The sequence below is a fragment of the Carcharhinus amblyrhynchos genome, chromosome 15 (genome assembly GCF_965287045.1).
Source record: "Carcharhinus amblyrhynchos chromosome 15, sCarAmb.v2.hapA, whole genome shotgun sequence".
NCBI classification, from domain to species: domain Eukaryota; kingdom Metazoa; phylum Chordata; class Chondrichthyes; order Carcharhiniformes; family Carcharhinidae; genus Carcharhinus; species Carcharhinus amblyrhynchos.
The window spans coordinates 77,604,627-77,748,805 of NC_137338.1; the positions used below are offsets into that span (position 1 = coordinate 77,604,627).

General features: G+C 49.7%; 2 protein-coding genes across 3 annotated transcripts in view; both read right to left on the reverse strand.

Annotated features, from left to right (window-relative positions):
- Positions 1-19,796, reverse strand: part of LOC145353486 (IQ motif and SEC7 domain-containing protein 2-like) — an 84,149-nt gene extending 64,353 nt beyond the window's left edge. The window contains exon 1 of one of the 2 annotated variants that reach the window (XM_080204289.1): positions 19,577-19,796. In XM_080204289.1, coding sequence (XP_080060415.1) covers positions 19,577-19,581 — 5 coding nt within the window. In that variant the 5' untranslated portion in view covers positions 19,582-19,796. Of the gene's footprint in view, positions 1-9,949; positions 10,006-19,576 lie in introns of those variants that run through there. The other variant, XM_080204290.1, reaches the window with a different exon arrangement.
- A 7,589-nt stretch (positions 19,797-27,385) lies between these two features.
- LOC145353487 (uncharacterized) lies at positions 27,386-108,270 on the reverse strand. Its single transcript, XM_080204292.1, has 4 exons — positions 107,922-108,270; positions 80,325-80,354; positions 40,649-40,738; positions 27,386-30,062 (listed from the first exon to the last, which is right to left on the reverse strand). The coding sequence occupies exons 1-4, from the start codon at positions 108,041-108,043 to the stop codon at positions 29,990-29,992; spliced, it is 315 nt and encodes a 104-aa protein (XP_080060418.1). The 5' UTR covers positions 108,044-108,270; the 3' UTR covers positions 27,386-29,989.
- Positions 108,271-144,179: the final 35,909 nt, after the last annotated feature.

Here is a 144,179-nt window from a genome sequence, read left to right on the forward strand (position 1 = left end):
GAGAGTTCTGGCCTCAGACAGAGCATATAAAGCACAGACAGTTTAGAGATTACTGATTAGAATGCGAATCCTTACACCTAACCTGCTGTTCAAGACCTGAAGTGGCTGACAATATGAGTGGAAGGAGCACTGATCACAGGTTAAAGAGATGTGTATTGTCTCCAGACAGTACAGTAAGTGAGGTTTTGCAAACCCAGGCAAGTCACGGGGGTTACAGATAGTGCGACATGAACCCAAGATCCCTGTTGAGACCGTCCTCATGTGTGCGGAACTTGGCTATCAGTCTCTGTTCAGTGACTCTGCGCTGTCGTGTGTCGTGAAGGCCGCCTTGGAGAATGCTTACCCGAAGGTCAGAGGCGGAATGCCCGTGACCACTGAAGTGTTCGCCAACAGGAAGGGAACAGTCTTGTCTGGTGATTGTCGAGCGATGTTCATTCATCCTTCCACAGTGCAGCACTCTCTCAGCACTGATCCTCCAACAGTGCGGCGCTCCCATAGCACTGAGCCTCCAACAGTGCAGTGCTCCCACAGCACTGACCCTCCCACAGCATGGTGCTTCCTCAGGACTGACACTCCCACAATTTGATGCTCACTGACCCTCCAACGTGAGAGTGAAACAATGCTGTCCCAAGCACCAACCCCCCCCCCGACTTCTTAGTCTGCAAAACAAGCTAGACGAGCTTAAAGCCAGATTCACTTTCCAAAGAGAACTGAGGGACTGCTATATACTCTGTTTCACAGAGACATGGCTCAGTCCTGCTTCACCGGGCTGTGCCCCACAACCAGAGGGCTTCTCAATCCACCAAATGAACCGTACAGCAGCCTCAGGCAAGGCCAGAGGAGGTGCAGTCTGCTTCCTAATCAACAGCTTATGGTGCCTAGACGTAGCAACTGACAAGTTTCTGATTCCCAGACCTAGGATACCTGATGCTAAAATGCCACCCCTACCAACTTCCGCAGGAGTTCACCTCTATTATCCTGACAGCAGTTTACATTCTGCCCCACGTGGACATGGTGACCATGCTGGACGAAATATATACCATCAGAAATAGCCTTGAGACGAAAATCCTGAGGGCTTGTTCACCGGGGATTTCAATCAGGCCAAGCTCTAGAACATCCTACCAAGATACCACCAACACGTCTCCTGTTCCACCAGCAGTCCAAACGTCCTAGACCACAGCTACGCAAACTGCGACACAAGTCCAACAGATAGTGAGGGCTATCTGAGGGCTCAGATAGTGCACTAGAAAGCTTTAGATTGGCTAGGAGGGAGTTGAAGAGTGAGTTGAGAAGGGCTAAAAGAGGACATGAGAAGACTTTGGCTGATAGGATTAAGGAGAATCCTAAGGCGTTCTATAAGTATGTCAAGAACAGAAGGTTGGTCAGGGCAAGATTAGGGCCAGTTACAGACAGCAGGGGGAAGTTGTGTGTGGAACCGGAGGAGATTGGAGAAGTATTGAACCAATATTTCTCTTCGGTGTTCACGCAGGGGGACATGAATATAGCTGAGGAGGACATTGGGTTGCAGGGGTGTAAAATAGACAGTATTACGGTTGATAAAGAGGATGTGCTGGAAATTCTTGAGGGGCTGAAAATAGATAAGTCCCCTGGTCCGGATGGGATCTACCCTAGGATTCTCTGGGAGGCTAGAGAGGTGATTGCAGAGCCTCTGGCTCAGATCTTCAGGTCGTCATTGGTCTCTGGTGTAGTCCCGGAGGATTGGAGGATAGCGAATGTTGTCCCATTGTTTAAGAAGGGGAACAGAGACTTTGCCGGGAATTATAGACCGGTGAGTCTTACTTCTGTTGTGGGCAAGGTTTTAGAAAAAATTATTAGGGATAGGATTTATAGTTATTTGGAGTGTAATGAATTGATTAGAAATAGTCAGCATGGTTTTGTAGCAGGTAGGTCGTGCCTTACTAACCTTATTGAGTTTTTTGAGAAGGTGACCAAAGAGGTGGATGGGGGTAAGGCAGTTGACGTGGTATACATGGATTTTAGTAAGGCGTTCGATAAGGTTCACCATGGTAGGCTTCTGCAGAAAATGCAGATGTATGGGATTGTGGGTAATCTAGGAAGTTGGATCAGGAATTGGCTATCAGATAGGAGACAGAGGGTGGTGGTGGATGGTAAATATTCATCATGGAGTGCAGTTACGAGTGGTGTGCCTCAGGGATCTGTTTTGGGGCCACTGTTGTTTGTAATTTTTATTAATGATCTGGATGAGGGTATAGTTGGGTGGATTAGTAAATTTGCTGATGACACCAAAGTTGGAGGTGTGGTAGATTGTGAGGAAGGGTGTCATAGTCTGCAGGGAGACTTAGATAGGTTGCAGAGCTGGGCCGAGAGGTGGCGGATGGAATTTAATGCGGAGAAGTGTGAGGTAATTCACTTTGGTAGGAGCAACAGATGTGTCGAGTATAGGGCTAACGGGAGGACTTTGAATAGTGTGGATGAACAGAGGGATCTAGGTGTGTGTGTACATAGATCCCTGAAAGTTGGGAATCAAGTAGATAAGGTTGTCAAGAAGGCGTACGGTGTCTTGGCGTTTATTGGTAGGGGGATTGAATTTAGGAGTCGCAGTGTAATGTTGCAACTGTACACTACTCTAGTGCGGCCGCACTTGGAGTACTGTGTGCAGTTCTGGTCCCCGCATTACAAGAAGGATGTGGAGGCGTTGGAGAGGGTGCAGAGGAGGTTTACTAGGATGTTGCCTGGTATGGTGGGGAGGTCCTATGAGGAGAGACTGAGGGATCTAGGGTTGTTTTCGTTGGGAAGAAGGCGGCTAAGAGGGGATCTTATTGAAACATATAAGATGATTAGAGGTTTAGATAGGGTGGATAGTGATAGCCTTTTTCCTCGGATGGAGAAAGCTAGCACGAGGGGGCATGACTTTAAATTAAGGGGGGGTAGCTACAGGACGGATGTCAGGGGTAGGTTCTTTACCCAGCGGGTGGTGAGGGATTGGAATGCCCTGCCTGCTGCAGTTGTAGATGCGTCTAGTTTGGGGGCGTTTAAGAGATCTCTGGATAGGTTTATGGACGAAAAGGGATTGGTATAGGCTAGTGGGTCATTGTTTTTGTAACTGGTCGGCGCAACATCGTGGGCCGAAGGGCCTGTTCTGCGCTGTAATGTTCTATGTTCTATGTTCTAACACCAGCATCTCGACATCACACAAATATCAAACATGCCTACTGCTCTAGAGCCACCCACACTTTGGCAAATCAGACCACAAGGCTGTCCTCCTGCTTCCGGCTTACAAGCAAAAATTGAAGCAGGAGAACCTGTTCAAGAAAGTCCTGCAATGTTAGTCTGGAGATCTCCCATGGGGCTGCTTGGAGTCAGTGGACTGGTCAGTATTTAAAAACTCTGCGACCAGCCTCAACGAGTATGCAACTACAATAACTGACTTCATTAGTATGTGTGTAGAGACTGTGCTAAAGAAGTAAATCCGGTGTTGCCCGACTGGAAACCATGGATGAACAGGGATATCCACTGCTTGCTGAAATCTAGGTTTGAGGCATTTAAGTCAGCCAACACTAACATATATAAGAAAGCCAGATATGATCTAAGGAGATCCATCAAAGATGCCAAAAGACAGTACTGACCAAGCGAGAGTCCCAGGCTAGCCACAGGGACCCCCGCTGACTATGGCAAGGTCTGCAAGAATCGCCGGCACCAATGTACTCTTCCTCGATGAGGTCAACAAATTCTACGCCCATTTTGAGCCAGACATCAGCGAGAGAACATCTCCACCCTGGAACCAGCCTCAACCAAATTAGTCTCCAAAGTCACCATTGCAGATGTCAGAGCAGCCTTCTCGGAGGTCAAGCCACGGAAAGTGACTGGCCAGGGTGGGGGCCTGGACGAGGACTCAGATCCTGTGCTGACCACCTGATAGGGGTATTCACAGACATCTTCAATCTCTCTTTATAACAACCTGAGGTCTCTATCTGCTTCAAGAAGATGACCGTCATCCCGGTACCAAAGAAAAGTCAGGCACCATGTCTTAATGACTATCATCTGGTGGCTCTGACATCTATCATTATGAAGTGCTTTGAAAGGTTAGTCACGGCACGAATCAATTCCAGTCTCCCAAACTGTCTGGATCTACTACAGTTTGCCTACACTGCAACAGGTCCACAGCAGACGCCATCTCCCTGGTCCTACACTAAACCCTGGAACATCTAGATGACAAGGACACCTATGTCAGACTCCTACTTATGGACTACAGCTCAGTTTTCAACACCTTATTCCTACTAAATTCATCTCCAAACTCCGTGGCCTGGAGCTCAGCTCCTCTCTCTGCAACTGGATTCTGAACTTCCTAACTCACAGACCGCAATCAATAAGGACAGGCAACAACACTTCCTCCATGATCATGCTCAACACCAATGCCCCACAAGGCTGTGTCCTCAGCCCCATATCATCCTCCTTATACACCTCTGACCGTGTGGCCAAATTCCCCTCCAATTGGGTTGGATGTCAAACAATGACGAGACGGAGCACAGGCAAGAGATACAGAATCTGGTGAACTGGTGCTACGACAATAAACTCTCAATAATTTCAACAAAATGAAGGAGATAGTCATCGGCTTCAGGAAGCGTAGTGGAGCACATGCCCCTGTCTACATCAATGGGGACCAAGTGGAAATGGTTGAGGAGCTTCATGTTTCGAGGTGCCTAGATCACCAACAACCTATCCTGGACCCCCCAAGCCGATATTATCATTAAGAAAGATCACTCCATTTTCTCAGAAGACTAAGGAAATTTGGCATGTCACCAACTTTTACAGATGCACCATAGAAAGCATTCTTTCTGGTTGTATCAAAGCTTGGTATAGCTTCTGCTTGATCCAAGACCGCAAAAAACTACAAAGGGTTATGAATGACCTCGAGTCCATCACGCAAACTAGCCTCCCGACCAATGACTCTGTGTACACTTCCCGCTGCCTCAGAAAAGCAGCCGGCATAATCAAGGACCCCACGCACACTGGACATTTTCTCTTCCGCCTTCTTCCATTGGGTAAAAGATACTAAAGTTTGAGGTCACGTACCAACCGTCTCAAGAACAGTTTCTTCCCCTGCTGCCATCAGACTTTTGAATGGACCTACCTCACACTAAGTTGATCTTTCTCTACACTCTAGCTATGACGATAACACTACATTCTGCACTCACTCCTTTCCTTCTCTATGAACGGTATGCTTTGCCTGTATAGCAAACAAGAAACAATACTTTTCACTGTATGTTAATATATGTGACAATAAATCAAATGAAATCAGTGCAGTGCTCCCTCAGCACTGACCTTCTGACAGTGCACCACTCCCTCAGCACTGACCCTGCAACAGTGTGCCACTCTCTCAGCAATGACTCTCCAAAAGCGCCAGCAGCCCTGAGAGAGAAAAATAACAGCAGAAAGAAAGCGAAACAGAGCGAGGGGATGCTGAAAGAACAGGAGTGACGGAAAGAGAGCACCATGCTTTTATGGTGGCATGGTTAGACCAGGTGGCAGAGCTGGCACCAGGGAGCCTGCAAGCTCAAGCTCTTCTGTGGCAATCTGAACACCACAGATTGTCAGGACTCTTAAGAAGGAGCAGGAGAGAGATAGAGACTGTGGCAGACAGAAAGGGAGAGAATAACTGAGAGAGAAGGAGGCAGAGAGAGACTGGGAGCGAGTGAGATAGGCAGAGCGGGAGGGAGAGAGACAAAAGCAGACATGGCAAGAGAGAAACAGCTAGAGAGATTCAGACAGCGACAAGCAAGAGAAAGGTAGTGAGAGAGACAGAGAGAGAGGCAAAGACAGAGCAGAGAGATGGAGAGAGAATGAGCTGCTCCCTTGGCCACACTGAGTTGCTTCTTCCTGGAGGGGTCAATGTCTTTGTCAATCTATCGTTGTGCTGTGTGTGAGGTTGGAGGGTTAATTGAATGGATCTGACTGACCCCAATAAAGAATCATAGTCGAATACCATCAGCGAAAGTACCCCTTGTTTACGGACAGACAGACAGACACATCTCTTTGTGTGCCCTCAGCCTTTACTTAAACCAGTCTTCCTTCTCTGAGCTCCAATTTCCAACTTGCCTTTTTATCCCCCTTACCACTGGCAGTCCTGCCGACACATTTTCTGGACAATGTTGTTGGACTTTCTTCAAGGGCTTCCTGCTGCCGTGATGCAAGAACCACCAATCTGTGCATGAGAAGATCCCCCGGACAGCAAATGGGATATATGACCCATGTCATCTGTTTTCATGAACTGTTGTTTGTTCATGAACAAACTGTTGTTTGTTGGATGAACATTGAGCTCTCCCCAGCATACCCTGCCCCTCCCTTCACAACAACAGGGAGAATATTTGCACCCCCTCGCTCATCCCCTTTTCCCTGCCCACTTCCAATATAATCAAGGTATCTTTGTCATCTGCCCAAGGGGGCAGGTGGGGGCCTTGGATTTGACCTCATGCTCTGGACTGCACCCATGGAATTTGGACAGGGATTGTGAGCAACCCACCACAGTCGAACACTGGCTTCTCCCCAGGGGAAGTATTTACTGTTATGATGATGTACTGAAGATGGAGTTAGTATGGTGGAGCTCTGAGCTCAGCACCAAAGTCGTGTTTGGAGGGAGGATAGGGACTGAGAAAATAGCAAATCCTCCAACTGTTTTAACATTAAGCAGCCCTCACTCTCTGTCTTAGCTTTTCCCGTTCTCTCTGTTTCTCTTTCTGTCTCTTTCTCCATCTCTTTCTCTCTTTCCGATTGTCTCTGTCTCTCTTTCTCTCTCTCTGTCTCTTCCTCGCTGTGTTTCATTGTCTCTGTCAGTGTGTCTTTTCCCCCCTTTCCCTCTCTCACTCTGTTCTCTCTCTGTCTCCTCTCTCTATCTCTTTCACTTTCTGTGTGTGTATGGCTCTTTCTCTCATGCTGTTTTCTCTCCATATATCTCTCTCCCTCTTTCTGTCTTATCTGTTTCACTTTCTCTGTCTGTGTGTCTCTCCCTCTTGCTCTCTCCCTTGAGCTGACACACAAGGCAATGAGTATGAAATTCACCGTGCTGATAGAGAGAATGACAGTTGGAGTCCTTGTTATCTGTCCTGCAGGCCATGGTGTGAGTGGGAGAGGCTGGAGAACTGAGAGAGAGAGACAGAGTGGGTGAAGCAGGGCACTCCGCAGGTTTTCCCCATCATTAGAGGAGGAGCCAGAGACAGAGGTCTCCCTCTGTGCCCTCCCCCTTCGCCACTCCCCACTGTCCCAGGCACAGCACAGAGGAGAGCTTGCAATCAGCTCCATTAACTCTTTTTACTGCTTTTTGACTGTGGAAAGTATTGCTGACTGTCCGCACTATCAGAACAATACACCCCAACTCAGCATATCTGCTTTACCCCCATCAACCCCATACCCCAATGTCCACTGTAAGGGGCGGGGTACACTGCCTAGACTTGAGTTCTGCCCAGCTGCTATATCCCCTGTGACCCAGGGAAGGGGTCTGATGAGGGGGGGGACACTGAGCAGCAGCCTGGGGGGTGAGACCAGGTGCCTGAGGTGGCGGAGGGAAATGGGGGGAGGGTGACACCTATATATCCAGGAAGAGGCATTGGTCTCATTCTTTGTGAACAGTGCAGGTTCATCAACTGTAGTGTACATCGCAGCAGGGCTCCGATTGCATCCACCCTTGTTTCCCGAGAATCAAAGATCTCTCCCAGAAAGCAGAGCAGCAGCTGCTGCCTGGGGAGATCAAGTGGGGTTGGGGGAGGGTGGGATGGGGTTAAGGAAGCTGAGTGTAACCTATCCCAACCCCTCCTGCCCCATACACAAACTGCACTCAGTGACACGAGAACTGAATCATAGTACCCTCACTCACAGTTTCTCAGCTGCACATCAGAATCTCTCTCACTTCCTCTGTGCACTCTCTGTCACACTACCCCAACCCATACCCCAAACTGCACATGTGTGACTCAGAGAGAGTGAGTGAAACAGAGGGCGACAAAGTGTGAGATGGAGAGAGAGTAAGTTAGAGAGAGACAGAGAGTGAGAGATAGACGAGAAAGAGATGGAGAGAGTCAGAGTGAGAGAGAGCATAAGAATATAAGAACTAGGAGCAGGTGTAGGCCATCTGGCCCCTCGAGCCTCCCCTGCCATTCAATAAGGTCATGGCTGATCTTTTCGTGGACTCAGCTCCACTTACCCACCCACTCACCATAACCCTTAATTCCTTTACTGTTCAAAAATTTATCTATCCTTGCCTTAAAAACATTCAATGAGATAGTCTCAACTGCTTCACTGGGTGGGGAATTCCACAGATTCACAACCCTTTGTGTGAAGAAGTTCCTCCTCAACTCAGTCCTAAATCTGCTTCCCTTAATTTGGGGCTATGCTGCCTTGTTCTAGTTTCACCCACCAGTGGAAACAACTTCATTGTTTCTGTCTTATCTATTCCCTTCATAACCTTATGTGTTTCTATGAGATCACCCCTCATTCTTCTGAGTTCCAATGAGTATAGTCCCAGTCTACTCAGTCTCTCCTCTTTAGCCAACCCTCTCAACTCAGGAATCAACCTAGTAAATCTCTGCACCCCCTCCAGTGCCAGTATATCCTTTCTCAAGTAAGGAGACCAAAACGTTAGACAATACTCCAGGTGTGGTCTCAACAGCACCTTATACAGCTGCAACATAACCCCACTGTTTTTAAACTCCATCCCTCTAGCAATGAAGGACAAAATTCCATTTGTCTTCTTAATTACCTGCTGCACCTGCAAACCAACTCCTTGTGATTCTTACACAAGGACACCCAGGTCTCTCTGCATAGCAGCATGTTGCAATTTTTTACCATTTAAATAATAGTTCATTTTGCTGTTTTTCCTATCAAAATGGATGACCTCACATTTACCAACATTGTACTCCAGACCCTCACCCATTCACTTAGATTATCTATATCCATTTGCAGACTTTCAGCGTCCTCTGTACACTTTGCTCTTCCATCCATCTTAGTGTCATCTGCGAATTTCGACACACTATACTTGGTCCCCAAATCACCTATGTAAATTGTAAACAATTGTGGTCCCAATACTGACCCCTGAGGTACACCACTAGTTACTGATCGCCAACCAGAAAAACACCCATTTACCCCCACTCTTTGCTTTCTGTTAGTTAGCCAATCCTCTATCCATGCTAATACATTACCTGTAACACTGCGCTCCTTTATCTTATGTAGCAGTCTTTGGTGCGGTACCTTGTCAAATGCCTTCTGGAAATCCAGATACACCACATCCACAGGTTCCCCATTGTCCACTGCACATATAATGTTCTCAAAGAATTCCACCAAATTAGTCAAACATGATCTGCCCTTTATGGACCCATGCTGTGTCTTACCAATGGGACAATTTATATCCAGAGAGAGAGACAGAGTAAGAGAGTGTGAGACAGAGTGAGGTAGACATACAGAGAGACAGAGAGAGATGGAGAAATAGAGACACAGAGTGAAACAGTGAGAGAAAGAAAGACAGTGCAGCATTTCCACCGCACTGATTCTCCGACAGCATGGCACTCCCACAGCACTGACTCTCCTCCGACAGTGTGGCACTCCCTCAGCACTGACCCTCTAACAGTGTGGCACTCCCTCAGCACTGACCCTTCAACAGTGCAGCGCTCCCTCAGCACTGACCCTCCGACAGTGCGGCGCTCCTTCAGCATTGACCCTCCCACAGTGCGGCGCTCCCTCAGCACTGACCCTCCCACAGTGCAGCGCTCCCTCAGCACGGACCCTCCCACAGTGTGGCGCTCCTTTAGCACTGACCCTCCCAGAGTGCAACGCTCGTTCTTCATTGACCCTTGGACAGTGCAGTCCTCTCTCTGCACTGACCCCTTAACTGTCTTTCTCTCAGTGTCTCTCTGTCTCCCTTTTTCTGTCTCCTTCTCTCTCTCTGCCTTTGTCAGAACTGATAGTTTTTTCTGCATTCACTCACCGCTTGCCTCCTAGACGTGGCGTCGGAATCTGTCCTGATGACCCCCTGAACCTCTGGCCTTGCGGTGTCGGGCGTGGTCACCGAGGGGCGAGGATATTGGAAAAGGCACCTCGCCTCCCTCTGCCTCAGGTTCTATGTCCACACGCAGCAGGAACAGACGGTACGGTACCCTCACGGAAGCAGATGCACTGCCTCGAAGCAGCCAATTGAGAAATGTCCTCAGTGTGGGTTTGTGGTTTGTGAGGGTGGGTCAGAGATTGTGGTTTGAGTGTGAAAGGAAGTGAGGGCCAAGAGAACAGGCCTCAAAGCCTTGAAACAACCTCTGACGACAGTCACTGAACACCCTTCGCTCTCATTTGTGGCTTAATGGCAGCAGGCTTGCCCACAGAGCGAGAGAAGATCATAGGTTTGAACCCCAACTCAAGAGAATTAAGCCCGAAAAGCCAACCCAAAGCATCTTCCTACGCAGTGTCAGTTCTGAGGGAGTGCTACTCCCTTGGAGGGTGAGTATTGAGAGAGCTATGCACTATTGGAGGGTCAGGACTGAGGGTGCGCCACACTGTTGGAGGGTTAACACTGGCGTGGATCGCACTATGGGAGTGTCAGTGCTGAGGAACTCTGCAATGTCGGAGCTCAATACTGAGGGAGTGCTGCACTTTTGGAGACTCAGTATTGAGGGAGTGCTGCACTGTTGGAGGCTCAGAACTGAGGGAGTGCTGCACTGTCGGAGGCTCAGTACTGAGGGAGTGCTGCACTGTCGGAGGCTCAGTACTGAGGGGTTGCTGCACTGTTGGAGGGTCAATACTGAGGGAGTGCTGCACTGTCAGAGGGTCAGTGCTGAGGGAGCTCTGCATTATCGGAGGCTCAGTACAGAGACTGCACCATATTGTCGGAAGGTCAGTGCTGAGGCAGCACTGCACTGTCGGAGGGTCAATACTGGGGGAGCATTGCACTGATGATGGATCAGTGCTGAGGGAGCGCCACATTGTCAGAGGGTCAGTGTTGAGAGAGCACCACGTTATTGGAGGGTCAGTACTGAGGGAACACTGCACTGTCGGAGGCCCAGTGTTGAAGCATAGAGGAGAACATGCCCCTGCCTACATCAATGGAGATAAAGTAGAAAGGGTTGAGAGCTTCAAGTTTTTAGGTGTCCAGATCACCAACAATCTGTCCTGGTCCCCCCATGCCTACATTTGGTTAAGAAAGCCCACCAACACCTCTACTTTCTTAGAAGACCAAGGAAATTTGGTATGTCAACTACGACTCTCACTAACCTTTACAGATGCACCATAGAAAACATTCTTTCCAGTTATATCACAGGTTGGTATGCCTCCTGCTTTGCCCAAGACCACAAGGAACTACCAAATGTCATGAATGTAGTTGGTGGGCTTTCTTAATTATAATGTCAGCATGGGGGGATCAAGACAGGTTATTGGTGATCTGGACATGTGAAAATTTGAAGCTCTTGACTCTTTCGACTTTGTCCCCATTGATGTAGACAGGGGCATGTTTTCCTTCACGCTTCCTGAAGTCGATGACAATTTCCTTCATTTTGTTGACATTGAGGGAGAGACTGTTGTTGCCGCACCAATTCACCAGATTCTCTATCTCATTCCTGTACTCTGTCTCATCATTGTTTGAGATCCAACCCACTATGGTGGTGTCATTAGCAAACTTGAAAATGTTGGAGGGTCAGTGCTGAGGGATGTCTGCACTGTGGGAGGGTCAGTGCTGAGGGAGCGTCGCACTGTGGGAGGATTAGTGCTGAGGGAATGTTGCGCTATAAGATGGTTAGTGCTGAGTCAGCACCTCACTGTGGGGGGGCTCAGTGCTGAGGGAACTCCGCATTGTCGGAGGCTCAGTGCTGAGGGAGCACTGCGCTGTCGAGGATCTGCGCTGAAGGAGGGTGGCACTCTTAGAAGTGATGTTGAACTGGATCCATCTATTTGTCCTCTTGGGTGTATTTACAAGATCCCACAGCCATGATTGGAAGCAGAAAGGGTTCTCTTGGGGTCAATATTTATCCCGTAACCAACATCACTTAAAAATCAGATGATTTGGGTGATTCTGCTGTTTGTGGGATCTTGCTGTGCACAATCTAGCTGCCACTTTTCCCACATTATCACAGTGTCCTCACATAAGAACAAAAAAAGTAGAAGCTGGAGGAGGCCATTCTGCTCCTCAAGTTTCCCCCATTCTATACCATTGTGGCTGATTTCCTACTTCTACTCTACTTTCTCCACCACCACCTATCCCTCGATCCCCTCACTCTGAAAATCCCCCACTCTGTTTCAAATATTCCCAATTATGTGTTTCCTCTGGGGTTGAGAATTCCAAAGATTTCTCGATCTCTCAGCATCCAAAAGGGCCACCCCTTATCCTGAGACTGAAGTTCCCTCCCCCATCACCATGTTCCAGATTCTCCAGTCGGGTTGGGTGGGATTGAGGGGATGGGGGAACAGCTTCTCAGTATCGACCCTGTCAAACACCACCCCCCTTCAGAATTTTATATGTTTCAGTGAGATTGCCTCTCATTCTTCTAAACTCCAAGGGCTATCAGCTTCTTGTCCTTGATCTTTCCTCATGGGAAAATAACCCGTATTCCGAGGAATTAGTCTGGTGAACTTTCCTTGTGCTTCCTCTAGCACTAGTATATGCCTACTTAAATTAGGAAACTAAAACCATCCGTAGTACTTCAGCTGCAGAAACACCAACAGATATAGCAAGAATTCCATAAGAATTAGGAGCAGGAGGAGGCCACTTGGTCTCTTGAGCCTGCTGTCCCATTCAATAAGATCACAGCTGATCTGATTGTAACCTTGACCCCACATTCCCAGCAACCCCCCCCCCCCGATAACCTTTCACTCCCTTGTTAATCCAGAATCTATCCACCTCTGCCTTAAAAAGATTCCAAGTCTCTGCTTTCCCTGCCTTCTGAGGAAAAGAGTTCCAGAGACTCAGTCCGCTCTGAGAGAAATCATTTCTCCTCATCTCCATCTGCACTGGGCGACCCCCTTATATTTAAACAGTGACACCCTGCACCCTCCCAGCTGTAGATTCTCCCACAAGAGGAAACAACTTCTCCAGAACCACCCTGTCAAGAAACCCTTTCAGGATCTCATTGGCAGAATTCTGCCCAAAAAATTCTATGTCGGATTCTGGAGTAATTCGCACCAGGTTTTTTAATGGGAGTTCAGAGAAGAATCTCTCACACTCTGTGCACTGCAGAGGCCACCAGCATGAATGTCATAAAATTTCAGGGGCTGCGGCTTATCCCCACTGGAGAGGCTCAAATCAGCACGCTGAGCAGGCCACGGAGCATGAACCGATCTGTCAGCACCGAGATCAGCGCATGCGCAATGGCCCCGCACTGCCGACCTCCTGATTACTGGTCAGCCCCGTGACTCCACGAATCAGCCATTGAAGAATCCTCCCGGCCTGCTGTGCTAAAAAATTAGAGCAGCAGGATGGGAGAATCACGGTCTATATGTTTCAAACAAATTGCCTCTTACTCTTCTAAAATGCAGCGGATACAAGCCTAAACTGCCAACCTTTCCTCATCAGACAATCCGCCCATTCCAGGGATGGGTCTGGGAAACCTTCTCTCGACCAATCCCAACACATTTAAATCCTTCCTTAAATAAGGAGACCCCGTACTGTACACAATACTGCAGATGTGGTCCGACAACACTGTACACAATACTTTAGATGTGGTCTTACCCATACTGTACACAATACTCCAGATGTGGTCTCACCCATACTGTACACAGTACTCCAGATGTGGTCTCACCAATGCTGTACACAATACTCCAGTTGTGGTCTCACAAATGCTGTACACAATACTCCAGATGTGGTCTCACCCATACCGTACACAATACTCCGGATTAGTCTCACCCACATTGTACACAACACTCCAGATATGGTCTCACCAATGCCGTGTACTACTGAGGTATAACCTCCCTACTTTTTGTAATCAATTCCCCTCACAATAAATGGTAATATTCTATTAGCTTTCCTGATAGCCTATTCCCGACTTTTGTACTCCATCCCCTTTGCAAGGAAGACCATTGTGCGGGTTGCCTCCGCAGTCACTTGCTGCATCTGCGTACCAGCTTTGTGCTCAAAGACAGCAACAATCACACAATTCCTCAGGATTTGAAGAGTGGAACAGAGTCTCTCCTGCCATTTTCCAGTCAGCCATTATGGGAGTGAAGATTTTCTTTCTGGAAGGCAGGGAGCGGTGAAGACATTTGCTGGAGGCAGTCACGTATGCCTCTGACCAATGTAGATTTGACCGCACAATGAGAACCAGTTCAGTTCAGAGTGGAACTGAGAGAAGGAAGTAAAAGAGGCAAGAATATATTGTTTACCAGCATTAACCGGTGCTCCAAAGGCCCCTTGCGTGCCTCTTCACAGTTCTGGCACAAGTTCACCACCTACCGCTACTCTGAAAGTTCGACTCAGTTTATCTCTTCTCAGATGCTGCCCTGCAGATGTTTTTCAGCATTTCCTGTTCAAATCAGATCAGTCTTTTGTATGTGTTCAGTTTAAAAGCAATCGTCTCTCTCCCTTTTTGAGTTTTCTCTGGGTTGGGATTTCTAAGATTCATTGGGACCTTGAATGAAGACATTTACCACCATCTCAATCCAAAATAGCTGCTCCCCCTACACATTGTCAGTTGCCCCTTGTTCTCTCTCACTCCCTTTCATTGCTATTTCCTCCTCTATTGGTTCTTCTCTGATTCCTCCCTCGCTCATTCTCTCTCTCCCAAACACTTTCTTTGTTACCAAACCCTCCATGGCTTTGCATTCCCCCCATCCCCAACTAGGTGTAACCGCCTCCAGCTCCCACAACCCTCCCTATCTCTGTAACCTCCTCCAGCCCCTACAACCCTTCCTTTCTCTATAACCTCCTCCAGCTCCTACAACCCTCCCTATCTCTGAAACCTCCTCCAGCTCCTACAACCCTCCCTCTCTCTATAACCTCCTCCAGCCTCTACAACCCTCCCTATCTCTGTAAACTTCTCCAGCCCCTACAACCCTCCCTATCTCTATAATCTCCTCCAGCCCCTCCAACCCTCCCTATCTCTGTAACCTCCGACAACCCTTCAATTCTGGCCTCTTGAGCATCCCACATTCCATTGCTCCACCAGTGGTGGCAATGCCTTCAGCTGCCTGGTGGGCCCTAAGCTCTGGAATTATCTTTCTAAACCTCTCCATCTGTCTCTGTCTGTCTCTCTCTCCTCTCCGTCTCTCTCCGCCCCTCTCTCTCTCTTTCTCTCTTTTTCTCTCTTTCTCTCTCTCTCTCTATCTTTTTTTCTCTCTGTCTCTCTCTGTCTGTCTCTCTGTCTTTCTGTCTCTCTTTCTCTGTCTCCCTCTCTTTCTCTCTTTCTATCTCTCTTCTTTAAGACATTCTTTAAAAACTTACCTCTTTGAGCTTTTGGTTACCTGTCCTTAATATCTTCTCTTGTGGCTCCGGGGTCCAGTTCTGCCCTGTGAAGTACCTTGGGGTGTTTGACTGTGTGTAATGTGCTTTCAAAATGTAAGTTGTCAATGTTGACTACCTGCTGCTCCCTTATCTCTCTGTGCCTCCACCTATCCCTGATCCTGTTTGATTCTCTCTTACTCCCTCCTTGATTGTCTCCACATAATCTATGTCTTCACCTTGCACGGTTGCATGGATGTGCTTTGTAAAGGAACAATTTCTCATTTGTCTTTCTCTGACTCGGTTTTTAATAAAACTCTAAGAACTCTAAGAGGCAGTGTCAAAACGGTGCAGGCTGCAACAGAACGTATAATCCTGTATTCCCACCGAGTGGAATACTAGAAAAAAAAGACACCACTCTGCCTGGGGATTGCGAAAGGCCCCCATCCTGTGCTGGCATCATGCCATCCTGAGATTTTTCTAGGTATTTCCGAGAGGATACACTAAAGAGCAGTGACCCCGCGTCGGCATTCACCACAGGTGCACAACATCTCACGTGACTGAGAAAAAAAGATTCTCGCCAGTGATATTTCTTTTCCTGATTTTCTCTACCCTCTGCCTTTGCTGGTGCCTGGAAAGGTTGGGATTATATGGATTATATTATTATAGGCCTCCCCTCTGTGGTATGTTGCCCCAAGGAAAAAACACTCCTTCGCCGGCATGACATCATGTTGGCGAAATTTCTGATTGCTTTTTAGAAATATGAACCAGGCAGAGGGAGCCTGTTAGGGGCACTCAGGTAAGTATATTCCCCTGGAGTAGAGGAGCTGCAACCCAACACTACAATGCTAAGGGGGATCCTCTGGGGAATTCCATTGCAAGGGGGAGTAGGGGTTCTCCTTATGTTTGGGGGAGGGGCCTATGTTAGAGAGTCCCTTTATCCATGGAACATGGAGCAGACTTTCCCCTTTCCCCTGGGCGGGGAAGTGGGGGAGGGCATGGAATGTTGCAATTGTATGAGGGTAGGGTTCTCTGTATCTGTGGGGGGCGGTCCCCGTATCTGTGGGTAGGGTTGCCCTTGTGGATGTGTTTGAGGACAGGGGGGTGTGGATTTCCCCATATGCCATGGGGAGACGTATTTTTAACAGGGCAGATCGGGGCATCCTTTAAAAAGATGTGGCGGATTATCCGAAGAGAAAACACGGCTGTGCAGCCAGCAAGCTGCTCACTAGTTTTTTCGCCTCAGCCAGCACTTAAGTGTCCAGAATGGAAAATTCCACCCAATAACTGCAGCAGATATGAACTAATAGAATTCATCTGGAATGGACAACCAGCAAGGTACTTTAAGGGCACTGTTTATCAAAAAGGATATAGAGCGAACGGGCCATTCTCATGTTGGCTGGCTGTGCTAGTGGGGAACCACAAGGATCAGTACTTGAGTCCCAGCTATTCACAACATACATCAATGGTTTGCATGTGGCAACCAAATGTAATATTTCCAAGCTTGTGGATGATACAAAGCTAGGTGGGAAAGTGGGTTGTGAGGAAGATGTAAAGCGGCCACAGGAGGACTTGGATAGATTCAGTGAGTGGGCAAATGGAATATAATGTGGAAAAATGTGAAGAAATCCACTTTGATGGAGGGAACAGTTCTGCAGAGTATTTCCTACATGATAAGTAATTAGAAAGTTGAGATGTATAGAGGGATCTGGGTGTCCTTGTCAATAAGTTAGTGGAGGCTAGTGTGCAGAGGCAGCAAGTTATTCGGAAAGCTAATGGAAGCCTTTATTGTGAGTAGGTTGAGTACAGAAGTATTGAGGACTCGCTTCAATTGTATAAGAGCGCGGTTTGAGCGCAGCTGGAGTAATGTGTATACAGCTTTGGTCCCCTTACCTCAGAAAAGATATTATTGCCATTCAGGACAAAGGCTCACCAGACTTGTTCCAGGGATGGTGGGACAATCCTTATGGAGAGAGACTGGGGAAAACTGGCCCTGGATTCTCTCAAAGGCTCAGAGGTGATCTCATTGAAGTATTTAAAGGAATAGACAAGGTAAATGCAGGTAAATTGACCTCCGACAGTGCGGCACTCCCTCAGCACTGACCCTCACACAGTGCGGTGCTCCCTCAGCACTGACCCTCCCACAGTGCGTCACTCCCTCAGCACTGACCCTCCCACAGTGCGGCGCTCCCTCAGCACTGACTTTCCCACAGTGCGGCGCTCCCTCAGCACTGACCCTCCCACGGTGTGGTGCTCCCTCAGCACTGACCCTCACACAGTGCGGCACTCCCTCAGCACTGACCCTCCCACAGTGTGGCGCTCCCTCAGCACTGGCTCTATAGAACATAGAACATTACAGCGCAGAACAGGCCCTTCGGCCCATAATGTTGCGCCGACCAATTAAGAGAAAAGCAATGACCCTCTAACCTAAACCAATCCCTTTCCATCCATAAACCTATCCACGGACCTCTTAAACGCCCCCAAACTAGGCGCATCTACAATTGCAGCAGGCAGGGCATTCCATTCTCCCACCACCCTCTGGGTAAAGAACCTACCTCTGACATCCGTCCTATAACTACCACCCCTTAATTTAAAGCTATGTCCCCTCGTGCTAGCTTTCTCCATCCGAGGAAAGAGGCTATCACTGTCCACCCTATCTATACCTCTAATCATCTTGTATGTTTCAATAAGGTCTCCTCTTAGCCGCTTTCTTTCCAACGAAAACAACCCCAAATCCCTCAGTCTCTCCTCATAGGACCTTCCCTCCATACCAGGCAACATCCTGGTAAACCTCCTCTGCACCCTCTCCAATGCCTCCACATCCTTCCTATAATGTGGGGACCAGAACTGTACACAACACTCCAAGTGCGGCCGCACCAGAGTTTTGTACAGTTGCAACATGACGTTGCGGCTCCTAAATTCAATCCCCCTACCAATAAACGCCAAGACACCATATGCCTTCCTAACAACCTTATCGACTTGATTTCCAACTTTCAGGAATCTATGCACATATACACCTTGATCCCTCTGTTCGTCAACACTATTCAGAGTCCTACCGTTAGCCCTATACTCTACACATCTGTTATTCCTGCCAAAGTGAATTACCTCACACTTTTCCGCATTAAACTCCATCCGCCACTTCTCGGCCCAGCTCTGCAACTTGTCCAAGTCTCTCTGTAAACTATGATACCCCTCTTCACTATCTACCACTCCTCCGACTTTGGTGTCTGGAAGTGAATAGGAATGAATCTGGATTAAGAGACTAGGTGATGCTGACTGGGTGCTCTCATCTATAACCTTCTGACTGAGGAAACAAGAGAGACTGCCTCAGTTTAATGTTTCTGTTGCTAAAGGGCCAAACATGTCATTTGAATGCGACATGTGTAACAGAAAGATTTTAATTAGTTGCGCCTGCTTGCAGACGTTAACTTGGATTGGAGAAAATTCTCCAAATGAAGTTTTTTACCGAAACTCACTGACACAATCAGTTGATTTAAACATAATAGAATTGTACAATCCTGTTCAGAAGCCTGCCCACTCCACATAACAATGCAGGGGCAATGTTGCTCAACCTGTGTAATGTAGGTACACCCACAGCACTGTTAGGGAGGGAGCTCCAGGATTTTGACCCAGTCACAGTGAAGGAACAGCCGATATATTTCCAAGTTGGATCGTGTGTGCGTGGGGGGTTTGAAAGGGGCATCTTGCAGGCAGTGGGTGTTCCCCATGGCATCTGTTGCCCTTTTCCTTAGAAGGGATAGAGGTGGCGGGTTTGAGTGGTGCTGCCAAAGGAGCCTTGGCGTGTTGCTGCAATGCATCTTGTAGATGGTATATACTGCTGCCACTGTGCGACAGTAGTGGAGGGAGTGAATGTCGAAGGTGGGGGGGGGGGGTAGCTGTTGATTGAATGGGGGCTGGTGTGTCGAGCTTCTCGAATGTTGTCGGAGTCGCGCTCATGAGGCAAGTGGGAGAGTATTCCATCATACTCCTGACTTGTGCCTTGTAGATGGTGGACAGGCTTTAGGGGTGGTAGGGGGGAGTCAGGAGGTGCGTTGCTCTCTGCAAAATTACCAGCCTAGGCAAGAGTGGTAATAGTTCGCAGGAGGGTGCGGGGGAGGGGGTTGTTGGGGGGAGGGAGGGGATGTGTAGAGACTGGACGTGTGGGAGAAGAGAGCAGTGAGCTGCATATCAATAATGTCCTACCTCATTTTGCCTTTGAAGCAGCCAGCTTTCAGGTGTTCCTCAAAAGTGCGGCACCAATCATAAACCCGAGAGGTCTAAGCTGTTCCCACACGCCATCTAGGGAGTCCCGAATGGAATGCCTAACAGGATAATGCGTTAGCAACTCAGCAAGTGTCGGCTACAGGAACTGCTTGCTGTTAATGGATTCCAGCCGGCACCAACGCATTTCCTGCCAGATATGTTGGAGATAGGCAGTCAGAGAGGGAGCAGATTCAGAGAGCGGCAGCCGAGGTCGAAAGCTCGGGATTGATTAACACTTCACCCTTCAGCCTGAGTCTCGCTTATTTGAAGAGGGCTGAACATTGACTGGAGTGTGACAATGTCAGAGGGTCAGTGCTGAGGGAACACCAAACTGTCCAAGAGTTAGGACTGAGGGAGCGCCAAACTGTCAGAGGGTCAGAGCTCCCAGTCGGGGTGGTCTATATATAGAATAGCAAATACCCAGGAGTGAGTTACAGACTGGAATCTAAAGAGTGGTACGGGGAAGTTTATACATAGAATTATAGATACCCAGGAGTGAGTTACAGACTGGATTCTAATCAAGGGGTTTAGGGTGGTTTTTATATATAGAATAACAGACACCCGAGAGTGAGTTACAGACTGGAATCTAATCGAGGGGTTCAGGTTAGTTCATATGATAGAATAACAGATACACAGGAGTGAATTACAGACTGGAATCTAATTTAGGCGTTCGGGATGGTTTATATATAGAATACCAGATACCTGAGAGTGAGTTACAGACTGGAATCTAATCGAGGGGTTCAGGGTGGTTTATATGTAGAATAACAGATACCCAAGAGTGAGTTACAGACTGGAATCTAATCGAAGGGTTCAGGGTAGTTTATATTATAGAATAACAGATACATGGGAGTGAGTTACAGACTGGAATCTAATTGAGGATTTTAGGGAGGATTTATATATAGAATAACAGATATTGGACATTGGAAAGCTTGTAAACCATGATTGACTGTGGCTCTGACACCTAGTAAAGAAACTTGATTTGAAGAGCTTCTTTGACCGGCTGCAAATAAGAAAAGAAATAGGAGCAGTCCTAGACCAGATGGTCTGTAAAGTGTGCTGCTTCATTCAAAAGCACCATGGCTGATCTTGGGCTTCAACTCGACTTTTCTGCCCAGTCCCTGGCTTACCTGGGAGACCAAAAATCTGTTGAATCCCTGTCTTTAATATCTCCAATGATGGGAGTCTCCACACTGTCTGGGGTGGAGTATAGCACAGATTCACAACCCTTTGAGTGAAGGAATTTCTCTTCATCTCAGTCATAAATGATCACACACCCACCTCCCCCCCACCCCACTGTTCACCTTGAATCTGTGCCACCACCCCCACCCCCCACTGTGTTTTAGATTTCCTAACCAGCAGAGACAATCTCTCAGCGACCACCCCACCAAACCGCCGTCAGAATCCATACTTTGAAATAACATCGCTTCTCATTCTTTGAAACTCCTGAGTTTACTGATCCGATTTACTCAGTCTCTCATCAGAGTACAGTCCCCGCCCCTCTTCCTAGGGACACCAATTGAGTGAACTTTCGCTGTACTGGCCTCCGATGCAAATATGTTCTTCCTTAAAAATGCAGACACCAGAACTGTGTGCAGTTATTCGCGATATGGTCCCACCAAAGCTACATGCAACTGTAGCAAGACTTCTTGATTCTTGCACCCCAGTCCCTGAAGGTCTAACATGTCGCTTGCTTTCTCCATAGCTCCTCCTGCCTGCACACTAACTTTCTATGTTTCTGAGTACACCCAAGAAGTTCTTTCGTTGGCTGAGGCAGACAGTTTCGTTGGCAGAGGGTGGCCATCTTGTCCATAGGCATGGACTTGGCTCAAAATTGGTGCAGAAGATGGCAGAAAGCTGGTTTCTGCCACAGGGTGCATGTGTTCAGGCCTCCCAGTTTGTTGGTCCAGTTCTGCACCTCATACTTGAGGTTAGATGTTAAGGTCTCTTTGGGAGGGGCGTGGGTTCAGATGGAGATTTCTCAGAACTCGCTTCCAGGGGACAAGTCCATTTGGAGACAGAGACAGGTAGAAGCTGGGATCATTCTTCTTCAGAACAGAGAAGGTTGAACCAAGGCCGTGAAGGAGATTTAACCAAGGCCGTCAAAATCACAAGAGGGTTTCAGTCAAGTAAATGAAGAGAAATGAAGAGGGTTGCTTAGCAGAGGAAGGGAGGCATAGGTTGAAGAGAAACAGTAAAAGAACCAGAGGGCGGGGGAGATGAAGAGATTTACTTTTGTTTTTGATGCAAAGAGTGTTGTGATCTGGAAGGAACTTCCCGAAAGGGCGGTGGGAGCAGGTTCACCCTCAAAGATGGGGAATTGGAAAAAACATTCAAAGGGGAACAATTTGCTGGGGCGATGGAGGAGATTAAGAGGTGAAGGGTGGAGGGAAGTGGGACAGAGTGTGTGTCTAATTGATTGCTTTTTCAAAGGGGGCTGGCACAAACCCAAGGGGGTGAATGGCCTCGCCCTGTGCTGAGAAGGGAGTCATTGCTCTGTCCTGAACATCGATAGATCCCACACACAAATTCTGACAGCGAGCTTCCTGTTCTGACCAAACTAAGCTTCAATCTGCAAATCTCTCCCCCCACATGACAAGGCAAGATGTGCAGATTCTACTTTTGAGCCATGACCCTTCCCTGCACAGTGAGATCTTTATCGGCAGCCAGGTCCTAGATGCAAACAGTTTATTATGCGTGTGGGATCAGTGCTGTGCTCACAGACCCCGTCCACCCCGTAACTAATGTTAATCATCAGATAAAATCTGCCACAACTCCAGGTGTTTTTGGTCTTACCTTCAAACATGCACACCTGACTTGCAGTCCAGAGTCAGGCCATTCAGCCCTTCTGGTGTTTCTGCTCCCACACCAGCCACCTCCCACACTCCTTACTACATCTCCCCCCATTCCCAAATGTCCTATTCCTTTCTTCCTTGTGTGTTTATCCAGTCAACCCCCTGCCTCCCCTGCTTAAACACATAGACACAGTTCATCTCAATCACTCCATGGGAGTAACTTTCACATCCTCCCCACTCTCTGGGGAAAGAGCTTTCTCCTCAATTCACCCTGTTGGATTCATTAGCGACTTGATGGCACCCCTGGTTCTAGTCTCCTCCACCATTCTCCCCCTCTGCCCCTCCACACAAACATAGAAATATCTTCTCTTTGACCCTTTCAGAGCCCCCTTCATCATTTTAAAGACCTCGATCTGGCCTTCCCTCCACCTCCCCCCACCTTCTCTTTTCTAGTGAAAAGAGCCTTGGTCTATTCAATCTTTCCCACTAGTTAAGCAGATCTTTTTCACACCTCATCCATTAGCTTTATATCCAATTTATAATACGGGGACTGGAAATGTGAACAGTATTCCAAGTGGGATAGGGAGACTGGAACTGCACACAGTATTCCAAGTGGGATATGGAGAATGGAACTATGCATTGTATTCCAAGTGGGATAGGGAGACCAGAACTGTGCAAAGTATTCCAAGTGGATATTGAGACTGGAACTGTGCACAGTATTCCAACTGAGATAGGGAGAGCAGAACTGTGCACAGTATTCCAAATGGGATACAAAGACAGGAATTAGAATCAGAGAGTCATAGAGGTTTACAGCATGGAAACAAACTCTTTGGTCCAACTTGTCCATGCAACCCTTTTTTTTAAACACCTAAGCTGGTCCCAATTGCTTGCATTTGGCCCATATCCCTCTATACCCATCTTACCCATGTAACTGTCTAAACGCTTTTTATAAGACAAAATTGTACCCGCCTCTACTACTACCTCTGGCAGCTTGTTCCAGACACTTATCACCCTCTGTGTGAAAAAATTGCTCCTCTGGACACTTTTGTATTGCTCCTCTGGACACTTTTGTATTGCTCCTCTCTCAGCTTAAACCTGTGCCTCTAGTTTTAGATTCCCCAACCTTTGGGAAAAGATATTGACTTTCTAGCTGATCTGTGCCCCTCATTATTTTATAGACCTCTGTAAGATCACTCCTTAGTCTTCTATGCTCCAGAGAAAAAAGTCCTGATCTATCAAGCCTCCCCTTATAACTCAAACCATCAAGTCCCAGTAGCATCCTAGTAAATCTCTTCTGCACTCTTTCTAGTTTAATAATATCCTTTCTATAATAGGGTGACCAGAACTATACGCAATATTCTAAGGGTGGCCTTACCAATGTCTTGTACAACTTCAACAAGACGTCACAACTCCTGTACTCAATGTTCTGACCAATGAAACCAAGCATGGTAAATGCCTTTTTCACCACTCTGGCCACCTGTAATCCACTTTCAAGGAGCTATGAACATATACCCCTAGATCTCTTTGTTCTATACCTCTTCCAACGCACTACCATTAACTGAGTAAGTCATGTCCTGATTCAGTCTACCAAAATGCAGCACCTCGCATTTATCTAAATTAAACTCCATTTGCCATTTGTCAGCCCACTGGCCCAATTGATCAAGATCCTGTTGCAATTGGAGATAACTTTCTTCACTGTGCAAAATGCCACCAATCTTGGTGTCATCTGCAAACTTACTAACCATGCCTCCTATATTCTCATCCAAATCATTAATATGAATGACAAATAACAGTAGACCTAGCACCGATCCTTGAGGTACACCGCTGGTCACAGATCTCCAGTTTGAAAAACAACCCTCTACAATCATCCTCTGGCTTCTGTCATCAAGCCAGTTTTGTATCCATTTAGCTATCTCACCCTGAATCGGGTGAGATATAACCTTATGCAACAACCTACCACGTAGTACCTTGTCAAAGGCCTTGCTAAAGACTATGTAGACAACATCAACTGCACCACCCTCATCTACCTTCTTGGTTACCCCTTCAAAAAACTCAATCAATTTTGTGAGACATGATTTTTCATTCACAAAGCCATGCTGACTGTCCCTAATCAGTCCTTGATTGTGCACAGTATTCCAAGTGGGATAGGGAGACCGGAACTCTGCACAGTATTCCAGGTGGGATAGAGAGACTGGAACTGTGTATAGTATTCCAAGTGGGATTTTCTTTTAGTTTATTGATGCATAGGGATGTGAGGAGGGGGAGGGGGTCACTGGCAAGGCCAGCATTTGTTGCCCATCCCTAATTGCCCCCTTGTACTGAGTGTCCAGGTAGGGGGTCATTTCTGAGGGGGCAGTTAAGGGTCAACTTCACTGCTTTGTGCAGAGGTGGTGGGGGGGTGTTGTCTGGAGTCCAGACTGGGGTAAGGACGGCAGATTTCCTTTTCACTAAAGGGGATGTTTGTGAACCGGACAGAGGTTTTTATGATGATCGACAATAGTTTCACAGTTACCATAACTCAAACTGGCATTATAATTCCAGATTTTATTAATCAAATTTAAATTCCACCAGCTGCCCCAGTGGGATTAGAACCCATGTTTCTTCCTGAGCATTAGGGTCTCTGGATTAGTAACAAAATGACGTGGTTGACTGAGCCACCATCTTCCCCCTTCCCAGTAGAGTCTAACCGTGTTTTGATACAAATTCAACGTAACCTTATTTCACTTCCATCGCTCTCAAAATGAATCCTAGTTCTTGCTTTGCCGATTAACAAACCAATTAAAGACCAGGTCAGAGGCTGAGAATTCTGGCCTGGATAAGCGGAGCTCTGTCAACACTCGAGAAGCTCAACACCATCCGGGGCAAAGCAGCCCCCACTCGATCGACATGCTAATCCCCACCTTCAACATTCACTCCCTCCACCACTGATGCACAGTGGCAGCAGTGTGTATTGTTTACAAAATGCACAGCGACTCGCCAAGGCTCCTTCGACAGCACTGCCCAAACCCCCTTACCTCCACCCCCTAGAAGGACAAGGGCAGCGAGTTGATTAAATCCTTTTGATTTATTATTGTCACATGTATCAGTTTCCAGTGAAAAGTATTGCTTCTTGCGTGAGAAGGAAAAGAGTAAAGAATGCAGAATGTAGTGTTACAGTCATAGCTAGGATATAGAGAAAGATCAGCTCAATGCGAAGTTGGTGCATTCAAAAGACTGATGGCAGCAGGGAAGAAGCTGTTCCTGACTCGGTTGGTATGTGATCTCAGACTTTTATATCATCTTCCTGATGGAAGAAGGTGGAAGAGAGTATGTGCAGGTGTTCTGCCTGGATGCGTACGGCTCCGGCAACAGTTAAAAAGCTCAACACCATCCAGGGCACAGCAGCACCCCCCCCCAAGCGACATGTTAACCACCTACCTTCAACATTCACTCCCTCCATAACCAACGCACAGTGGCAGCAGTGTGTACCATCTACAAGACGGTGAGTTGCTCCTTCAACAGCACCATCCAAACCTGCCACCTCTACTCCTGAGAAGGACAAGGACAGCAGACACCATGGGGAATGCCGACTGCCTGCAAGTTCCCCCTCCGAACACCCCCCCCAAACACATACACAGTACCCCAACTTGGAAATATATCAGCTGCTCCTTCACTGTGGCTGAGTCAAAATCCTGGCACTCCCTCCCTAACAGCACTGTGGGTGTACCTACATCACATGGGACTGCAGGTTCAAGATGGTGGCTCATCCATAATGTTCTGAAGGGGCAGTTAGGGATGGGAGACAAATGTTGGGTTTGGCCAGTGATGCCCACATCCTGTAAACGGATAAGAAAAGTTTTAAGCTGTATCACTCATTTCAGCAGTCTATACCTTAGGATGTGCATCTCCATATAAACACTTCATTTTCCAACTAATACATGATCTTATTTTTATTACCACAATGTAAGGTTTCAAATTTCATTGATGCTGAAGTTTAGGTGATGACAAAATGTGTATCAGGCAATTTCGTCCCCACCTTCTTGCCTGTTGCCGCAGTTGCCCCTCTGAATTGATTTACCTCACGCTGCACCCACTCCCAATTTGGCGTCTACTGCAGACGAGAAAAATTGTCATTTTTGATTTTGGAATCTATGTGACCAGGTCAGCAATCACATGGTAGTCCTCTCACACGACAGTGCGAGGTGAAATCTCACTGGAGAGAGACAGATTTCTGCCAAAGGATTCTCACCTTGCACTAGAATGCCAAATTTCAGACACTCGCCATTCACACTGCGGGGGAGAAACTATGTCGCTTGGTTGACAAAATAACTCCTGTTGGACCAGGCTGGTGTACAACTAAGGTGGTCACTAAAGTCCAAAATGAAATGCCTGCTGTTACATGTGACTCTGAACTTAGGCAGCACTAACTGAACAACCCTGAGTGTGCCAATAGTTACACTAACAATTGACTTGGGATAATGGGTGGAATGTGTAATGCAGCTCATTTATATATGCTCGAAGGTACATACATTAACATACAAAGACTCATCCTATGCAAACAAATGGAATCGGCTCAAGCTTTGAGCTCTTTATTTCAACATTACCCAGGAGCCATGGGGAGTCTGTGCGGTTCCCTTCGGCTACACATCGACCAATTAGAGCTGATTGGCCAACCAATCAACGCTCCCTTGCTCCCACCGTATAAACCTTCGCCTGAAATTTGCCACACGAGTGTTTCATCCTGATGGGCACAGGAAGTAAATCTAAATCTCTTGGTGATGTGGTCAACATTTCTCCAGGTCGGGAGCGTGCGCGCATGCTTTGCGGGGCAGTAAGGGCCACATGCCAGGAGGCGTTATGACATTAGAGTGCAGACAGAAGAGCCAAAACAGGAGGAAGTCCAACCATATATATAACTTTTAATCATTGAGAATCAAAGAAACGTAAAGCATATTTATTATTTTGTTTTTCTGTTCCCCTTGTACAATACTGCAATTTATAAAGACATTTTGGATGGGATAAGTCACCTTGCCGGAAATAAGCTCCAGGAACAATCCCCACAGCCTCTGATTGTTAGCTTTGCATACAAAGTGTCCTGAGGCTGGTGTGGTTCCCAAGGTGTTGTGTTAACTGAATAATTCTCTCTCATTCTCAAAGTGAGATCAAAAAGTGCAAGACGTAACACGGCTGATCAATGCCTTTTCCTTTCTGTACAACACACTCTGTAACCTGCAGGTCCATGGACCAATATGGCGAGAAGTGGGGTCAGGTTGCAGGAGAGGGCTGGGTGAGGGGTGGGGTCATGGAAGGGGGTCTCGTTTTTCTCTCCCTCGGGGAAGGGGCAGACATGAGTGGCTCTTGCGCTGCCGTAACCTCTCTCCTGTTTCATGGTTGCAAAACTGGCAGCGAGGTGCATTGTGAGAGAGTAACGCAAACTTTAGCAAGCGGGAGTGCGAACGGAGGCGAGTTTCCTAGAGTCAGGGGACTGTCTCTTGCCTCTAAAGGGGCTTTTATGGGTGAGATGGGGTGGAGGGGGGTGGTGTGAGGCAGGATTGAAAAACCTTCCACTGCCTTCCACCTGACCCTGGTCAAGCTAACAGAGAGTTGATTGAGGGCGCCATTCCACCCCCAGCCTTTCCTCTCAGAATCAAGAGTTCATCACCATTTTCCACAGCTCCCAAACCCCCATTTTCCCATCTCCCTCTGAGGGTCTGTTGCCTCCTTGTTTGCAAAATATCCAGGCGTTAGGTCTTCCTTGGTGGACGGTTGCGAGCGAGGGGCGGCGGGGTTGACGGGGGAAAAGAGGTGACACACAAGCCTGTGACCTAGTCACCGCAGGGAGAAAATAAAACAAAGCCTGAGCCTCAGTTGGCCCACGTGAGATTCGGTCATCTGGCGCCTTCCAGCAAAGATCAGCGGTAGTCACAGAGAACGTTCCCGAAAGCAAGATGAGAGGTGGAAGATGGATGAAAAGCTTCAGCGAAGGGTGGAAACCAATGACCCGTAATTTCTCAGGGGGTGCCCACCAACCCCTTCCCCTGCCCCTCCTTCAAGTGGAGGACCTGCAAACCGGCCGCCTGTTAAAATAGCAAGTTCAGAGATTGTCCTGTCGAGGGCCGCGCACCCCCCTCTGTCACAAAACTCCGTTAGAGTCCAGAGGAATTGTTCTGACGTCTTCCAACCTAATCAGCCCTCTTGTCGTTGCGTTCAGATCGGTCATTCAGAGAGAACGTGAGCGAGACACAGAGAGAGAGAGAGAGAGAGAGACAGAAGACGGGCAGTGGAGTCAAAAGCATAGGCAGGCAGGAAGAGTGATGGTGAGGTTTTTGGCGTTGGATCAATCAAAGAGGTTTCCTCCAGCTCCCACCGCACCCTTCTCTTCACCTGTGTGTGTATATATGCACGTGTATATATGTGTGTGTGTGAGTATATGTGAGTATGTATGTATGTGTATGTGTGAACAGACACGATGGGCCAAATGGCCTACTCCTGCTTCTATTTTCTGTGTTTCTACGTGGGAGTGTGTATATGTGTGTGTGTGTGTGCATGTATATGCAAGTGTGTATCTGTATGTATTTGAGAGTATGAGTCTGTGTGTTCTTATCTGTGTGTGTTAGTGAGACAGCATTGCTAGGATTCTACTGTCGTGCCCACCATGGAATCAGAGTGGACAATAGAAATGTCTGTTGATCTTGGGCGGGATTTTCCCATCCCGGGTCAAGCAAGGCCATAAAATCACGCCCTATGTGTCTGTGGGTGTATGAGCATGTGTTTGTGTGATTGTGTATGTGTTTGCATCTGTGTGAGAGTAAATCAATGTGGTTATATGTTTGTGTGTTACAGTATTTCTGTGTATATGTGTTTTTCTGTGTCTGCATATATGCATACGTGTGTTTTTATGTGTGAGTGAGACAAAATGTATCTGTGCATGTGTTTGTGTGTGTGTGTGTGTGTTTGTGACTATTAGCCTCTGTGTGTATGTTTGCATCAGTGTTTGCATGAATCTGTGTGTTCCATTTGAGTGTCCGTGTATGTACTAATGTGAGTGTGTGAATCTGTATGAGAGTGCATATGTATGCGTTTGTGAGTGTGTTAAAGGAAGTCTGTCTGTGTGAAAGTGTGTGTGAATATGTGAATGTCTGCGTGAGAGGGTGTGCATCTGTGTAAGTGTATGTGTTAGTGTGAGTCTGTGGTTGTGTGTATTAGTGTGAGTGCATGTTAGTGTGAATGTGTGTGTTAGTGATTGTGTGTGTGTGAGTGCATGTTAGTAGGAATGTGTTAGTGTGAGTGCATGTTAGTGTGAGTGTTAGTGTGTGTTAGTCTGAGTGTGTTAGTATGTGTGTGAGTGCAGAGTGAGTGCGAGTGTGAGGCTATGTGAATGTGAGTCCATGAGAGTGTCATTTGAGTGTGTGTGAGTTTGAGCGTATGTAAGTGTGCATGTCTGTGTGGGTGTCTAAGTATATATGTGAGTGAGTGTGAGAGTGTTTCTCTGGATGTCAATGGGTATGGCATAATCAAAGTCTAGGAGAGAAGGGAAGGCGGAACAGGAGGTGGAGGCATGGGGAGATGGTCCATCCCCTGGTTACCTCGAAGACGGACTGCTGCATTCAGACGCAGGACAACAGAACTGATGGATTTCATCATCATCGTCCATTCTGCAATCCAAGGGTAGATATGCGGAAGAGAAAAAAAACATTCGAGGAAGCATTGCCGAATCCCAAGCTGTCTTCACATACATTCACTCACAATTATACAGACACGCACACAAATATACACAAACGCACACAGAAACACGCACCCACTCACGCACACACATACACACAATCACACACTCACATAGACAACACTGACACTTGAAACAGCAATTACTATTCAACAACACAACCTCACTCTGTACTGACGTCAATCCAGCTCCTGGACACTGTCACTAAGTAATCCCTATCTTTCGGTGTCCTGTGTTATTCACTGCATCTCTATTGGTGTTAATCCCTCACACTGTCACTCAATAACCCCTCTCCCCCTCCCCACCGCCCCCAAGCACGCTGTGTTTCTGTCTGTATCCCTACTTATGTTAATCCAACTCACTCACACTATCATGCAGTAACCCCTCTCCTACTAGCACCATGTTTCTGTCTGTATCTCTACTGATGTTAATCCACTCCCTTACGCTGTCATGCAGTAACTGCTCTCATACAATAGTCTGTGGTACTATCTCCGCTGATTTTAATTCTGCTCTGTCACACAATGACCCAGTAACCCCTATCCCCCCCAGCGCCTTGTTACTGACTGTCACCCGATTGATGTTATCCAGCTGCCTCACACTGTAACCCCCCAGCACCCTGTTTGACTGTATTTTTACTGATGTTAATAGACTCAGTGATGCATTGTGCTAGGGTTGGTGTGCATTACTTACTATATCTCTACTGATGTTAATCCTGTTCCCTCACACTGTCACACAGTACCCCCTCTCCCCCCAATCAGCTCCCTGTGTTACTGACTGTATCTCTACTGAGGTTAATCCACCTTCTTCACACTGTCACTTAGTAACCCCCCTCCCCGCAGCACCCTGTGTTAATGACTGTATCTCTACTGATGTTAATCCAGCTCCCTTATACTTTCGTGGAGTAACTTCTATCCTCTAGCGTCCGTGTTACTGACTATATCTCGACTGATGTTAGTCCAGCTCCCTCACACTGTCACACAGTAAACCCACTCCCCAACACCCTGTGTTACTGACTGTATCTCTACTAATGTAATCCAATTCTCTCGCACTGTCACTCAGTAATCGCTCTCCCCTAGCACCCTGTGTAACTGTTTCTCTCCTGATATCAATATACTTAGATACGCACAGCATCGGGGGAGAGTGTGTTAATCATTTTATCTCTACTGATGATAAACTAACTCCCTCACAAAGTCACATACCCCTCCCCACACTCTCTCCTTCCACCTCGCAAAACCCTTTGTCACTGATTGTATCTCTGTTGATGTTAATCCAACTCCCCTCACACTGTCACTCAGTAGCCCTTATGCCCCCAGCACCCTGTATGACTGACTGTACCTTGACTGATGTTAACCCAGTTTCCTCACACTGCCACTTAGTACTACGTCTCCCCAGAACATCCTGTGTTACTGACTGTATCTCTACTGATGTTAATCCAGCTCCCTCACACTGTCACTCAGTAACCCCTCTCCCCTCAGCGCCCTGTGTTACTGACTTCATCTCTACTGATGTTAATCCAGCTCCCTCAACACTGTCATTCAGTAACATCTCACCTCCAGTAACCTGTGCTACTGACTGTCTCTTGACTGATGTTAATCCAGCTCCCTCAAACTGTCACTGTGAATCCCTTCTGCCCTAATGTCCGGTGAAATTGATTGTTTCTCAACTGATGCTAATTCAGCTCCCTCACACTGTCATTCAGTACTGCACAGCGCTGGAGAAGAAAGCATAATTTACTGTATTTCTACTGATGTTAACCGAATTCCCTCACACGGTCACTCAATAACCCCTCTCCCCTTATACCCTGTGTAATTGACTGTATCTCTATTGATGTTAATCCAGCTCCCTCACTCTGTCACTCAGTAATCCCTCTCCCCCAACACCCTGTGTTACTGACTGTATTTCTACTGATATTAATCCAGCTCCCTTAGACTATCACTCAGTAACTGCTCTCTCCCAACAGCCTGCATCTCTGTTGATATTCATTCTGCTCCCTCACACTGTCACTCAGTAACCCCGCACAGCCCTGTGTTACAGTTTCTTGACAGATGTTAATGCACTTGCTAATGCATAGCACTGGAGGAGAGCGTGTTGTTTACTTTATCTCTACAGATATTAATCCTGCTCCCTTACACTATCACTCAGTAATCCCTCTCCCCCAATGTCCTGTGTTACTGTCTGTATTTCTACTGATGTTAATCCAGCTCCCTCACACTGTCACTCAGTAAACCCTCACCCCAGCACCCTGTGTTACTGTCTGTATCTCTCCTGATGTTAATCTAACTCCCTCACATGGTCACTCAGTAACTCCTCTCCCCGCAGCACGCTGCATTACTGACTGTATCTCGACTGATGTTAACCTAGCTCCCTCACACTGTCACTAGTAACCCCTCTCCCCCAGCACCCTGTATAATTGTTTCTCTCCTGAGGCTAATACACTTAGATACGCATAGCACTGGGGGAGGGTGCATTACTACTTTATTTCTAATGATGATAATCCAGCTCCCTCACAATATCACACACAACTCCCCACACTCCAACCTCCACCTCGCAAAACCTTTTGTTACTGATTTTATCTCTGTTAATGTTAATCCAACTCCCCTCACACTATCACTCAGTCGCCCTTATCTCTCCAAGCACACTATATTACTGACTATATCTCTAGTGATGATACTGTCACTCAGTAACCCTCTCCCCCCAGCACCCTGTGTTACTGACTATCTTTACTGATGTTAATCCACCTCCCCCACACTATCACTCAGTAACCCGTATCTCCCCAGCACCCTGTGTTTCTGACTGTATCTCTACTGATGTTAATCCAACTCCCTCACACTGTCACTCAGTTATCCCTCTCCCCCAGCATCCTGTATTACTGATTATATCTCTGTTGATGTTAATCCGCACACTGTCTCTCAGAATCCCTTCTGCCCCAATGCCCTGATTGTTGCTGATTGTTTCCCTTATGTTAAACCAGGTCCCTCACACTATCACTCAGTAATCCCTCTCACACAGGGCCCTGTGTTACTGATTTTATCTTTACTGACATTAATCCAATTCCCTCACACTGTCACTCAGTAACTCCTCTCCCTCCAGTACCCTGTGCTACTGACTGTATCTCTACTGATGTTAATCCAGCTCTCTCACACTGTCACTCAGTAACCCCTATCCCCCCAGCACCCTGTGTTACTGACTGTATCTGTACTGATGTTAATCCAACTCCCTCACACTGTCAATCAGTAACCCCTCTCCCCCCAGCACCCTGTGCTACTGACTTTCTCTACTGATATTAATCCAGCTCCCTCATACTGTCACTCAGTAACCCCTCTCCCCCAACACCCTGTGTTACTGACTGTATCTCTACTGATGTTAATGCAGCTCCCTCACACTGTCACTAAGTCATCAATATGGAACATGAGGTGTGGATGCAATGAGGGGAAGGTTAAAATTTGTCACAGGCGAAGAAAGTTGATAGACTTTAATGCGCGTGGTAACAAGAAATGCGAAGCCATGCACTGACGCAAACAACGCAGATCACTAAGCTGAATACAGAGTATGGACAAAACATTCATACACAGAAAATCAGTATAGGGAGCGCTAACATATTCTGAATTTGTATAAGTTGTCTAAAAGTCCGCTCCTATTTGATTCTACAAACGTCCCAAGCAGTGTTTCTACGTTAAAAGGTCCCCGATGAGTGCGTCCTTATTTACAGGATGTGCCTGATGAGTGAGTCATTATTTACAGGAGATGCTCAGGGGCGTCAGTGTTTACAGGGGGTCTCTGGGGAGTGCATCAATATTTACAGAGGGGTCCCCAGAGGTGTCAGTATTTACAGGGGTCCCCAGTGTGTGTATCAACATTTACCAAAGGGTCCCCGGAGATGTCAGAATTTACATATGGGTCCATGGCGAGTGTTTCAGTATTTACAGGGGGTCCTTTAAGTAGGTACCCGGAGAGATGCTGGCACTTACAGAGAGTCCTTGGGAATTGTGTCAGTATTTACAGGGGTCACCAGGGAGTCTGTCTATATTCACAGGTGTGTCCCCAGGGAGTTCAGTATTTCCAGGGGGTCCTGGGGAGTTGTCAGTATTTACAGAGGGTCCCTGGAAAGTGTGTCAGTATTTATTTGGGGGTCCCTGGGGAGAGTGTCAGTATTTACAGGGGGTCCACGGGGAGTGTGTCAGTATTCACAGGGGTATCCCCGGGGAGTGTGTCAGTATTTACAGGGGGGTCCCTTGGGAGTGGGTTAGTATTTACAGGGAGGCCACAGGGTATAAGTCATTATTTACAGGGAACCCCGGGGAGTGTGTCAGTATTTACAGGGGGCTCCCCAGGTAGTGTGTTAGTATTTACAGGAGCTATCCGGGGAGTGGGTCAACATTTACAGAGGATCTGCGGGGAATGTGTTAGTATTTACAGGGGGTCCCAGGGAGTGTGTCAGTATTTACAGGGGGTACCCGGGGAGTGGGGCGGCATTTACAGGGATCAGCGGGGAGTGTGTCATTATTTACAGGGGATCCCCAGGGAGTGTGTCAGTATTTTCAGGGGGTCCCGGGGAATGTGTCAGTATTTACAGAGGGTTCCAGGGGAGTGTGTCTGTATTTACAGGGGGTCCCCGGGGAGTGTGTCAGTATTTACAGGAGTCTCCAGGGAATGTGTCAGGATTTACAGGGGGTTCCCGGGGTGTGTGTCAGTATTTACAAGGTGTCCCCGAGGAGTGTGTCAGTATTTACAGGGTGTCGCCAGGGAGTGTGTCAATATTTACTGGGGATCCCCAGGGACTGTATCAGTATTTATAGGAATGCCCCGGGGAATGTCTTAGTATTTACAGGCGGTCCCCAGGGAGTGTGTCAGTATTTACAGGGGTTCCCCAGGGTGTGTGTCAGTATTTATGGGGGAGGGGGTCTCTGGAGTGTGCGTCATTTTTTACAGGGAGTCCCCAGGGTGTGTGTTAGTATTTACAAGGGGACCCGGGGAGTGTGTCAATATTTGCAGGGGGGTCCCTGAGGAGTGTGTCAGTATTTATAGGGGATCCCCAGGGATGTGTCAGTATATAGAATCACAGAACCCTACAGTGCAGAAAGAGGCCATCTGGCCCATCAAGTCTGCACCGACCACAATCCCACCCAGGCCCTACCTCCATATCCCTACACATTTACCCGCTAATCCCTCTAACCTATGTATTCCAGAACACTAAGGGGCAATTTAGCACGGCCAATCAGCCTAACCCGCACATATTTGGACTGGCGAATGTGTCAGTATTTACTGGGGGTGCCTGGGGACTGTGTCAGTATTTACAGGGGGTCCCCGGGGAGTGTGTCAGTATTTACAGGATGGCTCCCTGAGGAGGGTGTCAGTATTTACAGCGGGTCCCCAGAGGGATGTGTCAGTATTTACAGGGGGGGGAGAGGGCCCTGGGAATATGTCAATATTTACAAGGAGAACCAGGGAGTGTGTCAATATTTACAGGAGGCTCCCTGAGGAGTTTTCAGTATTTACATGGTGTCCCAGAGAGTGTGTCAGTACCTACAGTGGGGGAGTCCCTGGGGAGTATGTCAGTATTTACAGGATGACCCCGGTGTGTGTGTGTGTGTGTGTGTGTGTGTGTGTGTGTCAGTATTTACAGTGCGGCGGACCCCAGGGGATGTGTCAGTATTTACAGGGGGTCCCAGGGAGTGTGTCAGTATTTATAGGGGATCCCCAGAGATGTGTCAGTATTTACAAGGGTCTGGGAGAGTGTGTCAGTCTTTACAGGGGTCCTGGGAGTGTGCCAATATTTACAGGGTGTCCCCTGGGGAGTATGTCAGTATTTGCAGCGGGGGGGGAGGGAGGGAGGTCCCGGAGAGTGTGTCAGTGCTTACAGGGTCTGAGAGAGTGTGTCAGTATTTACAAGGGTCTGAGAGAGTGTGTCAGTATTTACAGGGGTCTGAGACTGACACACTCTCTGGGACCCCTGTAAATACTGACACACTCTCTCGGACCCTTGTAAATACTGACACACTCTATTTACAAGGGTCTGAGAGAGTGTGTCAATATTTACAGGGGTCCCGGAGAGTGTGTCAGTATTTACAAGGGTTTGAGAGAGTGTGTCAGTATTTACAGGGGTCCCAGAGAGTGTGCCAGTATTTACAGGCCAGACCCAGGGAGTGTGTCAGTATTCACAGGGGGTCCCCTGGGGAGTGTGTCAGTATTTATAGGGGGTCCCCGGGAAGTGTGTCAGTAGTTACAGGGGATCCCTGGAGTGTGTATCAGTATTTATAGGGTATCCCCGGGAAGTGTGTCAGTATTTACTGAGGGTCCCTGCAGACTGTGTCAGTATTTACAGGATGGTACCCAGGGAGTGTTTCAGTATTTACAGAGGGATCCCCGGGGAGTGTGTCAGTATTTACAGGGGTGGACCCCTGGGAGAGGGTCAGTATTTACTGTGGACCCCCGGGGAATGTGTCAGTATTTACAGGGGGTCTAAGGGAGTGTGTCAGTATTTACAGGGGGTGGTCTAGGGGCGAGTGTATCAATATTTACAGGGGGTGGTCTAGGGGCGAGTGTATCAATATTTACAGGGGGTGGTCTAGGGGCGAGTGTATCAGTATTTACAGGAGATCCCCAGGGAGTGTATCACTATTTACAGGAAGTCCACGGGGAGTGTGTTAGTATTTGCAGGAGGTCTGTGGGGAGTGTCATTATTTAGAGGAGGTCTCGGGCTCTGTGTCAGAATTTACAGGGGGTACTGAGGGAGTGTGTCAGTATTTTCAGGGGGTCCTGGGGGGTGTGTCAGTATTTACAGGGGGGTCCCCGGGGAGTGTGTCAATATTTACAGGGGTCCTAGGGAAGTCTGCCAGTATTTACAGGCAATCCCTGGGGAGTGTGTCAGCACTTACAGGTGGTTCCCAGGGACCGTGTCAGTATTTACAGGGGGGCCCCGGGGAGTGTGTCAATATTTACAGGAGGTCCCAGGGGAGTGTGTCAGTGTTTACAGAGAGTTCCCGGCGACTGTATCAGTATTTACAGGGGTGTCCCAGGGGGATACGTTAGTATTTAGATGGAGGTCCCGGGGGCTTGTGTCAGTATTTAGAAGGGGGGCCCCTGGGGAGGGTGTCTGTATTCAGAGGGGGTCCCAGGGAGTGTGTCAGTATTTACAGGGCATCCCAGAGGAGTGTGTCACTATTTATAGGGGGTGCCGGTGAGTCTGTCAGTATTTACGGAGGGTTCCTGGGATGCATATCAATATTTACAGGGTGTCCCTCGGGCATGTGTCAGTATTTACAGGGGGCCCTGGGGAGGGAGTCAGTATTTAGAGGTGTTCCGGGAGAGTATATCAGTATTTACAGGTGGGGGGGTTCCAGGGAGTGTGTCAATATTTTCAGGGCGTCCCCAGGGAGTGTGTCAGTATTTACAGGGGGTCCCGGGGGAGTGTGTCAGTTTTATAGAGGGGATCACCGGAGAGTGAGTCAGTATTTACAGAGGGCTGCCCTGGGAGTGTATTTACAGTGGGTTCCCCTGGGAGTGTGTCAGTATTTACAGGGGGTCCTTGGGGGGGTGTCAGAATTTAAGGGAGTCCCTGAGGGAGTGTGTCACTATTTACAGGAGATCCCCAGGAGTATGTCAGTATTTACAGGGAGTCCTTGGGGGGTGTGTCAGAATTTATGGAAATCCCCAGGGAATGTGTCAGTATTTACAGGGGATCTTCAGGGAGTGTGTCAGATTTTACAGGGGATCCCAGGGAGTGTCTCAGTATTTATAGGGGGTCCTTGGGGGGTGTGTCAGAATTTAAGCGAGTCCCCGGGGAGTGTGTCAGATTTTACAGGAGATCCCCGGGGAGTGTGTCAGATTTTACAGGGGGTTCCCGGGAAGTGTGTCAGTATTTACAGAGGGTCCCTGGGGAAGTGTCAGTTTTATAGAGGGGATTCCCAGGGAATGTGTCAGTAAATACAAGGTGTTCCCATGGGAGTGTATCAGTGGTACAGGAGATCCCCAGGGAGTGTGTCAATATTTACAGAGGATGCCCAGGGCATATGTCAGTATTTACAGGGGGTCCTTGGGGGTTGTGTCAGAATTTAAGAGTCCCCGGGGAGTATGTCAGTATTTACATGCAATCCCTGGGGAGTGTGTCACTATTTACAAGGTGTCCTTGGGGAATGTGTCATTATTTACAGGGGGTCCCCACAAAGTGTGTCAGTATTTAGTCATAGAGGTTTACAACATGGAAACAGGCCCTTTGGTCCATCTTGTCGATGCCGCTTTTTAACCACTAAGCTAATCCCAATTGCCTATGTTTGGACTCCCCATGATTTGTGCCTATATGGATTTGGAGGAGGTGTCTTTGCCCTGTCCTGGGTGAGCTAATTCTTCTCCCTTGGTAAAGTAGCATTGGTGGGATTTGTGAGTAGGGTGGTGCGGTGGGAGAGGGGGTTGGCGGGGAGGGTGGGACACAATGAGCAGTAGCTCCCATTTCCCTGTCCACCAGCTCTAGTCCACATTTTGGATACAGACTGAGTAAGGTCAGAAAGGTTCTTTTTTAGTTAGGGCATCATGATCGCCACAGAGTTGGAGGGTTGAAGGGCCTGTTCCTGTGTTGTACTTTGTTCTTTATTTCCTCCTGGAATGTGTGCTGACTAATAGTGTCGGGATGGCACTAGGGAATGATCAGTGCCTACCAAATCTTGGCGTGTGGTGTGCAGGGGGATAGCTGTGGAGAGGGGTGCATGAGGAATTTGTGACGTCAAAGTTCATAAAGCTTAGGGGATTAGAGACCCTCTTCCTGTCCCCAAGACCCCACCCGCTTCCATAACTTTGCCCCAATTGGACAAACAGTGGTACAACCCATTCATGACTTTGACCCAATAAAGGTCAAGCCCCCATGGCCCATTGGGAAATTCCATGCCCAGCACCAACCCCCACCCCCAAGATTTCATTAGAGGACCAGGATCTCAAGGCAGACTGGTAGTCAGTCATTGGTTGCCCAGATGTATTAAAAAACATCAGGGCAAAAATGGGTGAGTGGCATTCGCTGAAAAGTCAGCTGATAGAACAGGCTTAAGAGGGACTGAATGGGCTCCGCCTGCTCCTCTGTAACAGACTCGAGAGGGTGGGTGGGTTGGGGAGGGGCTGAATGGCTTCCTCCTGTTCCTGTGTAACAGGCTTGAGAGGGGCTGAATGGTCTCCTCCTGTCCCTATGTAAAAGGCTCAAAAGAGGCTGAATGGGCCTCCTCCTGTCCTTATGTAAAAGGCTTGAGAGGGGCTGAAAAGCTTCCTCCTGTTCCTGTGTAACAAGCTCAAGGAGGGACTGAATGGCCTCCTCCTGTTCCTGTGTAATAGGTTCAAGAGAGGCTGAATGGACTCCTCCTGTTCCTGATGTCTAGACTATGAGCATTGGACTGACATTGTCACATTGTCTGGTGAACCTGCAGTCATAGCGGCCCGGGCCGATAATTGTCCTCTCCCCTCTACCCCCTCCCCTGGCCCCACAATCAATTAGCCCCAGGGCAGTGGAGAGGCAATGTCAGCTCCAGGTGACCAAGAGCAAGTGAATGGCCAATGGTCGATCTTTAAACTGCGCCGTGCATAGAGCTAACCTGCCCACCCCATTTGGGCATCCCTCTGTACAATGGGGCAAGGGTGGAGGGGCTTGGGGAGGAAGGGTGGTGTTGGTGGATCAGCATGTTGTCAAGATACCCAGAGAGCCTGGGTCTCATAGAGGGGCCTCAGAATCCTAGGGCCTAACCATGTGAGGGCCTGAAGTTGAAGGGAGTTTTGGTGGTGGATTAGAAGAGGTTGGAAGGGTTCAAAACTTGCCACATCTGACAACCTTCCATCCGTCTCAATAGATCAGGGGTGCAGTGCTGGTGAGATGGGACCTGACAGTGGTTGTGGGGGGGGCGAGAGAGGAGGGGCTTGCGGAGGATGTACAATTTGGTCAGCAAATCCCTTTTCCCTCTGCTCACTGGATTCCTGAACGGGAGAGCAGAACAGGACAACGGTGGCAGGGGAATAAGGGTGTTACTCTGAAGTGGGGTGTAGAGGGTGGGGGCAGGCAACAGGGAGGGGTGTAATTATGGAATGGGTTGGTTAGTGTGGTTCTGGCAGATAGGGGAGGCATAGTTTCACCTGCTGAGAATAGGGAATTGGAATCGGAGATGGGGTGGAAGGGGAGGGGAGGATGGAATTGGTTGGGTTTGGGATTTCTCTCCACCCACCCCCAACCTCCACCCACCCACCCCCCCCCCACCCCAACATCCCCCTGAGCCCTGCACCTGACATCTTGCAATTAAAATGGCCACCTGGGTGATAGGTGAGAGGCGAACGGAGAGAATGGGCTGCGAGGTGACAGGGGGTGGTTGGGGACGGACAACTGTGGGGTGAAGGTGAGTGGGGGTGGCGATGGAGGAGAGAGGCAGGAGGTGGTGAGAGGGGGTGAAGGGGTGGTTGTGGGTGTGAAATGCGAGATGGCGTGGCTGGGGAATGGCGAAGGGGTGAGGTGGGTGGTTTCGGTGTGGGGGGGAGCAGGGTGCAAACTATGCTTACCTGCAATCTGTGTGTCTCACGGGGTTACCTAGATGGGTGTTGTGGGATGATGCTGAGTGGCAGCAATACTGGTGGAGTGTGTGGACAGACCTATAGTGGCAAGAAAAAAAAATACATCAAGTCAAAGACCAGAAACAACAGAGACATACACAGGAAAGGAGGGCGAGGGAGGGAGGGAGGGGACGTGAGGAAGGAAGGGGAAAAAAAAACAAGATGGTGGACGAAATCGAAGAAAGAGAGAGAGAGATAGAGACGACAAGGAGAAACACAGGGGAGAAGCTGGAACACGAGACCAGAAGCGGGCAGCTATGACGCTCGCCAAGAATGTGCTCAAACACATACACCAGCCTCCGAACATTTAAACTCACCAGGAGCTACGGCAAACAGAACAAAAAAAATTGCCTGACAGCGGGCTGGAGAACACAGGGAGCAATTGGGGTGGGAGTGGTGGGGTGATGGGTGGGGTTTGGGAGGGCAGACTGTTCTTCCATGGAAGGATACGGCAGGGGGAAGACCCGAAGAATTGGACAGAACTTTGATACACCATAGAGTACCAGGCTACGGAGCTGGAAAATGGTATTGGAGTGGATCGGTGCTTGTTGGCCAGCGCAGGCACTGAAGGGCCTCTTCCCGTGCTTCAAAAACTCTAGGAGAATTAGCAGCAGGGAATAGGCCATCCATCCCCTCAAGCTCTCAGCCTCCTGTCAGTAAAGTCTGATTGAGGTCTCACTATATTTTCCTGCCTGCCCCTTCCATAACCTCTCACACCACACCCTGCCATCCCTCGTCGATCAGAAGTCTGTGTAACTCGGCCTTGAGTATATCAGTGAGCTGCAGCCCCCACTGCTGTCTCGGGGGACTGGGGGAGGAACTGACCACCCTCCTCATCTCCGTCTTCAGAGTGTGAAGCCATTCTCGTCAATAAAGTGGGGCTGGGACAGTAGCAATCTGATTTGTGCTGGGTGTGAGGTGAAATGGATTTTTGGTTTCTCACGCTGTGTTCCAGGCTTGCTACACTGATCGACAGGTGCAGCGAGCTGGTAAGAAATTGTGCCCAATGTGATTGTGTTTGGTAAAGTGTGAACAGGCAAACATACAAATTGGGATCAGTAGTAACCCTGAGAGCCTTTCACCCACTTGTTGATCAAAAATCTAACTGCCTTAAAACATTAACAGACCGTGTTTCCACTGCCTTTGAGGAAATGTGTTGCAAAGATGCATGATCCTCTGAGAGAAACCATTTCTCCTCATCATCATCTGAAATGAGCAACTCCTTATTTTTAAGCAATTACACCTTCTATACTACTCCTTGCTTGGGTCACTGTCTTTGTGGAGTTTGCACAATCTTCCCGTGTCTGCGTGGGTTTCTTCTGGATGCTCTGGTTTCTTCCCACAGTGCAAAGATGTGTGGGGTAGGTGGATTGCCCATGCTAAATTGCTCCTTAGTGCCAGTGGGATTATCAGGGTAAATATGTGAAGTTACAGGGACAGGGCCTGGGTGGACAGTTGTCAGTGCAGGCTCCATGGACCGAATGGCCTCCTTCTACACTGCAGGAGTTCTGTGATTCTCTGAGAAACCCCCTCATTCTGAAACTTTGTTCCCCTCCTGTTCTAAACTTTCAAAGCATCCACCCTGTCAAACCCCCCCATCAGAATCTGAAATGTTTCAATAAGATTCCCTCTCATTCTTCTATGGGTTCAGGTCCCGACCTGCTCAACCTTTACCTCATAAGACAAAAACCCCCCTTCACCCCAGGAATAGGCTCAGTGAACCTTCCCTGAACAGCCTTTGATGCGAGTAGATCCCTCCTTAAGTAAGGAGACCAAAACTGTTTGCAGTACTCCAACTGCAGAAACACCAACACCCTGTACAGTTGAAGCAAGACTTCCTGACTTTTATACTTGATTCCCCCTCTCGCAATAAAGGACAACATTCCACTTGTCTCCCTAATCACTCACTGTGCTCAATACTGATGTTACATGATTCACATAAAAGGACATTCCAGGTACCACAGAGGGATGAGAGTTCCCCCAAAGTGTCACTGATAGTTTTTATCATCGGCGTGGGGAGATATATTTGAGCAAATATTTAAGGGAGTTAAGTATTGGGGATACAACGATGTAGGAACCATAATTCTGGGGGTGGGGAATTCTCTACAAGGGTGGAGTACAGTGGAGTACAATGACTCATTGTGTGTCCAGACAAGGCCCATTCGCAACACTGCACCCCCCATCCCCTCACACACCCCCACCTCGCTCCTGCAAGTCCTTGCCAAACTTTCTGCCCCAGTCCTTGTGGCCAACACAAATTAGATAGCCATGCCACGTAAGGGCGTCAGATTAGCAATTTCTGAGTGTCACTACACCCCAAAGCATGAGCTGTAGCTTCTTAGACTTCACCCTCACCATATTCAAAACTCCATCAGCCTCAGATCTAAACCCACATCAAGGCTTGTTCACCCATCACTATCCCTGGCCCCAGCAGTCGTATTTTCAGAGAACACCATGGGCTCCCAGTTAACAGGATCTCAATGATCACATCTGCATCCGTGTTTTCAAATCGCTCCACACTGTCGGCACTGAGACAGCGCCACACTGTTGGAGGGTGAGTGCTGAGGGAGCGCCACATTATCGGAGGGTCAGTGTTGAGAGAGCGCCGCACTGTGGGAGGGTCAGTGCTAAGGGAGCACCGTGCTGTGGGAGGGTCAGTGCTGAGGGAGCGCCGCACTGTGGGAGGGTCAGTGTTGAGAGAGTACTGCATTGTGGGAGGGTCAGTGCTAAGGGAGTGCCACATTGTGGGAGGGTCAGGGCTCAGGCTGAACTGCATTGTGGGAGGGTCAGTACTGCGGGAGCGCTGCACTATGGGAGGGTCAGTGTTGAGAGAGCGCCACACTGTGGGAGGGTCAGTTTTGAGAGAGCGCCATACTGTGGGAGGGTCAGTGCTGAGGAACGCGCATTATAAGAGGGTCAGTGCTGAGGGAGCATCACATTGTCTAGCTCTGTCACACTGATATTTAGTGCCCCTCATGCCCCACTGACTGTATCTCTGCTGATGTTAATCTAGCTCTCTCATGCTGTCACGCAGTAGCTCCTCTCCAGCACCCCATGTTACTGACTATAACTCTACTGATGTTAATCCAGCTCCCCCACACTGTCACTCAGTAATCCCTCTCCCCCAGCACCCTGTATTACTGATTGTATCTCTACTGATGTTAACCCAGCTCTCACACTGTCACTCAGTAACCCCTTTCCCCCCAGCACCCTGTGTTAGTGACTGTATCTCCAGTGATATTAATTCAGCTCCCTCACACAGTAACTCAATAAACCCTCTCTCCTCAGCACCCTGTGTTGCTGACTATCTCTAATGATATAAATCCAACTCCCTCACACTGTCACTCAGTATACCCCTCCCACTGCATCCTGTGATACCGACTGTATGTCTGCTGATGTTAATCCAGCTCCCTCACACTGTCACTCAGTAACCCCTCTCCCCCAACACCCTGTGTTACTGACCGTATCTCTACTGATTTTAATCCAGCTCCCTCACACTGTCACTCAGTAACCCCTCCCTCCAGCACCCTGTGTTACTGACTGTATCTCCACTGATTTTAATCCAGCTCTCTTATGCTGTCAGTCAGTAACCCCTCTCCCCCCAGCACTCTGTGTTACTGACTTTATTCCAATTGGTGTTAATCCAGCCTCCTAACATGGTCACTCAGTACCCTCTCTCTCCCGCCGCACCCTGTGTTACAGACTGTATCTCTACTGAAATTAATCCACCTCCCTCACACTGTCACTCAGTAACCCCTCTCCCCCCAGCACCCTGTGTAACTGACTGTATCTCTACTGATGTTAATCCAGCTCCCTCACACTGTCACTCAGTAACCCCTCTCCCCCCAGCACCCTGTGTAACTGACTGTATCTCTACTGATGTTAATCCAGCTCCGTCACACTGTCACTCAGTAACCCCTCTCCCCCAACACCCTGTGTTACTGACTGTAGCACTACTAATGTTAATCCAGCTCTGTCTCCGTGATCACAGGGAAGAATCATGGTGATAAATAATTGCTTGAATAGCGTTAGTTGCCAGCAAATTACAGAATAGCTTTGGATTGAAGACCCAGAGGAAATGATTTAATATGTCCAGAGCATTGGTAGATTTAGCAGGCAGTCGTTTCAGCTTGTACTGAGTCTGTTTATTACTGAATTTGCATCCCCTACCTTGAGAAGATTGAGAGGTTGATCTGATCCAGGAGGTTTAAGATGATTAGTGGATTCAATAGGATCGACAGAGAGAAATTGTTACCCTGCTGGAGAGAGTGGGAGCATACAAAACAAGGGCAGCAGAACTTAAAATGAACGTCGGGCCGTTCAGGAGGGGGGGCATATCAGGAAGAACTTCCCCACACAAAGATGCGTGAAAATCTGGTAATCTCTCTCTCTCTCTCACCTTGCACACATGAAGCTGTTGAGGCTTTACGCTTCTGAGTGAATGTTGTGTATTAAGAATACAGTGTGTTTGTGTGTGTATGGGATTGTGTGTGTGTCTGTGTTTGAGTGTGTGTGCGTGTGAGAGAGAGTGTGTGTGACAGTGTAAGTGTGCGTGAGTGAATGTATGTCTGAGAAAGTCATGCGTGTGTGTACACATATATGCATGTGTGTGTTTAAAACATCGACTATAGAACAGTGTAGCGCGGTACAAGCCCTTCAGCCCTCGATGTTGTACCGAGCCATGTCCGAACCCAAGATCAAGCTATCCCACTCCCTATCATTCTGGTGTGCTCCATGTGCCTATCCAATAACCGCTTGAAAGTTCCTAAAAAGTGTCCGCCTCCACTATCACAGCAGGCAGTGCATTCCACACCCCAACCATTCTCTGAGTAAAGAATCTACCTCAGACATCCCTCCTATATCTCCCACATTGAACCTTATAGTTATGCCCCCGAGTAACAGTTACAGCCACCCAAGAAAATAGTTTGACAGAGCGCCACACTGTTTGAGGGTCAATGCTGAGGGAGCACCGCACTGTCAGAGGGTCAATGCTGAGGGAGCGCCACACTATTAGAGAGTCAGTTTGAGGGAGCATCGCAATGTTAGAGGGTCGGTGCTGAGGGAGCACCGCACTGTTAGAGAGTTGATGCTGACGGAGCGCTGCATTGTTGGAGAGTCAGTGCTGAGGGAGCACCTCACTGTCGGAGGGTCAGTGCTGAGGGAGTGCCGCACTGTTGGAGGCTCAGTGCTGAGGGAGCACCACACTGTCGGAAGATTAGTGCTGAGGGAGCGCCGCGCTGTCGGAGGGTCAGTGCTGAGGGATCTCCGCACTGTCAGAGGGTGTGCTGAGAGAGCGCCACACTGTCGGAGAATCAGTGCTGAGGGAGTGCTGCACTGTCGAAGGGTCAATGATGAAGGAGTGCCACACACTCTCAGGGTCAGGGGTGAGCGAGCGCTGCACTGTGGAGTGTCAGTGCTGAGGGATGCCGCACTGTGGGAGGGTCAGTGCTGAGGGAGCACCGCACTGTGGGAGGGTCAGTGCTGAGGGAGTGCTGCACTGTGGGAAGGTCAGTGCTGAGGGAGTGCCGCATTGTGGGAGGGTCAATGCTGAGGGAACACCACACTGTGGGAGGGTCAGCGCTGAGAGAACACCGCACTGTGGGAAGGAAGGTCAGTGCTGAGGGAATGCAGCACTGGGAGGGTCAGCGCTGGGGGAGCGCCGCACTGTGGGAGGGTCAGTACTGAGAAAGCGCCACACTGTGGGAAGGTGAGTGCTGAGGGTGCGCTGCACTGTAGGAGGATCACTGCTGAGGGAGCATTGCACTGTGGGAGAGTCAGTGCTGAGGGAGAGCCACAGTGTCAGAAGGTCAGTCCTTTGAATCAGACATTAAACCAAGGCTGCCTTTTGCCTGGCTGCTCCTGTGAAGGGAAGGGAGATCTTGGCCAATATTTCATAGAAATAGAAACCCTATAGTACAGAAAGAGGCCATTCGGCCCATCAACTCTGCACCGACCACAATCCCACCCAGGCCCTACCCACATATCCCTACATATTTACCCCTCTAACCCTTTAACCTATGCATCTCAGGAGACTAAGGGCAATTTTCAGTGTAGCCAATCAACCTAACCCGCACATCTTTGGACCATGGGAGGAAACTGGAGCACCCGGAGGAAATCCACACAGACATGAGGAGAATGTGCAAACTCCACACAGACAGTGACCCTAGCTGGGAATGGAAATCAGGTCCCTGGCACTGTGAGGCAGCAGTGCTAACCACTGTGCTACTGTGCTGCCATTTCTTGAAGAAGAACGGAGCTCTCACCAGCTTTCTGAGGCCAATATTTATCCCTCAGCCAGTACTGGTGGAACGTAAGCACATTGCTCTCAGTGGGATCCTGCTGTGCAAAGATTGGGTCTGACATTTTTCTACATTCGAACAGTGGCCACCCTTCAAAAATGAGATGCTTTGGGACACCTTATGTATGTGAAAAGCAATTTGAAGAGGGTGGCACTGTGAATAATGTCACTGGACAGTAATCCAGAGGCCCTAATCCTTTGAGATGACACTGGTTCAATTCCCATTAGGGCAGCTGGTGGAATTTAAATTCAATTAGTTAAATCTGGGATTATAAAGCTAGATTCAGTCATGGTAATTGTGAAACTATCATCAACCGTCATAAAAACCCACCTGGTTCACTAATGTGCCCTTCTAGGGAAGAGGAAATCTACTGTCCTTATCCTGGTCTGGCCTACATGCAACTCCAGACTCCTCCCCTCTACCCACACACACACATACACAACAATGTGGTTGACTCTGTACTGTCCCCTCGGAAATGACCCCGAGCCAGACACTCAGCTCACTGGATAATTAGGGACAGCCAACAAATGCCGCAGTGCTCAAATCCCATCAGGTCAACATTTTAAAAAATCTTTACATTAATTTTTTTTCTAATGTAATACGATGGAGTGTCACTGGAGCTCTCTGAGGTTGAGCCTTTGGACACAGACTGCACCACAGTGTCCCCCCCACCCCCTCATCCCACCCCCACCGGCAGTACTCCCATACCTGGGCCTAATCACATGACTCCCTCCCCAAACCATTCAAACTTAAAGTACCAATCTGGCGAAGGTGTTGAAGCTGGTGCAAGGAACCCCTCATCAGAGGATGATACGGAGTGGGAGTGGGAGGAGGCCATTCAGACTGCTCGGGAGCTGACCCTGCTGTTCAATATGACCACAGGACTCGTGGACATACCAGCCAATCAGTTTGTTGCATCCCCAATTGCTCCCCTGAACAAGCAACTCACCGGATACTGTTCCCCCAACCTCACCCTCCCGTGAATCTGTCCTCTTTCACATCCTGTCTGATCTGATTGTCTCCTCAAGCCCAATTTCATGTCCTCTCCCATAACCCTCAACCTCCGCTTGTTGATCAGAAATCTGTGTAACTCCCCCTTGAATATATTCAATGAGCCACAGCCCCCACTGCTGTCTGGGGGTATGGGGGGGTGAACTCCACAGACTGACCTCCCTCTGAGAGAAGAAATTCCTCCTCATCCCCGTCTTCAACGGGAGACCCCCTAATTCTGAAACTATATGCCCTCCGAACCCTCCCAGTTCTAGATTCCCCGCCACGATGGGGGAGATATCCTCTCAGCATCCACTCTGTCAAACACCACCCCCCTCAGAAGCTACGATATTTCAATAAGATCCCCTCTCATACTTGTTTTCATTCATTCCCAGGAATGTGAGCGTGGCTGGCCGGGCCCAGCATTTACCCCCATCCCTTATTGCCCCCTTGAGAACTGGTGGGTGAGCCACCATCTTGAACCCATTGCAGACTCATGTGGTGAAGGTACGTCTGTAGTGCTGTTAGGAAGGGAGTTCCAGGATTCTGATCCAGCCACAGTGAAGGAAGGGCCAATATATTTCCAAGTCAGGATGGTACATGTGTGGGTGTGGTGTGGTATGAAATAAGGAGATGAGTTAGTCTCCACAGGATTCCCAGCCTCTGACCTGCTCTGGTAGCCACAGTATTTATATGGCTGGGTCCAGTTCAGTTTCTAGTCAATGGTGACCACTCCTCAGGATGTTGATTGCGCTTAGATTCTAAACTCCAACGTGTAAAGACCTGATCTGATCAACCTTTTGCTCATAAGATAAAAACTCTCTTCATCCCAGGAATCAACCAAGGGGCTGGAGGAGGTTACAGAGATATGGAGGGTTGTAGGGGCTAGAGGAGATTACAGAGATAGGGAGGGCTGTAGGGGCTGAAGGAGGTTACAGAGATATGGAGGGTTGTAGGGGCTGGAGGAGATTACAGAGATAGGGAGGGCTGTAGGGGCTGGAGGAGGTTACAGAGATAGGGAGGCTTGTAAGGACTAGAGGAGGTTACAGAGATAGGGAGGGTTGTAGGGGCTGGAGGAAGTTACAGAGACAGGGAGGGACGTAGAGGCTGGAGGAGGTTACAAAAATAGGGAGGAGTGTAAGGGCTGCAGGAGAATACAGAGATAGGAGGGGTGTAGGGACTGGAGAGGGCTACAGAAATAGGGAGGCTGGGTGAGGAAGCCATGGAGGGATTTGAAAGCGAGGATGAGAATTTGAAAGTGGAGGTCTTGCCGGGAATGGGAGCCAGTGTTGGTCAGCGAGCACAGGGGACGATGGTGAATGGGGACTGGGTGCGAGTTTAGGCATGGGGTGGAGTAGCAGGGTTTGGGAGGAATTGAAGCTCCCAAAAGATCGAATGTGGGAGAGCAGCCGGGAGAGCGTGGAGGGGAATGAAGGCACAGACGAGGGTTTCCACAGCGACTAAGCATACAAGATGATCAATGGATTGGATAGGGTGGACAGTGAGAGCCTTTTACCTCGGATGGAGATGGCTAACACAAGGGGACATAGCTTTAAATTAAGGGGTGGTAATTATAGGACGGATGTCAGAGGTAGATTCTTTACTCAGAGGGTAGTAAGGTCGTGGAATGCCCTGCCTGCAGCAGTTGTGAACTTGCCAACTTTAAGGGCGTTCAAATGGTCTGTGGATGGGCATATGGATAGCATTGGAATAGTTTAGGTTAGAGGGTCATTAGATTGGTTCCACTGGTCGGCGCAACATCGAGGGCCGAAGGGCCTGTACTGCGCTGTAATGTTCTATGTTCTAAGCCGAGGCTGGAAGGGAGGAATCGGGTGAGGTTACAGAGGAGAGAACGGAGCAGATATGAGATGTGAAACTCATCATGGAGTTAACTGTGACCCTGAGGCTGCAAATGGACTGGCTTCACCTCAGAGTGTTAGCAGGGAGAAGGATGGAGTCAGTCGCTATGGAAACAATGTTTGGAGCAGGAACCAAAAATAATGGCTTCAGTCTGCTCAATACTCAATTGGAGGGAAATTCTGCTCATCTAACACAGGATGTAAGATCCACAGACAGGCGATTCTGAGACAGTGGTGAAATGATGAAAATCTTGGGGGACTGTGGTGGTAGAGAGATAGGGCTGGGCGTCAGTTTGAAATCCAACGATGGGTGTTTCTGGTGAACAGGCTTTGAAAAAAGGCCAGCACATTGGGGCCGTCTGATTTGTTTGAGACCAGTCTCCATTTGCCTCCTCCCTGCTGATGCGATCTCCCTCACCCTGCATCCCAGATCGCACTACTTGGCATATCCAAGGCCCCATCGAAGACAGAGTGCGCTCTGGCCAGCAAGCCACACAAGGGGAGTGGACAACGCTTAACATTCCTCACTGGAGAAGGCTGGACTCCAGATGGATGGGCCCAAACTAGTGGACAAGAGGGGAGCAAATCAAATTAACTGGGACGTCAATTAACATTGATGCCAGAGCAAGCATCCAGCAGAATAAAGGCTCACGTATCAACACCACCTGCGGACACCGAGACGTAGACCGAATAAGGAATATCGTGTGAGCTGATTCCTGATTCTGCTACAGATTTCCAGAAGCTTCTTTTCCTATTTCAATTTTTCAGCATCATCAGCTTTTGCTCCACACTCTGAACGCACACATACTTCACTACTGCATTCCAAAATTGACCACTTGGCCCATCAGGTCCATTCCAGCTCCCAAAAAGAGCTATCCAATTAGTTCCCCTCTCCCTCCCCCACAGCCCTGCCAATTATTCACCCAATTGAATTTATTCTGTTCCCCTGTTAAAGTCAAACACATCAATGTTTATTTCTAATTTATTTCAGTGGGGATGGACATCCATCACCACTTACACACACTCCAGCACAGCCTGATGCACGTTTGCAAACCCTCAACGATGATTCATCATGAGCAATGACACAAAGGGTCTGTGGGAACTTGCACCTGCAAGCTTGCATCAAGCAATTATTCTCTGACTGACCTCAAAAATTGGCAGGTCACGTTGATTCTGTCACTCATTGGTAGTACTTGGGAATTCTAAATCCACATGCTGCCCCAACATTAAAAGTTTTAAGCACAATGCATTTAAGCCCGACGTGTTGTGGACAGAACTGAGGGAGTGCCACACTGTGGGAGGGTCAGTGCTGAGGGAGCACCGCACTGTGGGAGGGTCAGTGCTGAGGGAGCACCGCACTGTGGGAGGGTCAGTGCTGAGGGAGCACTGCACTGTGGGAGGGTCAGCGCTGAGGGAGCACCGCACTGTGGGAGGGTCAGTGCTGAGGGAGCGCTGCACTGTGGGAGGGTCAGTGCTGAGGGAGCACCGCACTGAAGAAGAGCTGGATTGGGGGTGGGCAGGAATGGTCAAATCTCCCCCATATCCTGACCTCTTGACGGCTACCAGGAAAAGTAAATGATGTAACCATTGTAAAATCAATACATTGCTGGCCGGGCCCAGCGTTTATCCCCCCCATCCCTAATTGCTCCTTGAGAAGGTGGTGGGTGAGCCGCCATCTTGAACCCGCTGCAGTCCCAAATGGTGTAGGTACACCTACAGTGCTGTTAGGGAGAGAGTTCCAGGATTTTGACCCAGCCACAGTGAAGGAACAGCCAATATATGTCCAAGTCGGGGTGGTGTGTGTGTGAAGGGGCAGCTCAGAGGGGGGAACTTGCAGGTGGTGGGTGTTCCCTATGCTGCCCTTGTCCTTCTAGGGGTTACAGGTGGCAGGTTTGGGTGGTGCTGTCGAAGGAGCCTTGGCAAGTCACTGTGGCGCATCCTGTCGACGGTACACACTGCTGCCACTGTGCGTCGGTGGTGGAGGGAATGAAGGTGGGTGGTTAGCGTGTCGATCATGATTTCTCCTGGATGGTGCTGACTATGCTGTTTGTAACAGCTTGCTGCAAGCTAACAGGCAGCACGTTACCAACAATGACTGCAAAGGCCTTACGAAACAGATTTGTGCAAACATCTCCATTCTGAGATCTTTCACTGCAGAAGACTCTCGCCACCTATGACAAAGCTAAGGCACTGACACTGCAGGCAATGCACCAGTTTACCACCAGAGTGCAGCAAATAGCTGACAGTCACACAGCACATTAACTGTTGGAGATAAACAATGTTTCAGTATCTCAGTGAATGTTGGATGAATCATTCTGGATAGTACTGCGTATTGTAGAATTTTCATTTGCCAAAGTGTTTTTCTCCAGCAATGTCAGTCAACAGAATGGTTAAATACCCCCCCATCAAAAACTCCCAGGACAGGTACAGCACGGGGTTAGATAGTAAAGCTCCCTGTACACTGTCCCCATCAAACACTCCCAGGACAGGTACAGCACAAGGTTAGATACAGAGTAAAACTCCCTTTACGCTGTCCCCATCTAACACCCCCAGGACAGGTACAGTATGTGATTAGATGCAGATAAAACTCCCACTACACTGTCCCCGTCAAACGGATGGGGATGGATTACTGCAAAGAAGTGTACCGACAACTGAACAAAGAGGAACACTACGGACAATTACCCGCAGATCTGACCAAAGAACAGACCCGTCAACTCAACACTCTGACCAAGACCTTTGATCCGGACCTTCAGAGCACCCTCTGTGCTCTCATCCCATGTACTCCCCATGTTGGAGATCTCTACTGCCTCCCAAAGATACACAAGGCAAACACACCCAGCTGTTCCATCATATCGGGCAATGGGACCCTGTGCAAGAACATCTCCGGCTACGTCGAGGGCACCCTGAAACCTATTGTACAATGAATCCCCAGCTTTTGTTGCGACACTACGGACTTCCTACAGAAACTCAGCACACATGAAGCAGTTGAACCAGGAGCACTCCTCGTCACAATGGATGTCTCGGCACTCTACACTAGCATCCCCATGACGATGGCATTGCTGCAACTGCCTCAGTACTCAACACCAACAACTGCCAGTTTCCAGATGCAATTTTACAACTCATCCACTTCATCCTGGACACAACATCTTCACTTTCAACAACCAGTTCTTCATCCAGACACATGGAACAATCATGGGGACCAAACTCGCACCTCAATATGCCAACATTTTCATGCACAAGTTCAAACAAGACTTCTTCACCGCACAGGACCTTCAGCCGATGCTATACACTAGAAACATTGATGACACTTTCTTCCTTTGGATTCATGGTAAACAATCACTGAAACAACTATACGACGACATCAACAAGTTCCATCCCACCATCAGACTCACCATGGACTACTCTCTGGAATCGATTGTATTCTTGAACACACGCATCTCCATTAAGGACGGTCACCTCAGACCTCACTGTACCGCAAGCCCATGGATAATGTCAAGATGCTCCACTTCTCCAGCTTCCACCCCAAACACATTAAAGAAGCCATCCCCTATGGACAAGCCCTCCAGATACACAGGATCTGCTCAGATGAGGAGGATCGCAACAGACAGCTCCAGACGCTGAAAGATGCCCTCATAAGAACAGGGTATGGCGCTCAACTCATCGATTGACAGTTCCACCGCGCCACAGCGAAAAACTGCACCGACCTCCTCAGGAGACAAACACGGGACACAGTGGACAAAGTACCCTTCGTTGTCCAGTAGATGTGCTGTTAGGCTGATTGGCAGGAATAAATTGTCCCTAAATCAGTTTCCCTCAATCTGGATGGCCATAAAACATTAGACAGGGGTCATGGGGGGAGAGGGGTACTGGTGGTGTTGAGATGGCGGCGCAGGCTCGTTGGGCCAAAGGGCCTGTTTCCCAGGCTGATTTTGTTCTTTGTACTTCCCCAGAGTGGAAAAGCTACGCATTTTCTCCGGAGCCTTCAACATGTCATTGATGAAAATGAACATCTCGCCAAGGCCATCTCCACACCCCCACTTCTTGCGTTCAAACAACTGTATAACCTCAAACAGACCATTGTCCACAGCAAACTACCCAGCCTTCAGGAGAACAAAGAACAACACAGCACGGGAAACAGGCCCTTCGGCCCAACGAGCCTGCACCGCCATTTTAACATTGTGCTTTTCCTCTTCCACCCTTGACCATGTCACCAAACAACCCTGCCACAGCAACCTCTGCAAGGCATGCCGGATCATCAACACGGATGTCATCATCTCACGTGAGAACACCTTCTACCAGGTACACGGTATATACTGTTGCAACTCGACCAAAGTTGTCTACCTGATACGCTGCAGGAAAGATATCCCGAGACATGGTACATTGGAGAGACCATGCAGATGCTACGACAATGGATAAATGAACACCACTCTACAATCACCAAGCAAGACTGTTCTCTTCCTGTTGGCAAACACTTCAGTGGCCATGGGCATTCGGCTTCTGATCTTTGGGTAGGTGTTCTCCACAAAGAGAACACACGACAGCACAGAGTTGCTGAGCAGAAACTGATAGCCAAGTTCCGCACACATGAGGACAGCCTCAACTGGGATCTTGGATTCATGTCACACTATTTGTAACCCCCATGACTTGCCTGGGCTTGCAACATCTCACATACTGTCCTGTCTGGAGAGAATACACATCTCTTTAACCTATGCTTAATGCTATCTCCACTCACGTTGTCTGCACCTTTACGACTTGACTAGCTGTAAAAACTTGCATTCTAATCAGTATTCTGTAAACTGTGTGTGTGCCTTTATATGCCCTGTTTGTGATCAGAACTCCCCACTCACCTGACGAAGGAGCAGCGCTCCAAAAGCCAGTGGTATTTGTTTCCAAATAAACCTGTTGGACTTTAACGTGGTGTTATGAGACTTCTAACTGTGTTTTCCCATCAAACACTCCCAGGACAGGTACAGCACGGGGTGAGATACAGAGTAAAGCTCCCTCTACACTGTCCCCATCAAACACTCCCAGGACAGGTACAGCATGGGGTTAGATACAGAGTAAAGCTCCCTCTACACTGTCCCCCCATCAAACACTCCCAGGACAGGTACAGCATGGGGTTAGATACAGAGTAAAGCTCTCTCAACACTGTTGCCATCAAATACTCCGAGGACATGTAGAGGGGGCTGGAGGAGGTTACAGGTGTCGAGGGTTGTGGGTGTCACAAGGGGGGTTTCATTGTCTCCAGAGGAAGGCCGTGGGGTGATGAAGGTTCCCGGGGAGGGAGAATCCAGACGCTCGGAGCTGCCTGGTTGCCTGGGGAACTAGAATCTGGAGGAATTAATTAAACGTTGGGATGGGAGGAAGGCTGAGAAATTAAAAACACTCTCTAGGAATGTATTGTGGAAGCACTGAATGAGAATCAGGCTGTAAACAGACCTGGATAACACATCAACTATAACCCCCTTCAAATATGATCCATCGTAAACTCTTTCTCTGTCTCTCTCAATTTCTCCCTCCATCTATGTTTATCTTTCTGTCTCTACATCTATCTCTCTTTCTTTCTCTGTCTCTCTTTATCTCCATCTTTATCTCTCTGTCATTCTGTTTATCTCTATGTTTCTGTCTCTATCTCCCTCTGTCTGTTTAGCCCTATCTCTCTCTTTATCTCTCTCTCTCTCTCTCACTATCGTTCTGTCTATCTCCATCTTTCTGTCTTTCTCTTTCTGTCTCTCTCTTTATTTCTCTGTCTCTCTTTATCTCTCTGTCTTTCTCTCTGTTTCTTTATCTCCCCCTTTGTCTCTCTCTGTCTATCTCTGGCTCTCTCTTTATCTCTCTATCTCTCTTTATCTCTCTGTCTTTCTGTCTCTTTATCTCCCCCTTTCTCTGTCGCTCTCTCTCTCTGTCTCTCTCGATCTCACTGTGTCTCTACCGCAGAAACATTTCACAATCACTGTGGGTTGAAACACTCAATGCGCAGAACTGTTGTTGATTCTGATGGGAGGGGGAGGGAGCTGACACAGTGGGAGAAGGGGTGGTGGACACAACTCACAGGCAAGGAGAGAGTGTGACAGGGAGAGAGAGAGAGAGAGAGATGGAAAGAGACAGAGAGACAGAGACAGAGGATAGAGAAAGACAGAGAGAGAGAGACAAAGACAAAGAGAGACAGGCAGAGAGAGACAGACAGAAACAGGGAAAGAGACACAGAGAGAAAGGGAGAGACAGAAGATAGAACAAAAGAGAGAGAGAGACACTCACAGATATACAGAGAAACAAAGAGAGAGATAGAGAGAGTCAGAAGGGGAGTGGGAAACAGAGGGAAGGAGATAGAAAGGGAGAGAAACAGAGAGATCAGCAAAGAGCGAGAGAAAAGGCAAGGAGAGAGCTAGAAAGAGACAAAAAGAGTGAGAGAAAGACAGAGAGAGACAGGGAGAGAGAGATAGGGAGAGAAAGAGACAGAGAGATATATAGTGTGTGTTGGAGAGAATCTTAAAGTTAAAATGTAAAGTTTATTTATTAGTGTCACAAGTAGCCTACATTAACACTGCAGTGAAGTTACTGTGAAGATTTCCTAGCTGCCACACTCCAGCGTCTGTTTGGGTACACTGAGGAGGAACTTAGCACAGCCAATGTACCTAACCAGCACATCTTTCGGACTGTGTGAGGAAACCGGAGCACCCGGAGGATACCCACACAGACACGGGAGAATGTACAGACTCTGCACAGACAGTGACCCAAGCCAGGAATCAAATATGAGTCCCTGGCGCTGCGAGGCAGCAGTGCTCACCATGGAGAGAGAGATACACAGAGAGAGATAAAGGGGGAGTGGGTAACAGAGAAGATACAGAGGGAGACAGAGAGGTGAAAGTGGAGGAGGTGATTGATGAATTCCCAGTTGCCAGTACAAAGAGGAGTTGTAGGGGGAGTGCAATTGATAATCAGGCTGGAGTGAGCATTTTCAGCTGCCTTTCTGGCACAAGATCAAGGCCACAGAGTATCCAGCACTGTCAGAGAGACTGACAAGATGCTTCAGGAGAGGATCAAACACAGAACAGAGAGAGAGAGAACTGATACAGACCGAAAACCCAGCAACACTGTCAGCGCAAAGGTTCCAACCACTGCAGTGCAGCACTGAGGGAGCGCCGCACTGTGGGAGGGTCAGTGCTGAGGGAGCGCCGCACTGTGGGAGGGTCAGTGCTGAGGGAGCGCCGCACTGTGGGAGGGTCAGTGCTGAGGGAGCGCCGCACTGTGGGAGGGTCAGTGCTGAGGGAGCGCCGCACTGTGGGAGGGTCAGTGCTGAGGGAGCGCCGCACTGTGGGAGGGTCAGTGCTGAGGGAGCGCCGCACTGTGGGAGGGTCAGTGCTGAGGGAGCGCCGCACTGTGGGAGGGTCAGTGCTGAGGGAGCGCCGCACTGTGGGAGGGTCAGTGCTGAGGGAGCGCCGCACTGTGGGAGGGTCAGTGCTGAGGGAGCGCCGCACTGTGGGAGGGTCAATGCTGAGGGAGCGCCGCACTGTGGGAGGGTCAGTGCTGAGGGAGCGCCGCACTGTGGGAGGGTCAGTGCTGAGGGAGCGCCGCACTGTGGGAGGGTCAGTGCTGAGGGAGCGCCGCACTGTGGGAGGGTCAGTGCTGAGGGAGCGCCGCACTGTGGGAGGGTCAGTGCTGAGGGAGCGCCGCACTGTGGGAGGGTCAGTGCTGAGGGAGCGCCGCACTGTGGGAGGGTCAGTGCTGAGGGAGCGCCGCACTGTGGGAGGGTCAGTGCTGAGGGAGCGCCGCACTGTGGGAGGGTCAGTGCTGAGGGAGCGCCGCACTGTGGGAGGGTCAGTGCTGAGGGAGCGCCGCACTGTGGGAGGGTCAGTGCTGAGGGAGCGCCGCACTGTGGGAGGGTCAGTGCTGAGGGAGCGCCGCACTGTGGGGGGGTCAGTGCTGAGGGAGCGCCGCACTGTGGGAGGGTCAGTGCTGAGGGAGCGCCGCACTGTGGGAGGGTCAGTGCTGAGGGAGCGCCGCACTGTGGGGGGGTCAGTGCTGAGGGAGCGCCGCACTGTGGGGGGGGTCAGTGCTGAGGGAGCGCCGCACTGTGGGAGCGTCAGTGCTGAGGGAGCGCCGCACTGTGGGAGGGTCAGTGCTGAGGGAGCGCCGCACTGTGGGAGGGTCAGTGCTGAGGGAGCGCCGCACTGTGGGAGGGTCAGTGCTGAGGGAGCGCCGCACTGTGGGAGGGTCAGTGCTGAGGGAGCGCCGCACTGTGGGAGGGTCAGTGCTGAGGGAGCGCCGCACTGTGGGAGGGTCAGTGCTGAGGGAGCGCCGCACTGTGGGAGGGTCAGTGCTGAGGGAGCGCCGCACTGTGGGAGGGTCAGTGCTGAGGGAGCGCCGCACTGTGGGAGGGTCAGTGCTGAGGGAGCGCCGCACTGTGGGAGGGTCAGTGCTGAGGGAGCGCCGCACTGTGGGAGGGTCAGTGCTGAGGGAGCGCCGCACTGTGGGAGGGTCAGTGCTGAGGGAGCGCCGCACTGTGGGAGGGTCAGTGCTGAGGGAGCGCCGCACTGTGGGAGGGTCAGTGCTGAGGGAGCGCCGCACTGTGGGAGGGTCAGTGCTGAGGGAGCGCCGCACTGTGGGAGGGTCAGTGCTGAGGGAGCGCCGCACTGTGGGAGGGTCAGTGCTGAGGGAGCGCCGCACTGTGGGAGGGTCAGTGCTGAGGGAGCACTGTAGTATGGGAGATTTAATGCTGAGGGAACGCTGCATTGTGGGAGGATCAGTGCTGAGGGAGCACCACATGTCAGAGGATCAGTGCTGAGGGAGCGCCACACTGTGAGAGGGTCAGCACTGAGGGAGCACCGCACTGTTGGAGGGTCAGTACTGAAGGAGCACCGCATTGTTGGAGGATCAGTGCTAAGGGAGCGCCGCACTGTGAGAGGGTCAGTGCTGAGGGAGCACCGCACTGTGGGAGGATCAGTGCTGAGGGAGCGCCGCACTGTGAGAGGGTCAGCGCTGAGGAAGCACCGCACTGTTGGAGGATAGTATTATAATATTATATTAATACTGAGGATAGTATTAACCCAGAGAGCAGCTGAAACCATTTGGTCTTTCATGTGAATATTCAGTATCTTGTCCAGAGTCCCCAGTTACTGAGACCAATAACGTTCCATCAAGCAACAACATGGAAATAACTATGTAACTACCACCTCATCAATGATCGTGGGATCTTGCTGTGCACACCTCCCGGGCTGAAAACAGAGATGCATCAGCAGTGACGCGCTGATGCACCTCAGGGCTGACTGATGCTCTGGCTGGGGATGTGGAAAGTGGGTATCACCTGCTGCTTTGGAAGAGCCAGCACATCCGACAGAGGCCAGATAGGATCTGAAGATAACGGAGGTGGACTGGGCCAATTTGCTCCTCCAACCTTTTTGCCCGTTTAATCCTCTCTCATTCTTCTAAACTCCAATGGGCTCAGGCCCCAACCTGTTCAACCTTTTCCTCATAAGACAAAAATCCCCTTCACCCCAGGACTCGACCCAGTGACCCTTCTCTGAACAGCCTGTGATGCGAGTAGATCCTTCCTTCAGTAAGGGTGAGGAGACCAGAACTGTTTGCAGTACTCCAGCTGCAGAAACACCAACTCTCTGTACAGTTGGAAGTGAGACTTCACTCATTCACAATTCCATTGCAAGCATAAGTATGAAGGTTCCCCTAGTCAAGGAGCTTATTGGATAATGGACACTGGGGCCAGCACGCATGAAGGTTCAGAGATGGAGAATCTTGCATAGAGTATCTCATCCACTGACTCCCTACCCCCCACTCCACCAAATCTTGTCCACCATCTACAAGGCACAAGTCAGGAGTGTGATGGAAGATGGAATACTCTCCCACTCATCTGGATGAGTGCGGCTCAACAACACTTGAGAAGCTCGACACCATCTAGGACAAAAGAGTCCCCCACTCAATCGACACACTAACCACCTACCCTCGACATTCACTCCCTCCACCACCAACACACAGCGGCAGCAGCATGTAACGTCTACAAGATGCACTGTGGCAGCTCACCAAGACTCCTTCAACACTGCCACCCAAACGCACCACCTCTACCCCCTAGAAAGACAAGATCTGCAAATGCCACGGGAAATCCACTGCCTGCAAGATCCCTGCTCCCCACCCCCGAGCTCTCCCCAGACACACACACACCATCCCGACATGGAAAATACATCAGCTGTTCCTGCACTGTGGCTGGGTCAAAATCCTGGAACTCCCCCCTAACAGCACTGTGGGTGTGCCTACACCACACGGGACTGCAGCGGGTTCAAGATGGCAACTCACTCACCACCTTCTCGATTGAAGTGGTGGAGGCTGCCTCGCTAAATATTTTTAAGAAGCGGGTTGATGGGTTATTGATAAGAGAGGGGATTAAGGGTTATGGGGAGAGGGCGGGAAAGTGGAACTGAGCCACGACAGATCAGCCATGATCTTATTGAATGGCGGGGCAGGCTCGAAGGGCTAGATGGCCTACTCCTGCTCCTATTTCTTATGTTCTTATGATTAATAGACGCTAGGTCTGGTTAGCTACACCCACATCCCATGAATAGGTTAAAAAGATTTGTTCGGAGGTGGGAGGGATGGGGGCTGTTTGTGGGGGAATGAAAACCAGTGAACACAACAGCCCCTTTGGGACGTTCCTGAGTTTCGTCAGCCACTCAGGGAGCTTGTGCTGTTTAACCATGCTCCCTGAGGGTTTATTGTCTCCTCCAATCCTGTTGCAGTGATCAAAGGAATGAAATTAGTGTCAAAGCGGCCACTTAACACCGAGTGCGTCAGCACATGGAGACAATGAGAGTGGCAATTAATGTCACCTCCTCATGTTGCCATCTCAAAAACTCCCTTGTGCACGGCTCACATATTCTCTCAAATTCTTCACTTCAGCAACATTCATCAGAATCACAACAATCCCATCATGGCAACCAATCCACTCCCTAAAATTGTCAAACTCTATCATTTCAATCTCACCCACCCCTCCCTATGTACTGAGCAAAGACCTAACGTGCTGTCAACGACAGCTTTGTCAGGAGAGGTGCGGGGTGGGGGGGGGGTCAGAGCTGAAGGTATGCCGCAGTGTCAGAAAGTCAGCGTTGAGTGAGTTACCGCACTGTGGGAGGGTCAGTGTTGAGGTAGCGTCGCACTGTGGGAGGGTCAGTGTTGAGGTAGCGTCGCACTGTGGGAGGGTCAGTGTTGAGGTAGCGTCGCACTATGGGAGGGTCAGTGCTGAGGAAGTGCCGCACTGAGGGAGGATCAGGGCTGCAGGAGTGCCGCACTGTGGGAGGGTCAGTGCTGAGGGAACTACTGCACTGTGGGAGGGTTAGTGCTGAGGGAATGCTGCACTGTGAGAGAGCCAGTGCTGACGGAAAGCCGCAGTGTGGGAGGGTCACTGCTGAGGGAATGCCCCATTGTTGGAGGGTCAGTGCTGAGGGTGCGCCGCACTGTGGGGGTGTCAGTTCTGAGGGAACAAGGATCCTCTTGGGGAGAGTGATCATTGTATGGTGGAGTTTCTGGTGCAGATGGAGGAGGAGAAAGTGGGTTCCCGGACAAGCGTCCTTTGTTTAAACAGAGGGGAGTATGGTAGGATGAGAGAAGAATTGGCGAATGTGGACTGGGGGAGCGCGTTGGAGGGAGGGTCTGCTGAGGAGCAGTGGAGGATCTTTAAGGAGATCTTTCTTGGTGCTCAGCAGAAATTTATTCCGATGGTTAAAAAGGACCGTAGGAGGAGAGGTAATAAGCCGTGGATAACAAAGGAGGTGAAGGAAAGTGTTAAATTAAAAGCGGAGGCGTTTAGAGTAGCTAAGAGTAGTGGGTGAGAAGAGGATTGGGAGAGGTTTAAATGTCAACAAAGATTGACAAAGAAGTTGATAAAGAAGGGTAGGAGAAACTATGAAGCTGGGCTAGCGCTTAATATAAAAAAGGACAGCAAGAGTTTTTATAAATATATATAAAGGAAGAGGCTGGCTAGGGTGAACGTTGGACCCTTAGAGGATGAGAGGGGGGACTTAGTGGTAGGGGATGGGAAAATGGCTGAGGTCTTGAATAACTTTTTTGTTTCGGTCTTCACGGAGGAGGACGTGAATAATTTGCTGGGTGTTAGCGATGGAAAGGTGGTGGGACTGGAGGGTCTCAATGACATTATTGTTACTAGAGAGGCGGTGCTCGACAGACTGGAGGGACTGATTGTGGACAAGTCCCCAGGACCGGATAGAATGCATTTGAGGGTTCTGAAAGAAATGGCGGAGGTGATAGTGGATGCCTTGGTGGTTATCTTCCAGACGTCGCTGGATTCCGGGGAAGTGCCGGAAGATTGGAAAACAGCTAATGTTACGCCGTTGTTTAAGAAGGGTGGCAGGCAAAAGGCAGGGAATTATAGGCCAGTTAGTTTAACGTCTGTTGTAGGTAAAATGTTAGAATCCGTCATCAAGGAGGAAATAGCGAGGCATCTTGAGGGGGATTGCTTGGTAGAGCAGACGCAGCACGGTTTCGTTAAGGGGAAGTCGTGTCTGACAAATTTATTGGAGTTCTATGAGGATGTGTCTAGGGCGGTGGATAGAGGAGAGCCGGTGGATGTGGTCTTTCTTGATTTTCAGAAGGCGTTTGACAAGGTACCTCACAAGAGGTTATTGCAGAAGGTAAGGGGGCATGGAGTTGGGGGTAGGGTGTTAGCGTGGATAGAGGATTGGTTGTCAAATAGGAGGCAGAGAGTGGGGGTTAATGGGTGCTATTCGGATTGGCGGTTGGTGACTAGTGGAGTGCCCCAGGGGTCGGTGCTGGGGCCTCAGCTATTTACCATTTATATAGATGATCTGGAGGAGGGAACCGAGTGTATGGTGTCGAAATTTGCTGATGACACCAAAATTGGTGGAACGGCAAATTGCGCGGAGGGTGTGGAGAGTCTGCAGAAGGATCTAGATAGGCTGGGCAAATGGGCCAGGAACTGGCAAATGGAATTTAATGTTGGCAAGTGCGAGGTGGTCCACTTTGGTAGGAATAATGGTAGGAAGGACTATTACTTACATGGCAAAAAACTGCAGCAGGCGAGGGTGCAGAGGGACCTTGGGGTCCTTGTGCATGAGTCGCAAAAACCCAGCCTGCAGGTGCAGCAGGTGGTCAGGAAGGCGAATGGGATGCTGGCCTTCATAGCGAGGGGGATTGAATATAAAAGTAGGGAGGTCTTGCTGCAGCTGTATAGGGCATTGGTGAGGCCGCAGCTGGAGTACTGTGTGCAGTTTTGGTCGCCGCACTTACGCAAGGATATTTTGGCCTTGGAGGGAGTGCAGAGGAGGTTTACTAGGCTGATACCGGAGTTGAGGGGGTTAGCTATGAGGAGAGGCTGAATAAACTAGGCTTGTACTCGTTAGAGTTTAGAAGAATGAGGGGAGATCTCATTGAGACATATAAGATGATGAATGGGATGGATAGGATAGAGGTGGAGAGGCTCTTCCCGCTCAGAAAGAACAGTAGGACTAGGGGGCACAGCCTCAAAATAAAGGGGGGGGGGCAGTTTAGAACGGAGTTGAGGAGGAACTTCTTCACTCAAAGGGTGGTGAATCTCTGGAATTCTCTGCCCGTTGAAGTGGTGGAGGCTGCCTCGCTAAATATTTTTAAGACGCGGGTTGATAGGTTTTTGATAAGCAAGGGGATTAAGGGTTATGGAGAGAGGGCGGGAATGTGGAACTGAGCCACGACAGATCAGCCATGATCTTATTGAATGGTGGGGCAGGCTCGAAGGGCTAGATGGCCTACTCCTGCTCCTATTTCTTATGTTCTTATGTAACACGGGACTCAGGGTAAGCCCCCTTTCAAGCCTGTTACACAGGAACAGGAGGAAGATAGTGCAGAGGGAGCTTTACTCTGTATTTAACCTGTGCTGTATCTGTCCTGGGAGTGTTTGATGGGGACAGTGTGGAGGAAGCTTTGCTCTGTATCTAACCACATGCTGTACCTGTCCTGGGAGTGTTTGATGGGGACAGGTGTAGAGAGAGCTTTACTCTGGATCTACTAAAGTTTGCCTACTGCCGCAAGAGGTCCACTGCAGACGCCATTTCCCTGGCACTGCACTCAACCCTGGAACACCTAGATATTAAGGGTACCTATGTAAGACTCCTATTTATTGACTACAGCTCAACCTTCAACACTATTATTCCCACAAAACTCTGCTCCAAACTTCATGGCCTGGGCCTTGGCACCTCCCTCTGTGACTGGATCCTGAACGTCCTAACTCACAGACCACAATCAGTAAGGATAGGCAACAACACCTCCTCCAGGATCATCCTCAAAACCGGTGCCCCACAAGGCTGTGTTCTCAGCTCCCTGCTATACTCCTTGTACATCTATGACTGTGTGGCCAAATTCCCCTCCAATTCGATTTTCAAGTTTGCTGATGACATCACTGTAGTAGGTCAGATCTCAAACAATGAAGAGACAGAGTACAGGAATGAGATAGAGAATCTGGTGAACTGATGCAGCAACAATAATCTCTCCCTCAATGTCAACAAAATGAAGGAAATTATCATCAACTTCTGAAATCATAAAGGAGAACATTCCCCTGTTTACATCAACGGAGACAAAGTAGAAAGGGTCGAGAGCTTCAAGTTTTCGGTGCCCAGATTACCAACAACCTCTGGCTCTGATCTTCAGGTCATCGTTGGTCTCTGGTATAGTACCGGAAGATTGGAGGACAGCGAATGTTGTCCCATTGTTTAAGAAGGGGAACAGAGACTTCCCCGGGAATTATAGACCGGTGAGTCTTACTTCTGTTGTGGGCAAGGTTTTAGAAAGAATTATTAGGGATAGGATTTATAGTTATCTGGAGAGTAATGAATTGATTAGAGACAGTCAGCATGGTTTTGTAGCAGGTAGGTCGTGCCTTACTAACCTTATTGAGTTCTTTGAGAAAGTGACCAAAGAGGTGGATAGGGGTAAGGCAGTTGACGTGGTATATATGGATTTTAGTAAGGCGTTTGATAAGGTTCACCATGGTGGGCTTCTGCAGAAAATGCAGATGTATGGGATTGGGGGTAATCTAGGTACTTGGATCAGGAATTGGCTGGCAGATAGGAGACAGAGGGTGGTGGTTGATGGTGAATATTCGTCATGGAGTTCGGTTACGAGCGGTGTGCCTCAGGGATCTGTTTTAGGGCCACTGCTGTTTGTAATTTTTATTAATGATCTGGATGAGGGTATAGTTGGGTGGATTAGTAAGTTTGCTGATGACACCAAAGTCGGTGGTGTGGTAGATTGTGAGGAAGGGTGTCATAGTTTGCAGGGTGACTTAGGTTGCAGAGCTGGGCCGCGAGGTGGCGGATGGAGTTTAATGTGGAGAAGTGTGAGGTAATTCATTTCGGTAGGAGTAACAGATGTGTTCAGTATAGGGCTAACGGGAGGACTTTGAATAGTGTGGAGGAGCAGAGGGATCTAGGTGTATGTGTACATAGATCCCTGAAGGTTGGGAATCAAGTAGATAAGGTAGTTAAGAAGGCATACGGTGTCTTGGCGTTTATTGGTAGGGGGATTGAATTTAGGAGTTGCAGCGTCATGTTGCAACTGTACACAACTCTGGTGCGGCCGCACTTGGAGTACTGTGTGCAGTTCTGGTCCCCACATTACAGGAAGGACGTTGAGGCTTTGGAGAGGGTGCAGAGGAGGTTTACCAGGATGTTGCCTGGTATGGAGGGGAGGTCATATGAGGAGAGACTGAGGGATTTGGGGTTGTTTTCACTGGAAAGAAGGAGGCTAAGAGGGGATCTTATTGAAACATATAAGATGATTAGAGGTTTAGATAGGGTGGATAGTGATAGCCTTTTTCCTCGGATGGAGAATGCTAGCACGAGGGGGCATGGCTTTAAATTAAGGGGTGGTAGTTATAGGACGGATGTCAGGGGTAGGTTCTTTACCCAGAGGGTGGTGAGGGATTGGAATGCCCTGCCTGCTGCGGTTGTAAATGCGCCTAGTTTGGGGGCGTTTAAGAGATCTATGGATAGGTTTATGGACGAAAAGGGATTGGTTTAGATTAGTGGGTCAGTGTTTTTTTTTAAAAAAACTGGTCGGCGCAACATCGTGGGCCGAAGGGCCTGTTCTGCGCTGTAATGTTCTATGTTCTGGAGGCCCCCCCATGCCGACACTATATTAAGAAAGCCCACCAACTTTCTCAGAAGACTAAGGAAATTTGGCATGTCAGTTACGACTCTCACTAACCTTTACAGATGCACCACAGAAAGCATTCTTTCTGGTTGTATCACAACTTAGTATGGCTCCTGCTCTGCCTAAGACCGCAAGGAACTACAAAAGGTTGTGAATGTAGCCCAGTCCATCATGCAAAGCAGTCTCGCATCCACTGACTCTGTCTACACTTCCTGCTGCCTCAGCAAAGCACCCAGCATAATTAAGGACCCCACCCGCCCCAGACATTCTTCCACCTTCTTCCATCAGAAAAAAGATACAAAAGTCTGAGGTCACGTACCGATTGACTCGAGAACGGCTCCTTCCCTGCTGCTGTCGGACTTTTGAATGGACTTACCTTGCATTAAGTTGATCTTTCTCTACACCCTAGCTCTGACTGTAACACTACGTTCTGCATTCTGTCATTTCCTTCTCTATGAACAGTATGCTTTTGTCTGTACAGCGCACAAGAAACAATACTTTTCACTGTACGTTAATACATGTGGCAATAAGAAATCAAATCAACTCCGTATCTCATCCCATGCTGCACCTGTCCTGGGAGTGTTTGATGGGGACAGTGTAGAGGGAGCTTTACTCTGTATCTAATCCTGTATCTGACCTGGGGGTGTTTGATGGGGACAGTGTAGAGGGAGCTTTACTCTGTATCTAACCCCGTGCTGGACCTGTCCTGGGAGTGTTTGATAGGGACAGTGTAGAGGGACCTTTACTCTGTATCTAACCCAGTGCTGTATCTGTCCTGGGAGTGTTTGATGGGGGACAGTGTAGAGGGAGCTTTACTCTGTATCTAACCCCATGCTGTACCTGTCCTGAGGTGTTTGATGGGGACAGTGTAGAGGGAGCTTTACTCTGTATCTAACCCCATGCTGTACCTGTCCTGGGAGCGTTTGATGGGGACAGTGTAGAGGGAGCTTTACTCTGTATCTAACTCTATGCTGAATCTGTCCTGGGAGTGACTGAAATGACTTGGTGCTAACGCTTCATCAGCAGTGAGCTGCGCACCAAGAGTAAAATAGTGAGACATCACAGCTCAGCAATCTGCTATTTCCTGAAAAGCTTGAATAATTCATCCCTGGTGCTAAGCAGCAATATCCAGCACATCCTTCTCTCAACTGCAAACGAATAGTTCAGTTCGTAGATACTCACACCTCTCCACTAACACTGCTACTCAGAATAACACCACCACCCTTACATAACCCACCTCCTGTGCCACTCACAGCACCAGGTCTCAACATGTTCTGGAAGGTTCCAGTTTTAGATCCAAGTCTCATCGATGCAAAGGAGGAAGGCAACTGGCCTCTCTGGCTGATGGGGTCAGGGGTGGTTACCGATCCCCAGTGTATAAGGTGGAGATTTGATACTGGGAGCTGTCGTCCCAATTGTATCTGATCGCTGGGCTGAGGGGTCACTGGTTTAACAGGTCAAGAGTCGCACAACAGCAGATTAAAGTCCAACAGGTTTATTTGGTAGCACAAGCCTCTAGCTTTTGGAGCGTTGCTCCTTCATCAGGTGAGCACTCAGCAGCGCTCCGGAAGCTACTGGTGTTTGCTACCAAATAAACCTGTTGGATTTTAATCTGGTGTTGTGAGACTTCTTACTGTGTTTTCCTCAGTCCAACATCGGCATCTCCACATCGTAACAGGTCAGCCAGGGTGGAGGAGTGCTCAAGCCTTTGGGTCCAGTCCACAGGATTACTGACTGACCACAGAGTAACTGACCATTCCATAAGAACATAAGAAATAGGAGCAGGAGTAGGCCATCTAGCCCTTCGAGCCTGCCCCGCCATTCAATAAGATCATGGCTGATCTGTCATGTCTCAGTTCCACATTCCCGCCCTCTCCCCATAACCCTTAATCCCCTTGCCTATCAAAAACCTATCAACCCGCGTCTTAAAAATATTGAGCGAGGCAGCCTCCACCACTTCAATGGGCAGAGAATTCCAGAGATTCACCACCCTTTGAGTGAAGAAGTTCCTTCTCAATTCCGTTCTAAACCGTCCCCCCTTTATCCTGAGGCTGTGCCCTCTCGTCCTACTGTCCTTCCTGAGCGAGAAGAGCCTCTCCACCTCTATCCTATCCATCCCATTCAACATCTTATACGTCTCAATGAGATCTCCCCTCATTCTTCTAAACTCTAACGAGTACAAGCCTAGTTTATTCAGCCTCTCCTCATAGTTCAACCCCCTCAACTCCGGAATCAGCCTAGTAAACCTCCTCTGCATTCCCAAGACCAAAATATCCTTGCGCAAGTGCGGCGACCAAAACTGCACACAGTACTCCAGCTGCAGCCTCACCAGTGCCCTATACAGCCCTATTCTCAGTGTAACTGATCAGTCCCAGTGTAACTGACCATCCCCAGAGTAACTGACCAGTCCCCAGAGTAACTGACCAGTCCCCAGAGTAACTGATCATCCCCAGAGTAACTGACCAGTCCCCAGTGTAACTCACCATCACCAGTGTAACTGACCATCCCCAGAGAAACTGACCATTCCCAGAATAACTGACCAGTCCCAGTGCAATTGACCATCGCCAGTGTAACTGACCATTCCCAGAGTAACTAACCACCCACAGTGTAACTGACCAGTCCCAAGGATAACTGACCATTTCCAGTGTAAATGACCAGTCCCCAGTGTAAATGACCAGTCCCCAGAGTAACTGACCAGTCCCCAGAGCAACTGGCCATCCCCTGTGTAACTGACCAGTCCCAGAATAACTGACCAGTCCCCAGTGTAACTGACCATCCCGAGTAACTGACCATCTCCAGTGTAACTGATCTGCCCCAGTCTAACTGACCATCCCCAGTGTAACTGACCATCCCCAGAGTAACTGACCAGTCCCCAGAGTAACTGACCAGTCCCCAGAGTAACTGACCAGTGCCCAGAGTAACTGATCATCCCCAGAGTAACTGACCAGTCCCCAGTGTAACTGACCAGTCCCCAGAGTAATTGACCAGTCCCCAGTGTAACTGACCAATCCCCAGAGTAACTGACCAGTCCCCAGTGTAACTGACCAGTCGCCAGTGTAATTCCATGTTCAAGTGAAGGTAAGTGTCCAGCAGCAGACAGCGGAATGATGATGCTGATTGGCTGTTGCAGGGAAAGTGGTTCCTTCCAGAAAGTGGTTTGTGGAGGAGTTGTTGTAAAGGGACAGTTATACCAGTAGCAGCCTGGCCTATGGCACCACACCTGGTTCTGCTGTAGAGCAGGGTTGGGCAAAGAGCAAGAGAGCAGTGATAATAGTGGACTTGCTAGTTACAGGCACAGACAGATGTTTCTGTGGCCACGATCGAGACTTCAGGTGCCAGGATCAAGGATGTCTCTGAGTGGTTACTGGAAAGGAGTGAGTAGCCAGAGGTCGTTGTACACATTGGTATCAACAACATATGTAGGAAAAGGGATGAGGTCCTGAAGTATAACTGTAGAGAGTTTGGGAGAAGGCTAAAGGGCAGGAACTCGAAGGTAGTAATTTCTGGACTACTACCAGTGCCACGTGCTAGTGAGAGTAGGAATAAGAATGTTAGGCAGATGAATGTTTGGCTTGAGAACTGGTGCAGAGGGCAGGGATTTAGATTTGTGAATCATTGGGATCTCTTCTGGGGAAGGGGTGACCTGTTCAAGAGGGACGGGTTACACCTGAACTGGAGGGGGACTAATATCCTGGCAGGGAGATTTGCTAGAGTCACTTGGGACGGTTTAAACTAGTTTGACAGGGCGGTGGAACCCAAAGCAGCAGGGAGACAGGAGAGAAAATTGAGGACAGCACAGAAGTTAAAGAGAGCACATTAAGTAGTAAAGGCAGTGTCAGTAATCTTAGTACTAAAGCCAGGCAAAAGCAGAGCAGAGAGGAAGGGAAGTCCAGATTAAGCTGCATTTATTTCAATGCAACAGGCCTGATGGGCAAGGCAGATGAACTCAGGGCATGGATGGGTACATGGGACTAGGATATTATAGCAATTACTGAAACACGGTTAAGGGAGGGACAGGACTTGACAGCTCAATGTTCCAGGGTACAGATGCTATTGGAAAGATAGAACAGGAGGTAAGAGAGGAGAGGGAAAACCTCAGCACTGACAGGGGGTATTTCTGAGAGTTCTCCACTGAGTCAATACGGGTTGAACAGAGAAATAAGAAGGGGGAAATCATTTTGATATGATTGTACTATAAACCCCCAAATATTCAGCGGGAAATTGAGGAGCAAATATTTAAGGAGATTACAGATAGCTCCAAGAAAAACAGGGTGGTAATAGTAGGGGATTTTAACTTTCCCAGCATTGACTGGGACAGCCATAGCATTAGAGGCTTGGATGGAGAGAAACTTGTTGAGTGTATTCAGGAGGAATTTTTATTCAGTTATGTGGATGGTCCGATTAGAGAGGGGGCCAAAACTTGACCTCCTCTTGGGAAATATGGGAAGGCAGGTGACAGAAGTGTTAGTGAGGGACCACTTTGGGACCAGTGACCATAATTCAATTTGTTTTAAGACAGCTATAGAGAATGGTAGGTCCGGCCCAAAAGTTAAAGTTCTAATTTGGGGCAGAGCCAATTTTGATGGTATTAGACAGGAGCTTTCAGAAGTTGATTGGGGGAGTCTGTTGGCAAGCAAAGGCACAGCTGGTAAGTGGGTGGCTTTCAAATATGTGTTAACCAGGGTTCAGGGTAAGCACATTCCTTTTAGAGTGAAGGGCAAGGCTAGTAGAAGTAGGAAACCTGGATGACTCGGGATATTGAGGCCCTGGTCGAAAAGAAGAAGGAAGCACATGACATGCATAGGCGCCTGGGATCAAGTGGATCCCTTGAAGAGTATTGAGGATGTAGGAGTAGAGTTAAGAGGGAAATCTGGAGGGCAAAAAGGGGACAAGAGATTGTCTTGGCAGATAAGGCAAAGGAAAATCCAAAGAGTTTCTACAAATACATAAAGGGCAAAAGAGTAACTACTGAGAGAGTAGGGTCTCTTAAGGGTCAACGTGCAGATCCACAAAAGATAGGTGAGATCCTATGTGAATATTTCTCATCAGTATTCACTGTTGAGAAAAACATGGATGTTCAGGAGCTTGGGGAAATAAATAGAGGTCTTGAGGAGTTTATGTATCACAGAGGAGGTAGTGTTGGAAGTCTTAAAATGCATCAAGGTAGATAAATTCGCAGGACCTGATAAAGTGTATCCCAGGATGTTGTGAGAGGCTGGTGAGGAAATTGTGGGTCCCCTAGCAGAGATATTTGAATCATCAACAGCCACAGGTGAGGTGCCTGAAGATTGGAGGGTGGCAAATGTTGTGCCTTTGTTTAAGAAGGGGCTGTATTCCCAGTGTAACAGACCAGTTCCAGTGTAACAGACCATCCCCAGAGTAACTGACCATTCCCAGAGTAACTGACCATTCCCAGTGTAAGTGACCAGTCCCCAGAGTAACTGACCATTTCCAGTGTAAATGACCAGTCCCCAGTGTAAATGACCAGTCCCCAGAGTAACTGACCAGTCCCCAGAGCAACTGGCCATCCCCTGTGTAACTGACCATTCCCAGTGTAACTGACCATCCCCAGTGTAACTGACCAATCCCCAGCATAACTGACCATCTCCAGTATAACTGACCGGTCCCCAGAGTCACTGACAGGTTGCCATCGTAAGTGACCAGTCCCCAGTGTAACTAACTATTCCCAGGGTAACTGACCAGTCCCAAGAGTAACTAACCAATCCCCAGAGTAACTGGCCATCCCCAGAGTAACTGGCCAGTCCCCAGAGTAACTGACCATTCCCAGGGTAACTGACCAATCCCTAGAGTAACTGGCCATCCCCAGAGTAACTGACCAGTCCCCAGAGTAACTGACCATCTCCAGTATAACTGACCGGTCCCCAGAGTCACTGACAGGTTGCCATCGTAAGTGACCAGTCCCCAGTGTAACTAACTATTCCCAGGGTAACTGACCAGTCCCAAGAGTAACTAACCAATCCCCAGAGTAACTGGCCAGTCCCCAGAGTAACTGGCCATCCCCAGAGTAACTGACCAGTCCCCAGAGTAACTGACCATCCCCAGTGCAACTGACCAGTCCTGAGAATAACTGACCATCCCCAGAGTAACTGGCCATCCCCAGAGTAACTGGCCAGTCCCCAGAGTAACTGGCCAGTCCCAGGGTAACTGACCAATCCCTAGAGTAACTGGCCATCCCCAGAGTAACTGACCAGTCCCCAGAGTAACTGACCATCCCCAGTGCAACTGACCAGTCCTGAGAATAACTGACCATCCCCAGTGTAACTGGCCATCCCCAGAGTAACTGACCATTCCCAGTGTAACTGACCAGTCCCAAGAGTAACTGACCATCCCCAGTGTAACTGACCAGTCCCCAGAGTAACTGACCATCCCCAGTGCAACTGACCAGTCCTGAGAATAACTGACCATCCCCAGTGTAACTGGCCATCCCCAGAGTAACTGACCATTCCCAGTGTAACTGACCAGTCCCAAGAGTAACTGACCATCCCCAGTGTAACGGACCAGTCCCCAGTGTAACGGACTAGTCCCCAGTGTAACTGATCAGTCCCCAGATAAACTGACCATTCCCAGTGTAATTGGCCAGTCCCCAGTGTAACTGACCATCCCCAAAATAAATGACCATCCGCAGTATAACTGACCATTGTCAGAGTAACTGACCATCCATGGTGTAACTGACCACTCTCCAGAGTAACTGACCAGTCCCCAGTGTAACTGACCATCCCCAAAATAAATGACCATCCGCAGTATAACTGACCATCCACGGTGTAACTGACCACTCTCCAGAGTAACTGACCAGTCTCCAGAGTAACTGACCATTCCCAGTGTAAGTAACCAGTCCCCAGAGTAACTGACCATTGCCAGTGTAACTGATCAGTCCCCAGTGTAACTGACCAGTCCCAATGTAACTGACCATTTGAGAATAACTGATCGGTGCCCAGAATAACTGACCAGTTGCAGTGTAACTGACCATTTCCAGTCTAACTCACCATCCCCAGAATCACTGACCAGTCCCAAGAGTAACTGACTATTCCCAGTATAACTGACCATTCCCAGTGTAACTGATCATCCCCAAAATAAATGACCATCTGCAGTATAACTGACCATTGCCAGAGTAACAGACCATCCACAGTGTAACTGACCACTCTCCAGAGTAACTGACTATTCCCAGTGTAACTGACCAGTCTCCAGAGTAACTGACCATTCCCAGTGTAAGTAACCAGTCCCCAGAGTAACTGACCATTTCCAGTGTAACTGACCAGTCCCAATGTAACTGACCATTTGCAGAGTAACTGATCAGTGCCCAGAATATCTGACCAGTCCCAGGGTAACTGACCATTTCCAGTGTAACTGGCCATCCCCAGAGTAACTGACCAGTCCCAAGAGTAACTGACTATTCCCAGTGTAACTGACCAGTCCCAAGTGTAACTGGCCATCCCCAGAGTAACTAACCATGCGCAGGGCAACTGACCAGTTCCTTGTGTAACAAACCAGTCCCGAGTGTAACTGCCCATTCCCAGTGTAACTGCCCATTCCCAGTGCAACTGACCAGTCCCAGTGCAACTGACCAGTCCCAGTGCAACTGACCAGTCCACAGAGTAACTGACCATCTCCAGTGTAACTGACCACTCCCAGTGTAACTGACCATTCCCAGTGTAACTGACCATTCCCAGTGCAACTGACCAGTCCCAGTGCAACTGACCAGTCCCCAGAGTAACTGACCATCTCCAGTGTAACTGACCACTCCCAGTGTAACTGCCCTGTCCCTAAAGTAACTGGCCATCACCAGGGTAACTGACCAGTCCCCAGTGTAACTGACCATCTCCAGTGTAATTGACCAGTCCCCAGAGTAACTAACCAGTCGACATAGTAACTGAACAGTCCCCAGTGTAACTGACCATTCCCAAGGTTACTTACCAATCCCAAGAGGAACTGACCAATCTCAGAGTAATTGACCAATCCCTAGTGTAACTGATCATCCCCAGAGTAACTGACCACCCCCAGAGTAACTAACCATCCCTAGAGTAACTGACTAGTCCCTATGTAACTGACCATCCCCAGTGTAACTGACCAGTCCCCAGTGTAACAGACCAGTCTCCAGTGCAACTGACCATCCCCAAACTAACTGACCATCCCCAGTATAACTGACCATCCCCAGAGTGACTGACCATCCACAGTGTAACTGACTACTCTCCAGAGTAACTGACCATTCCCAGTGTAACTGACCAGTCTCCAGAGTAACTGACCATTCCCAGTGTAAGTAACCAGTTCCCAGAGTAACTGACCATTCCCAGTGTAAGTAACCAGTTCCCAGAGTAACTGACCATTCCCAGTGAAACTGACCAGTCCCCAGTGTAACTGAGCAGTACCCAGAGTAAATGACCATTCTCAGTGTAACAGACCAGTCCCCAGTGTAACTGACCATCCACTGGGTAACTGACCAGTTCCCAATGTAATTGACCATTCCCAGAGTATTCGACCAGTCCTCAGAGTAACTGACCAGTATCAAGAGTAACTGATCATCTCCAGGGTAACTGGCCATCCCCAGAGTAACTGACCAGTCCACATAATAACTGACCCTTCCCAGAGTATTCGACCAGTCCTCAGAGTAACTGACCAGTATCAAGAGTAACTGATCATCTCCAGGGTAGCTGGCCATCCCCAGAGTAACTGACCATCCCCAGAATAACTGACCAGTCCACATAATAACTGACCATTCCCAGTGTAACTGACCACCCCAAGAGTTACTGACTAGTCCCCAGTATAACTGACCATCCCTAGTGTAACTGACCGTCCACAGAGTAACCAACCATCCCCAGTGTAACTGACCAGTCCCCAGAGTAACTGACCATCCCCAGAGTAACTGACCAGTCCCCAGTGTAACTGACCAGTCCCCAGTGTAACTGACCAGACCCTAGAGTAAATGACCATTCCCAGTGTAACTGACCATCCCCTGAGTAACTGACCATCCCCAAGTAACTGACCATTCCCAGAGTAACAGACCAACCCTAGAGTAACTGACCAGTCCCCAGTATAACTGACCAGACCCTGTGGAACTGACCATCCCCAGTGTAACTGACCAGTCCCCAGTAGAACTGACCAGTCAGAGTAATTGACCATCTCCAGTGTAACTGACCAGTACCGAGTATAACTCACCAGTCCCTAGAGTAAATGGCCATCACCAGAGTAACTGACCAGTCCCTCGTGTAACTGACCATTCCCAGTGTAACTGACCAGTCCTGAGAGTAACTGACCATTCCCAGTGTAACTGACCATTCCCAGTGTAACTGACCAGTCCCCAGTGTAACTGACCATCTCCAATGAAACTGACCAATCGCCAGAGTAACTGACCAGTCAGCATAGTAACTGACCAGTCCCCAGTGTAACTGACCATTCTCATGGTAACTTAACAGTCCCAAGAGTAACTGACCAATCCCAGTGCGCATTTACACACACATTTACACAGGGGCACAGCTGACCCACACTCTCACTCCTGTTCACTCTCCTTACTCACACCTGAATTCACATCCACGCACACACACACTCTCTCACACACAACACACAACAGTCAATTCTTAGAGTAAGTGGCCATCCCCAGGGTAACTGACCAGTCTCCAGAATAACTGACCTGTTGCCAATGTAACTGACCATCCCTAGTGTAACTGACCATCCGTGGTGTAACTGACCAGTCCCAGAGTAACTGACCATCCCCAGTGTAACTGACCAGTCTCAGAGTAACTGGCCAATCCCAGTGTAACTGACCATCCTCGGTGTAACTTACCAGTCCCAAAGTAACTTAGCAGCATCTGATTCTATAACATTTTACGTCTCGATCCCGTTCTTGACTGAAACCGTCAATCCTCAATGTGAAAGCTTCTCATTTACATACGCTTACCTGCGCATTTACACACACATTTACACAGGGGCACAGCTGACCCACACTCTCACTCCTGTTCACTCTCCTTACTCACACCTGAATTCACATCCACGCACACACACACTCTCTCACACACAACACACATGCACTTACACACACACACATACTCTCATACACACACACACGCACACTCACACACACAAACATAGAGACTAATCTGTCACTCCCCACACATCACCCATCCTGCACTCCTGCACACACATAGACACAGGGATTTAATTTCCTGCCTGTCTCTCCCCTGAGGAACATTTCTCCCTGATTCACTGATTGAATTGCTGGGCAGTTACCTGCAGCTTCTTTCCCAGATGAATTATTTCACAGTGAGCTTCCAGTAATGAAACAGCAGCCTGTCGATAAATCAGTGCCGGCAGACCAGTCAACCTGTCAGCCTCAATGAAAGCCGCTGATGTATGAGTGACAGGCTGCCCATCAAATCCCTCCCATCACTCTGACCTCCAACTACAGCAGCAGGACAATACTCACAGCACGCTTCAGAACCCAAAGCTGACAGGAGAGGCCTCAGAGACCCCGTCTCCACTGCACTAGGCCTCAGAGACCCCATCTCCATTGCACCAGGCCTCAGAGTCCCAGTCTCCACTGCATTAGGCCTCAAAGACCCCATCTCCATTGCACCAGGCCTCAGAGACGTGGTCTCCACTGCACCAGGCCTCAGAGACCCAAACTCCACTGCACCAGGCCTCAGAGACCCAAACTCCACTGCACCAGGCCTCAGAGACCCAGTCTCCACTGCACTAGGCCTCAGAGACTTGGTCTCCACTATAACAGGCCTCAGAGACCCGGTCTCCACTATCACAGGCCTCAAAGACCCAGTCTCCACTGCACCAGGCCTCAGAGATCCGGTCTCCGCTGCACCAGGCCTCAGAGACCCCGTCTCCACTGCACCAGGCCTCAGAAACGCGGTCTCCACTGCACCAGGCCTCAGAAACGCGGTGTCCGCTGCACCAGGCCTGAGACGCGGTCTCCATTGCACCAGGCCTCAGTGACCCAGTCTCCACTGCACTAGGCCTCTGTTACCAGGTCTCCATTGCACCAGGCCTCAGAAACGCGGTCTCCACTACACCAGGCCTCAGAGACCTGGTCTCCACTACACCAGGCCTCAGAGACCTAGTCTCCACTACACCAAGCCTCAGTGATCCACTTTCCACTGCACCACGCCTCTGTTAACAGGTCTCCACTGCACCAGGCCTCAGAGACCCGGTCTCCACTGCACCAGGCCTCAGAGACCCTGTCTCCACTGCACCAGACCTCAGAGACCCGGTCTCCATTGCACCAGGCCTCAGAGACCCGGTCTCCATTGCACCAGGCCTCAGAGACCCGGTCTCCACTGCACCAGGCCTCAGAGACCTGGTCTTCATTACACCAGGCCTCAGAGATCTAGTCTCCACTACACTAGGCCTCAGTGGTCCACTCTCCACTGCACCACGCCTCTGTTAACAGGTCTCCACTGCACCAGGCCTCAGAGACCTGGTCTCCACTGCACCAGGCCTCAGAGACCCGGTCTCCACTGCACCAGGCCTCAGAGACCCGGTCTCCACTGCACCAGGCCTCAGAGACCCTGACTCCACTGCACCAGGCCTCAGAGACCTGGTCTCCGCTGCACCAGGCCTGAGACACGGTCTCCATTGCACCAGGCCTCAGTGACCCAGTCTCCACTGCACTAGGCCTCTGTTACCGGGTCTCCATTGCACCAGGCCTCAGAAACGCAGTCCCCACTACACCAGGCCTCAGAGACCTGGTCTCCACTACACCAGGCCTCAGAGACCTGGTCTCCATTACACCAGGCCTCAGAGACCTAGTCTCCACTACACCAGGCCTCAGTGATCCACTCTCCACTGCACCACGCCTCTTTTAACAGGTCTCCACTGCATCAGGCCTCAGAGACCCGGTCTCCACTGCACCAGGCCTCAGAGACCCAGTCTCCATTGCACCAGGCCTCAGAGACCCGGTCTCCACTGCACCAGGCCTCAGAGTCCCGGTCTCCATTGCACCAGGCCTCAGAGACCCGGTCTCCACTGCACCAGGCCTCTGTTACCCAGTCTTCACTGCACCAGGCCTCAGTGACCCAGTCTCCACTATATCAGGCCTAAGAGAAACCAGGCTGTGTTAGGCCAGGCCTCAGGCTTGTCTTGCTTGGTGCCACAGGGCATGTACTCACTGCACCATCCCCAGTTACGTTTTTTGAATATTATAATTCAAAAGTCAACAAAATTGATGTTTTGCGGGGGGTGGGGGGAGGTGGGGGAGGGGAAGTGTGTGTTAGGGGGGCCGAGGCAGGGGAAGAGAGAAGGGGAGATCTCACCCACCCTGGTGGGACACTGTTACTAAAACAAACCTGAAAGTAAATACAACTAACTAAACCAGAATGTCATTCCTGGGCTGGGGGTTAGGGTGGGAGGTGATGATTGACCCCAGTCTAGGCAGCATTGGGTATTGCTGATCTGAAATATGTCAGTGGACAGTGTGTGTTCCATTGGCCAGATACAGTAACAGGCTTAGAAGGAGGTTTGTGGTAGGAGTGAGGTTGATGAGAGCGGGCCCCTGCGCCCCCCCCCCCCCACAGGTGAGTGCCACGCTCAGTATTCTGGATGTGGTCTCACCTGGACTTCTCGTTTCTTGTCCTCCGATCCCTTTGTGATAAATGCGAACAATGTCCATCTGCTTTCCTCTTCTCTCAACCTTTACACTTCACGGTGCTAGCACAGAACCCACCACACGTCCTCTGGTGCTGCAGCTGCTCAGTGACTCGACTGAGAAATGTTGAAACTTTCCAGGAATACTCCTGACTCAGAATGTCCATAGCCTCTTGCGCGTATTCACCCAGGGTTTACTTAACAGTGGCAGATGGTTATCTTGGGCTGACAAGTGGAGAGTAACATTCACCTCACCCAAATGCCAGGCAATGACTATCTCCAACAAGAGAGGATCTAACCATCTCCCCTTGACATTCAATGACATTACCATTACTGAATCCCCTCCACTATCAACATCCTGGGGGTTACCATTGACCAGAAACTGAACTGGACCCAGCCATACTGTGGCTCCCAGAGCAGGTCAGAAGCTGGGAATCCTGTGGAGAGTAGCTCACCTTCTGACTCCTCCCAAAGCCTGTCCACCATTTACAAGGCACAAGTCAGGAGTGTGATGGAATACTCTCCCACTCGCCTGGATGACTGCGGTTCCGACAACACTCAAGAAACTCAACACCATCCAGGACAAAGCAGCCCCCCCACTTGATCGACACACCAACCACCCACCTTTGACATTCACTCCCTCCACCACCAACGCACAGCGGCAGCAGTGAGTACCATCTACAAGATGCACCGCAGTCACTTGCTAAGGCTCCTTTGACAGCACCGTCCAAACCCACCACCTCTACCCCATAGGAGGACAAAGGCAGCAGACACCATGGGAAACACTCACTGGCTGCAAGTTCCCCACTTCGAGATCCCTCGAGAGCCCGCGTCCCAACAATGGAAGCATCCTCCCGACTTCACATGTCTGTCAGTGATGCATAGCAGCCGGGATTGCAAGAGGCTGCCATCTTCCATCTGCCCAAACCTGCGCACTTGAAACAAGAACTCCAAAGAGACAAGATTGGGAAAAGCCAGAATATTTGCAATCTCCTAATCGCACCCACTGCTTACTCAACTGCGGGCAGAGTTACAGAAGATACACAACACACCATAACAATATCCCTTTTTGAATTCCCGGTGCCCAATGAGTGGACGGCAAATTCCACGCCACAGCTTGACCACATCGATAGATCACCCTTTGACCTCTGGAGGATGGTGGTTTGTGAGATTAACACTCGTTACGAAGGTTGCAAAGAGCAAACAACAATTCCACGTGCGAGATGCTTCCACTTTAATGAAGAGGAGGAATGGGTCGGGGAGGAACAGGAGGCAGGGGCAGAGATTTTGGGAGGGTCGGGGTCGGACATTTTAAGTTTGGGAAGCCTGAGCGCCCCAGCCCCGTGCCCGATGCTGCGGGAGCGAAGGAATCCCATGATGTTTCCAAGGCACAGGGTCACGTCCAATGCAAGTATCACAGAGAGTATAATTCGGATTGGCCCGCACCCTCCCCCCCCCACCCCTACCCCCGCACACACACACACAGCCCCCACTCCCCTGGCCATATCCCCGCAGTTTCAACAACCCCATACCACCTTCCTCAGAGATGAGCCCCTCTCTTGAAAGAAAAGAGGTCCGCCTCCCAACCCATACCAAGCGACTCGGCACGACAGAGTATGATTGACATACACCACGACCTCCCCCTTCAAGCCGAATGCAGAGAGAGAGAGAGAGAGAGATAGAAAAGGAGAATAAGGAATATTCACAGACCTGTGAGTCCTTGAATTCTCGGCATCGATCCTGGACAAACAGAGAGTGAGAGAAAGGAGAGAGAGAATTAACATCTTGAACATTGCATACTTTCCCCATCCCTCCCTCACACCATGATGCATCTCTCTTCAGTTCATTATCTTTCCATCCAGGACTCTCTGTCCTCCCACATTCAAACCAAAAAAATTCACCATTGAAACCACTTCCCCAATTAATTTTATTCTTTCCCAGGATGTGGGTGTGGCTAGCCGGGCCCAGCCTTCACCCCCCCCCCTCCATCCCTAACTGCCCCCTTGAGAAGGTGGTGGGTGAGCCGCCATCTTGAACCGGCTGCAGTCCCGTGTGGTGTAGGTGCACCCACAGTGCTGTTAGGGAGGGAGTTTGAGGAACTTGACCCAGCCACTGTGAAGGAACAGCCGATATATTTCCAAGTCGGGATGATGTTGTGCGGGAAGGGCTTGGAAGGAGGAACATGCAGGCAGTGGGTGTTCCTTATGGTATCTGATGCTCTTACTTTCTAGGAGGTGGCAGGTTTGGGTGGCACTGTCGAAGGAGCCTTGGCAAGTCACTGCAATGTATCTTGTAGATGGTACACACTGCTGCCACTGTGCATCGTTGGTGGAAGGAGTGAATGTTGAAAGTGGGGATTAGTGTATTAATTAACAGGGGCTGCTTTGTCCTGGATGGTGTCAAGCTTCTCGAGTGTTGTTGGAGCCACATTCATCCAAGCAGGAGGGAGAATATTATTTCATTACACTCCTGACTTGTGCCTTGTAGATAGTGGACAGGCTTTGTGGGGGGAGTCAGGAGGTGAGTTACACAGCCTCTGACCTGCTCCGGTAACCACAGTATTTATATACTTGTGCCTTAGAATCATGGAATCCCTACAGTGCAGAAGGCAGCCATTTGGTCCACTGTGTCTGCACCAACCAGAATCCCACCCTGGCCCTATATATTTACCCTGCTAATCTCCCTCACTCTAGGGTTAATTTAACATGGCCTATCAATCTAACCCACACATTTTGAGTGTGAGAGGAAGCTGGAACACCCAGAGGAAATCCACGCAGACCCAGGAAGAAGGTGCAAACTCCACTCAGACAATGACTCAAGGCTGGAAATTGAACCCAGGTCCCTGGCATTGTGAGGCAGCAGTGCTAACCACCGTGCTGCTTTATAAATGGTAGACAGGCTTTTCGGGAGGTGGGGGGGCGCAAGTTGGTAAGGGCGTTGGAGTGGTGGGGGGGAATCAGGAAGTGGGTTACTCTTCGCAAGATTCCCAGCCCACCCACCTGATGAAGGAACAGCTAGTTCCGAAAGCTAGTGGTGTTACGAATAAACCTGTTGGACTTTAACCTGGTGTTGTGAGACTTCTTACTGTGTTTACCCCAGTCCAACACTGGCATCTCTAATCATGACTGCTCTGGTAGCCACAGTATTTATATGGCTGGGTCCAGTTCAGTTTTTGCTCAATGGTAACCCCCAGGATGTTGATAGTGGGGTGTGGATTCAGCAATGGGAATGCCATTGAATGTCAAGGGGAGATTGTTAGATCCTCTCTTGTTGGTGATGGGCATTGCCTGGTGCTTGTGTGGGGTGAATGTTACTCACAACTTGTCAGCCCGAGCCTGGATATTGTCCAGGTTTTGCTGCATTTGTACACGGGCTGCTTCAGTAGCTGTTAAAGACAGCATCTCAACATCTCACTCTCAATCGCTGCCCTGAGTGTCTGAAAATCTCTGGCTCTCCATCTCGATTGTACTCGATGACTGAGCTTTGTCTGGGGGCAAGAATACCGGAGATTCCCAATCCACAGAGCAATGAGATATTTCCTCATCTCAGCACAAAATGGCTACCTCCATTCCCTGAGACTATGACCCCTCCTCTCATGACTGTTTTCCATTTGGATTTCCAGGTGGGCAAAGTTGGGAGGGTGGAAACAGCCTTGCAGTTTTGACCAGAAACTTTTGGTCAATCGCCACCTACATTTACTGACAGTTTCCATGCCAATGGTGAGATTAAGAGGCTTCTCACGCTGACAGGTGAACCTAGGCTGGTAGGCCCAAAATGGCAACATATTGAACATAACATGCTGAAATGTCCCCAAGGCACATCACAGCAGCATAAATCAGACAGAATCTGACCCTGAGAATAATGAGGCGATATTAGGGACAGGCGACTAATATGTTGGTTAAAGATGTCAGTTTTTAAAGAGCGTCTTAAAAGAGTTAGAGAGACAGGCAGAGGGCGAAATTTTCATATCCTGCCCATCACGGGAATCATACTGGGCAAGACAGAAAATTCAATAGACTATGCAAAGGGCCTTGGCCAGGAATTTCTTGGGACAAGCACAACTGGAAAATCCCACCTAGAGAATACAGAGAGAGAGAGAGAGAGAGAGATCAAGAGAGAGGGGGCAAGACAGAAAGAGATCTAGAGAGAGAGAGATCGAGAGAGAGAGGGGCAGAGAGAGAGAGAGAGGGACAGCGAGAGAGAGCGAGAGATCGAGAGAGAGGGACAGAGAGAGAGAGATCGAGAGAGAGAGAGGGGCACTGAGAGAGATCAAGAGAGAGGGACAGAGAGATTGAGAGATTGAGAGAGAGAGAGAGGGACAGAGGAAGAGAGATCAAGAGAGAGACAGGGGCAGAGAGAGAGTGATGGAGAGAGAGAGGGCAGAGAGAGAGAGGGCCAGAGAGAGAGGGGCAGAGGGAGAGAAATCGAGAGAGAGAGGGGCAGAGAGATCGAGAGAGAGGGGCAGAGAGAGAGATTGATCGAGGGAGGGGCAGAGAGAGAGAGATCGAGAGAGAGGGGCAGAGAGACATCGAGGGAGAGGGGGCAGAGAGAGAGATCGAGAGAGAGAGGGATAGAGAGAGAGATTGAGAGTGAGAGGGGCAGAGAGAAAGAGGGATTGAGAGAGAGAGAGAGGGGCAGAGAGACAGACAAGGACAGAGAGAGAGAGATCGAGAGAGAGAGGGGCAGAGAGAGAGATCGAGAGAGAAAGGGGCAGAGAGAGATCGAGAGAGACAGATCGAGAGAGATGGATAGAGAGGGAGAGACATCGAGAAAGAGAGGTGCAGAGAGAGAGAGATTGAGAGAGAGGGCAACTGAGAGAGAGAGAGAGATTGAAAGAGAGATGGACAGAGAAAGAGACAGACAGAGAGAGGGGGGCAAAGAGAGAGATCGAGAGAGGGGGACAGAGAGACAGAGGGAGATCGAGAGAGAGAGGAACAGAGAGAGAGAGATGGAGAGAGAGACGGGCAAGAGAGAAAGATCGAGAGAGAGGGGGCAAGAGAGAGGGAGAGAGATTGAGTGAGAGAAGGGTACAGAGAGAGAGAGATCGAGAGATCAAGAGAGAGGGTAAGAGGGAGAGAGAGATTGAGTGAGAGAACGGCAGAGGGAGAGAGAGAGGGATCAAGAGAAAGAGGGGCAGAGAGAGATCGAGAGAGAGAGGGACAGAGGGAGAGAGAGATCGAGAGAGAGAGGGGCAGAGGGAGAGAAAGATAGAGAGAGACAGAGAGAGAGAGATCGACAAAGGGAAGGGCAGAGAAAGAGAGAGATTGAGAAAGAGAGTGACAGAGGAAGAGAGAGATCGAGAAAGAGAGGGACAGAGGGAGAGAGAGATCAAGAGAGAAAGGGGCAGAGGGAGAGAAAGATCGAGAGAGAGAAGGGCAGAGAAAGAGAGAGATTGAGAAAGAGACGGACAGAGGGAGAGAGATATCAAGAGAGAGACGGACAGAGGGAGAGAAAGAGATCGAGAGAGGGGCAGAGAGAGAGAGATATCGAGAGAGAGAGGGGCAGAGAGAAAGAGGTGCAGAGAGAAAGAGAGATTAAGAGAGAGAGGGACAGAGAGAAATATTGAGAGAGAGAGGGACAGAGAGAGAGATTGAGAGACAGAGGGGCAAGAGAGAGAGAGAGAGAGATCGAGAGAGACAGAGACAGACAGAGAGACATCGAGAGAGAGGGGCAGAGAGAGATCGAGAGAGAGGGGCAGAGAGAGAGATCGAGAGAGGGGGCAGAGAGAGAAAGAGAGCGAGAGAGAAAGGGGCAGAGAGAGAGAGATCGAGAGAGAGGGGCAGAGAGAGAAATTGAGAGAGAGGGGGCAAGAGAGAGAGATCGAGAGAGACAGAGACATCGAGAGAGAGGGGCAGAGAGAGATCGAGAGAGAGAGGGGCAGAAAGAAAAAGAGAGCGAGAGAGAGAGGGGCAGAGAGAGAAAGAGATCAAGAGAGAAAGGGGCAGAGACAGACAGATCAAGAGAGAGGGGGCACAGAGAGAGAGGTCGAGAGAGAGAGGGGAGAGAGAGAGAGAGATCAAGAGAGAGAGAGGCAGAGAGAGATGGACAGAGAAAGAGAGATCGAGAGAGGGGCAAAGAGAGAGAGATTGAGAGATGGGGGACAGAGAGACAGAGGGAGGTCGAGAGAGAGAGGGACAGAGAGAGAGAGTAAGAGAGAGAGAGGCAGAGGGAGAGAGAGACAGAGGGAGAGAGGCAGAGGGAGAGAGTCAGAGAGAGAGGGACAGAGAGAGGCAGAGAGAGAGAGAGGCAGAGAGAGAGAGAGGCAGAGAGAGAGAGAGAGGCAGAGGGAGAGAGGCAGAGGGAGAGAGTTGCAGAGAAAGGGGACAGAGAGAGGGAGATGGGCAAGAGAGAGAGAGATCGAGAGAGAGGGGCAGAGGGAGGAAGAGAGAGAGAGATTGAGAGAGAGAGGGCAGCGGGAGAGAGATTGAGAGTTTTAGGGAGGGAATTCCAGAGCATAGGGACCCCCCCCCCCCACCCCAGGCAGCTGAAGGCACGGCTGCCAATGGGTCAATGGGAATCTGGGGCTGCTCGAGAGACCGGAATTGGAGAGGTGCAGAAATCCCAGAGGGTCACAGAATCATAGAATCAGATAGTGCAGAAGAGGCCCTTTGGCCTTTCAGTCCTCACCGGCACATTGAACACTTGAACTCCCACTTAATCCCATTTACCAGTGTTTGGTCATAGCCCTGAGTGTTCTGTTGTGCCAAGTGCTCATCCAGGTACTTTTTAAAGGATGTGAGGCATTCCGTCTCCCAGGCAGCACATTCCAGACCATCCAGACCCCTGGGTATAAAGCTTTTTCTCACATCCCCCTCCTGCCCCTCACTTTGAACTAATGTCCCCTCCTGACTGACCCTTCAACTACAGGGAACAGCTGCTCCTAATCTTGCACACCTCGATCAGGTCGCCCTCTCAGGCTTCTCTGCTCCAACGAAAACAACCCAAGCCTACCCAACCTCTCTTCATAACTTAAATGTTCCATCCCAGACAGCATCCTGGTGAATCTCCTCTGCACCCCCTCCAGTGCAATCACAGCCTTCCTATAATGTGGTAACCAGAATGGCACACAGTGCTCCAGCTGTGGCCTCATCAAAGTTCTAGACAACTTCAACATGACTTCCCTGCTTTTGTAAACCATTGATAAAGGCAAGTGTCCCATACGCCTTTTTCACCAGCCTACTAACATGCCCTTCCACCTTCAGAGATCTGTGGACAAACATGCCAAGGTCCCTTTGTTCCACAGAACTTTCTAGTGACCTACCATTCATTGAATACTTCCTTGTCAAATTATTCCTTTCAAAAGGTTACAGAGATAGGGAGAGTTATAGGGGCTGGCGGAGGTTATAGAGATAGGGAGGGTTGGAGGGGCTGGAGGAGGTTACAGAGATAGGGAGGGTTGTAGGGGCTGGAGGAGGTGACAGAGATAGGGAGAGCTATAGGGGCTGGAGGAGATTACAGAGATAGGGAGAATTGTAGGGAATGAAAGAGATTACAGAGATCGGGAAGGATGCAGGGGCTGGAGGAGGTTACAGAGATAGGAAAGGGAGTAAGGGCTGAGGGAGATTACAGAGATGCGGAGGACTGTAGGAGCTGGGGGAGATTACAGAGATAGGGAGAGTTGTAGTGGCTGGAGGAGGTAACAGAGATAGGGAGGATTGTAGGGGCTGGAGGAGGTTACAGAGATAGGGAGGGTTGTCAGGGCTGGAGGAGGTGACAGAGATAGGGAAGGGAATAGGGACTGGAGGAGTGACAGAGAAAGGGAGGGTTATAGGGGTTGGAGGAGGTGACAAAGATACGGAGGATTGTAGGAGCTGGAGGAGGTTACAGAGATAGGGAAGGGAATAAGGGCTGGAGAATGTTACAGAGATGCGGAGGATTGTAGGGGCTGGAGGAGATGACAGAGGTGGGGAGGGTTGTAGGGGCTGGAGGAGGAGGAGACAGAGATAGGGAAGGGAATAGGGGCTGGAGGGGGTTACAGAGATAGGGAAGAATGTAGGGGCTGGAGGGGGTTACGGAGATAGGGAAGAATGTAGGGGCTGGAGGGGGTTACAGAGATAATTGAGCAGCGATGGCTGCTCAATTCAAAAAACTTGTTCCTTTGGTTAACCATGGTATGCAGTGGTGAGTTGTATTGAACCAACCACCATTCTTACAAAACCCAAAGCGAAACCTCTACCTTCAACAGTGACTCTTTGCTTCATTAATGTATCATCTTCAACTCTCACTCTTCAAAGCCCCTATCGTAATCAAGTTTGGTACTGCCAGGGGATTGATTGCAACTTAATTACAGATCCACCATGCATAACATGATGGCATCAAAAAAAAGCCATGGACTCATGAATGTCCCTGGGCACAAGGGTCAGAATTGAACCCAGATCCTTTAAACAGTACTTAGGGACAGTCGCACTGTAAGAAGTCAGTGCTGAGGGAGTGCCGGACTGTGGGAAGGTCAGTGCTGAGGAAGCGCCGCAATGTGGGAGGGTCAATGCTGAGGGAGCGCCGCACTGTGGGAGGGTCAGTGCTGAGGGAGTGCCGCACTGTGGGAGGGTCAGTGCTGAGGGAGCGCCGCACTGTGGGAGGGTCAGTGCTGAGGAAGCGCCGCACTGTGGGAGGGTCAGTGCTGAGGAAGCGCCGCAATGTGGGAGGGTCAGTGCTGAGGGAGCGCCGCACTGTGGGAGGGTCAGTGCTGAGGGAGCGCCGCACTGTGGGAGGGTCAGTGCTGAGGGAGCGCCGCACTGTGGGAGGGTCAGTGCTGAGGGAGCGCCGCACTGTGGGAGGGTCAGTGCTGAGGGAGCGCCGCACTGTGGGAGGGTCAGTGCTGAGGGAGCACCACACTGTGGGAGGGTCAGTGCTGAGGGAGCACCACACTGTGGGAGGGTCAGTGCTGAGGGAGCGCCGCACTGTGGGAGGGTCGGTGCTGAAGGATAATTACACGGTTGAAGTGGAAGTACTGGGGGAGCGCCGCACTGTTGGAGGATCAATGAGGAGGAGTGCCTCTGTCTAACCCTGTGCAGCATTGTTTGATGGGGATACTGTAGAGGGAACTTTATTCTGTATCTAACCCTGTGCTGTACCTGTCCTGGGAGTGTTTGATGGGGGGACAGTGTAGAGGGAGCTTTACTCTGTATCTAACCCTGTGCTGTACCTATCCTGGGAGTGTTTGATGGGGATAGTGTAGAGGGAACTTTACTCTGTATCTAACCCCGTACTGTACCTGTCCTGGGAGTGTTTGATGGGGGACAGTGTAGAGGGAGCTTTACTCTGTATCTAACCCCCCTGCTGTACATAGAACATAGAACCTTACAATGCAGTACAGGCCCTTCGGCCCTCGATGTTGCACTGACCTGTGAAGCCAACCTAAAGCCCATCTAATCTACATTATTCCAATATCATCCGTATGTTTATCCAATGACCATTTAAATGTCCTTAATGTTGGCGAGTCCACTACTGTTGCAGGCAGGGCATTCCACGCCCTCACTACTCTCTGAGTAAACAACCTACCTCTGACATCTGTCCGATATCTATCACCCCTCAATTTAAAGCTATGTCCCCTCATGCTAGCCATCTCCATCAGAGGAAAAAGGTTCTCACTGTCCACCCTATCTAATCCTCTGATCATTCTGTATGCCTCTATTAAGTCACTTCTTAACCTTCTTCTCTCTAGAAAACAGCCTCAAATCCCTCAGCCTTTCCTCATAAGACCTTCCCACCATACCAGGCAACATCTTGGTAAATCTCCTCTGCAGCCTTTCCAGTGCTTCCACATCCTTCCTGTAATGTGGCGACCAGAAGTGTACAAGATACTCCAAGTGTGGCCACACCAGAGTTTTGTACAACTGCAACATGATCTCATGGCTCCAAAACTCAATCCCTCTACCAATAAAAATTAACACACTGTACGTCTTCTTAAAAACCCTATCAACCTGGGGGCCAGCTTTCAGGGATCTATGCACGTGGACACCAAGATCTCTCTGCTCAACCACACTACCAAGTACTTACCATTAATCCTGGACTCTGTAGTCCTGTTGGTCCTCCCAAAGTGAATCACTTCACACTTTCCTGCATTAAACTCCATTTGCCACCTTTCAGCACAGCTTGCAGCTTATCTATGTCCCTCTGTAACCTGCAACATCCTTCCACACCGTCCACAACTCCACCGACTTGAGTGTCATCCGCAAATTTACTAACCCATCCTTCTACGCCCTCATCCAGATCATTTATAAAAATGACAAACAGCAGCATTTCCCATCAACCACCACTCTCTGTCTTCTTACAGCTAGCCAATTTCTGATCCAAACTACTAAATCACCCTCAATCCCATGCCTGTGTATCTTCTCCAATAGCCTACCGACGGGAACCTTATCAAACGGTTTACTGAAATCCATGTACACCATATCAATGCTTTACCCTCATCCACCTCTTTGGTCACCTTCTCAAAGAACCTCTCCTAGGAGTGTTTGATGGGGACAGTGTAGAGGGAGCTTTACTCTGTATCTAACCCCGTGCTGTACCTGTCCTGAGAGTGTTTGATGGGGACAGTGCAGAGGAAGCTTTACTCTGTATCTAATCCCGTGCTGTCCCTGAACTGGGAGTGTTTGATGGGGACAGTTAGAGGGAGCTTTACTCTGTATCTAATCCCGTGCTGTACCTGTCCTGGGAGTGTTTGATGGGGGGGACAGTGTAGAGGGAGCTTTACTCTGTATCTAACCTTGTGCTGTTCCTGTCCTGGGAATGTTTAATGGGGACAGTTAGAGGGAGCTTTACTCTATATCTAACCCCGTGCTGTATCAGTCTGGGGATGTTTGATGGAGACAGTGTAGAGGGAGCTTTACTCTGTATCTAACCCCATGCTGTACCTGTCCTGGGAGTGTTTGATGGAGACAGTGTAGAGGGAGGTTTACTCTGTATCTAACCCCGTGCTGTACCTATCCTGGGAGTGTTTGATGGGGACAGTGTAGAGGGGGCTTTACTCTGTATCTAACCCTGTGATGGACCTGTCCTTGGAGTGTTTGATGGGGGACAGTATAGAGCAGGCTTTACTCTGCATTTAACCGCATGTTGCATCTGTCCTGTGAGTGTTTGATGGGTACACACTGTAGGGACAGTTTCACTCTGCATTTAACTCCGTGATGTACCTGTCCTGAGATTGTTTAATGGCGGACAATGTATAATGAGTTTTACTCTGTATCTTACACCATGCTGTGCCTGTTGTGGGAGTGTTTGATGATGACAATGTCAAGAGAGCTTCACTTTCTCTCTAATCTGTGCTGTACCAGTCCTGGGGGTGTTTGATGGGGACAGTGTAGAGGGAGCTTTACTCTGTATCAAACCCTGTGCTGTGTACCTGTCCTGGGAGTGTTTGATGAGGACAGTGTAGAGGGAGCTTTATTCTGTATCTAAGCTCTTGTTGATGGTGCCAATTTTGATGGTATCAGGCAGGAACTTTCACAAGTTAATTGGAAGAATCTGTGGGAAGGAAAAGGGACATCTGCTAAGTGACATGCTTTCAGAAGTGTATTAACCAGGGTTCAGGGAAAAACACATTTGTTTTAGAGTGAAGTGATAGGCTGGCAGAAGTTGGGAATCCTGGATGAATCGGGATATTGAGGCCCTGGTCAAGAAGAAGAAAGAGGCACATGACATGCACAGACAGCTGGAATCAAGTGAATCTCTTGACGAGTATAGCGGGTGTAGGATTGGAGTTAAGAGAGAAATCAGGAAGGCAAAAAGGGGATACAAAATTGTTTTGGCAGATAAGGCAAAGGAGAATCCAAAGAGTTTCTACAAATACATAAAGGGCAGAAGAGTAACAAGGGAGAGAATAGGGTCTCTTAAGGATCAACAAGGTAATCCATGTGTGGATCCACTAGAGATGGGTGAGATCCAAAATGAATATTTCTCATCAGTATTTACTGTTGAGAAAAGCATGGATGTTAGGGAACTTGGGGAATTAAATATTGATGTCTTGAGGAGTGTATATCTTACAGAGAAGGTGGTGCTGGAAGTCTTAAAGCACATCAAGGTAGATAAATTCCCAGGACCTGATGAAGTGTATCCCAGGACATTGTGGGAGGCTGGGGAGGAATTTGTGGGTGCCCTCGCCGAGATATTTGAATCATCGATAGTCACAGGTAAGGTGCCTGAAGATTGGAGGATGGCAAATGTTGTGCCTTTGCTTAAAAAGGGCTGCAGGGAAAAGCTTGGGAACTACAGGCCAGTGAGCCTCTCATCTGTGGTGGGTAAATTGTAGACAGGATCTACAGGCATTTAGAGAGCAAAGACTGATTAGGGATAGTCAGCATGGTTTTGTGAGTGGAAAATCATATCTCACAAATTTGACTGAGTTTTTTGAAGGGGTAACCAAGGAGGTCAATGAGGGCAGTGCAGTTCATGTTGTCTACATGAACTTTGGCAACACCTTTGACAAGGTACTGCCTTTAACAAGGTAGGGTGTTGCATAAAGTTAAATCTCATGGGATCCAGGGTGAGGTATCTAAATGGATACAAAATTGGCTTCATGACAGAAGCCAGAGGGTGGCTGTCAAGGATTGTTTTTCAAACTGGAGGTCTGTGATCACGGGTGTGCCTTAGGGATCAGTGCTGGGTCCACTGTTATTTGTCATTTATATTAATGATTTGGATGAGAATATAGGGGGTATGGTTAGTAGGTTTGCAGATGACACCAAGATTGGTGGCATGGTGAACAATGAGGAAGGTTATCTTCAATTGCAGCGGGATCTTGATCAATTGGGCCAGTGGGCTGACGAATGGCAGATGGAGTTCAATTTAGACAAATGCGAGGTAATGTATTTTGGTAGATTGAACCAGGGCAGGATTTATTCAGTTAATGATGGGGTGTTGGGGAGAGTTACAGAACAAAGAGATCTAGGGGTACATGTTCATAGCTCCTTGAAAGTGGAGTCACAGATGGACAGAGCGGTGAAGAAGGCATTCAGCATGCTTGGTTTTATCAATCAGAACATTGAATACAGGAGTTGTGACATCTTGTTGAAGTTGTACAAGACATTGGTAAGGCCACACTTGGAATATTGTGTGCAATTCTGGTCACCCTATTATAGAAAGGATATTATTAAACTAAAAAGAGTACAGAAAAGATTTACTAGGATTCTACTGGGACTTGATGTATTGAGTTTTAAGCAGAGGCTGAATAGACTGGGACTTTTTTCTCTGGAGCGTAGGAGGCTGAGGGGTGACCTTATAGAGGTCTATAAAATAATGAGGGGCATAGACAAGGTAGATAGTCAATATTTTTTCCCAAAGGTAGGGGAGTCTAAAACTAGAGGGCATAGGTTTAAGGTGAGAGGGGAGAGATACAAAAGTGTCCAGGGGGGCAAATTTTTTCACACAGAGGGTGGTGAGTGTCTGGAACAAGCTGCCAGAGGTAGTGGTGGAGGCAGGTATAATTTTATCTTTTAAAAAGCATTTAGATAGTTACATGAGTACGATGGGTATAGAGGGATATGGGCCAAATTTGGGAAATTGGGATATTCTTAGGGGTTTTAATAAAAAATCAGGGCGGAATGGACAAGTTGGGCCAAAGGGTCTGTTTCCAGGCTGTAAACCTCTATGACTCTATGATTGTACCTGTTGAGGGAGCTTTTGATGGGGACAGTGTAGAGGGAGATTTACTCTGTATCTAACCCCGTGCTGTACCTGTCCTGGGAATGTTTGATGGGGTAAACACAGTAAAAAGTCTGACAACACGAGGTTTTAGCCCAACCGATTTATTTGATAGTAAACTCACAAGCTTTCGAGGGGACTGCCTCTTCGTCAGGTGAACGGAGAGTTCTCCATTCACCTGACGAAGAGGCAGTCCCCTCGAAAGCTTGTGAGTTTACTATCAAATAAATCGGTTGGACTAAAACCTCGTGTTGTCAGACTTTTTACTGTGTTTAACCCAGTGCAACGCCGGCACATCCACATAATGTTTGATGGGGACAGTGTAGAGGGAGCTTTACTCTGTATCTAACCCCGTGCTGTCCCTGCCCTGGGAGTATTGATAAGGACAGTGCAGAGGGAGCTTAAACCTGTATCTAACCCCATGCGGTACCTGTCTCGGGAGTGTTTGATGCAGATAGTGTAGCAGGAGTTTACTCTGCATGTAACCCCTTGCTGTACCCGTCCCGGGAGTGTTTGATGCAGACAGCATAGCAGGAGCTTTACTCTGTATTTAACCCCAAGCTGTACCTGTCCTGGGAGTGTTTGATGGGGACAGTGTAAAGGGAGCTTTACTCAGTATCTAACCCCGTGCTGTACCTGTCCTGGGAGTGTTTGATGGGAACAGTGTAGAGGGAGCTTTACCCTGTATCTAACCCCGTGCTGTACCTGTCCTGGGAGTGCCTGACGAAGGGGCAAACCCCAAAAGCTTGTGAGTTTACTATCAAATAAATCAGTTGGACTTAAACCTGGTGTTGTCAGATTTCTTACTGTGTTTACCCCAGTCCAACGCCGACATCTCCACATCACGTTTGATGGGAACAGTGTAGAGGGAGCTTTACTCTGTATTTAACCCCAAGCCGTACCTATCCTGGAAGTATTCGATGGGGACAGTGTAGAGGGAGCTTTACTCTGTATTTAACCCCAAGCCGTACCTATCCTGGAAGTATTCGATGGGGACAGTGTAGAGGGAGCTTTACTCTGTATTTAACCGCAAGCTGTACCTGTCCTGGGAGTGTTTGGTGGGAACAGGGTAGAGGGAGCATTACTCTATATCTAACCCCAAGCCATACCTATCCTGGAAGTGTTTGATGGGGACAGTGTAGAGGGAGCTTTACTCTGTATCTAAACCTGTGCTGTACCTGTCCTGGGAGTGCTTCATGGTCAACCTGACGAAGGAGCAAACCCTGAAAGCTTGTAAGTTTACTATCAAATAAATTGGTTGGACTTTAACCTGGTGTTGTGAGACTTCTTACTGTGTTTACCCCAGTCCAACGCCAGCATCTCCACATCAGTGTTTGATAATAACAGTGCAGAGAGAACTTTAATCTGTATCTAACCCCTTGATGTACCTGTCCCGGGAGTGCTTGATGCAGACAGTGTAGAGGGAGCTTTACTCTGTGTGTAACCCCGTGCTGTACCTGTCCTGGGATTGTTTGATAGGGACAGTGTAGAGGAGCTTTACTCTGTATCACATACTGTACCTGTCCTGGGAGTCTTTAATTGGGACAGTGTAAAGAGAGCTTTATTCTGTATCTAATCCCATGTTGTACCTGTCCTGGGAGTGTTTAATGGGGTCAGTGTAGATGGAGCTTTAATCTGTATCTAACCCCGTGCTGCACTTGTTCCAGGGGAGTGTTTGATGGGGATAGCGTAGAGAGAGCTTAACTCTGCATCTAACCCTGTGCTGTACCTGTCCTGCGAGTGTTTGATGGGGTCAGTGTAGAGGGAGATTTACTCTGTATCTAACCCTGTGCTGTAACTGTCCTGCGAGTGTTTGATGGGGGACATTGTAGAGGGAGCTTTACTCTGTATCTAATCCTGTGCTGTACCTGTCCTGGAAGTGTTTGATGGGGACAGTGTATCTGTTCTCTACTCTTGTCAATTCTATAACTGGGAAGGAAGCAAACAGGCTATTTTCAATGCAAGGCTGTGAAATGTGACAGGGTTAGCTTGTGATCTTGCTGCATGTTTCCTCTGGGGCGCAAGAACAAAATGAGAAAATATCCGATTAAATTTGAAAGTACTGTGATAAAGTCTGAATTGGGGGGATCTTAAATTTAAATCAGGTGAATTATCTCGGCATGAGCCGTAATCATTGTGTTATTTTGAGATTCTGAGAATAATTAGGGCAATAGATTGCAATAGCCAAAATTTAACAATGATAACATTGGAAACTTACATGGAAACTAGAAGCAAGAGGAGACCATTCAGCCCTTCCAGCCTGCTCCACCATTCATTTTGTTTCTGACTGATTCCCCCCGTCCCTCATATCCCCTAATCCCTTTTGTCCCAAGAGCGATATCTAATTTCCTCTTGAAATCACACAACGTTTTGGCCTCAGCTTCTTTCTGTGGTGGTCAATTCCACATATTCACCACCCTCTGGGTGAAGAAATGTCTCCTTACCTCAGATCTAAAAGAGATTTACTCCTTATCGTCATACTGTGACCCTCTAGTTCTGGACCCCGCCCCCCCCCCCCCCCCCCCGCCACCATTGGGAACATTCTTTCTGAACCTACCCTCTCTAACCCTGTTAGAATTTTATAAGTTTCTATCAGATCCCCTCTCACTCTTCTAAACTCCAGTGAATATAATCCTAACTGACTTGGTCTCTCCCAATATGACAGACCTGCCATCCCAGGAATCAGCCTGGTAAACCTTCGCTGCACTCCCTCTATAGCAATGAGATCCTTCCTCAGATAAGGACACCAAAACTGCACACAATACTCCAGGTGTGGCTTCATCAACGCGCTGTACAATTGCAGCAAAACATCGCTAATCTTATACTCAAATGCTCCCTCTATGAAGACCAAAATTGATCATTGTGTACTAATCAACACATCTTTTATCAGCAAAAACATCTCCAGTGCAGTCATGACTAACTAGAGACACATTTTGACCTGCATAAGAAACAGGATAAATCCAAGCCAGCCCCATCAGTCTCCCCTTGATCATCACTAAAGTGATGGAAGGGATCATCAACACTGTTATCAAGTGGCACTAGCTCAGCAATAACTTTTCATTGATGCATGTTGGGGTTTTACCAGGGTCACTCAGCTCCTGACCTCAATATAGCCTTGATTCAAACATGGACAAAAAAGCTGAACTCTAGAGGTTCGGTTGGGCGGCACAGTAGCACAGTGGTTAACACTGCTGCTTCACAGCTCCAGGGACCTGGGTTCAATTCCTGGCTTGGGTCACTGTCTGTGTGAAGTTTGCACATTCTCCACGTGTCTGCGTGGGATTTCTCTGGGTGTGCCGCTTTCCTCCCACAGTCCAAAGATGTGCAGGTTAAGTTAATTGGCTGTGCTAAATTGCCCCTTATTATCCCAGGATGCAAAGGGATTAGTGGTAAATATGTAGGGATATAGGGATAGGGCCTGGGTGGGATTATGGTTAGTGCAGACTTGATGGGCCAAACAGCCTCTTTCTGCACTGGAGGGTTTTTATGATTCTATTCTATGATTCTAGGTGAGGTGAAATGACTACCTTCACCTCAAGGATGCATTTGACCGAGTGTGGCATCAAGGTGCAGTAGCAAAACTGGAGTCAGTGGGTATCAAGGGGCAAACCCTCCACTAGCTGAAGTCATAGCTGGCACAAAGGAAGATGGTTGTGGTGGTTGGAGTTCGATCATCTCTGCTCCAGGACATCAATGCAGGAGTTCCTCAGGGTCGTGTTCTAGGCTGCAACCATCTTCAGCTGCTTCATCAATGACCTTCCCTCCATTATAAGGTCAGAAGTGGGGATGTTCGCTGATGACTGCACAATGTTCAGCACCATTCGCCACTCCTCAGATACTGAAGCAGCCCGTGTCCAAATGCAGCAAGACCTGGACAATATCCAGGCTTGGGCTGACAAGTGGCCAGTAACATTCACCCCACGCAAGCACCAGGCAATGCCCATCTCCAACAAGAGAGGATCTAACCATCTCCCCTTGACATTCAATGGCATTCCATCGCTGAATCCCCCCCACTATCAACATCCTGGGGGGTTACCATTGACCAGAAACTGAACTGGACCCAGCCATATAAATACTGTAGCTACCAGAGCAGGTCAGAGGCTGGAAATCCTGCGGAGAGTAACTCACCTCCTAACTCGCTGGTGGTGGCTCTGCTGAGTGAGGGGTCTGTGCTCTCTCTCTCTCTGCTCAGTGAGGGGGCTGTGCTCTCTCTCTGCTCAGTGAGGGGACTGTGCTCTCTCTCTCTCTGCTCAGTGAGGGGTCTGTGCTCTCTCTCTCTCTGCTGAGTGAGGGGTCTGTGCTCTCTCTCTCTCCCTCTCTACTCAGTGAGGGGTCTGTGCTCTCTCTCTCTCCCTCTCTACTCAGTGAGGGGTCTGTGCTCTCTCTCTCTGCTCAGTGAGGGTCTGTGCTCTCTCTCTCTCTGCTCAGTGAGGGGTCTGTGCTCTCTCTCTCTCCCTCTCTACTCAGTGAGGGGTCTGTGCTCTCTCTCTCTGCTCAGTGAGGGTCTGTGCTCTCTCTCTCTCTGCTCAGTGAGGGTCTGTGCTCTCTCTCTCTCTGCTCAGTGAGGGGTCTGTGCTCTCTCTCTCTCCCTCTCTACTCAGTGAGGGGTCTGTGCTCTCTCTCTCTGCTCAGTGAGGGTCTGTGCTCTCTCTCTCTCTGCTCAGTGAGGGTCTGTGCTCTCTCTCTCTGCTCAGGAGGGGTCTATGCTCTTGCTCTCTCTTTCCGCTGACTGAGGGGTCTGTGCTCTCTCTCTCTCTGCTCTGTAAGGGGTATTTGCTCTCTCTCTCTTTCCACTAAATGAGGGGTCAGTGCTCTCTCTCTCTACTCAGTGAGGGGTCAGTGCTTTCTCTCTCTCTCTCGCTGTTATGTGAGGGGAATGTGTTCTCTCTCTGTCTCTGCTCAGTGAGGGGTCTAGGCTCTGTCTCTCTTTCTGCTCACAGAGTTCTGTGCTCTCTTTCTTTTGCTGTCTCTGTTCAGTGAGGGATCTGTGCTCTTTCTCTCTCTCTGCTCACTGAGGGGTCTATGCTATCTCTGTCTCCTCACTGAGGGGTCTGTGCGCTCTTTTTCTCTCTGCTTAATGAGGGGTCTGTGTTCTCTGTCTCTCTGTGCAGTGAGGAGTTTGTGCTCTCTCTCTTTCTGCTCAGTGAGGGGTCTTTGCTCTCTCTTTGTCTCTGCTCGGTGATGGGTCTGTGCTCTCTCTCCGTTCAGTGGGGGTTCTGTGCTCTCTCTCTCTGCTCAGTGAGTGGTCTGTGCTCTCACTCTCTCTGGTCAGTGAGGCATTTGTGCTCTCTCTCTCTGCTCAATGAGGGGTCGGTGCTCTCTCTCTCTGCTCAGTGAGAGGTCTTTGCTCTCTCTCTCTCTGCTCAGTGTGGGGTCTGTGCTCTCTCTCTCTGCTCAGTGAAGGTCCTTTGCTCTCTCTCTCTGCTCAGTGAGGGTTTTGTGCTATCTCCCTGTGTGCTCAGTGAGGAGCCTGTGCTCTCTCCCTCTCTGCTCAGCGAGGGGTCTATGCTCTTTTTCTCTCTGCTCAATGAGGGCGCTGTGCTATCACTCTCTCTGCTCAGTGAGTAGGCTGCTCTCTCTCTCTTTGCTCACTGAGGGGTCTGTGCTCTGTCTCTCTCTCTCTGCTCAGTAAGGGCCCTTTGCTCTCTCTCTCTCTGCTCAGTGAGGGGTCAGTGCTCTCTCTCTCTCTGCTCAGTGAAGGCCCTTTGCTCTCTCTCTCTGCTCAGTGAGGGGTCTGTGCTCTCTCTCTCTCTGCTCAGTGAGGGGTCTGTGCTCTCTCTCTCTCTGCTCAGTGAGGGGTCTGTGCTGTTTCTCTCTGCTCAGTGAGGGGTCTGTGCTCACTCTCTCTTTCTCTCCTCAGTGAGGGGTCTGCGTGCTCTTTTTCTCTCTGCTCAACAAGAGGTCTGTGTTCTTTCTCTCTCTCTCTCTCTGTGCAGTGAGTAGTCTGCATTCTCTCTCTCTCTGCTCAGTGATGGGTCTTTGCTCTCTTTCACTCTTTCTCTGCTCAGTGAGAGGTCTGTGCTCTTACTCTCTCTGCTCAGTGAGAGGTCTGTGTTCTCTCTCTGTGTGCTCAGTGAGAATCCTGCACTCTCTCCCTCTCCACTCAATGAGGGGTCTGTGTGCTCTCTCTTTCTCTGCTCAGTGAGGGGTCTTTGCTCTCTCTCTCTGCTCAGTGAGGGGGTCTGTGCTCACCCCCTCTCTCTCTCCTCAGTGAGGGGTCTGCACGCTCTTTTTCTCTCTGCTCAACGAGGGGTCTGTGTTCTCTCTCTCTGCTCAGTGAAGGGTCTTTGCTCTGTCTGTCTCTCTGATCAGTAAGGCATTTGTGCGCTCTCTCTCTCTCTGTGCTCAGTGAGGGGTCTTTGCTCTCTCTCTCTCTCTCTCACTCTCTCTTGTTATGCTTGGTGATGGGTCTGTGCTCTCACTTTCTCTGGTCAGTGAGGCATTTGTGCTCTCTCTCTCTGTCTCTTTGCTCAGTGAGTGGTCTGCGCTCTTTCTCTCTCCCTGCTCAGTGAGTGGTCTGTGCTCTCTCCCTCTCTCTCTCTGCCCAGTGAGGGATTTGTTCTCTCTCTCTCTGTGCTCAGTCTGTGCACTCTCTCTGCTCAGCGAACCATTTGTGCTCTCTCTCACTGTTCAGGGAGGGGTCTTTGCTCTCTCTCTGCTCAGTCAGGCATTGTGCTCTCTCTCTCTCCACTCAGTGAGGGGTCTGTGCTCTCTGTCTCTCCACTCAGTGAGGGATCTGTTCTCTCTCCCTCTGTGCTCAGTCTATGCGCTCTCTCTGTCTGCTCAGCGAGCCGTATGTGCTCGCTCTCTCTGTTCAGTGAAGGGTCTTTGCTCTCTCTCTCTCCCTCTCTGCTTGGTGATGGGTCTGTGCTCTCTCTCTTTCTCTCTCTGCTAAGTGAGGAGTCTGCGCTCTCTTTCTCTCTCTCTGCTCAGTGAGGGGTCTGTGCTCTCTGTCTCTCTGCTCAGAGAGGGTCTGTGCTCGTTCTCACTCTCTGCTCAGAGAGGAGTCTGTTCTCTCTCTGCTCAGTGAGTGGTCTGTGCTCTCTCTCTTTCTCTGTTCAGTGAGGCTCTGTGCTCGTTCTCTCTCTCTGCTCAGTGAGTGGTCTGTGCTCTCTCTCTTTCTCTATTCAGTGAGGCTCTGTGCTCGTTCTCTCTCTCTGCTCAGTGAGTGGTCTGCACGCTGTCTCTCTCTCTGCTCAGTGAGGGGTCTGTGCTCTCTCTCTTTCTCTGTTCAGTGAGGCTCTGTGCTCGTTCTCACTCTCTGCTCAGTGAGTGGTCTGCGCTCTCTCTCCCTCTCTGCTCATTGAGGGGTCTTTGCTCTCTCTCTCTCTGCTCAGTGAGGGGTCTGTGCTCTCTCTCTCTGCTCAATGAGGGGTCTGTGCTGTCTCTCTCTCTGCTCAGTGAGGGGTCTTTGCTCTCTCAATCTCTCTGCTTGGTGATGGGTCAGTGCTCTCTCTCATATTCTGCTCGTTCAGGGGTCTGCGCTCTCTCTCTCTCTGCTCAGTGACGGGTCTGTGCTCTCTCTGTGCCTTTCTGCTCAGTGAGGGGTCTGTGCTCTCTCTCTCTCTCGCTGCTCAGTGAGGCATTTGTGCTCTCTCTCTCTTTCTCTCCCTCTCACTCTGCTCAGAGGGGTCTGCGCTCTCTCTCTCTCTGCTCAGTGAGTGGTCTTTGCTCTCTTTCTCCCTCTCTCTCTTTGCTCAGTGAAGGCTCTGTGCTATCACCCTCTGTGCTCAGTGAGTGGTTTGTCTCTCTCTCTCTGCGCTCAGCGAGGGTCTGTGCTCTCTCTCTCTCTGGTCAGTGATGGGTCAGTGCTCTCTATCTCTGCTCAGTCAGGCATTTGTGCTCTCTCTCCCTCTCTGCTTGGTGATGGGTCTGTGCTCTCTCTCTCTGCTCAGTGAGGGGTTTGTGCTCTCTGTCTCTCTCTCTCTCTGCTCAGTGAGGGATCTGTGCTCTTTCTCCATTCAATAAAGGTCTGTGCGCTCTTTCTCTGCTCAGTGAAGGGTCTTTGGTCTCTCTCTGTCCACTCAGTGAGTCGTCTATGCCCTCTCTCTGTCTCTCTCCTCAGTGAGGGGTCTGTGCGCTCTTTCTCTCTCTGCTCAGTGAGGGATCTGTGTTCTCTCTCGCCCTGCTCAATGAGGAGACTGCACTCTCTCTCTCCCTGCTCAGAGAGGGGTCTTTGCTCTCTCTCTCTTGCGCTCTCTGCTCAGTGAAGGATCTGTGCTCTCTTTCTCTCCTTCTGCTCAATTAGGGATCTGTGCTCTCTCTCTCTCTCTCTCTGCCCAGTGAGGGATCTGTGCTCTCTCTTTCTCTCAGCTCAGTAAGGGGGTGTCTGTGCTCTCTGTCTCTCTCTCTGCTCAGTGAGGGGTCTGAACTCTCTTTCTCTCTCTCTGCTCAGTGAGGTGTTGTGCTCTCTCTCTCTCTGCTCAGTGGAGGGTCTGTGCCCTCTCTCTCTCTGCACAGTGACAATGCTGTGCTCCCTCTCGCTGTTCAGTCAGGGGTCTGTGCTCTCTCTCGCTGCTCCGTGAGGGATCTATCCTCTTTCTCTCTCTGCTCAATGAGGAGTCTGTGCCCCCTCTCTCTGCATGGTAACAGCTCTGTGCTCTCTCTCTCTGCTCAGTGAGGTGGCTGTGCTCTCTCTCTCTCGCTGCTCAGTGAGGAATGTGTGCTCTCTCTGCTCAGTGAGGGGGTCTGTGCACTCTTTCCCTCTCTCTGCTCAGTCAGGGGTCTGTGCTCTCTCTCTCTCTGCTCAGTGGGGAGCCTGTGCTCTCTCTCTCTCTGCTCAGTGAGGGATCTGTGCTCTCTCTCTCTCTGCTCAGCGAGGAGGTCTGTGCACTCTTTCCCTCTCTCTGCTCAGTGAGGGGATCTGTGCTCTCTCTCTCTCTCTCTGCTCTGAGGGATCTGTGCTCTCTGTCTCTGCTCAGTGAGGGATCTGTGCACTCTTTCCCTCTCTCTGCTCAGTGAGGGATGTGTGCGCTCTCTCTCTCTCTGCTCAGTGAGGGGTCTGTGCTCTCTCTCTCTCTCTCAGTGAGGGATCTGTGCTCTCTCTCAGTGAGGGATCTGTGCTCTCTCTCGCTCTCTGCTCAGTGAGGGATCTGTGCACTCTTTCCCTCTCTCTGCTCAGTGAGGGATGTGTGCGCTCTCTCTCTCTCTGCTCAGTGAGGGGTCTGTGCTCTCGCTCTCTCTCTCTCTCTCTCTCTCTGTGAGGGATCTGTGCTCTCTCTCTCTCTCTCTGTGAGGGATCTGTGCTCTCTCTCTCTCTCTGCTCAGTGAGGGATCTGTGCACTCTCTCTCTCTCTGCTCAGTGAGGGATCTGTGCACTCTTTCCCTCTCTCTGCTCAGTGAGGGATGTGTGCGCTCTCTCTCTCTCTGCTCAGTGAGGGGTCTGTGCTCTCTCTCTCTCTCTCAGTGAGGGATCTGTGCACTCTCTCTCTCTCTGCTCAGTGAGGGATCTGTGCACTCTTTCCCTCTCTCTGCTCAGTGAGGGATGTGTGCGCTCTCTCTCTCTCTGCTCAGTGAGGGGTCTGTGCTCTCGCTCTCTCTCTCTCTCTCTCTCTGTGAGGGATCTGTGCGCTCTCTCAGTGAGGGATCTGTGCTCTCTCTCAGTGAGGGATCTGTGCTCTCTCTCGCTCTCTGCTCAGTGAGGGATCTGTGCACTCTTTCCCTCTCTCTGCTCAGTGAGGGATGTGTGCGCTCTCTCTCTCTCTGCTCAGTGAGGGGTCTGTGCTCTCTCTCTCTCTCTCTCAGTGAGGGATCTGTGCTCTCTCTCTCTCTGCTCAGTGAGGGATCTGTGCACTCTTTCCCTCTCTCTGCTCAGTGAGGGATGTGTGCGCTCTCTCTCTCTCTCTCAGTGAAGGATCTGTGCTCTCTCTCAGTGAGGGATCTGTGCTCTCTCTCAGTGAGGGATCTGTGCTCTCTCTCAGTGAGGGATCTGTGCTCTCTCTCAGTGAGGGATCTGTGCTCTCTCTCTCTCTCTGCTCAGTGAGGGATCTGTGCACTCTTTCCCTCTCTCTGCTCAGTGAGGGATGTGTGCGCTCTCTCTCTCTCTGCTCAGTGAGGGGTCTGTGCTCTCTCTCTCTCTCTCTCTGTGAGGGATCTGTGCTCTCTCTCTCTCTCTCTCTCAGTGAGGGATCTGTGCTCTCTCTCTCTCTCTGCTCAGTGAGGGATCTGTGCACTCTCTCTCTCTCTGCTCAGTGAGGGATCTGTGCACTCTTTCCCTCTCTCTGCTCAGTGAGGGATGTGTGCGCTCTCTCTGCTCAGTGAGGGGTCTGTGCTCTCTCTCTCTCTCTCAGTGAGGGATCTGTGCACTCTCTCTCTCTCTGCTCAGTGAGGGATCTGTGCACTCTTTCCCTCTCTCTGCTCAGTGAGGGATGTGTGCGCTCTCTCTCTCTCTGCTCAGTGAGGGGTCTGTGCTCTCGCTCTCTCTCTCTCTCTCTCTCTCTGTGAGGGATCTGTGCTCTCTCTCAGTGAGGGATCTGTGCTCTCTCTCAGTGAGGGATCTGTGCTCTCTCTCTCTGCTCAGTGAGGGATCTGTGCTCTCTCTCTGCTCAGTGAGGGGGTGTGTGCTCTCTCTCTGCTCAGTGAGGGGGTCTGTGCTCTCTCTCTGCTCAGTGAGGGGGTCTGTGCTCTCTCTCTGCTCAGTGAGGGGGTCTGTGCTCTCTCTCTGCTCAGTGAGGGGGTCTGTGCTCTCTCTCTGCTCAGTGAGGGGGTCTGTGCTCTCTCTCTGCTCAGTGAGGGGGTCTGTGCTCTCTCTCTGCTCAGTGAGGGGGTCTGTGCTCTCTCTCTGCTCAGTGAGGGGGTCTGTGCACTCTTTCCTTCTCTCTGCTCAGTGAGATATCTGTGCTCCCTCTCTCTCTCTGCTCAATGAGGGGTCTGTGCTCTCTCTCTCACTCTGCTCAGTAAGGGGCGAGTGCTATCTGTCTCTCTCCCTGTTCAGTGAGGATCTCTGGTCATTTTGGGGTGGAGTGTTGGCTATATACCTGGAGTAAAGCCCTCAGTCCTGTGTCAGTGCTGAGCGAGTTGTCAGTGCTGAGTGAGGTGGGTCTCCACTCACTGGCACTATGGGCATTGACAGGTGGCAGCACTGCGTGGTACTGTTCTGCAGGAACCTCTCACAATATGGCCTAACCCAGCATGAATCACCACACATTTCACAGGATTGAACTCTCTGCCTCAGTCTGAGAGACGGGACACATTCTGAGCTCCATCCTGTGCAAAACTTTCTCCCGAGCATCTTTCAAGGTTAGCGGGGCAGAGTCACGCCAGAACATCAGCGACTGAGGGAGCAAGAGAGAGAGACTGAAGGAGAGAGACTGAAAGAGGAAGGGAGAAAGAGACTGAGAGGGGGAAAGAGAGAGAGACTGAGGGAGAGAGAGAGAGAGACTGAGGGAGAGAATGAGGGAGAGAGAGGTTGTGGGAGAGAGAATGAGGGAGTGAGAGAGATTGTGGGAGAGCGAAAGAGACTGGGGGGGAGAGAGAGAGAGATTGAGAAGGTGAGGGGGAAGAGAGAGAGAGATAGGGAGAGAAACAAAGACTGAAGGAGAGAGACTGAGGGAGGGAGAGAGACTGAGGGAAAAAGAGAGAGAGGGGACGAGAGAGAGGAGATGAGAGAGATGGAGAGAGATGAGGAACAGAGAGCCAGGGACAGGGAGCGAGAGAGTGAGGGGGAGCGAGAGAGTGAGGGGGAGCGAGAGAGTGAGGGGGAGCGAGAGAGTGAGGGGGAGAGAGACTGAGAGAAAGAGTGAGAGTGAGAGAGAGAGACTGAGGGGGAAAGAGAGAGAGAGAGACTGAGAGAGAGAGACTTAGGGAGAGAGAGACTGAAAGACTGAGGGAGAGAGAGAGAGAGAGAGAGAGAGAGAGAGACTGAGGGCTGAGGGAGAGACAGAGACTGACGGAGAGAGAGAGCAACAGAGACTGAGGGAGAGAGAGAGAGAGAGACACTGAGGGAGGGAGAGAGAGAGAGCGGCTGAGGGAGAGAGAGACAGACAGACAGAGACTGCGGGAGCGAGAGACACTGAGGGAGGGAGGGAGAGAGAAGAGAGAGAAACTGAGGGAGAGAGAGAGACTGAGGGAGTGAGAGAGAGACTGAGGGAGTGAGAGAGAGACTGAGGGAGTGAGAGAGAGACTGAGGGAGTGAGAGAGAGACTGAGGGAGTGAGAGAGAGACTGAGGGAGTGAGAGAGAGACTGAGCGGGGAAAGAGAGACAGAGACTGAGGGAGAGAGAGAAGGGCTGAGAGAGAGAGAGTCTGAGAGAGGGAGACTGAGGAAGAGAGAGACTTAGAGACTGAGGGAGAGAGAGACTGAGAGAGAGAGACTGAGGGAGAGAGAGAGAGAAAGGGAAAGAGAGAGAGAGGCTGAGGGAGAGTGATACAGAGAGACTGAGGGAGAGTGATAGAGAGAGACTGAGGGAGAGAGAGACAGACATTGAGGGAGAGAGAGACAGACAGAGACTGAGGGGGTGAGAGACACTGAGGGAGAGAGAAAGACTGAGAGAGAGAGAGAGAGGGGGAGAGAGACTGAGGGAGAGACAGAGCAAGAGAGAGAGAGGAGGGAGAGACAGAGCAACAGAGAGAGACAGAGACTGAGGAGCGAGAGAGAGACTGAGTGGGGGAAAGAGAGAGCGCGTCTGAGGGGGAGAGAGAGAGAGAGACTGAGGGAGAGAAAGAGGGGCTGAGGGAGAGGGAGTGAGGAGGTTGGGAGAGAGAGTGAAAGAGTGAGGGGGAGAAATTGAAGGGGAGAGTGAGAGAGACAGAGTGACAGACAGGGTGAGAGAGAGAGGATGAGATGGGGGAGAAAGACAGACAGACAGACAGTGATCGAGATAGAGCAAGGGAGAGGCATTGAGATAGAGTTGAGTGAGAAAGAGGGAAGGAGAGAAAAACAGAGAAATCCATTAGGAGTCAGCTGAGTGGAGCCCAGGCAGTGTGGGGCCTTTAGTGAGATGGCAGCCTGCTCCTCTGTCTCAGTGGGAGCCTGTCACTAGACAAAGCTTCATAAGCTGCAGGACTGCCAGTTCTGTGCCTCACACCAACCTGACAGACACAGACAGCAAACAGCAGTAAGCTGGACAGCAAGTAAGAAGCAAATACTAGGAACTAGCTATCACACCAGCTCTCCCTCCACATTCTCACACCTGACCAAACAAACTCACAAAACCTCAGAGGTTTAGAGTTGAGGAGCATCTTAAAGGAAGAGAGAGAGAGAGTCAGAGAGAGTTGGAAAGGTTTAGGCAGGGAATTACAGAGCTTAAGGCTCCCCAGGCAGCTGAAAGCACGGCCACCAATGGTGGAATGATGGGAATTGGGGGGAGCTCAAGAGGCTGGAACTGGAGGAGTGCAGAGATCTTGGAGAGTTGTAGGAGCCTACAGAGATAGGGAGGGTTGTAGGAACTGGAGGAGGTTACAGAGATAGGGAGGATTGTAGGGGTTGGAGGAGGTTATAGAGATAAGGGAGGGTTGTAGGGGCTGGAAGAGGTAACAGACATAGGGCAGGTTGTGGGAGCTGGTGAAAAGGGTTACAGAGATAGGAGAGCTGTGGGGGCTGGAGGAGGTTACAGAGATAGGGAGGGATGTAGGGGTTGGAGGAGATTACAGAGATAGGGTGGATTGTGGGAGCTGGAGGAGGTTACAGAGATCCGAAGGGTTGTAGGGACTGGAGGAGGTTACAGAGATAGGGAGGGTTGTAGAGGCTGGAGGAGGTTACAGAGATGGGGGGATGTAGGGGTTGGAGGAGATAACAGAGATAGGAAGGATTTAGGGGCTGGAGGAGGTTACAGAGATAGGGAGGATTGTAGAGGCTGGAGGAGGTTACAGAGATAGGGAGGGTTGTAGAAGCTGGAGGAGGTTACAGAGATCGGGAGAGTTGTAGGGGCTGGAGAGAGTACAGAGATAGGGAGGGATGTGGTGTTGGTAGAGGTTATAGAGATAGGGAGGGTTGTCGGGGCTGGAGAAAGAGAGATGGGGAGGGTTGTAGTGACTGGAGGAGGTTACAGAGATAAGAAGGGTTGTAGGGACTGGAGGTGATTACAGAGATAGGGAGGGTTGTAGAGGCTGGAGGAGGTTACAGAGATAGGGAGGGCTGTAGAGACTGGAGGAGGTTACAGAGTTAGGGAGGGTTGTAGGGGCTGGATGTGATTACAGAGATAGGGAGGGTTGTAGAGGCTGGAAGAGGTTACAGAGATAGGGAGGGTTGTAGGGGTTGGAGGAGGTTACAGAGATAGGGAGGGTTGTAGGGGTTGGAGAAGGGTACTGAGATAGCGAGGGTTGTAGGGGCTGGAGGTGATTACAGAGATAGGGAAGGTTGTAGAGACTGGAGGTGATTACAGAGATAGGGAAGGTTGTAGAGGCTGGAGGAGGTTACAGAGATAGGGAGGGGTGTAGGGGCTGGAAGAGGTTACAGAGATAGGGAGGGCTGTAGGGGTTGGAGGAGATGACAGAGATAGGGAGGGTTGTAGAGGCTGGAGGAGGTTACAGAGATAGGAAGGGTTGTGGAGGCTGGAGGAGGTTACAGAGATAGGGAGGGGTGTAGAGGTTGGAGGAGGTTACAGAGATAGGAAGGATTGAAATCATAACAAGTGCATAACATCGACACAATTCACTACAGTGACTCGCCAAGGGTCCTTTGACAGCACCACCCAAACCCACCACCTCTACCCCCTAGAAGGACAAGGGCAGCAGACACCATGGGGAACACTCACTGCCTGCAAGTTCCCCCTCTCCAACTCTCTAAGCCACACACACACACACACACGCAGACACACAATCCCGACTTGGAAATATATTGGCCGTTCCTTCACTGTGACTGTGTCAAAATCCTGGAACTCCCTCCCTAACAACGCTGTGGGTGTACCTACATCATACGGGACTGCAGTGGGATCAAGATGGTGGCTCACCCACCATCTTCTCAATGGAGATAAGTGCTGGGGCTGTCCAGCAACACCCACATCCCAGAAATGAATAAAAAGGAACGCTATCGAATGGCATCAAAAGATTGACGAGTGTTGGGAAAAGGCATCTTTAAAAATGAAGGTGAAATCCTTTTATGTGATAAACACTGCACTGCATTTAGCTCCAGTTCCTGGATAACCTCTCTCATACTGCTCAGCTCCCTCTCTTTCAGATGGATTAAGATAACAGTATTCATAATGATTTCATTTTGCAAAACACTCTGATCCGGGCAAATTAGATTTCAGACTAATACACTGAATTACTGCAAAATAGCTTTTGCTCCTGTCCAATTTAAACAGAATACATTGGCTGGGGTGAAAATAGCTGCTAGGACAGCCTCCCATCACACACACTCTCTCAGCCGAAACAGGGGATTAAAGATCTCAACGCAGTCTCACTCCCCTCGTGCTCGGAAAGCGAGGTATCGCAGAGTGAAACGCAGAATGGCTCACAATGGGATCAACAGGGAGAGGTGATATATATACAACCAAGACTGTTCACTCTGGCTGAGAGCTTTGGGAAGTTCTTCATTTTTCAAATGGAGGGAAATTGCAGAACATTGTGATACACAGGGAGTGGGGAAGCTATCTGGATGTCCTGGTATCTGAATCCTTCCCAACCTGCCACATTACCATTGACTAGAAGCTGAACTGGACCCAGCCATATAAATACTGTGGCTACCAGGGCAGGTCAGAGGCTGGGGATCCTGCAGAGAGTAACTCACCTCCTGACTCCTCTCAAAGCCTGTCCACCATCTACAAGGCACAAGCCAGGAGCGTGCTGGAATACTCTCCCACTCGCCTGGATGAGCACGGCTCCGACAACACTCGAGAAGCTCAACACCATCCAGGACAAAGCAGCCTCCTGCTCGATTGACACACTAACCACCCATCCTCGACATTCATTCCCTCCACCACCGACGCACAGCGGCAGCAGTGTGTACCGTCTACAGGACGCACTGCAGCAACTAGCCAAGGCTCCTTCGACAGCGCCGCCCAAACCTGCCACCTCTACTCCAAAGAAGGGCAAGGGCAGCAGATGCCATGGGGAACACCCACCACCTGCAAGCTCCCCCTCTGAGCACCCCCCACCAAACACACGCACCGTCACAACTTGGAAAAATATCAGCTCTTCCTTCACCGTGGCTTGGTCAAAATTCTGCACTCCCTCCCTAACAGCGCTGTGGATGTACCTATACCACACGGGACTGCAGCAGGTTCAAGATGGCGGCTCACCCACCACCTTCTCAGGGCAAAAAATAGGAATGGGGAATAAATGTTGTCCTTTATCGTGAAGGGAGGATGGAGTATAAAAGTTGGCGAGTCTTGCTGTAACTGTACAGGGAGTTGGTGTTTCTGCAGCTGGAGTACTGCAAACAATTCTGGTCACTTCACCCTTACTGAAGGAGGGATCTACTCGCATTGGAGGCTGTACAGAGAAGGTTCATTGGGCCGATTCCTGGGGTGAAGGGGGGGGGGGTGGTTTTTGTCTTATGAGAAAAAGGTTGAGCAGGTTGGGGCCTGAACCCATTGGAGTTTAGAAGAATGAGAGGGGGTCTTATTTAAACATCTCAGATTCTCAGGGTGGGTTTGACAGGGTGGATGCTAAGAGGATGTTTTCCCCTCTCGTGGTGGGAAGGGCATCTAGAACTGTGTGGGGGGCGGTGGGCACAGTTTCAGAATGAGGAGGGTCTTCCATTGAAGATGACTCAAGAACAGCTTCTTTCCTGCTGCTGTCAGACTTTTGAATGGACCTACCTTGCATTAAGTTGATCTTTCTCTACACCCTGCATATGACTGAACCACATTCTGCACTCTCTCCTTTCCTTCTCTATGAACAGTATGCTTTGTCAGTATAACGTGCGAGAAACTATACTATATGTTAATACGTGTGACAATAATAAACCAAATCAAACCAAGAGATGAGGAATTTCTTCTCAGAGGGTGGTCAGCCTGTGGAATTCCCAGCCCCCTCCCCCCCACACCCAGACAGCAGTGGGGCTGCGGCTCACTGAATATATTCAAGGCCGAGTTACACAGATTTCTGATTGACAAGTGGGGAAGGGGGGCGGGTGTCGAGAGTTATGGGGGAGTGGGGAACAGACAGTAAAGTGGAGTTTCAACAATCAAATTGAACATGATTGTATAGAATAGGGGAGCAGGCTCAAGAGGGCTGAATGGTCTCATCCTGCTCCTAATTTTGATATTCTTAGTTGCAACTCTAAAGTGGGTGCAGGAGCAGCGGCATCTGGGGATAAATTCAGGGAAATCATTGAAAGTTGAAACGTAAGAGTGGTTCAATATCTCCTCCACGATCATCCTCAATACCAGTGCCCACAAGGCTGTGTTCTCAGCCCCCTACTACACTCCTTGTACACCTATAGTAGATCGGATCTCAAACAATGATGAGATGGAGTACAGGAAAGAGACAGAGAACCTGGTGAACTGGGGCCGTGACAATAACTTCTTCCTCAATGTCAGTAAAATGAAGGAGATTGTCATCGGCTTCAGGAAGCATAGTGGAGGACATGGCCCTGTCTACATCATTAGCCATGATGTGGAGATGCCAGCATTCGATTGGGGTCTGCACAGTAAGAAGTCTCACAACACCAGGTTAAAGTCCAACAGGTTTATTTGGTGTCATGAGCTTACAGAGCACTGCGCCTTCATTAGGTGAACCTGGTGTTTTGAGACTTCTTACTGTGTATATCAATGGAGACAAAGTAGAACAGCTCGAGAGTTTCAAGCCTTTAGATGTCCAGATCACAAACAACCTGTTCTGGTGCCCAACGCCTCTACTTTCTCAGAAGACTAAGGAAATTTGGCATGTCAGCTACAACTCTCACCAACTTTTACAGATGCATGAGAAAACATTCTTTCTGGTTGTATCACAGCTTGGTATGGTTCCTGCTCTGCTCAAGACCGCAAGAAACTCCAAAAGGTCGTGAATGAAGCCCAGTCCATCACGCAAACCAGTTTCCCACCCACTGACATTGTCTCCACTTCCTGCCGCCTCAGAAAAGCAGCCAGCATAATTAAGGACCCCGCACACTCCAGATATTTTCTCTTTCACCTTCTTCCGTCAGGAAAAAGATACAAAAGTCTGAGATCACACAACAACCACCTAAATAACAGCTTCTTCCCTGCTGACTTTTGAATGGACCGACTTGCATTAAGTTGATCTTTCTCTACATCCTAACTACGACTGTAACACTACATTCTGCACTCTCTCCTTTCCTTCTCTATGGACAGTATGCTTTGGCTGTAAACATGCAAGAAACAATACTTTTCATTGTATTCCAATGCATGCGACAATAATACATCAAAACATATCAAATCAAATTGTGAGATTCTCGGCTTTATCAGCAGGGATACAGTGTAGAAGAGCAAGGAGATTGTGTTAAACTTGTTCAAAGCACCAATTCAGCCTCAGCTGAATTACTGTGTCCTGTTTAATTCAGTTTCAGGATACTGTTTGCAAATTCTTCCCATGTCTGCATGGGTTTCCTCCGGGTGCTCCGGATTCCTCCCGCACTCCAAAGATGTGCGGGTTAGGTGCTTTGTCCACAGTAAATAAGTGGGGTTAAGGGGATAGGGCAGACAAGTGTGCTTGGGTAAGCTGTTCGGACAGTGAGTTGATGCAAACTCAATGGGCTGAATGGCCTTCTTTTGCACTTAATGATTGCAGGTTCATATGATTCAGATAGGGTCAAGAGAGAGAGGGAAATTATTTCTCGCCGGCTGGGTGGAATGAGGGAGTGGGGAAAGAAACAGAGTCTAAAACTGAGAGCTGAAGAAGTGAAATGTGGAAACATGTTGACATACAAAGGCAGGGGAGGGGTTTGGAATTCTTGTTTATTAATATGGCACTCCCTCAGCACTGACCCTCCCACAGTGCAGCGCTTCCTCAGCACTGACCCTCCCACAGTGTGGCGCTCCCTCAGCACTGACCCTCCCACAGTGCAGCGCTTCCTCAGCACTGACCCTCCCACAGTGCAGCGCTCCCTCAGCACTGACCCTCCCACAGTGCGGCGCTCCCTCAGCACTGACCTGCTGACAGAGTGGCTCTGTCAGCACTGGCCCTTCCACAGTGCGGCGCTCCCTCAGCATTGACCCTTCTGTAGTGTGGCACTCCCTCAGCACTGACCCTTCCACAGTGCGGCACTCCCTCAGCACTGACCCTCCCACAGTGTGGCGCTCTCTCAGCACTGACCCGCTGACAGCGTGGCTCCCTCAGCACTGACCCTCTGACAGAGTGACTCCCTCAGCACTAACCCTCTGACACTGCGGCACTCTTTCAGCACTAACCCTCCTGCAATGTGGCGCTCTCTCAGCACTGACCCTCTGACAGCGTGGCTTCCTCAGCACTGACCCTCTGACAGTGCGGTGCTCCCTCAGCACTGACCCTCTGACAGCGTGGCTCCCTCAGCACTGACCCTCTGACAGCGTGGCTCCCTCTGCACTGACCCTCTGACAGCATGGTACTCCCTCAGCACTGGCCTGCTGATTCACAGCCTAAGTGAACTTCAAGATAAATGTGAATCACTGTGTAAAATTAGGACAGTGAATTATCACGATTTGAGACAGGCAGTGACTGCCACAAAAGCAAGGTTCAGTGTGATAAAGTGCATTTTGGTCTTCAGTTCTGGAGTTCAGGGCTGCTTGCATCTCTGACAAACTCAGGAGGTGTTGGTAACACAGCGCATTGGCAGCTGTTCCTCACAGAGAGAAATCCCCACAGTGCCTCGCGCAAGGGAGCAAGAGAGAGAGAGGCAAAGAGAGGAGGGGGGGAGACAGAGAGAGATAGAGACAGGGAGAGAGAGAGAGAGACAGAGAGAGAGAGAGAGACAGGCAGAGGGAGAGGGAAAGACAGATGGAGCGAGAGGGGAAGACAGAGAGAGAGAGAGAAAAGGAGAGATAGAGAAACAGACAGAGAGATACTGAGATAGACAAAGAGGGAGAGATAGAGATAGAGAGAGAGGGAAAGACAGACAGAGAGAGAGGGAAAGACAGACAGAGAGAGAGGGAAAGACAGACAGAGAGAGAAAGAGAGAGATACAGAAACAGAGAGATACCGTGAGAGACAAAGATGGAGAGATAGAGACAGAGAGAGAGAGAGACAGAGAAAGAGAGTGAGAGAGACAGACAAAAAAATATATAGAGAGAGAAAAGGATGGTGAGAGAGAGAGTAGAGAGAGAAAGAGAAAAATAGGGAGAGGGAGAGAGAGAGACAGAGTACAATTCAGAGAAAGATAGACAGAGACAGAGCGAGACAGAGTAAGAGATAGAAAGAGAGAGACAGGAAGCGAAAGAGGAGAGAGAGGAAGAAGAAGAAACAGAGGAAAAGAGACAGAGTCAGAGAGAGAGTCACAGAGAGTCAGACAGAGAGAGAGCTCCCCCGTTCCTCTCACCCTCAGGCACCAGCATTTGTAGACAGATGGGTCTGTCTGTGTGATCCATCACACGGTCGGGCAGCTAACTGCACGTGGCCAGGTGCCTTAGTACTGCCCTTCATAAACAGAGAGGCAGCTTGCTGGCAGCTAGCCCTCCCAACCATGCACCAGCATTCTACTGAACTAAACAGTACACACACAGTCACTCATACACACTCACTCTCACTCACACATATACACTTTCGCACATGCACACTCACACATGCACTCTCTCACACACACGCACACACTCTCACTCTCTCTCACACACACACACACACTCTCTTTCACACATACACACTCACAGACACATTGTCATTGAAACTTTCTCATACATACTCCACACACACACTCTCACACAATCACACACTCTCATACACACACTCACGGACACATTCTCTCATACAAACTCTCTCATACATACTCCACACACAGTCTCTCACACTCTCTCATGTACACACTCTCTCTCACGCACACACTTTCTCTCTCGCACACACACTCATGCTCACAGACACTCTCACGCACACACACTCTCACACACACACTCACTCACACACACTCACACACACACACTCACACACACTCACTCACACACACTCACTCACACACACTCACTCCTTCACACACACACATGCACATACACACTCCCTCTCATACACACACTCTCTTTCTTATACACACACACACCCTCCCTCATACACTCTTTCACACACACACTCCCTCACACACTCTCTCTCTCACACACACACACTCCCTCACACACACACACTCTCTCTCACACACAGACAAACACACAGTCTCTCTCACACAAACGCACACATTCTCTTTTATACACACACTCACACATGCTCTCTCTCACACCCACACACTTTCTCTCTCTCTCTCACACATGTACACTCACTCTCACACACATTCTCTCCCTCTCACACTCTCTCTCTCTCACGCACACTCGCACTCTCTCACGCACACTCGCACTCTCTCACGCACACACGCACTCTCTCACGCACACACGTACTCTCTCACGCACACACGCACTCTCTCACGCACACACGCACTCTCTCACGCACACACGCACTCTCTCTCTCACGCACACACGCACTCTCTCTCTCACGCACACACGCACTCTCTCTCTCACGCACACACGCACTCTCTCTCTCACGCACACACGCACTCTCTCTCTCACGCACACACGCACTCTCTCTCTCACGCACACACGCACTCTCTCTCTCACGCACACACGCACTCTCTCTCTCACGCACACACGCACTCTCTCTCTCACGCACACACGCACTCTCTCTCTCACACACAGACACACTCTCTCTCTCACATACTCTCTCACACACAGACACACTCTCTCTCTCACATACTCTCTCACACACAGACACACTCTCTCTCTCACATACTCTCTCACACACAGACACACTCTCTCTCTCACATACTCTCTCACACACACACTCTCTCTCTCACACGCACACACTCTCTCTCTCACGCACACACTCTCTCTCTCACGCACACACTCTCTCTCTCACGCACACACTCTCTCTCTCTCACGCACACACTCTCTCTCTCACGCACACACTCTCTCTCTCACGCACACACTCTCTCTCTCACGCACACACTCTCTCTCTCACGCACACACTCTCTCTCTCACGCACACACTCTCTCTCTCACGCACACACTCTCTCTCTCACGCACACACTCTCTCTCTCACGCACACACTCTCTCTCTCACGCACACACTCTCTCTCTCACGCACACACTCTCTCTCTCACGCACACACTCTCTCTCTCACGCACACACTCTCTCACACATGTACACTCTCTCTCACACCAATTCTCTCTCACACACACTCTCTCTCATGCGCGCACACACACACCCTCTCACGCACTCTCTCATGCACTCTCACACACACACTCGCACTCTCTCACGCACACACACTCTCTCACGCACACACACACACTCTCTCACGCGCACACGCACTCTCTCACGCGCACACGCACTCTCTCACGCGCACACGCACTCTCTCACGCGCACACGCACTCTCTCACGCACACACGCACTCTCTCACGCACACACGCACTCTCTCACGCACACACGCACTCTCTCTCTCACGCACACACGCACTCTCTCTCTCACGCACACACGCACTCTCTCTCTCACGCACACACGCACTCTCTCTCTCACGCACACACGCACTCTCTCTCTCACGCACACACGCACTCTCTCTCTCACGCACAGACGCAGTCTCTCTCTCACACACAGACACACTCTCTCTCTCACACACAGACACACTCTCTCTCTCACACACAGACACACTCTCTCTCTCACATACTCTCTCACACACAGACACACTCTCTCTCTCACATACTCTCTCACACACAGACACACTCTCTCTCTCACATACTCTCTCACACACACACTCTCTCTCTCACGCGCACACACTCTCTCTCTCACGCACACACTCTCTCTCTCACGCACACTCTCTCTCACGCACACACTCTCTCTCTCACGCACACACTCTCTCTCTCACGCACACACTCTCTCTCTCACGCACACACTCTCTCTCTCACGCACACACTCTCTCTCTCACGCACACACTCTCTCTCTCACGCACACACTCTCTCTCTCACGCACACACTCTCTCTCACGCACACACTCTCTCTCTGAAACACACTCTCTCACACATGTACACTCTCTCTCACACCAATTCTCTCTCACACACACTCTCTCTCATGCGCGCACACACACACCCTCTCACGCACTCTCTCATGCACTCTCACACACACACTCGCACTCTCTCACGCACACACACGCACTCTCTCACGCACACACGCACTCTCTCACGCACACACGCACTCTCTCACGCACACACGCACTCTCTCACGCACACACACTCTCTCACGCACACACGCTCTCTCTCACGCACACACGCTCTCTCTCACGCACACACACTCTCTCTCACGCACACACACTCTCTCTCACGCACACACACTCTCTCTCACAGACACACTCTCTCTCTCACAGACACACTCTCTCTCACACACACACACACTCTCTCTCACACACACACACACTCTCTCTCACACACACACACACTCTCTCTCACACACACACTCTCTCTCTCACACACACACTCTCTCTCTCACACACACACTCACTCTCTCTCACACACACACACACTCTCTCTCACACACACACACACTCTCTCTCACACACACACACACTCTCTCTCACACACACACACTCTCTCTCTCACACACACACACTCTCTCTCTCACACACACACACTCTCTCTCTCACACACACACACTCTCTCTCTCACACACACACACTCTCTCTCTTTCACACACACACTCTCTCTCTTTCACACACACACTCTCTCTCTTTCACACACACACTCTCTCTCTTTCACACACACACTCTCTCTCTTTCACACACACACTCTCTCTCTTTCACACACACACTCTCTCTCTTTCACACACACACTCTCTCTCTTTCACACACACACTCTCTCTCTTTCACACACACACTCTCTCTCTTTCACACACACACTCTCTCTCTTTCACACACACACTCTCTCTCTTTCACACACACACTCTCTCTCTTTCACACACACACTCTCTCTCTTTCACACACACACTCTCTCTCTTTCACACACACACTCTCTCTCTTTCACACACACACTCTCTCTCTTTCACACACACACTCTCTCTCTTTCACACACACACTCTCTCTCTTTCACACACACACTCTCTCTCTTTCACACACACACTCTCTCTCTTTCACACACACACTCTCTCTCTTTCACACACACACTCTCCCTCTTTCACACACACATTCTCCCTCTTTCACACACACATTCTCCCTCTTTCACACACACTCTTTCTCAGTCTCATACTCATACATGGTTGCCCTAAACTTCAATGCTCAAGGAAGGGAGCTATTCGGCCTATCGCAATTTCTTTGAAATAGCATTCTGATTAGTCCCCCTCTTTCACTGGCTTCTCCCCCTTTCCAGTACATTTATTCCCCTTTATCAAGAGCAGCACCTTTCAGATCGCAACAACTCCCCACGGCAACAATAAAATTCTCATCTCCCTCTTCCCGAGTCTGCAATCTCTGTCCCCCATCTAGTTACTGAGCCTTCTGCTGTTGGGAAATACTTTCACCTCATTTACCCGCTTTGTGATTGTGACAACTTCGATTCCATCTCCTCCTCCCCTTAATCTTCTCTGCTCCAAGGAGAACACGTAAAAAGTCTGACAACACCAGGTTTTAGTCCAACCGATTTATTTGATAGTAAACGCACAAGCTTTCGGGTTAGTCCCTTCGTCAGGTGAATGGAGAGTTCTGGCCTCAGACAGAGCATATAAAGCACAGAGAGTTTACAGATTACTGATTAGAATGCGAATCTTTACACCTAACCTGCTGTTCAAGTCTTAAAGTGGCCGACAACGTGAGTGCAATCCAGCTTTTCCTAGTCACTCCCTCCACCTGGACTGAAGTCCCCTCGTCCCCAGATTCTGGTCAATCTCCTTCTGTAACGACCCTCCCTGAGACCTCAAGAAGGGCCCGCAATGGAATCCAGAGAGCACCTGGGACCTGAAGTCTCTACTTACTGCCCTCTCCAATGTACAGCTGAGAAATCACAGAGCCCTGAGGTGCAGAGGGATCCGAGTGTTCGAGCACATCGATCACAAATAGCACAGCAAGTAATTAGGAAAGGTAATACAGTCAGTCAGGATCTCATTGAATGGCAGAGCAAACTTGAGGGGCCAAATGGCCTACTTCTGCTCCTGTGACTTATGCTCTTAATGTTATCCTTCATTGTGGGGGGAATTGAAGAGAAAAGTAAGGAGGTTATGCTTCAGTTGTACAGAGCATTGGTGAGACCACATCTGGAGTACTGTGTACAGTATGGATGAGACCACATCTGGAGTATTGTGTACAGTATGGGTGAGACCACATCTGGAGTGTTGTGTACATTATCGGTGCAACCACATCTGGAGTGTTGTGTATCATATGGGTGAGACCACATCTGGAGTGTTGTGTACAGTATGGGTGAGACCACATCTGGAGTATTGTGTACAGTATGGGTGAGACCACATCTGGAGTATTGTGTACAGTATGGGTGTGACCACATCTGGAGCATTGTGTACAGTATTGGTGAGACCACATCTGGAGTATTGTGTACAGTATGGGTGTGACCACATCTGGAGCATTGTGTACAGTATTGGTGAGACCACATCTGGAATATTGTGTACAGTGTGGTTGAGACCACATCTGGAGTATTGTGTACAATATGGGTGAAACCACATCTGGAGTATTGTGTACAGTACGGGATCTCCTTATTTAAGGAAGGATGTAAATGTGTTGGGAGTGGTTGAGAGAAGGTTTCCCAGACCCATCCCTGGAATGGGTGGGTTGTCTGATGAGGAAATGTTGGACAGGTTAGGTTTGTATCCGCTGCAGTTTAGAAGAGTAAGAGGTGACTCGATCCAAACCTTTCAGATCCTGAGGGGGTTTCTTGACAGGGTGGATGTGGAGAGGATGGTTCCTCTTGTGGAAGAGTCTAGAACTCAGTGTGGGGAGTTGAGGGGGGGGGGGTGGTGGTGACTGTTTAAAAATCAGGGAATTGCCCATTGCAGACGGAGATGAGGAGAAATATTTTCTTTCAGAGGCGGCTGAGTCTCTGGAACTCTCTTCTTCAGAGGGCAGGAAGCAGAGTCTTGGAATCATTTTAAGACAGAGGAGGAAAGATTCTGGATTAACACTGGGGTGAAAAGTTATCGGGGGGGGGAGTCAGCTGGAATGTGAGGTCGAGGTGACATGGTCTCATTGAATGGGACAGCAGGCTCGAGGGGCTGAGTGGCCTACTCCTGGCTCCACCTGCACCTCCTCACCTGTCTACAGAAAGAATGGCATATGTGAATCCTCAAGCTTTCTAAACCACTACCCCTTCCTCAGAAATGTCAATGAAAATGGGGCTGAATGGTTTGTTGGTGAGTCAGTCTTGCAATGCAGTGGGGAGCAAGTGCTCTGGGTTCGGCCTGGAAATATATCAGCCATTCCTTCACAGTCAAAGTCCTGGAATTCCCACCCTAACGCATTGTGGGTCAATCCACAGCACATGGACTACAGTGATTCAAGAAGGCAGCTCACCACTACTTTCTCAAGGGCAACTAGGGGTGAGCAATAAATATTGGCCCAGTCAGTAATGCCCATGTCCCATGAATGAATATTAAAAAAAAAGAATGCCACTCTGGAACATGAGGTATGAGGCAGGTGTGGTCATAACTCAGTTAAAACAGCTTGATTATCAACCTGCAATTCCAGCACTACACACGCATGCATGCACGCGCACACACACACATACATGCATATACACGCACACACACATGCATGCACACACACACATGCACACACACATGCATGCGTGCACACAAGCATACATGTACACACACATACATGCATATACACAAGTACACACGCATGCACACACATGTATACATGCACACACACAAATGGCATGCAATAGGAACAGAGAGATCTCAGGCCTGAAAGAAGGTGGACAGAAATTGGAGCCTCCACCATCACCACCCATTGCCCTGGACTGCATGATTTGTGGTTCAAAAGAATGGGAGGTGATCTTATTGAAACATCTCAGATACTGAGGGTGGGGGGCATTGACAGGATGAATAGTGAGAGAATGTTTCCCTCCACCTCTTGGGTTTGAATCTAGAGCTGGAGGGTGACAGTTTCAGAATGAGGGGGTCTCCCAGTGAAGATAGAGATGAGGAGGAATTTCTTCTCTCAGAGGGTGGTCAGTCTGTGGAACTTCCCCCCGCCCCCACCACAGACAGCTGTGGGGGCTGAAGCTCATTGAATATATTCAAGGCCGAGTTACACAGATTTCTGACCGACAGGGGTGGAGGGGATGGGTGGGGGAGGCATCAAGGGTTATGGATGGAGGGGGGGCAGACAGGATAGTGGGAGTTGGACCCCAATCAGATCAGACATTATAGAATTGGGGGAGCAGGCTCAAGGGCCAAGTGAGTTAAGTCAGCGAATAAAAATCTCTGACTCAAGACTAACCATACAGCAATAGAAAAGTTAGAGGCCATTCGACCTATCTTGTCCATGCCAGCCCAAGGACCCCCAGGTACCCTTTCTAATCCCATCTTCCTGCACCTGACCCATAGCTTACAGCATTTTCAGTGCAGATCCAGGTACTTTTTAAATGAGTTTAGGGTCCCTGCCGCCATCACCAACTTGGGCAGTGAATTCCAGACCCCCACTACCCTCTGGGTAAAAACATTCTTCCCCACGTCCCCTTTACACTAACTGCCACTCATCCTGAATCTTCTATACCTTCTGCCACTTATTTTGAAAGCACTTATCTTGAATCGATGTCCCCTGGTTCTAGAGCTCTTCGCCAAGGGGAACTATTTTATTCTGTCCACTCTATCTCTCCCCTCATCATTTTATCCATCTCTATCAAATCGCCCCTCAGCCTTCTTTGTTCCAAGGAAAATAATTGCAACCTATCCAATCTCTGCTCTTTTTCAGCCCTAGAACATTCCTGTAAACTCCTCTGCACCTTCTCCAAAGCAATTACATCCTTCCTGTAATGTGGTGACTAGAACTGCGCACGATACTCCAGTTGTGGCCTCACCAGTGTTATATCCTTACTTTTATATATTCTCTCCTGCTGCCAGTGAAGGACAGCATTCCATATGCCACCTTTACAACCTTGTCTACTTGAACTCTTGCCTTTAGGGACTTGTGTATTTGTACGCCAAGATCGCTCACTTCATCCACCCCTCTTAGCATGTTCCCATTTGTTATGTATTGTCTATAACTGTTCAACCTCACGCTTCTCCATGTTAAAATCCATCTGCCACTTTACTGCCCACTCCACTAACCCACCGATATCACTTTATAGATCATAGCTATCCTCTACACTATCCACTACTCCGCCAATGTTTGTGTCAACTGTAAATTTCCCAATCATAGGGTGGCATGGTGGCACAGTGGTTAGCACTGCTGCCTCACAGTGCCACGAACCGGGTTTGATTCCCAGCTTGAGTCACTATCTGTGTGGAGTCTGCACATTCTCCCTGTGTCTGCGTGGGTTTCCTCCAGGTGCTCGGGTTTCCTCCCACACTCCAAAGATATGCAGGTTAGGTTGGCCATGGTAAGTTGCCCCTTAGTGTCTGAGGGATTACCAGGATAAATATGTGGGGCTACAAGGATAGGGTCTGGGTGGTATTGTGGTTGGTGCAGACTCAATGGGCTGAATGGCCTGCTTCTGCACTGTAGGGATTCTATGCCCAAATAATTTATAACACAAACAGCAACGGTCCCAGCAGTGAGCCCTGTGGAACACCACCTGAACCAATTTTTCATTCACAAGAACATCCATCATTTGTTTCCAATTGCTAAGCCAACTTTCGCTACATTACCCTGCATCCGATGGGCTTTTACACTTTTGGTCAGTCTGCCATATGAGACCTTATCAAATGCTTTACTGAACTCCACGTACACAATATCCACTGCACTACCATCATCAATCCTCCTTGTCATTTCCTCAAAGAATTCAATCAAATTTGTGAGGCAAGAATCTTCCTTCAACAAATCCATGCTGACTAGCCCTGATGAGTCCATACCTTTCAACATGACAGTGGATCCTATTTCTCAGGATTGATTCAACTCATTTGTCCACCACTGATCTAAGACTAATTAGCCTCTAATTGTTTGGCATTTTCTTCCATCCTCTTTTTAAGCAATGGAACTATATTTGTATTTCTCCAGTCCTCTGGTACCTCTCCGTATCTAATAAGGATTGGATCAAATTCAATGTTAGCATTCATTTCTAGAAGGCTACAATACAAGAGCAGGGATGTACTACTGAGTCTTTATAAGGCTCCAGTCAGACCCCATTTGGAATATTGTGAACAGTTTTGGGCCCCATATCTGAGGAATGATGTGCTGGTCTTGGAGGGGGTCCAGAGGAGGTTCATAAGAATGATCCCAGGAATGAAGATCTTGTTGTATGAGGAGTGGTTGAGGACTCTGGGTCTGTACTCAATGGAGTTTAGAAGGATGGGGGGAGGGGTATCTAATTGAAACTTACAGAATACTGAGAGGTCTAGATAGAGTGGACATGGCAAGGATGTTTCCACTAGTGGGAGAGACAAGAACTCGAGGGCACGACCTCAGAGTGAAGGGATGCTCCTTTGAAACTGAGATGAGGGGGAATTTCTTCAGCCAGAGGACGGTGAATCTGTGGAACTCATTGCCACAGAAGGCTGTGGAGACCAGGTCATTTGGTGGCTTTAAGACAGATATAGATAGGTTCTTAATCAATAAGGAGATCAGGGATTGGTGAATGAGAATCATAACAGCCATGATTGAATGGCGGAGCAGACTTAATGGGTCGAATGGCCTAATTCTGTTCCTATGTCTTATGGTCTTCTGGAAAGTCATCCTCAGAGCACCTGCGATGTGACCTCATTCAGCAGCCTCAGAAACAGTCTATCTGGCTCTGGCAACTTATCAACTTTCAAGGATTCCAACCTTTCAGATACTTCCTCTCTCTTTATGATTATCCTGTCCGATATCTCACAGCATTCCTCCTGGGCTACTCAATCTGCAGCATCCCTTTGCTTTGTAAACAGTGTTTGCAGAAGTCATGAAGTAATGCACCAGGGACAGCAATTGGGACATTGGTCTTCAGTGCAAGGGGAATTTGATTACAGGAGTTAAGATGTTTTGCTGCAGTTGTATAGAGCCATGAAGACCACACCTGGAGTACTGTGTACAGTTTAGATGTCTTTACCTAAGCATTGTTATACTGGCCATAAAGAAAGCACTGATAACTACACAATGTTCAGCACCTGTCAGACACTGAAGCAGCCCTGTCCAAATGCAGCAAGACCTGGACAATATCCAGGGCGAGTAACATTGGTGCCACACAAGCACCAGGTAATGCCCATCTCCAACAAGGGAGGATCTAACCATCTCCCCTTGACATTCAATGGCATTCTCATTGCTGAATCCCCCCAACATCCTGGGGGTTACCATTGAGCAGAAACTGACCTGGAGCCAGCCATATAAAAACTGTGGCTCCCAGAGCAGGTCAGAGGCTGGGAATCCTGCAAAGAGTAACTCACCTCCTGACTCCCCACAAAGCCTGTCCACCATCTACAAGGCACAAGTCAGGAGTGTGATGGAATACTCTCCCACTCGCCCTGGATGAGCACGGCTCCGACAACACTCAAGAAGCTCGACACCATCTGGGACAAAGCAATCCCCACTCGATGACACAATTAATCACCCACCCTTGACATTCACTCCCTCCACCACCAATGCACAACGGCAGCAGTGTGTACCGTTTACAAGACGCACTGCAGTGACTCGCCAAGGCTCCTTCGACAGCACTGCCCAAACCCACCACCTCTACCCCCTAGAAGCACAAGGTCAGCAGACGTCATGGGGAACACCCACCACCTGCAAGTTCCTTCAAACACACACACACACCCACCCCCACACCACACACCCACCCCTACCACACACCCACACACACACACATTTTCCTCCACTGTGCCTGGGTCAAAATGCTCCCTGTGGTGTATCTATGCCTAAAGGGCCTGCAACAGGTTCAAGCTGGTGACTCACCCACCACCTTCTCAAAGGGGCAATTAGGGATGGGGGATAAATGCTGAGCCTGGTCAGTGATGCCCACGACCCCATGGGTTAAAATTAAAAAAAAACTAAGATTCACCAGAATAATCGCTAGGATGGAGGGATCGTGGAGAGATCAAAGAGACTGGGCCTGTGTTAGAATCATAGAACCCCTACAGTGCAGAAGGAGGCAAGTCGGCCCATCGAATCTGCACTGAGTCTCTGTCAGAACATCTTACCCAAGCCCTCCCTATCTCTGTAACCCTATGCATTTACCATGGCCAATTCTCCTAACCTCACATCCAATTTAGCATGGCCAATGCACCTAACCTGCACATCTTTGGACTGTGGGAGAAAACTGGAGCACCCGGAGGAAACCCACACAGACACGGAGAGAACGTGCAGTCTCCACAGTGGGAAAGTGAAGTTAAAGATTGTCACATCAGATCAGTCACTATCTCATTGAATGGGCAGAACAGACCCGATGGGCCGAATGGCCTCATTCTGCTCCTATGTCTTGTCATCTTATGGCTTCGGAGGTTAGCAATGACACCACACACCCTCCTCCCACCATCTCCACCAGCGATCCCTCAATATTGTTATCACTCCTGAATTTTTCGTTCTCCAGCTAAGCAGTAACCCTCGACCCCAGAATCCTGACACTTATTGGAACATTTTCATTATATCTTTTGAGGCATGGCTGGGCCAGCGTTTGTTGCCCTCCCCTAACGGCTCCATTGAACCACCTGCCTGGCTAGGGACATTTCCGAGGGCAGTTACACGTCTACCACTTTAGGAGGAAGGATGTGGGGAGGCTAGCCTTTAACAGAGGGAGAAACCCAAAAGGAGACCTAGGAATACAGAGCCTTGGTGTGTATGTACATACATGAATGAAAGTAATAGGGCAGGTTAACAGAAGTCAACTTAGGAAAGCAGCCAGTATAATCAAGGACCCCACGCACACCAGACATTCTCTTTTCCACCTTCTTCTGTCAGGAAAAAGATACAAGGTCACGTACCAACCGACTCAAGACCAGCTTCTTCCCTGCTGCCATCAGACTTTGGAATGGATCTATCATAGATTAAGCTGATCTTTCTCTACACCAACCTATCCAATGGCAATACAATATCCTGTACCCTCTCCTTTCCTTCTCCCCTATTTACTCTATGAATGGTATGCTTTGTCTGTGAAGTGCACAAGAAACAATACTTTTCACTGTATCTCAATACATGTGACAATAATAAATCAAATTAAGGTTTTATTAGTGGGGGCACTGAGTACAGAGGGTGAGCAGCTCAGGTTGAACTTGTGTAAGAAGCCAGTTAGGCCTCACCTGGGGCACTGCCTCCAGTTCTGGGGGCCACGCTTGAGGAAGGATGTGAAGGCACTGGAGAGAGTACAGAGGGGATTCACAAGAATGATTCCAGGGATAAAGAACCGTAGCTCGGAGGACAGATTGGAGAGGCTGGGACTGTTCTCCCTGGAGAGAAGGTAGCCGAGAGGGAACCTGATCGATTCAAGATTCTGAGGGATCTGGATGGGGTAAATAGTCAGAAACAGTTCCCCTTTGAGAGAGAGCATCAAGATGGAGAGAGCACAGATTCTAAACCGTGGACCGAAAGGAAGTGAAGTGATGTGAGGAGAAATGATTCCACCCAGAGGGTGGCTGGAGTCGGAAAGAAGCTTCCTGCGAGGGTGGTGGAGGCAGGTTCGATCGAGGGGTTCAGATGGGGATTGGATCACAATAGAGGGAATGTGCAGGGTCACGGGGATAAGGTAGGGGAGCAGGATCAGGGAGAACTGCTCTTTTACAGAGCTTGTCCAGACTCGATGAAGCGAATAGTCTCCTTCTGCACTGTAGACTTTCAGTGACAGTTCGGGGACTGGAGTCACATGTAGGCCAGACCAGGTAAGTGCAGCAAACTTCCTTTTGCCGAAAGGGAAATCAGTGAAGTAGGTGGACAATCAAGCAGAGTCCACTGATCACTATTCTCTAGACTAGCTCCCTTGATTCCAGGTCTATTCATTAATCAAATCGATAAATTAAAACTCCACCAGCTGGTTTGGTGGGATTCGAACCCATGAGACCACAAGATGTAGGAGCAGGAGTAGATCATTTGGCCTGTCAAGTCTGCTCCACCATTCAATGACTGATCTGATGTGAGAATCCTCAACTCCCATTTTTCCACCTTATCCCCTTGATTCCCTCACTAATTAAAAATCTGTCCATCTTGGCCTTGAACACAGTGATCCAACCTCTGCAGGTCTCTGCGATAAAGAATTCCACACATTCACTCCCCTCCAAAAGAAGAAATTCCTCCTCATCTTGGACTGAAATGGGTGACCCCTCCCCCCCTGCCCTCTGGTCCCAGACTGTCCCAAAAGGAGAAACAGCCTCTCAGCATCCACCCTGTCAAACACCCCCTGAGAATCCGATATGTCTCAATAAGGCCGCCTCTTATTCTTCTAAACTCCCAATGAGTGCAGTCCCAAACCCACTCAACCTCTCCTTGTAAGAAAATCCCTCCCTACCCAGGATTGACCAAGTGAACCTCCTCTGGACTACCTCCAATGCCAGGGTATCTTCCCTTTGATAAGGAGACCAAAACTGTTCACTGTGTTCCAGGTGCTGTCGGATTCGTGCCTTGTACAGTTTCAGCAAGATTTCCTTATTTCTATACTCCGTTCCCTTTGAAATAAAGACCGACATTCTGTTCGCCTTACCTATGACCCGTTGAACTTGCATGCTAGTTTTTTTGTGATTTATGCACAAGGACCTCCAAGTCCCTCAGCTTTCTGCAGTCTTTCTCCATTTAAAAAATATTCTAGATCTATTCATTAATCAAATCAATTATTCTTTACTTTTTCCATGCGTCCCCAGCCTCATGCCACCCCTCCCCCCACAACCCACAGCCCCAGAGCGTTAGTGGTTTCTGTATGATGTGGGAACTGGCGGACCCCAGGGTCCTTCCCAGTGACCATGTCTGCAGTAAGTGCAGGTTGCTGGAGGAGCTCCAGCTCAAGGTGGATGAGCTGGCCTCTGAGCTACAGACACTGAGGCTCATCAGGGGGAGAGAGGGTGCCCCTAGACTGGCTAAATCTAAGGGTCAGGGACAAAAGGGGGCTGCTGGGAGGAGGAAGGGGGGTGAGGAGCGGAGGCCTCAGCCTCTTAATCTGCATAACAGGTTTGAGGTTCTTGCTTCCAGTCTGGAAGAGGACGAGGCAGGTGAGGTTGGTGAGCAAACTGCACACGGTACAGTGATGCAGCAGGACATAGGCAAAGGGAAGGGGAAAAGGAACGTAGTAGTGATTGGAGATAGTGGGGTGAAGAGTATTGACACTGTCCTTTGTCACAATGACAAAATGCACAGAAGGGTGTGTTGTCTGCCTGGTGCTCGGGTACAGGATGTCGCAGCTGGGCTGCAGAGGAACCTGGAGTGGGAGGGTGAGAACCCGGTCGTTGTAGTACATGTGGGTGCCGGCGACATAGGCAAAGTGCGGACTGAGGATCTGGGGAGGGAGTATGAGAAGCTGGGAATGGAATTAAAAAGTAGAACCGACAAGGTGGTCGTCTCTGGGCTACTGCCTGAACTGAGTGCAGACGGGCGTAGGGTTGACAGGATAAAGGAAGTGAATGGGTGGCTCAGGGATTGGTGTGGGAGGAATGGGTTCGAATTTATGGGGCATTGGCACCAGTATTGGGGTAGGTGGGACTTGTTCGGGCGGGATGGGGTTGGTCTGAATCGTGCTGGGACCAGAGTGTTGGCGAATCGAGTAAAGAGGACTGTAGACAGGGCTTTAAACTAATTAGGGGGGGGGAGGGTGCGAGGGTAGGTGACGCTACGAGGTCTAAAGTTAAGGATAGGGTACAGGTAAGGGAAGAGGCCAAGGATGTCCCAATTGGTGGCGTTACGGCAAATAGGGTCCAGGTGAAGGCTGGGATGAAAGCGCTTTATCTGAATGCACGAAGCATTCGGAATAAAGTGGATGAGCTGGTGGCGCAGATCGACACAAATGGATACGATCTGGTGGCCATTACAGAGACGTGGCTGCAAGGTGACAGGGACTGGGAGATGAATGTACAGGGCTATCAAGTGTTTAGGAAGGATAGGCAGGAGGAAAGAGGGGGTGGCGTAGCTCTGCTGATTAAGGATAGTATCAAGGTGGTAGCAAGGGATGATATCGGAGCCAAAGAGCAGAACGTGGAATCGTTGTGGGTGGAGATTAGGAACAGCAAAGGGAGGAAGACGCTGGTGGGTGTCGTCTATAGGCCCCCGAATAATGATCTGGAGGTGGGGCGGGCTGTTAACACGCAAATAAGTGCGGCATGCAGGAATGGGACGGCAGTAGTTATGGGAGATTTCAATCTGCATATTGATTGGTCGACCCATGTTGGACGAGGTGGGCTCGAGGAGGAGTTCTTGGAATGCTGCCGGGATAATTTCCTTGAACAGTGTGTGTTGGAGCCGACGAGGGAGCGAGCTATCTTGGATCTGGTGCTATGTAATGAGGCGGGTAGAATTAGGGACCTTGCGGTGAAGGATCCTCTTGGAGAGAGTGATCATTGTATGGTGGAGTTTCTGGTGCAGATGGAGGAGGAGAAAGTGGGTTCCCGGACACGCGTCCTTTGTTTGAATAGAGGGGAGTATGGTAGGATGAGAGAAGAATTGGCGAATGTGTTCTGGGGGAGCGCATTGGAAGGTAGGTCTGCTGAGGAGCAGTGGAGGATCTTTAAGGAGATCTTTCTTGGTGCTCAGCAGAAATTTATTCCGATGGTTAAAAAGGACAGTAGGAAGAGAGGTAATAAGCCGTGGATAACGAAGGAGGTGAAAGAAAGTGTTAAATTAAAAGCGGAGGAATTTAGAATAGCTAAGAGCAGTGGGCGAGAAGAGGATTGGGAAAGGTTTAAATGTCAACAAAGATTGACAAAGAAGTTGATAAAGGAGGGTAGGAGAAGCTATGAGGCTGGGCTAGCACTTAATATAAAAAAGGATAGCAAGAGTTTTTATAAATATATAAAAAGGAAGAGGCTGGCTAGGGTGAACGTTGGTCCTTTAGAGGATGAGAAAGGGGAGCTAGTGGTAGGGGATGGGGATATGGCTAAGGTCTTGAATAACTTTTTTGTTTCTGTCTTCACGGAGGAGGACGTGAATAATTTGCCGGGTGTTAGCGATGGAAAGGTGGTAGGAATGGAGGGTCTTAATGACATTACTGTTACTAGAGAGGTGGTGCTCGACAGACTGGAGGGGCTGATTGTGGACAAGTCCCCAGGACCGGATGGAATGCATCCGAGGGTTCTGAAAGAAATGGTGGAGGTTATAGTGGATGCCTTGGTGGTTATTTTCCAGGTGTCGCTGGATTCCGGGGAAGTGCCGGAAGATTGGAAAACGGCTAATGTTACGCCGTTGTTTAAGAAGGGTGCCAGGCAAAAGGCGGGGAATTATAGGCCGGTTAGTTTAACGTCTGTGGTAGGTAAAATGTTAGAATCCGTCATTAGGAGCAGTGGAGGATCTTTAAGGAGATCTTTCTTGGTGCTCAGCAGAAATTTATTCCGATGGTCAAAAAGGACAGTAGGAGGAGAGGTAATAAGCCGTGGATAACAAAGGAGGTGAAGGAAAGTGTTAAATTAAAAGCGGAGGAATTTAGAGTAGCTAAGAGCAGTGGGCGAGAAGAGGATTGGGAAAGGTTTAAATGTCAACAAAGATTGACAAAGAAGTTGATAAAGGAGGGTAGGAGAAGCTATGAAGCTGGGCTAGCGCTTAATATAAAAAAGGATAGCAAGAGTTTTTATAAATATATAAAAAGGAAGAGGCTGGCTAGGGTGAACGTTGGTCCTTTAGAGGATGAGAAAGGGGAGCTAGTGGTAGGGGATGGGGATATGGCTAAGGTATTGAATAACTTTTTTGTTTCTGTCTTCACGGAGGAGGACGTGAATAATTTGCCGGGTGTTAGCGATGGAAAGGTGGTAGGACTGGAGGGTCTTAATGACATTACTGTTACTAGAGAGGTGGTGCTCGACAGACTGGAGGGGCTGATTGTGGACAAGTCCCCAGGACCGGATGGAATGCATCCGAGGGTTCTGAAAGAAATGGCGGAGGTTATAGTGGATGCCTTGGTGGTTATTTTCCAGACGTCGCTGGATTCCGGGGAAGTGCCGGAAGATTGGAAAACGGCTAATGTTACGCCGTTGTTTAAGAAGGGTGCCAGGCAAAAGGCGGGGAATTATAGGCCGGTTAGTTTAACGTCTGTGGTAGGTAAAATGTTGGAATCCGTCATTAAGGAGGAAATTGCGAGGCATCTTGAAGGGAATTGCTTGATAGGGCAGACGCAACACGGTTTCATTAAAGGGAAGTCGTGTCTGACACATTTACTGGAGTTCTATGAGGATGTGTCTAGGGCAGTGGATAGAGGAGAGCCGGTGGATGTGGTCTTTCTGGATTTTCAGAAGGCGTTTGACAAGGTACCTCACAAGAGGTTATTGCAGAAGGTCAGGGGACATGGAGTTGGGGGTAGGGTGTTAGCGTGGATAGAGGATTGGTTGTCAAATAGGAGGCAGAGAGTGGGGGTCAATGGGTGCTATTCGGATTGGCAGTTGGTGACTAGTGGGGTGCCCCAGGGGTCGGTGCTGGGGCCTCAGCTATTTACCATTTATATAGATGATCTGGAGGAGGGAACCGAGTGCAGGGTGTCGAAATTTGCTGATGACACCAAGATTGGGGGAAAGGCAAATTGTGCGGAGGGTGTGGAGAGTCTGCAGAAGGATCTAGATAGGCTGGGCGAATGGGCCAGGAAATGGCAAATGGAATTTAATGTTGGCAAGTGTGAGGTGGTCCACTTTGGTAGGAAGAATGGTAGGAAGGACTATTACTTACGTGGCGAAAAACTGCAGCAGGCGACGGTGCAGAGGGACCTCGGGGTCCTTGTGCATGAGTCGCAAAAACCCAGCTTGCAGGTGCAGCAGGTGGTCAGGAAGGCGAATGGGATGCTGGCCTTCATAGCGAGGGGGATTGAATATAAAAGTAGGGAGGTCTTGCTGCAGCTGTATAGGGCATTGGTGAGGCCGCAGCTGGAGTACTGTGTGCAGTTTTGGGCGCCGCACCTGCGCAAGGATATTTTGGCCCTGGAGGGAGTGCAGAGGAGGTTTACTAGGCTGATACCGGAGTTGAGAGGGTTGAGCTATGAGGAGAGGCTGAATAAACTAGGCTTGTACTCGTTAGAGTTTAGAAGAATGAGCGGAGATCTCATTGAGACGTATAAGATGATGAATGGGATGGATAGGATAGAGGTGGAGAGACTCTTCCCGCTCAAAAAAGACAGTAGGACTAGGGGGCACAGCCTCAAGATAAAGGGGAGGCGGTTTAGAACGGAGTTGAGGAGGAACTTCTTCACTCAAAGGGTGGTGAATCTCTGGAATTCTCTGCCCGTTGAAGTGGTGGAGGCTGCCTCGCTAAATATTTTTAAGAAGCGGGTTGATGGGTTCTTGATAAGAGAGGGGATTAAGGGTTATGGGGAGAGGGCGGGAAAGTGGAACTGAGCCACAACAGATCAGCCATGATCTTATTGAATGGCGGGGCAGGCTCGAAGGGCTAGATGGCCTACTCCTGCTCCTATTTCTTATGTTCTTATGTTCTTAACCCCTCGGTTACAATCCAGTGATGTTCCCACTGGACTTCCCTTGTCCTGCTGCAGTGTTCCAGTGAAGCTCAAAGCAAACTAGAGGAACAGCATCTCATCTTCCAGCTGGGCACTCCACAGCCTTCTAGCCCCAACTTACTACCTCACCTCCACTCCTTTTGTTTTCAATTTATTTAATTTTTAACTGTTCTCTACCTTTTGTTTCTTTGTTGTCCTTTTTATTTTTCTTTCTCCTCCCATTCTTCATCCCCATTATATCCCCTTTTTTCTTACATTTTCTCCCCCTTTGCTTCCCCTTTTTTCTCGGTTTTACCCCTCTCCCCTCCCCCCACATCTTTCTTTGCCACAGTTTACCCCCTGATTTCAGCTTCTCTACCATTTGGCCACTCACACCTTCCATTCTCTCTATGGACTGCCATTAGCAGCCTTTCCACTTGTTTTTGTGGCTATCACTCATCTTTCATTCCCCCACTCTTAAGTATAAATATGTCCCACTTTCAATGCCTTTTAACTTTGACAAAGAATCATCTCAACATAAGGACATAAGAACTAGGAGCAGGAGTTGGCCATCTAGCCCCTCGAGCCTGCTCCGCCATTCAATAAGGTCATGGCTGATCTTTTCATGAACTCAGCTCCACTTACCCGCCCACTCACCATAACCCTTGATTCCTTTACTGTTCACAAATTTATCTATCCTTGCCTTAAAGACATTTAATGAGGTAGCCTCAACTGCTTCACTGGGCAAGGAATTCCACAGATTCACAACCCTTTGTGTGAAGAAGTTCCTCCTCAACTCAGTCCTAAATCTGCTTCCCCTTATTTTGAGATTATGTCCCCTAGTTCTAATTTTTCCTGCCAGCGGAAACAACATCCCTGCTTCTATCTTATCTATTCCCTTCATAATCTTATATGTTTCTATAAGATCTCCCTTCATTCTTCTGAATTCCAATGAGTATAGCCCCAGTCCACTCAGTCTCTCCTCATAAGCCAACCCTCTCAACTGTAGAATCAACCTAGTGAATCTCCTCTGCACCCCCTCCAGTGCCAGTATATCCTATTTCAAGTAAGGAGACCAAAACTGTACACAGTACTCCAGGTGTGGCCTCACCAGCACCTTATACAGCTGCAACATAACCTCGCTGTTTTTAAACTCCATCGCTCTAGCAATGAAGGAAAATTCCATTTGCCTTAATTACCTGCTGCAAACCAACTTTTTGTGATTCTTGCACAAGGACACCCAGATCCCTCTGCACAGCAGCATGCTGCAATTTTTTAACATCTAAATAAGAGTCCATTTTGCTGTTATTCCTACCAAAATGGATGACTTCATGTTTACTGGACTCAAAATGTTAGCTCTTTTCTCTCCTTACAAATGCTGCCAGACCTGCTGAGATTTTCCAGAATTTTCTCTTCTGGATGTTCCCACTGTGCCACACTCTAACTCATGAATAATACACATTCCCTGCAGATCTGGGGTCAACCTGGTAAATCTCCGTACACTCCCCACTGCCTCGCGACCAGCACTGCCCAAAGTGCGGTGTTTACTGAGGGGTGATACAGATTCAGTATGGACCCCGCACTTTGTAATTTGGTTCTTCCAGTGATATAGCCCAGCGATATAGCTCGATTTGCTTTTTGCGTTTTGCTAACAGCCTCAGCCAACTTTTAGCAACCGGGGTATTTGCACGCAGAGATTTCTATCCCCCCACCTTCCTCAGCCTCCAAGTGGTAGGTGACCCTCTCCTCTCCAGCCGACACGACCTCATGTTTCATCTGTGCCGCGGAGGATGAACTGTAGCCCCTGCCTGTGAACTGTGGAGCAGGGAGGAGGGAGGAGGTTAACTCAGCCAGGCGAAGCTCCAGATATAAACAGGTCTAGTGGGTGGAGCAGTTCTATAAAAGGCACAAAGCTGCGAGAACTCTCTGCGTTACACATTAATTAGTGACTCGGTGAGCTTGGGAGACCTGCGAGTCCAACAGCAGAGAACTCGAGTCCTCTGGCAAGAATCACAAGATTGGAAAGCAACCTGCATTTCCATAGTGCCCCTTAACACAGTCAAATGAACCCGCGGCGCTTCACAGAAGTAACAGTCAGACATGTGGAAATGTTAGGGACAGGTGACCAAAAGCTCGGTCAAAGAAGTCGGTTTTTAAGGAGAGAGACAGAGATGGAAAGAGACAGAGAGATAGAGAGAGAGAGAAAGAAAGAGAGTCAGGCAGAAAGGTTTACGGAGGGAATTCCAGAGCTCAGGTTGAAGGCACAGCTGCCAATGGTCGAGCGATGGGAATCGGAGGATGTTCGAGAGGCCGGAATTGGAGGAGTGCAGAGATCTTGGAGGGCTGTAGGAGGTTACAAGAATAAGGAGGGTTGTAGGGGCTGGAGGAAGCTACGAGAATAGGAAGGGTTGTAGGGGCTGGAGGATATTACAAGGATAGGGAGGGGTGAAAGGGCCAAGAAGTTACAGAGATAGGAAGGGTTGTAGGGGTTGGAGGAGGTTACAGAGATCGGGAGGGCTGTAGGTTACAAGGATAGGGAGGGTTGTAGGGGCTGGAGGATGTTACAAGGATAGGGAGGGGTGAAAGGGCTGAGATGTTACCGAGATAGGGAGGATTATAGGGGCTGGAGGAGGTTGCAGAGATAGGGAGGATTGTTAGGGCAGAAGGGGGGTTACAGATATAGGGAGGGTTGTAGAGATTGGAGGAGGTTACAGAGATCGGGTGGGCTGTAGGGGCTGGAAGAGGTTACAGAGATAGGGAGGATTGTAGAGGCTGGAGAAGGTTACAGAGATAGGGAGGGTTGTAGGGGCTGGAAGAGGTTACAGAGATGGGGAGGGTTGTAAGGGCCTGCAGGGGGTTACAGAGATAGGGAGGAGGGGGGTGAGGAGGACCTGAAGGGGTTTGAAAGCAAGGATGAGAATTTGGAAACTGAGGTGTTGCTGGACTGGGAGCCAGCAAGCACAGGGGGTGATGGGTGAATGGGGACTCAGTGCGAGTTACTTTCCATCTTGTTATCACTCCCCATTCTGCAATCATTCTTGTAAATCTTACACCTTCTCCAGTGTTTCTATATACATTTTATGATACAGAGGATGTTATCAAGACTTGATGGTTTGAGTTATAAGGGGAGGCTGGATAGACTGAGACTTTTTACTCTGGAGCATAGAAGATTGAGGGGTGATCTTTTGGAGGTCTAGAAAATAATAAGGGGCATTGATCAGCTAGACAGTCAATATCAGTTCCCAAAGGTAGGGAATCTAAAGCTAAAGGGCATAGGTTTAAGGTGAGAGGAGAGAGATACAAAACGGTTCAGAGGGGCTATTTTTTCACACACAGAGGGAGGTGAGTATCTGGAACAAGCTGTTAGAGGTAGTAGTATGGAAGGGTACAATTTTTTCTTTTAAAAAGCATTTACAGTTATACGGGTACGATAGGTATAGACGGATACAGGCCAAATGTGGGCAATTGGGACTAGCTTAGGGATTTAAACAAAAGGGTGGCATAGACAAGTTGGGCCAAAGGGCCTGTTTCCAAGCTAGAAACCTTGATGACTCTGTGACTCAGAGTCCAGAACTCTGCACAGTATTCCAAGTGGGATACGGAGACCGGAACTATGCATAGTATTCCAAGTGGGATTGGGAGACCGGAACTGTGCACAGTATTCCAAGTGGGATACAAAGACTGGAACTGTGCACAGTATTCCAAATGGGATAGGGAGAATGGAACTGTGCACAGTATTCCAAGTGGGATTGGGAGACCAGAACTGTGCATAGTATTCCAAGTGGGATTGGGAGACCAGAACTGTGCATAGTATTCCAAGTGGGATACAAAGACTGGAACTGTGCACAGTATTCCAAATGGGATAGGGAGAATGGAACTGTGCACAGTATTCCAAGTGGGATTGGGAGACCAGAACTGTGCATAGTATTCCAAGTGGGAAAGGGAGACCAGAAATGTGCATAGTATTCCAAGTGGGATTGGGAGACCAGAACTGCACAGTATTCCAAATGGGATAGGGAGAATGGAACTGTGCACAGTATTCCAAGTGGGATTGGGAGACCAGAACTGTGCATAGTATTCCAAGTGGGATACAAAGACTGGAACTGTGCACAGTATTCCAAATGGGATAGGGAGAATGGAACTGTGCACAGTATTCCAAGTGGGATTGGGAGACCAGAACTGTGCATAGTATTCCAAGTGGGAAAGGGAGACCAGAAATGTGCATAGTATTCCAAGTGGGATTGGGAGACCAGAACTGCACAGTATTCCAAATGGGATAGGGAGAATGGAACTGTGCACAGTATTCCAAGTGGGATTGGGAGACCAGAACTGTGCATAGTATTCCAAGTGGGAAAGGGAGACCGGAACTGTGCACAGTATTCCAAGTGGGATTGGGAGACCAGAACTGCACAGTACTCTGAGTTGAGTTCGGAGGCCAGAACTATGCACAGTATTCTGAGTGGGATACGGAGAGGGGTATTGTACACAGTAGTCCAAGTGGGATCAGTGCTGAGGGAGTATCACACAGTGGGTGGGTTAATGCTGAGGGAGTGCTGCAGTGTCGGAGGGTCAGTGCTGAGGGAGTGCCGCGCTGTGGGAGGGTCAGTGCTGAGGGAGCACCTCACTGTGGGAGGGTCAGTGCTGAGGGAGTGCTGCAGTGTCGGAGGGTCAGTGCTGCAGGAGCACCGTGCTGTGGGAAGGTCAGTGCTGAGGGAGGACCACATAGTCGGAGAGTCAGTACTGAGGGGTGTCACACAGTGGGAGGGTCAGTGCTGAGCGAGCGCCGCACTGCGGGAAGGTCAGTGCTGAGGGAGCCCTGCACTGTAGGAGGGTCTGTGCTGAGGGAGCGCCACATTGTTGGAGGGTCAGTGCTGGGTGAGCGCCGCACTGCAGGAGGGTCAGTGCTGAGGGAGTGCCGCACTGTGGGAGGGTCTGTGCTGAGGGAGCGCCGCACTGCGGGAGGGTCAGTGCTGAGGGAGCGCCGCACTGTGGGTCAGTGCTGAGGGAGTGCTGCACTGTGGGAGGGTCACTATTTTCTCTATTCCTGGATAGAGGGGCAGAACTGTCCAGAGTTATGACAGGGAGTTGGAGGGGACAGGATAATTCTGGATTCTACGTAGCTCTCTCTGAACACAGCTCACAATATGAAGGCTGGATAGAAATAGCAAACTTGAGACGTGCTTTCCACAGTAGCTGCTGTTGTATCGTCAAAGCCTTTACCTAGGTGTGAACACACTCAGGTGGGAATCCATCCCTTCTGTGAGAAATATCACTCCTCCATTTAAAATAGACCTCACGCCCCTCCAACCCCTCCACCTGCATTTTAAACTGCTTCCTCTCCACCTATTTTCTAATCTATTTTCAAACAGACCTTTCCTCCTATTGTCACTACTGGAGGGTGGCTAGTTTCTCAGCATGTTGATCTCACTTTCTGCCCCACTCTCCCCACATACACTCCCTCCATCCCCAAACTCCCACACACTCTCATCTGTCAGCCCCTACACTCCCTCCAACCACCAGCCCCCAATTCTTCCTCCATCCAGTATTCCAATTGGATAGGGAGACTGGAACTGTGCACAGTATTCCATGTGGGATAGGGAGACCGGAACTGTGTACAGTATTCCATGTGGGATAGGGAGACTGGAACTGTGTACAGTATTCCATGTGGGATAGGGAGACTGGAACTGTGTACAGTATTCCATGTGGGATAGGGAGACTGGAACTGTGCACAGTGGAATATATTGACTCAGGGAGAGGAATTCAGTGTAGATTTACCAGAATGGTCCCTGGGCTCTATGGGATTAAGTGCGGCACTCCCTCAGCACTGACCCTCCCACAGTGCGGTGCTCCCTCAGCACTGACCCTCCCACAGTGCAGCGCTCCCTCGGCACTGACTCACCCACGGTGCGGCGCTCTCCCAGCACTGACCCTCCCACAGTGCGGCGCTCCCTCAGTACTGACTCGCCCATAGTGCGGCGCTCCCTCAAAACTGACCGTCCCACAATGCGGTGCTCCCTCAGCACTGACTTGCCCACGGCGCGGCGCTCCCTCAGCCTCCTACGCTCCAGAGGAAAAGATCCCAGCCTCTCCTTATAACTCAACCCATCAAGTCCAGTAGCATCCTAATAAATCTTTCCTGCACTCTTTCTAGTTTAATAATATCCTTTTTATAATGTGATCAGAATTGCACACATTATTCCAAGTGTGGCCTTACCAATGTCCTGTACAACTTCAACAAGACATTCCAACTCCCGTATTCAATGTTCTGACCGAGCATGCTCAATGCTTTCTTCACCACTCTGTCCACCAATGACTCCACTTTCAAGGAGATATGAACCCGTACCCCTAGATCTTTGTTCTGTAACTCTCCCCAATGCCCTACCATTAACTGAGTAAGTCCTGCCTTAGTTCAATCTACCAAAATGCATCACCTCGCATTTGTCTAAATTAAACTCCATCTGCCATTCGTCAGCCCATTAGCCCAATTGATCAAGATCCTGTTGCAATTGGAGATAATTTTCTTCACTGTCCACTCTGCCATCGATCTTAGTGTCATCTGCAAACTTATTAACCATGCCTCCTATATTCTCATCCAAATCATTAATATAAATGACAGATAACAGTGGACCCAGCACTGATCCCTGAGGCACACCCATGATCACAGGCCTCCAGTTTGAAAAACAACTCTCTACAACCATCCTCTGGCTTCTGAGAAGTAGCCAATTTTGTATCCATTTAGATACCTAACCCTGAGTCCCGTGAGATTTAACCTTATGCAACAACTTACCATGCAGTATCTTGTCAAAGGTCTTGATAAAGGTTACCCTTTCAAAAAATTCAATCAAATTTGAGAGACATGATTTTCCACTCACAAAGCCATGCTGACTGTTCCTAATCAGTTCTTGTGTCTCTAAATGCTGTAGATCCTGTCTCTCAAAATACCTTCCAACAATTGACCCACCACAGATGTGAGGCTCACTGGCCTGTAGTTCCCAGGTTTTTCCCTGAAGTCCTTTTTAAACAAAGGCACAACATTTGCCACTCTCCAATCTTTAGGCACCTCACCTGTGATTATGAATGATTCAGATATCTCGGCTAGGGGACCTGCAATTTCCTCCCGAGCCTCCGACAATGTCCAGGGATACACTTCATCAGGTCCCGGGGAATTATCTACCTTGATGCACTTTAAGATTTCCAGCACCTCCTTCTTTGTAATATGTACACTGATTTAAGACACCATTACGGTGTGACTGGAGACCGAGTTACTACGTGATTTAAGATTTGTTACAGTGTGACTCGTGACTGAGATTCAGTGTAATTTAAGATGTTGTTACAGAATGACTACAGACCTAGATGCATTGTGATTAAAGATATTTTTACAGTGCGACTGGAGACTGAGATACAGCATGATTTGAAATGTTGTTACAGTGTGACTGGAGACTGAGATACAGCATGTTTCAGAATGCTGTTTTGGTGTGACTGCAGACTTAGATACAGTGTGATTAAAGAAATTGTTACGGTGTGACTGGAGACTGAGATACAGTGTGATTTAAGATGTTGTTACAGTCTGACTGGAGACTGAGATACCGAGTGATTTACGAGGTTGCTACACTAACTGGAAACTAAGATACAACGTGATTTAAGAAGTTGTTACAGTGTAACTGGAGACTGAGATACAACATGATTTAAGATGTTGTTACAGTGTAACTGGGAACTGAGATATAGTGTGATTTAAGATGCTGTTACGATGTGACAGGCAACTGGGTTACATCTTCAGTTAAGACCGTCTAGCAGTGTTACTTGAGGATGAATTACTGTGTAACTTGACTCCCTCTTACATCAGAGCTGGCTCCCCTGATAGCATGGTGTAATAAATTTCCAATAATTGCGTAATGTCAATCAGTACCTTCACGATATATACTTGTTCCAATTCTGCTCCTCACCCCTCCTTCCCTTCACTCAGCGAACTCCCTTTCACCCATGATTTCTGATTGCTGAACTGAAGAATTAGATAAAACCCGATCACAACATTGTGTGGGAATAAATACTGATACAGTCTGGACTGCAGCATCCCATCCAGTTCCAGGCAGCTCATTATAGAATGCAAGTGGAGGCTTTAGAGAAAGAGAGATGGAGAGAAGAGAGAGACAGACAGACAGACAGAGAGAGACAGAGAGAGAGAGAGAGAGAGAGAGAGAAACAGACAGACAGAGAGAGAGAGAGACAGAGAAACAGACAGAGGAGAGAGAGAGGCAGAGAGACAGAGAGGTAGAGAGACAGAGAGAGAGAGCCAGAAAGAGAGAAAGTGAGACAGAGAGAAAGACTGAGAAAAACAGAGAGAGAGAAAGACAGAGAGAAAGACAGAGAGAAAGACAGAGAGAAAGACAGAGAGAGACATAGAGAAACATAGAGAGAGATGGAGAGGCAGAGAGAGAGAGAGAGACACACACACACAGAGAAAGACAGAGAGAAAGGGACAAAGAAAGAGATAGAGAGAGACACACACACAAAGAGAAAGCGAGGCAGAGGGAGAGGGACGGAGAGAGAGAGAGAAAGATGGAGTGAGAAGCAGACACAGAGAGACAGAGAGAGAGATAGACACACACACAAAAAGAGAGAGACAAAGAGAGAGACACACAAAGAGACAGAGATGGAGAGAGAGAGACAGAGGGGTAGAGAGAGAGAGAGAAAGACAGACAGAGAGAGAGAGGCAGAGAGAAAGTCAAAGAGGAAGAGACAGACAAACAGGAGAGAGAGAAAGACGGAGAGAGAGGGACAGAGAGAGAGAGACAACACAAAGAGAGAGGGAGACAAAGAGAGACAGACAGAGAAAGAGAGAGGGAAAGGGACAGAGAAAGAGAGGTAGCGAGAGAGAGAGACAACACAAGGAGAGAGACAGAGAAAGAGAGAGGTAGCGAGAGAGAGAGACGACACAGAGAGAGAGACAGAGAGAGAAAGACAGAGAGCGAGACACACACACACAAAGAGAGACAGACAGACAGAGGGAGAGATAGTGTGAGAGAGGCAGAGAGAGAAAGGGAGAGAGAGTGACAGAGAGAGGGAAACAGAGAGAGATTTGAGAGAGAAGCAGAAAGAGATGGAACAAGAGAGACAGAGAGTGAATGTGGGAGAGAGAGCAAGTAAGAGAGAACAAGTGGGAATGTGGAAAAGATTCAGGAAAATGGTACCAGGGATGAGGGGACTTTAGCTTCGTGGATAGATTGGGAGAAGTTGGGAATGTTCTCCTTGGAAGAGAAGGTTGAGAGGAGATTTGATCGAGGGGTTCAAAATCATGAGGGGGTGGGATTGGGGATTGGGGATTGGGGATTGGGGTTTGGGACAGAGTAGAGAGGGAGAAACTGTTCCCATTGGCGGGAAGATGGGGAACCAGAGGGAGTCACAGATTGGAGGCGATTGGAGAAAGAAGCGACGGACACATGAGGAGAGAGTTTTTCACATAGTGAGTGGTTAGGATCTGGAAGATGCTGCCTGAGAGTGTGGGGGAGGCAGGTTCAATCAAGACATCCCAAAGGGAAATTGGGATCAGGATCTGGAAAGAGAGAATGGGCAGGGTCATGGGGAAAGGGTGGAGGGACTGGGCTGAGTTACTCCAACAGGGTCATGGGGGATGGGTGGGGGGACTGGGCTGAGTTACTCCCACAGAGTCACAGGGGAAGGGTGGGAGGACTGGGCTGAGCTGTTCCTGCAGGGTCACGAGGGAAGGGTGAGGGACTGGGCTGAGTTACACCCACAGAGTCACCGGGGAAGGGTGGGGGGACTGGGCCGAGTTACTTCTGCAGGGTCATGGGGGAAGGGTGGGGGGGACTGGGCTGAGCTGTTCCTGCAGGGTCACGAGGGAAGGGTGAGGGACTGGGCTAAGTTACTCCCACAGAGTCACCGGGGAAGGGTGGGGGGACTGGGCCGAGTTACTTCTGCAGGGTCATGGGGGAAGGGTGGGGGGGACTGGGCTGAGTTACTCCCACAGGGTCACAGGGGAAGGGTGTGGGACTGGGCTGTGTTACTTCTGCAGGGTCACGGGCGAAGGGTGGGGGACTGGGCTGAGATACTCCCGCAGGGTCACGGGAGAAGGGTGGGGGCACTGAGCTGAGTTACTCCCACAGGGTCACGGGGGGAAAGGTGGGGGGACTGGGCTGAGTTACTCCCACAGGGTCACGGGGGGAAAGGTGGGGGGACTGGGCTGAGTTACTCCCACGGGGTCACGGGGGGAAAGGTGGGGGGACTGGGCTGAGTTACTCCCACAGGGTCACGGGGGGAAAGGTGGGGGGACTGGGCTGAGTTACTCCCATAGAGTCACGGGGGAAGAGAGGGGGACTGGGCTGAGTTACTCCCGCAGGGTCACTGGGGGAAGGGTGAGGGACTGGGCTCAGTTACTCCCACAGGGTCACGGGGGGAAGGGTGGGGGGACTGGGCTGAGTTACTCCCACAGGGTCACGGGGGGAAGGGTGGGGGGACTGGGCTGAGTTACTCCCACAGGGTCACGGGGGAAGGGTGGGGGACTGGGCTGAGTTACTCCCGCAGGGTCACGGGGGAAGGGTGAGGGACTGGGCTCAGTTACTCCCACAGGATCACGGGGGGAAGGGTGGGGGGACTGGGCTCAGTTACTCCCACAGGGTCACGGGGGAAGGGTGGGGGGACTGGGCTGAGTTACTCCCACAGGGTCACGGGGGAAGGGTGGGGGACTGGGCTGAGTTACTCCCGCAGGGTCATGGGGGAAGGGTGAGGGACTGGGCTGAGTTACTCCCGCAGGGTCACGGGGGGAAGGGTGAGGGACTGGGCTCAGTTACTCCCACAGGGTCACAGGGGAAGGGTGGGGGGACTGGGCTCAGTTACTCCCACAGAGTCACGGGGGGAAGGGTGGGGGGACTGGGCTCAGTTACTCCCACAGAGTCACGGGGGGAAGGGTGAGGGACTGGGCTCAGTTACTCCCACAGGGTCACAGGGGAAGGGTGGGGGGACTGGGCTGAGTTACTCCCACAGGGTCACGGGGGAAGGGTGGGGGGACTGGGCTGAGTTACTCCCACAGGGTCATGGGGGAAGGGTGAGGGACTGGGCTCAGTTACTCCCACAGGGTCACGGGGGAAGGGTGGGGGGACTGGGCTCAGTTACTCCCACAGGGTCACGGGGGAAGGGTGGGGGGACTGGGCTGAGTTACTCCCGCAGGGTCACGGGGGGAAGGGTGGGGGGACTAACACTATGGTCTTACAGAGGACTAGTCTGAGAGGAGGGACTGAGTGGCCTCTATGTGCACTGTCACTCTACAGATTTTCTGTTGCATTCATCCCTGGTCAACCACAACCACATTGTGAGGGCTAAATAATAGAACCAATCAGAATTCAAGGAATAATAATCCAACCAATTGTTTTGCAGAACTATTCCTGCCTCCTCGCAATTGGCTTAGTTGCATGCATGTAACTTCCTGTCCAGATCTCATAGGCTAGTTCAGTAACATCGGCCTCAGGAACCAGAAGAGGACCATTTGGTCCCTCAAGCTCTGCTGCCCCATTGAATACCATGGTGTCTGATCTGATTGTCTCCTCAACTCCATTTTGCTGTCTGTCCCCCTCCTCCCAAAACCGTCAACACCCCCCTGTTTGTCGATTAGAAAACTGTGTAACTCACCCTTGAATATATTCAGGGACCCATAGCGGGGTGGGGTGGTGGTGGAATTCCACAGACTGACCACCCTCTGAGAGAAGAAATTCCTCGTCATCTCCATCTTCGATAGGAAAACCCCTCATTCGCAAACTGTGCCCCCCACCCCACCCCCGTTCTAGATTCCCCCCCGACAAGGAGGGGAAACATCCTCTCAGAATTCACCCTGTCATACCGCACCGCCCCCCCACCTTCCTCCCCACCTCTAATACCAGTTTATTTTTCATCCACGTTATCTACGCAGTGCTATAGTGGAGTTGTTATGTATCGCTATAGCAACAGTGGCAGCAAAATCCACCTACACAAACAGGCACACAATCCTCTCTCACTCACTCTCTCACACTCACTCTCTCTCACACACACACGCACACAATCCTCTCACTCTCTCTCTCACAGACTCACACTCACTCTCTCACACACACATGCACTCTCACACACACACTCTCTCACACACAATCTCTCAAACACAATCTCTCAAACACACATTTTCACACACAGACACACACATATTCTCTCATATGCACACACTCTCTCTCATACACATTCACTCTCACACACACTCACTCACACGCTCTCACACACACTCGCACAGACACTCTCTCGCACACTCTCTCACATGCACACACAGACACTCTCCCACACTCACACATGCATACTCTCACACACACTCTTTCACACACACTGACATACAAATACAACACACTCTCTCTCAGAGAGAGAGTGGGGTAGGGGAGAGTGAGGGAGGGAGGATGGAGGAGGGAGAAGAGAGGAGGGGGAGTGAGGGAAGGGGGAGAGAGGGAGTGAGGGAAGGGGGAGAGAGGGAGTGAGGGAAGGGGGAGAGAGGGAGTGAGGGAAGGGGGAGAGAGGGAGTGAGGGAAGGGGGAGAGAGGGAGTGAGGGAAGGGGGAGAGAGGGAGTGAGGGAAGGGGGAGAGAGGGAGTGAGGGAAGGGGGAGAGAGGGAGTGAGGGAAGGGGGAGAGAGGGAGTGAGGGAAGGGGGAGAGAGGGAGTGAGGGAAGGGGGAGAGAGGGAGTGAGGGAAGGGGGAGAGAGGGAGTGAGGGAAGGGGGAGAGAGGGAGTGAGGGAAGGGGGAGAGAGGGAGTGAGGGAAGGGGGGAGAGAGGGAGAGGGGGGGAGAGAGGGGAGTGGGGTGGGGGGGAGAGAGGGAGTGGGGTGGGGGGGAGAGAGGGAGTGGGGTGGGGGGGAGAGAGGGAGTGGGGTGGGGGGGAGAGAGGGAGTGGGGTGGGGGGGAGAGAGGGAGTGGGGTGGGGGGGCGAGAGGGAGTGGGGTGGGGGGGGCGAGAGGGAGTGGGGTGGGGGGGGCGAGAGGGAGTGGGGTGGGGGGGGCGAGAGGGGAGTGGGGTGGGGGGGGCGAGAGGGAGTGGGGTGGGGGGGGCGAGAGGGAGTGGGGTGGGGGGGGGCGAGAGGGAGTGGGGTGGGGGGGCGGAGAGGGAGTGGGGTGGGGGGGGCGAGAGGGAGTGGGGTGGGGGGGGCGAGAGGGAGTGGGGTGGGGGGGGCGAGAGGGAGTGGGGTGGGGGGGGCGAGAGGGAGTGGGGTGGGGGGG

Excerpts from the sequence above, each read along its gene's own strand:
- LOC145353487 (XM_080204292.1), bottom strand. The coding sequence starts at position 108,043 with ATGGTGTTGAGCTTCTCGAGTGTTGTCGGAGCCGTGCTCATCCAGGCG. Across the intron at positions 40,739-80,324 it reads GAGAATTCAAGGACTCACAG|GTCTGTCCACACACTCCACC; the intron begins GTCTGTGAATAT and ends TTGCCACTATAG. Across the intron at positions 30,063-40,648 it reads GTGAGACACACAGATTGCAG|AATGGACGATGATGATGAAA; the intron begins GTAAGCATAGTT and ends CTTGGATTGCAG.